A 144,179-nucleotide genomic window follows, 5' to 3' on the forward strand; every position below is an offset into this window, starting at 1 on the left:
GTTAGACTGTGTGTGTCTAAATGTATATGTATATTGAGATGCCACTGATTTTAGTTATATTTCTGGTGCAGAAGATAGCTGGTTGAAGAGGTTGCTATTGTTTTCATCTGAAAGATTGAAGTAGAACTCTCTATTAGTGGGAATTCTCTTGAGTCTGAGCTTGTGAAGTGCTATTACCTCTATCTTACCTTGGTACTGAGATTCCCCAGAGGGTCGGTCTATCTGTTTTATGTTGCTGATGAAATCAGTCACAATAAAAAAAAAAAACACACTTTTCTGAAACCTTGTAAAGAATCCAAATCCTTTAAATCTCAAAATTCAGCTATAAGGGGCTAGAAGTCTCTATCTGATAATGCATATACCCACTGGTTTTTCCATTTTTCTCCCAGAAAATCATTGGCAGTAAACATATGAAGAAAGTCACAATGCTTAAATTTTCATTCAAACTCACATCCATGAAATCTCTGGGCCAACCAACTTACATTAAGTCCACTTGCCTGAGAAGTTCAGGTATTGAGCAGAATAATGTTACCATTAATAATAACTTAGTATATAACCTGAAACTCTCTCTCTTTCCCTCTCTCTTTCTCTCTCTTCCCTTCCCTTTTTTCCTTTCTTCTCTTCCCTCCCTCCCTTCCTTCCTTCCTTCCTTCCTTCCTTCCTTCCTTCCTTCCTTCCTTCCTTTCTTTTTTTCTTTCTCTCTCTCTCTCTCTCTCTCTTTCCTATTAAAGATGTGACTGCTTCACATTCTTGTTTCTATGGGAACAAGATGTGCATGGTATAACTATTGTACATGATGAGGAGATAGCAGTCACAATGCTGTGACTGCATCCCTGGGGATGACCTCACTGTTGAAGTTTCTTGATTGCTGCACTTTTGGTTCTTCTGTAGTTCCACTGTTCTTTCTGTAAGTTGTGACTTTGCAAAAGCTTTGAAGTTGCATCTGAAGATGTCTCAACTTATTAATATTTGATATTTGACACCATATTTGTCTGTGTGTGATGCTTGCTTTATTTTTGCCTTTGTAGTCCTTGACTAATCTATTTCATGCATTCTCTTTAAAGCCCTGTTTAACACATGGTTAATTTGCTCCTTTGATTGTAAAATTTCAGTTTCCTTTGATCTTTAGCAAATGCAATGTTAGTCACTCCAACTAAATTTTTAAAAATTTATTTACTTATTTGAAGGATAGGGGGCAGGGACAGGGAGAGAAAGATCCTGTCTACTGGTTCACTTCTCAAATGCCTGCAACAGCCAGGGCTGGGCCAAGTCAAAGGCAGGTACTACGAACTCAGTCTGGAACTTCCATACAGGTAGTAGAGACCCAACTACTTGAGCTATCACCTGCTGCCTCTCAGGGTACATGTAAGCAGGAGGCTAGAGCCAGGAGCAGAGCTGGAACTCAAACCAAGGCACTTGCATATAGGATGTGCACACGGCATCTTAAACACTATGCCAAATGCAACTAGATTTTTAGGAACCATAGGGAGAAAAATAATTATTTTAAGCCACCTGTAAGATTAGGATAATGCTTAGCACATAAACTCACAATATGTGTAGACTGATGGACAAATGGCCTACTGTAATTTCTCTGTAATATGTAGATGTCCTCATTTTTAGTCAGCAAAGATTTAGTGAGAAATACTTTGCTTCTCTGGAATGGATTACTACTGATAATCTTGCCTTGTTCTATTCATGCCTCAGAGGTGATGCTGAATATATTTTCCCCAAATATTTTATTTTTAAAGATTATGTATTTGAAAGTCAGAGTTACAGAGAGAGAGGGAGAAACAAAGAGGGAGAGAGAGACAGGGGAAAGAGAGAGAGAGAGGGAGAGAGAGAATCCATCCACTAATTCACTCCCAACATGATTGCAACAGCCAGGGGGGCCAGGCTAAAGCCAGGAGCCAGGAGCTTCTTCCACATCTCCCACATGTGTCTCAAGTACTTCGACCATCTTCCACTGCCTCTCCCAGGCCATTAATAAGGAGCTGGATTGGAAGTGGAGAACTAGGACACAAACCAGCGCCCATATGGGATGCTGGCAGTGCAGGTGGCATCCTCACCCACCATGCCACAGTGCCAATCCCTCCCCCTCCCCCCCCAACATGTTGATTCCAACCAATTATAGGCTCAAATCTCACAGCGAAACTGTAGGTTGGCTGTTACCACTATCACACTAAAGCAGTTAACATTGTATGGAGGCTTAAGCTACTCACACATAGCCACAAGGTAGCCTGCTGACTTTCTCAAGAATTCAACTGCTTGATTCCTTTTTGCATCTTTGTTTTTGCATCATACAAAAGGGCATTGTCACAGCTCTGGATTAAGTAATGCCTCAAATTGCTATAAAAACTTACTGTAATCTCTTAGACAAGGAGAAGGAGAAGGGAGGGGAGGGGAGGGGAAGGGAGGGGAGGGGAGGGAGATGTCTTTCATCCACTGCTTAACTCCCCAAATGGCCACAAGGACCAGGGCTGAGCCTCCTCCAGATCTCCCACATGGGAGTAGGGGCCCAAGAACTTGGGCCATCTTCTCTGGGATGCTGGCACTGCAGGCGACATCTTTACCTGCTCTACCACAGCACTGACCCCACGGAAGTCATTTTCTATAAAGAGGCACAGACTTCTACTATCCTGTATAGTCAAGTAAATTCCTAACACCATTACTGAAATGCAATTACATCATTGATCCCTAAGTACCTAGTTTGTTTTTCAGGAGTGATTTTAGGCTTTTGAGAAATACAGACAAATTTAAGGTCAAGAAGGGATTACAACTATACATTTGCATGGAAAGGGTTATGAGAAGAGAGGTGGGAGAAGACAGAGTCAGGTTACCCTGTTTAAACTGGTATCCACTTGGTTCACCCGAACCTGGAAAAATGGCTCTTATTGTACATTTGTATACTGTCTGTTTGGGTTTTTGCCTTTTTAAAAATATATTTATTTATTTATTTGAAATCCAAAGTTACACAGAGTGAGAAGCAGAGGCAGAGAGAGAGGGGTCTTCCATCCGCTGGTTCACTCCCCAGATGGCTACAGTGGCCGGAGCTCTGCCGATCTGAAGCCAGGAGCTAGGAGCTACTTCTGAGTCTCCCATGTGGGTGCAGGGGCCCAAGGACTTAGGCCATCTTCTACTGCTTTCTCAGGCCATAGCAGAGAGCTGGATCGGAAAAGAAGGGCCAGGACTTGAATTAGTGCCCACATGGGATGCCAGCACCGCAGGTGGTGGCTTTACCCTCTATGCCACAGCGCCAGCCTCAGGTTTTTGTTAAGACATATTTCCTTTTGTTTTCCAACACCTATATTCTTAAGAAATGACAATATAAAAATTAATGAAAATTTTTCCTAGCTAAAGTGTAGCTCTGACTTTTTAAGACCTAATTTTGAAATGACTCTCTCAGTTCTTTTGTAGGAAACAGCTAAGAATTAAAAATTCCTCTCATCTTGAGGTGTTAGATAACACCACAGAGAGTATTTGCACCTCAGTTTTAGGGCCTGTCTACTAGCTAGACCTATTTAAATTGTGTAACCTGTTTAATGAGCTCCAAAAATAAATGTATATTATAGAGAAAACTAAAGCACACCCACTATTTACAGAGAAGTGACAGAAAGAGGGCATTTCTTCAGTCTGTGACCCAAATAACCCACATCAGATTTAATTCAATGTGGGAACCTGGGATTACAGTGACACTGTTTTCTGGGTCTCCCAGTAATTGCAATAACATCTTTAAAATGTAGAACATTCTTGGATTGGCTGTGTCCTAACAAAGGCTGAGTCGTTCATGAGAACAGATATTAATCCATTCTCGTTCTCATTTTCATCACAAGGGGTTACAATATTTTTTTTTGAAAGCAAATGTAGTTTCCATGAAATTTCACAGCTGATTCTGAATTCAGAAATAAACTAGTAAGTAATCGTGTGTTTCTGACAGTACTCAAAAGAAAAATAGAAGAAAAAAGAAAGTCCCTGGTAAGCTGACTGCCTGTGCAAACCAAGCACCCAGGCTTACAGGTACCTGTGAAGACATCCCACAGAAGCTCCAGATTTTACCATTCCAGATTCACTCTTTAAAAATTCAAAGAATGTTGCTGAAGAAAATCACAGTCCTGCCAAGACTCCAGGGTAACTAGGTGACTTCTGGAAGGTGAGGCAAGGCAGCAAGTGCAAAAACAACATGGAAAGTGTGCTGAAAGGAAGAGGTGGGTGGGAAACAGAGCCAGAAAGAAGATGCCATGGTGAATTTCACAACAAATGTGCTTGCCTGGGGCCAGCCACGGCTGTTTTACTCAATCATTGCTCCTCCCTGGTATCCTGGAATGGCCCTGATCCCAAGGAGTAGGGGTGGAGCAAAAAGAAAAATTGATAACTGTTCTTTAATGATTGGGACCATAGTTAATACAAATAATACTAAGAGGAAGTTGATACCTTATGATCAACTATGATGGTTATCAAGTATATGAGAGTAGAATGCTATAGCTCTATTTATAATAAATTTTATTTCTGAGAAACAAAGGCCAGTGTGTACAGTAGCAACCTCTTACAATGGACATTGAGTCCTGAGGTGCTCTCAGATCACCAAATTTAGATGGATGAGTTCAAGTATTTCTGAAAAGAAGCAAATTCGACATCTCTCTACATCTCCCCCCACTCCAAGAAGACTTTCCATGGTGAGGGTGTAGTTCATGCTGAAGAATGTGTTTCTTGCAAATTTACGTTTGCAGTATGAGGAGTAAGGATATTAATGACAGCTATTTTCAAAGGGATGAGTTTTTGTATGATACGCCTAGGAATAAGTTCTCTAAGAGAAGTCATAGAGTGTAGGTAGAATGGAGTTTTGTTTGGGGTTAAGACCTAGAAGAGCGTAATCATTCCATTGGTGGATTTTGTTATAGTTGTTCAGAAGTAAAGAAGTGGGGGGTGAACTTAGAAGAACATGTAAGTGTCTTTTTCTTCTTTAATAAATTCTCTTTTCTTCTTTTGTGTATTTCTTTCTTCTTGCAGGAACTACTCCTCAAATCTCTGATTATCCTCTGGTACAACTAATGCAGTGAGGAAGGCATTAAAACAGATTCTGAACACTAAGGAGCCATTGAGTAGACTAGAAATGCCTCTGGCACATTCTCACTTGAAAATCTGTCTCTGAAAATTTTGGCATGGAAGAAAACTGTGTAGTTAATATTTCACATGAAAATTTATTTCACTGGTCTCATGTTATAGGCCCACAACTACATAAAGCATCATGATCTTTACAAATACAACAATGACTCAACAGAGAACTGTTGCAAAGTTGTAATCCAAAGCACTGATATTAACTTCAGAGGCCATTAATGCTGTTTAAAAGGCTGCTAGCCACAATGGGTACCTATAATTATTTTCAATTCTGTTACAGTTCCTGACACCCTGAATAATCTATTTTCTTGACATAGTGACTTTAGAATTTACCAGTAAGAACTTTTAACACCAACTTCCAAGTATAACAAAACAAGTCAAAATCCATAAAAACTATAATTGAGTGTTAAAGATTCAAGAATTTACTTAAACACAAAGGAATGAAAACATCTCAAAATATGTCCATGGTTTTTTTTTTTTTTTTTAAATCTAGTGAAACCATTTGAATTAATCCTTTTACTTATTTGTTTCATCAATATAGAAAATGATAAAAATGAAAGATAAGTTGCAAATTGCAAACTAAATTCCCCTATTATCATTTTATGGGGGATGTATTTTTTTAAGATTTATTTATTCATTTGAAAGTCAAAGTTACAGAGAAGAGGGGAGAGACAGAGAGAGAAAAAGTGAGAGCGAGTGAGATCATCCATTCATTGGTTCATTCCCCAGATGACTGCAATGGCCAGGGCTGGGCCAGGTGAAAACCAAGAGCCAGGAGCTTCTTCCAGGTATCTCACATGAGTGGCAGTGGCCCAAGCTCTTGGGCCATGTTCTGTTACTTTCCCCAAGCCATTAGCAGGAAGCTGGATTGGAAGTAGAGCAACTGGGTACAAACTGGCACCCACATGGGATGCTGGTATTGCGTATAGTGGCTTTACAGCTATGCCACAACTCAAGCCCTGGGATGTAATTTTGTAAAATAAGTATTTCCATCTTTTCAATTTGGATGAAAACATTAACAGGGAATTGGTTGCCTGTGTGGACCTTATTTGGAGCCTGAGTTTTTGAAAAATTCTAAAAATACCTATGACTTTTATGAATCAATTTGTTATTTGAGCCCTGACCAAATGTTTGATGATATTGAGATTCTGAGAATCATTTTTTAGGGTTAAGAAAAGTATCATAACTTATCTAAAAAGTGTGGATTTTTATAACTTCTCATCATTGTTGTAACTTAACCATAAAACATTTGTTGACCTGCTACATGTAGAGATCTGTGCTCCAGATGCAGTATTAAATATTGGACTACTACCAGGTAGTAATTACTCCACAACTGTTTGAAGATCTTGCCCAGCCCATTTAACTGTTTTAAATTTAAGCTCATGCTTGAGAACTTGCCACTGAATCCTAAGCATTTTCAAATAATAAATCATTCTTTAAAAAGTCTATGGAGTAGGTGATAGCTGTTCTGAAGTAATCCACTGCATGTGATATGTTGTGTCAACTTTAAGATCATTGCCAAAGGATCTGGAGGGAATGCCTCTTTTAACTTTAGCTCTTTTTTTTTTAACAAGTAATTTAGTTCCTATCAAACATGTAATATACACATTTTTACAAAAGACTCATACAGCATCACAACTTTGAAGGAGAGCAAAAGACCCTGGAACCTTGCACTCCTCTCATGTCAGATATCAAAACATTTCTTAATATCCTCTGGGCAGAGGCTGCCAGAACACCCCTAACTGGACAAGTTGGACTCTTTCATTACCCATTCCAGTAAGAGAGCACTCATATCATAGGAAACCATGGGGTGTTACTCTTAAAGTGTTTGAAAATGTTTATTATTAGATTTGAGCTTTGGTTGGGTGATTGTGGGAGAAATTTTCTGCTCTGAAAGTGAAGCCATCTAAAGGTTAAACAATGCTGAAATTATTTATTGCAATAATTTTTTTCTATTAGGAGAGTAGACTACAGCAAAATTAAAGGTGTGACTGGTAAGAAACAGTCCTCATGCATATTGGCCAGAAGAGGGGATTGCTAGATATTCTGTGACTTGACAAATCTCATGTCTCTGTGTAGACAGTTATGGAGTGGTCTTCATTCTGTCTGCGTACATCATGATAGTGATGTTCTTTGAGAAGGTTTACATTCAACAGGAGAATGCCAGCATTTAGCTATGAGTGCTGGGCCAGCCTGTGACAGCACCTAGCCTAGTTGATGGTACCCAGCTGGTTCCTATAAGTCAGATGTTGATTTTTTTCTTTTTTGCATCTTTCTCCAGAAGCAATTACATTCAAGTTTTAGCAATTTATTCTGGTCCTTGCCTACAAATTCTTTCTTTTTTAAAAAAGACTTATTTATTTATTTATTTACTCGAAAGGTAGAGAGAGAGATTTTTTATCATCTGGTTCACTCCCCATATGGCCATTTAAAGCCAGGAGCAAGGGATTCCATCTTGGTCTCATGTGGGTAGCAGGGGACCAAGTACTTGGGCAATCTTCTGCTATCCCAGGTGCATTATCAGGAAGCTAGATTGGAAGCAGAGCAGCCAGGACTCGAATTAGCACTCTGATATGTGATGCAGGCATTACAAGCAGTGGTGTTAACCATCTGCTTGAAAATGCTGATCTCCAGATTCTTAAATATTAGTTTCTCTTGACATTTTTAATCATTGACTTTCTATTGTAGAAATAATCCTTTTGTTTCTTATATTCAATCTACTATATAGATATATTCTTACATATTAGTATATTATAAACATTTATGGAGAAATCAAGTTAAAGTAATGTCTATTTTGGTGCAAAAGATTTTTGAAATTTGTGCATAGTTTTTTGTTATGATGTGCATGTTATGAAAAACAAAGGGTTTGCACCAAAATAATCACTTTTTTTTAAGATTTATTTACTTATTTGAACATCTGAGTTACAGAAAAAGAGGGAGAGACAGAAAGAAATATCTTCCATTCTCTCTGCAACTACTGGAGCTGGGCTGATTTGAAGCCAGGAGCCAGGAGCTTCTTCCCACATAGTTCTCCCACATGGGTTCAGGGGCCCAAGCACTTGGGCCATCTTCTACTGCTTGCCCAGACCATCAGCAGGGAACTGGACTGGAAGCAGAGCAGTCTGGACAAGAACGGCCACCCATACGGGATGCCAGCACTGTGGTGGCTACTTTACCCTCTATGCCACAACATCAGCCCCAACCACATGTTTTTAATTGTGTTTTCCATAAACTTTTTGAAATATTCCTTAATCCATCCTGATAATGCACTTATGTCACAATTTTTAAAGTAATTATGGATATTTTTATTATTATGGCCATATATCTATTATTCACAGTAGAGCTATACTGTATACTATATATATATACATATATATATATCCTTTCCTTTAGAATCTAGTTTTATCCTGGTTTTGATAATTGTCTTCTATTTCATTTGCTCAGTTATCAATAGTGCTTCCCTATAATTCTCTAATTTCTTTATAGGTATCTGACTTAAGTCTCTCCTTTGCTGGATTTTCAATTTCCTGACACCAGTGTTTTATTTTTCTTGTGTTATTCTGTTGCTATTGGTAGAGTATGTCCCTTAGTGGCTTCCCAAAAAAGAGCTGACAGAGGGTAAGCACTTTGATTTTTACATACCTGAAAATACCCGCCCCCTCTTTTGTCCTGCGTACTGGAATGACTTTGGCAGAAACAGAATTTCAAATTGGAAAGAACTTTCCTCAAAACACTGAAATTAGAGCTCTATTATTACCTAGGTCTCAGTGTTGCTATTGAAAAGTCTAGTACCTTCTGGTTTCCATGTGATGTTTCTTCTCTCTTTGGAATCTGTTAGGTTATTTATTCCTGAAGTTTCACTTGTTCATGATGATATGACCAATTATGGATTTTTTGCTTGCTTGAATTATTTAGAGACCTTTCAGTCTGTGCTATGGCTTGGATGTGATTTGAGTGTATTCCCCAGATTCAAGTGCTGGAAGCTTGGTTCCTGATGTGGTGATGTTGAATTGATGGAACTGTTAGGAGGTGGATGTCCTGAAAGGAAATTAAGTAATTGGTCTTCCTACCCCAAAGAGGGTTTAATGCAGTTCTGTTGGGATCCCACTGCCTAGTTCCTGTGAGAACAAGTTTTTTAATAAAAAGAGCAAGGTTAGCCCCAGAGTCTGTCTGGCTTCTAATCTCCCCATGTGAATCTCTTCTGCCTACATTCCCACCACTGTTGATGCCATCTGCTGCAATGCACTTACCAGAGGCTGATCTTGGACTTCCAGCCTCCAAAACTACAAAGTAAATCAAATCTAATCCTTTGTAAAATACTCAGCTTCAGGTACCTTGTTATAGCAATAGAAAATGGACTAATCCAGTCAGGAATGTCACATCCTTCAAGTTTGGGAATCATTCTTCAGTTATTTTTTTTGGTAATAGATTTCCTTCTGTTGTTCTAAAACTGACTTAGTTGGACCACCTGAATTTAATCTTTAATCTTTGTAATTTTATTCTTCTCTCTATTGTTTCTTTTTATTTCTGTTTCATCTTTTGGGAGATTTTCTTCCTTTTTTTTTTTAAACATTTATTTATGTGAAAGGCCTCTAGAGTCACAGAGAGACTGAGGCAGAGAGAGAGAGAGAAAGAGAGAGCGCGAGCAAGCGAGCTAGGCTAATCTGAAGCCAGGCGCCAGGAGCTTCTTCCAGGTCTCCTACTTGACTGCAGGGGCCCAAGGAGCTGGGCCATCTTCTATTGCTTTCCCAGGCCATAGCAGAGAGCTGAATTAGAAGTGGAGTAGCCAGGGCTTGAACCAGCGCCATGTGAGATGCTGGCCCTGCTGGCAGCATCTTTACCTGCTATGACACAGTGCTGGCCCCTAGGAGATTTTCTCAACTGCTTGTCTCTACTCATGTATCAGTTTAAATTTTTCTTGTTATTATTATATTTAAATTCTGTAGTTCCTTCCCATTATCTGAATGATCCTTTTTTTTTCTTAGAGATAATCTTTTCTTGTTCTGTGGGTGTATTATCTTCCTTTATCCCAGACTCAGAATGTTAATTATAGATTTGTCATCTTTTCTGGTTTGGCTCAACTTTTTTTTTCAAGTGTTTTATTTTGTGTTTCTTTGCTTTGAGCTCTAGTTTTATATTAAGAACTTCTTCAAATGCCTGACCTCATTGACTGTCATTGTATTCTTAAAACTGAGGCAGGCATTAGACCCATTGTTGGGAAGCTTTATATGCATATTTAGGACTTCTGAGTAGGATTTTCACTGTTAGAAAATCTGGTAGGAACAGGGCAGGCTTGGGAGTGGGTTTGAGTAGAGGGAGAGGCATTAAATGATTCACTATCAATGATTTTTCCTCCTAGAGTGTTCAGTTATTCAAGAAAGGATATAATCAATCTTCTACCTATGAAGTTATATTTGTCAGCCTGAGTTCTTAGAACTGAGCAGTAGAATTTCATTATTTAAAATTGTACATTTGAACTCAGCCCATGTAAATGGTCAACATGACTCTCCCCTCTCTTTCTTGGTTCAACTCAAGCCATTTGCCTTTCTGTTGCAGTTTCTTTCTAGAGAAAAAAAATCTCAAACTTCTAATGGGTGGGAGAGAGACAGTAGCCTAACTATTTGGAGCTGAAGAGAGGGATCCAAAAATGTACCTGTTCCCAAATCAGAGTTTCAACAATAACTTCTGTTTGCAGCTACAGGTTCACTCTCGCTGTCAGCGGTACCAGGACTCTAATTCCTGGGACCTGCTCTGTTCTTTTGACAATAACTGACCCATTTTCCTCTTTTTATGGACTAAGATTTCAACTCTCTTTGCTTGCTTGAGTCATTTACCAAATGTCCATCTGCTTCCAACCTTTTAAGAGTGTGCTGATGTCTTGTGTCTGTCATATTATCATCCATTCTCTTTGTGCTCTAGGGATTTTACAGTGTTCCATTCCATTTCAGTGTTATCTCAGAGGAAGCAGAGGTAGAACACATGGGGATATCTAGACTACCTTGTTTAACCAGGAGAGTTAGCTTTAATTTTTACTAGTTACCCCTTAGAAATAATTTTAAATTGATAACATTTTGACAATCTTATGTTTAATTTTTATTTTTTCCAGTAAAATCATCTCTAGGAAGAACAAAAACAAAATAAGCAATTCCTCGTCTCCTTTCACTCACAATCCAGTTGTGTGAGGTTGTCTTAAACAGAAAGATGAACAGACATTCAGTAAAAGTTTCCAAATGGAGCAAAATTATTCTGGGCTGTCTGCACACAAATCTTTGATGTAGGCAATTACAGAAACTCAAAGAAAATAACAAAATCAGATAATAGAAGTAATGACATTGACTCATAGTATCTCAAGCAGACATAACTCTCTCACTTACATCTGACTACTAACCTCCTTAAATTCCATGGGTAATAGCACATTTTATTATATATCAACACTTTATTGTTTTCACCTCCTGTTTAGTATGAGTAGGTTGTCAAGTCTATTGCAGAGTTTTATTTTTTTAAATAGTAAGGAAGTGACTATCCTAATGACATGACTTTTCTTTCTAATGCATTTCAACTCTTAAGAATCCTTATCTTTTCAGCCAGTCCTCCAGCCCCCTGCTGAGAGTGGGTGGGTATGTAGCAGAGTCCACTGCTCCCCCACAGGGAAGAGGAGAGGGGAGGAGGGCTTGGGAGACGGAGGAACCCTAGATGCAATGAGAACTGACTGGGGGTGGGGAGGGCCTGAGGCTTTGCGTCATTGCCCAATCTCATCCACTGCAAAGACCTGTGCGTACATGTGCCTGTGAGTGGGGACGGGGAGGGGTGGGGAACAAGCAGGGCTGGACAAGGGGACCGGTGCTGCCGCCCTCACCTGACCTTCTTGCTGTCTGTCATCTGCCAGAGTCCCAGGTTGAGTACCTTGAGGCAGAGTTGCTGCATGACTTGCTCCAGGCCATGCTTGGTGATTCTGGTGCAGCCATACAGGTCTATGCCAGTGAGTTGGCCCAGGTGCTCAGCGGTTAGCTCCAGGACTTTGTCTGTAATGCACACATACTGTGCAAAGTTGAGCGTGCACAGCCCATACATCATGCTGTTGATGCCATTATCACTGATGTGGCAGGAGCAGAGGGAGAAGGACTTGAGACCATCCAGCCCCTGGGCTATGTAAGCCAGACTCTAGTCCCCCACCTTGTCACCCCGAGAGGTGCAGGCTGCCCATGGCCAGGCATGATGCCCGTGTCAGTGATGTCGCAAGTGCAGGTTGCACAGGTTGCAGGTTGTGCAGGAGCAATGGGCCTGCATCAGGGATGCTCCCACAGAAGCTGAGATTGAGGAGCCTCAGGCTCATCAACCCGCAGGAGATGTGCTTTAAAGAGAGATCCTTGAGCTTCTGGCAGTCCTGCAGTGTGAGCTGCTCCAGGCCAGGCAGCCCTCAGTCATGCTGCACATCGTGCCAGCCAAGTGCCCAATGCCCGCGTCCAAGAGGTGGCGGCAGCTGTACAGGTTAAGGCTCTTGAGGTGCTGCAGCCCCCAGATGAGCAGAAGGCCCGTGGTGGTGATGTTGCTGCATCCCCCCAGCTCTAGCGCCTCCAGGCCCTTGAGGGTACTGGGTTACGGCGGCCCAGGCTGCTCTCACTGATCCGCTTGCAAAGACTCAGGTTGAGGGCTTGAATGAGTGGCTCAGTCCATTGTCGGTGAGGTTGTAGCAGCCGCTGAGGTTGAGTTTCTCGATGTTGGCCATGCCCTAGATCATGTAGATGAGGCTGCCACATAGTATTTTGTATGAATTGAAGACTGCATAGCCATTCCTTTAATGTCAGTGGAAATATACAACATTAATAGTAAGAAAGTAAAGAGAGTCCTAATATCTAGGAGCTACCACAAAGATGCTAAGCAGTAAAAGGCGAAAGATTTATACGATCTGAAGAGAAACCAGAGTATAAAAGATGCTAATCAATTGTTAGAACCATCTAGATGAATTTTTGCAATAAACTTTGGGTGTCTTGACAGTACTTGTCAGTTTTTTCCATGGTTAGTGACATCAGTTAATTGAAAACATGTTACAGGAAATGCAGATGCTTGTTTTAACAAGTAAATGCAGTGTGGCCTGTGGTAGGTCTGTTTGCAAACACTGCATGTTCTTAAGAAGTCAGAGAGAGAACAAGTTTAAACATGGGTGTATATCAAGTACCAGTGAGGCTCAGAAGAGATTTTTTTTGTTTGTTTTTTCCTCTCCAAGAAAGGATTTTCCCACATATCTAGTAGATTTGTCCATTAATATAGCATTTCATTAACAGTTTTATTCAACATTTAAGTGTGCATGATAGAAATTTTCCTTTGATCTCTACCACCTCCATGAATTCAATCACCACTTATTTACTGGTGATGTTCAAATATGCCAATATAATTCTGACTCCTTTTCTAAATTTCTAACACATTCTAAAGAATTGTCCTGAGCTATGTCATACTCAACAAATGCATTAAAATCCAGCAAGTCTAAAATTTTCCTAACTTCTTTAACTTAATAGGCCTCTCTTCTATGCAGTCACCTAAATTTAAAATTTTCTCATATTCCACTACCAAACATACTTCTTGCAACAATGGCCACTAAATATTTCTCAAGTGCATGCGTGGATCTATTCTCAGTGGTTTCTTTTTCTTCTTCTCTTTGATGGTTAAGTAAGGTCTAGCCACTCTTACTCAAATCCTCTCCCAAGGCAAATCCCCTTCTCTTGCCTGGACTTTGTTTAATATAGATCCTCAAGCCTCCCAACACTTCTGTCTCTGCCATCAAAACCATCTGCATTCCTGCAGTACAGGTTTGTTCATATTGTAACTTGGCTCCAAGACATTTACGTTCTCCCTTTCATCTATAAAACAACATACTAACTTCTCCTCTTGACTCTGCATGATTACTGGCTCCTTTTTCTCTGGCCATTTTCTCCTGACTGTGAGTCATACAGTTCCATTTTTGATCCCACTGTATGATTTAATGGCTCCATTCTGTTGATTTGATTATTTCTGGTGCTGGAATGTTTCTTCCTCCTATTCTCTAGTCTGCTCAAAGTGTGCACATCCTTTAGCTCCAAATTCAAACATCTTCCAGGCCTCTAATGAAAAGTCATCTATCCCTTCTCAAAGTTTTCATGTTACCTTTTGCTCACACTTCTGCTGTAATACATAGTCCAGTAATTTAACAGTCTGTTCATGACATCTGTCTCTCTCTGAAGTCCTAGAAGACCCTACTCTCACATTTAGATAGTGTCTTGCCTGCAGTAAATGCTATAGAAAGTGTTTGTGATTGGCATGAAATTAAAGCCATATGCATGATTATTATTGAGAATTACACATATATTTCAGGAGATACAGAAAAAAAATAACATGGAAACCAGAAAGACTTTAGTATTGAGAAGAGCCTGATAATATTTTTAAAAATTGCAATCCATGATGTGATATGAACTCATCTTTCAAAAAAAAAGTCCCATTTTGATGAACAGATGTTCACTAAAAAATAAGACTTTCATTAGAGAAGCAGACCCCACCTTACTCTGGAGCCAGCAGTGCTGGTTCTGCCTCTTTGTTTCCCAGCAGAGCCTTTGGGCCAGAAGCCGCCTGGGCAGTCTTCAGGCCAGTGGCATTCATTCTTTCATCTTTATTCACTGGGCCTGTTTTTCCCATCTCCCCTTCCAGGTGTCACGAGGAGAGGAGCTGTAATAACACCAGTGCTTCAGATGAGATAATGTGCTGCTGTAGGAGAGGAGCATTCCAGCTTCCCCCTGGAACCCTTTCATTTTCTTCCAGTACCTCTGCGGTAACATGATCCTCTCTGGAATGTTCTGCCCTCTCCCTCTGGTGTGTGTTCCTCTTTCTGGGAGTGGGGATCAGAGAGGAGGAAGAAGCAGACTCTTTTTGGTTTCTCCTTCACACCTCCGGTTTCCCCATTATGAGAGTCTGTCCTGCCATGGCCCCACGTGTAGTGTGCCAACTGAGTGGCATTGACTGTGATAGCTTGCTGTAACTGAATTTTAATTGTACATGGCAAAGACCCCTTGCTAGTTTAGAGAAACCCACTATACAGGTTTGCTTTCTTTTAGTGAAGGCATATTTTCTCCAATTATCAGAGAATAAAGAGAGGCCAAATCCCAACCTCAATCTCACTGCAGACTTACCATATAAGATGGTACTAATTACACTTACCTAGCCAATGGTAATAGGCTCCAATCCAGCAGAGGAATCTCTTTTTTATTTTATTTTATTTTTAAAGATTTACTTCTTTATTTGAAAGACAGAGAGGCAGAGGCAGAGGCAGAGAGAGAGAGAGAGAGAGGTCTTCTATCTGCTGGTTCACTCCCCAAATGGCTACAAGGGCCAATCCAAAGCCAGGAGCTTCCTCTGGGTCTCCCACGTGAGTGCAGGGGCCCAAGCACTTGGGCCATCTTCTACTGCTTTCCCAGGCCAAAGCAGAGAGCTGGATGGGAAGAGGAGCAGCCAGGACTTGAACCAGTGCCCATATGGGATGCCAGCACTTCAGGCCAGGGCTTTAACCCACTGTGCCACAGTGCTGGCCCCCAGGAATCTCTTTTTTAAGAACTCTTTATTTTATGTATATTAAAAATTATTTATTTATAAATAAACAAATTGAGAGGCAGAGTTATAGACAGAGAGAAGGAGAGAGAGAGAAAAAGAGGTCTTCTACCTGCTGGTTCCTTCCCCAAAATGGCAGCAACAGAGCTGGGCTGATTCAAATCTAGGATCCAAGAGCCTCCTTCAGATCTCCCATATGGGTGCAAGGGTCCAAGCACATGGGCCAACTTCCAGTGCTTTCTCAGGCCGTAAGTAGAGAGTTGGATTGGAAGGGGAGCAGCCAGGACATGAACCGGTGCCCACATCAGATGCTGGCACCATGGGCTGAGGTTTAACCTACTACACCACTGTAATGGCTCCAAAGAAATCTTTATTAAAAGAAAAATTATAAATATATACCAACCAGAGTCAAATGTAAATATTCATATGTAACCATTTCCAACCTCAACCATGATTATTTTTATAGCCAATCTGTATTCCACTCTTACACCCTGAGATTATTTTGAAGCAAGCCAGACATGGTTATGTCACTCATAAATATTTTAAGCATGTATGTAGGAATCTTATTAGCAATATTGTTAAAACAGTTTACCTTTGATTAATAAGCTTTCTACGTCACCTGGAATACATGTTTTATTATCTCAAAAATTGAGAAGTATATGAGCCTTCTGTAGTACTTTACATTTGTAAAACTTCCATGGAGAATTGGATTGTGTGAACTAGTGTTATCCCGTGATTAATCTATTCTGTACACAATAGCACTCAGGGTGCAGGAACGCCCCTACTTTGGTCACCTAGTAACTTTTCACTGTCAACAACAAGCTGAATAAACAATTATATCGCAGGAAAGTGCTTGGCTAGCTAACTTGGATCATCTCCTAGAGTTTAGGAGAAAGAACCACCACTGAGTTTGAATTTCTAGAATTCTTTTAGGCTTTGCAGGCAGAAAAGAAACATACAACTTTCAGAGCGTGAAATGGATATGGAAGACATGGGTTCAGGTAAATTAGGCCAAATCTTGAAGCAGATTTGGAGACAAAACTGGATGCTAAAGCAGGCGCTCCTGGGTGATGGCCTCTGTGAGAGGGCTGGTGGGGCCACTTGGATTGCCACAGTGGTCTTTCTGGGTCAGGAGCTCAGTGTGGCGCTTCAACAGCTGTTGGAGCACACTGCAGGGACTATGCACGCCACCTGTGAGCAGCTGTCTTTGATGCTCGACAAGAAGGATCAGTGTGGCTGGAGACAAGGCAAGTGTGTTTTATTTTATTATTTTCTAATAGATATTGAGTAGGATGATATCCAAAAGGGTCTATAAGCATACAAAATGCTAGGGTATACTTTCTGGTCATGAGAAACTCACAGTGTAACGGGGAAGTAAGTCAAATGAACGGTAGTACAAGGGGCGTGGAGGCTATTTCCATTAGAGACTAATGATGAAGTGCTTTTGGACATCAGATGCAGGGAGATGCCATTTTTAGGGTGGGGAATTGAGAATTTTGCTAAACAAATATGGTATTTAAGCTGAAGCTCAAAGAATGGATTGGCTTTATGCAACTAGAAATTGGAAGTCATAAGGTATTATTAGTACAGTCTAAGATTTAGAGGTAGGAAAATATAGGCCTAGTTTGAGGCAGAGCAAGGAGATCTATATTGAATATAATATTCTATCTCTCGAGTTATTTGAAGTTGGACCTATTAAATGTAAAAATGCTGAGAAACTGAAGTGCTCTAGGATAGAGGCCAAATAATAGGCACCTGGGAAATCCTCCAAAGCAGCAAGTTCCAGATATCATCTGGGCTCTGGAGAGGTTTGAACATGGTCCCAGGCGACATGGCAAAAGTATCACTCAGGGAAAATAAGGACTCAGGTAGTAAAACAGGCATCTAAAATAAAGATAGGGTCTCAGGCAGCAGAGGGTAAAAAGAAGTTATTGGAACTGGAAGCTACAGACAAGCCTAGTCTAGTAAAAGTATGATTTGGTGATGATTCTCAACACACCAAGCTATGGACCTTAAAAAAAATCTCATATTTCCTACTTCAGACTTGAAGTTTAAACATGGGAGAGGTGTTGAAGACTGCAATTAGTTATCAGGTGACATAGATGTAAGGTAGAGAGAGATCAACAAATAGGAGATTGTTAAAAAAATGGAGATGGAGTGAGAAGTTCTGTCAGAACAGATCCTAGTGAAGGCTTATATTAGAGTGAAGAGGCTTGGCTTGATTCACAGTTTTTAAAGAGCCACTGCAGATTCCAGTCAGGAAATTGGCATCCTCAGAAACATTCTTTGAAAGACTGGTTTGAAATTGTCTAATGATCATAAATTCAGTAGGAGGAATAGTATGAATGCAATCCAACTCACAGCAGCAAACTATTTCCTAGAAACAAAGCATCTATATTGGCAGAAATAGCTATCTGTTGTTTCTGCTACCCAGGTCTCATTTGGAGATTTGCAGGTAGTTTTAGGTCCAGCATTTTAAATGGATAATAGATAATCGATTAACTTTAACCAGAAGTAAAGGAACAATTCTCAAAGTCATACCAATGAGGAACCATTGAAGGTGATGTTGGTTTCAGTTCTTACAAGGGGGAGGAGTCATGATATCTGTCTTCAGATATTCATGTCAGTTTTATGAGTCATAGGGATTAGATTTACTCATCACTAGTATTTAAAAAGTACATATTAAAAATACATAGTTCCCTATTCCTAGAAGCGTTAAAAGAACAGCAGTTGTATAAATGACATCTCTTTCAGTAGGTTGGCTTAAATGCCAATAAGGGTATTTGCTGGTTTCTAAGATCAGCTTGCCATACGTCTTTTTGTGTCAGTACAAAAACATAATTTTGTTTAGTTTTGTGTTTATTCTTTGTGTGCATGTGTGCATGTGCAGAAATTGTTACTTTCATAGACTGCCTGATGAAAGTAAAGGAACATTTGGGGAGCACTGCTTTATTTCTAAAGAAAGAAGAGAAGGAGATGTGTAATTTATGCAGCATGCATGATGAATGTACTCCACAGCAAACAATGTCCACCATTCAAGATACCAAAGCAACAGACATTGCTGCAAGAGGGGAACTAAATGCCATAGAAACAGCCACTGTTTCCCCTACAATTGGAGAGGAAAGCCATTACACAAACCAGGTCCAGTTTAGCACAAATAAAGCACATATAAATTCAGAATTACTGGAAGAAGAAAACAATGCATCACTGAATGGAAATGTAACAGAGAAAGAAGAGTCTGAGAACAAAATGTTATCAGATAATGCAGAAAATGAAGATGATAAACAAATAGAACACATGACTATTGAGAACCTAAATGGCAGCAGGGAAAACATTCATGATGTAATGCAGGCAACAGAAAGAGAAATTCATGAGACTTCAGAGAGCCAAAGAGAAGAGATTACCACATCCTCAACAACATGTGATATCTCCAGCAATGATGTGAATAGACTTCCAAAGGATTCAGAGAGTCTAAAGCAAAAGAATAACACAATGGAAAAGGAGTAAGTAAATGCAACATGAGAAGTGCTTACATATGCCTACTTATATGTGTGTTTCTATAGTTAGTACTCATCTTAGCCTGTTCAGGCTGATATAACAAAATGTCATACACTGGGCAGCTTTTTTTTTTTTTTTTTTTGACAGGCAGAGTGGACAGTGTGAGAGAGAGACAGAGAGAAAGGTCTTCCTTTGCCATTGGTTCACCCTCCAATGGCCGCCGCGGCCGGCGCGCTGCCGCCAGCGCACCGCGCTGATCCGATGGCAGGAGCCAGGAGCCAGGTGCTTCTCCTGGTCTCCCATGGGGTGCAGGGCCCAAGCACCTGGGCCATCCTCCACTGCACTGCCTGGCCACAGCAGAGGGCTGGCCTGGAAGAGGGGCAACCGGGACAGAATCCGGCGCCCCGACCGGGACTAGAACCCAGTGTGCCGGCGCCGCTAGGCGGAGGATTAGCCTAGTGAGCCGCGGCGCCGGCCTGGGCAGCTTTTAAACAGCATAAATTTATTTTTCACAATTCTGGAGCCTGGGAAGACCAAGAGCAAGGCGTTGGAAGATTTAGTGTATGATGAGGTACTTCTGGCTCATGTTTTTGCAATGTTCTTACCTGATGGAATGGGTAATGAAGTCCCGTGGACCTATTTTATAAGTGCATAAATCTTATTCTGCCTTCATGACATAATTAGTTTCGAAGAGTCCACCTTCTAATTTTATCACCTCAAAGGTTAGGATTCCAACATATGGATTTTGAGTGGATATACCATTCATACCATAGCAGTATACACAGTATTTGTTTATGAATAAAATTTTATATTTCCATGACATATTATCAAAAGATATTCTAGGCCGGCGCGTGGCTCGCTAGGCTAATCCTCCGCATAGCGGTGCCAGCACACCAGGTTCTAGTCCCGGTCGGGACGCCGGATTCTGTCCCGGTTGCCCCTCTTCCAGGCCAGCTCTCTGCTGTGGCCAGGGAGTGCAGTGGAGGATGGCCCAAGCCCTTGGGCCCTGCACCCCATGGGAGACCAGGAGGAGCACCTGGCTCCTGCCATCGGATCAGCGCGGTGCACTGGCCGCAGCGCACCAGCCACGGTGGCCATTGGAGGGTGAACCAACAGCAAAAGGAAGACCTTTCTCTCTGTCTCTCTCTCTCACTGTCCACTCTGCCTGACAAAAAAAATAAAAAAAAATTTTAAAAAAAGATATTCTAAGTCAAAATTCAGTTTAAATTATCCCTGGAAAGACTTACATGGCTGTTAGTACTAATATTGTTTATTTCTTATTGCTTTAGGAGACAAATATAATAAATGTCTTTTTAAAGAGGAAGGAATTGACTAAATAAGAAAGTAATTCAATTGAATAATTCTTTAGAACAAAGAGATTATCATAGGTTTTTATGTTTTGAATTAAATATGAAAAAAATATGGGACTACAGAGTGTTAAAAAGTTGAGTTCTAATCAGATTTATTTCATTTATATTCTCAAGAAAATCATCATTAGTTTTTAACTTGTATCTATAGAACTCTAGGGGCTCATGGGTAAGCTCTGGGAAGTTCTTAATATCAGGTGTGGGTGCTCAGATTTATTTTATCTCTTTGGAGAAGCCAGAGTTTCAGTGAAAATCTCTTAAGAGCTCATGACTTCAAATATGTGAGAAAGCCTGGTCCATTTTATTTATTTAGTTAGTTAGTTTAGTTAGTTACTTTTAAATTTATTTATTTATTTGAAAGGCAGAGTTACAGAGAGGCAGAGGCACAGAGAGAGCAAGAGGTCTTCCATCTGCTGGTTCACTCCCCCGATGGCCACAATGGCTAGAGCTGTACCTATATGATTCCCGGAACTTCTTCCTGGTCTCCCACGTGTGTGCAGGGTCCCAAGCACTTGGGCCATCTTCTACTGCTTCCTCAGGCCATAACAGAGAGCTGGATGAGAAGTGGAGCAGCCAGGACTTGAATTTGTGCTCATATGGGATGCTGGCACTGCAGGTGGCAGCTTTACCTGATATGCCACAGCACCTTCCCCAGTCTGATCTATTTTATAAATTAGCTCCTCTATACAAAGAGGCACTAGTTCCCTATTTTCCCAGGTAAAATAATATATTCACAAATCATATTTTCCCAGTTAAACATAACATATTTATGTGGCAATGGACTATAGTTACAAATAAATCATTTGTTGGGGGAATCATACAGATTTAAATTTTTGTCATTTTAGTATATGATAGTTCTGTGACCCTAGGCAACTTGATTCCTTTCTTAACCTCATCTTCTTTGTTGTAGAAATGACATATGTTTACTGGGTTTATCTGATAAAAGTAACAAAAAAAAAAAGTCCTGTAAAGGGCCCCAGCTTCCTGCCTCTGCAGCTGTTCACACTCAGCTGAAGAATCCTGTGTTAGTTTACATCACCAGCACAACCCTCACTTTCCCTCCCTCCCACCTCTATCATACTTTACTCACCTCTTTCTCTGCCACATGTTGCTCCTCCTTCAGATGTCAAATACCATTTCCAGGAAAACACCACTAACAGAGTTCACCATGTTCAGCAAGTCATTTTTCTCACCTTGACTTTAGTTATCATATCTATAAAATTAGAAGGTTAGGCTAGTTTAGCTATGATGTCCCCACAGGTCAGACAAACTCATGAATCCTACAGATTATGTTCAGTGTATGATAGACCTCTAGTTTGTAAGAATTGCTGCCTCTGCAAAACAAGCAAAAACCAAAAAGCTACTTAAGTAGTCAATATGTGGTTATCCATTTCAGTTGAGCAAAAACATCAACACTTCATGTCCTTGCATTCAGAAATGACTCAAAGTATCAGCTAATGAGTCATTGCTTGAACCACTCCCTCTAACACCTCCTTTGGGTGTTCCCTGGTTGGTGATTTCCTCTTTGTGGCATCCAAACCAATTGTGCTTGGCTTGCATATTTAAAATGACTGTCCATTGCATTCCCTCAAGGTGGAATCCAACATGCTACATAAAAGATATATGCATCAACAAAACCTTGCTCAGAGCCTGTTGTGGGTCCCACATGGAGAGGTTTCAGAAAGAGGCCTAACGCTTCCAGCTTAGCTCTCCTAGTGTGCACATGAAGGCAAAACAAGACCGGCATAAGTCACTGTGGTTATTTCATCATCTAGACTACATCTGTTTGATTAGGGCTAGAGAGAATGGAACTACTTAAAGGTCTCCTTGCTCTACTTCACTATCTTTTGAGAACCATACCTCCTGCAAAAAGAGCATATTTAGATGGTTTCCGGAGAACAGAGGGGAGCCATTCCTGGAGTTAAGCAATGCTAGGTCACTCTATCTGCTGTTATACAGTGTTTCTCCTTTGTTGAGTTATTGTTAATCATCATCAACAGAGAATACTCAAGAACAATGGACTGGGCCGGCGCCGCGGCTCACTAGGCTAATCCTCCGCCTGCGGTGCCAGCACCCCAGGCTCTAGTTCCAGTTGGGGTGCCAGATTCTGCCCTGGTTGCTCCTCTTCCAGTCCAGCTCTCTGCTGTAGCCCGGGAGTGCAGTGGAGGATGGCCCAAGTCCTTGGGCCCTGCACCTGCATGGGAGACTAGGAGGAAGCACCTGGCTCCTGGCCTGGGATCAGCGCAGCACGTCAGCCATAGCGACCATTTTGGGGGGGTGAACCAATGGTAAAGGAAGACCTTTCTTTCTGTCTCTCTCTCTTTCACTGTCTAACTCTGCCTATCAAAAACAAAACAAAACAAAACAAAACAAAACAAAACAAAAAGAACAATGGACTGGGTAATTTTCTATTCCTTCTAACTTTATGAGTTCAGAATTACAAATAAATGGCCTTTTATGAATTTTAACATATTTTTAGGATTTTATATTACAGTGACTCCAAAAATCTATCTTCCAGTGATTGAAGAGCAGATGTAACAGTTATTCTAGAACTGGCAATTTCCTATATACATATTTTAATCATTTCAGTGTTATGAAAAGAGAATTAGTAAGATGCTGAGAAACCTATTGATAATTTTAATTAGAGATTTAATATTTATTGAGCTCTCATTACAACCCACTTTTTGTAAAATTTCAGCATTTTATCTCAACCAAATTTCATAATAGTTTGAATTATAAAGTAGCTTCAATTTTTAGTGGACAGTCACCAGTACTTTAGAATGACTTGACAAAATATAAACAGTTTTTGAAGTTTTTTTATTTATTTGAAAGGCAGAGTGACAGGGTGGAGGAGGGAAGGAGAGAGAGAGGAGAGGGAGAGAGAGAAAGAGACTGTGTTTGGCATTTCATATTAAAGTAGATGGACTTAATTATTGATTCTAAAATGTTCTATCGATAGGACTTTTAGCAAGTCAAATTTATGAAGCCTCAGTTTTTTTATTTGTATTATGGCGAGGATAGTTGTACCTGCCCAATACAATACTGTGATTATTTAAAAAAAAAATATGTGTAGCCTAACACTTGGTCAATAGAAAGCACTAAAGCATTAGCTACTTTAAAAGTAGTTACTAATATCTAAGGTCAAGTAAATAGTGACTAATTTCAAGTTTGAATTCAAATCTATATAATTCTAAAATGTTTGGCAAAGATCATTGTATAAAAAACAAGATTAACATGAATGGTGAAAAAAGCTTCTGGTTGATTCTTTGACAATTGTAAATAATCTGTTCTTAATTACAAAGTTTAATCATAAATTAGCAGTTAATCATAAATTAACTTTGTGCCTTTTCTTACTGTTCTAAAAATGTAATGAACATCATTGTCTGATATATCATACAATTACAATGAGTTGAGTAGATTACTCCTTTCACAGCTAGGAAACTGTTAAGGTATGAATGCTTGTTTATAAAGAGGATTCAGCAACATTTAGATTCTTACTGTGGAGTGAACAAAACTGAAGTTAAATCAATCACTTAAATAATAACAGCAGTAACAACAGTGAGTATAGCTAACATACACTGTGTCACCTATTATGTACTAAGCATAATTCTTTGTGAATATGTAATATACCATAGAACTTTAATTTTCCTCATTTTCCTGGGAGATAGCTATTATTTCGTCTATTTCACAGGTGAAGAAACTGAGGCACAGAGAGGTTGAATGTCTTATCCAAGACCACAGGTCAAACAGGGAGAGATCTTAGGTTCAAATGAAGACAGTGCATCTCAAGAGTCTGTGCCCTTCTGCAAATAGCTATAGAGAACATAAATCAAATGACTGGAAAATGATGTTCTGTTTTTTCCTTCAGGTATCTTGAAGTGCTAAATGATGAGACTGACGCCCAAGTGTCTTGTTATATTACGGCACCATCAAATGTTCTACAACAACTAGTATGCCGAATAATTAATAGCATGAGTTCTTTAATAGTGAGTGATAATGAAGAGTTGGTTAGCAACATCATTTCTGTTGAGTGCTCAGACAAGGAAATGAAAATTCCATTTCCAATATGCATCACAATTCCATTTGCTGCGCGTTACAGGGGAAATTACAGAGACATAATGGTGAAAGTGTCTGATATAAACCTTCAATCAAGTTACCTAACCCCAAATTCACTGGAAGGAATAAGAGGTCGTTACAAGGTAGGTAAATCTTTGGCTACATCTACATTAACTGTTTGACTCCTCTTTTAAATATTACTCATACCAACAAATTATAATACAGATATTGCTTCATTGTCAATAAGTGGGAGAGATGATGGATTTGTGCCAGTACACTCGCGTTTTCCCATTTTTTTTTTTTTTGGCATTCATAAATATCAAAGAGGAGAAATTAGTGACCAAAGTTAAGCATAGAAAACATGGGTCTAGAATACAAATCAATATCACAGCTTAATTTGCTGCAAACTTCAGACTTCCTTTAGACTGATATTTCTGATGTTGGATTCCTGCCTACATTTAAGAATGTTAGAACTTTCAGATGACAGTAGCTTTATTTTTATCACTCATGAGTTAGGAAACATGTAAAAAGTGGAAAATTGTGTGGTGTGTGTGCTTTGATATGGTAATTATGTCTGTAAATCCAATTTAATCTGCACACGGATGATAGTATGTATGGAAGTTAGGATGTGGGCAGTGGTGGAAGATCAGTTGCATTTGAAATCTGCTTCCTCTTCTTTCTTGCACACTAAGAAACCTTACTGTGTCTCAATTGTTTGTCTGAAAAATTTACACCATAATAGTGAATATCTGATGGGAATATAAGAATTAACGCAACTAGAGGCCATTATGCTTACTGAAATTAGCTGGTTCCCAATACACAAATATGTTTTCCCTGAATTGTGGCAACTAATATATAGAATACAAGAAATGAAATGTGTATGAGCAAAATTGACATTTTCAGATTTAATTGTCTACAACCCTTGTTTATACTGTTGAGGAAAAGTTATTTTTCTACTTACTACTTGTTGAATTCTGTATTTAGTGGAGGGTTAAGCTTGTGATTTTAAAGAAAATTGAAAATATGTCATTATAAAAATTAAAAGAAAAATAAGAAGAGAAGGAGGAATGGTGGGAATGAGGGAGGGGAGGGTAGGAGGTATTATTATGCTTTTAAAACTGTATAAATGAACTACATGAAGGTTGTTTCCTTTTTATAAATAAAAAAATTAAAAATGATTTCTCATCATTTCTCTCTCTTTCCCTCCCTCCCTCTTTCTCTCTTCTTCCTTTTCTCCTCTTTTCCTCCCTTTCAAGTAAAATAAAAATAAATAAATAAATTTTAAAAAGAGCACACATTTAAGAAGATGAAATAATGCCTAAAAACACATAATTGTTAGTAAATTATCTTTTCTCATCATAGAAAATTTTCATTTTCTATGGTCACAAATTCATATGTTGTGAAGAGAAAATATGCACAATCATTAAATTTATTACTATAGAGTTGATGGAGATTAACATTTAACATTCTTTTGTGGACCACTAAACGTATTTTCAAACAATTAAAGTAGTTGTCTTTTTCATATTTATGTAAATTGTCCTTATTTGATGAATAGGCAGGGAGTACATGGAAAAACATTCCATGGATTAAAAAAATTCTTATAATACATGTGTTCTTTTGCTGAGTAGCTAGCAAAGTTATATAGTTGAATTCCATGCAGATTCTAATTACTTACTCCATTTATTAAACTAATACATTTCATGTTCAGTCCAGGAAGCATATAATAGTCCCATCAGCATGGACCAGATGGCTCAGGGTACATCTGCTTTTCACAAAATAAGACTTTTAGAAAGTAGATCATCAAAGCAAGAGATAAAAAAGAGAATCATTGTCTACTATAAAAATAAAGGCATGTATTTTTACTTTTCATAGTATCTCAATGGTGGTTATCCCTAGTTTTAGCTCAGGAAGATTTAAACTCTGAATCTTGTGAATTTTTGTGTGAGTCTTATGACATTTAAACAATCTAATTCTTAAATACCCTTTTGATTCCCCACTCTTTGCCAAATATGATCTAAATATGTAGCAACCTCCATGGGTTCTCAGAAGACCTTTCTTACCTTTCATGATTTCCTTTCTGACCAATAAAGAAAATTCATGCCTGAATTTTCCCACTGATGAATTCATGCAGTGACATTGCAAAATCCCTTCATTAGTCAGCTTTCAAATGATAGTTTGTTTTCCATTGTGATTGTCTCTGAAACTGTGTGTGTGTCTGCATGATCATCCACTCACGCTAGGGTGGAGGCCGACTGGTGTCTGGGAAAGCATGAATAGACCAAAGTACTTCTAAGTCTGCCTCCTCATTTTAAGCTTTGGTGATTATACATGTCGATGATTTTGTTTTCATTTATGTACTGAGTTCTCTTTTGTGTGATTAAAAAAGCTTGAATATGGGCCTGCATGTATGATTACAAATTTAAATGTCATTATATAAAGAAGAAACACAAATGTGTTTCTTTGTAGTCATTTGTTTTCACTGCACAGTGGAGAAAAAAATAGCTTTATTTTGGTTCTTCAAAGATTATGAGTCATCAGGAGGAAGAATTTGCCAGCAGTACAGGTGCTATAGTATTTGATTAAACTATTCTAGTCCTTGGGGTTCTCCAGAACAACGTTGAATGTGCTGCATCATAGTCAAGATTTAAAATCCAGGGGCTGGCATTGAGGCTGGAGGGGGAAGCTGCTGCTTGGGATGCTGGCATCCCATATGGACCCTGGTTCAAGTCCCAGCTGCTCCGCTTCTCATCCAGCTCCTTGCCAATGTACCTGGGAGAGCAGTGGAGGGTGGCCCAAGTGCTTGGGCCCCTGCCATCCATGTGGTAGACTTGGAAGAAGCCCCTGGCTCCTGGCTTTGGCTTGGCTCAGCTCTAGCCACTGTAGCCGTTTGGGGAGTGAGTCAATGCATGGAAGATCCACTGGATCTCAGAAACAATATTTGTGAAAACACTGATGTGGTTGTCTATTATACATTTTGGGGGGGAGGAGATATAATTTAAGTTTAAAAATTCATGCTTCTTTTTTTTCTCTCATGGGGTCTCAATCTGAAAAATTCTGACTCATTTATTCCTATCTCATTAAAAGATTGTCCACTTTAGGAGCCAGCTCCGTGGCTCACTTGGTTAATCCTCCGCCTGCCGCGCTGGTATCCCATATGGGCACCCGGTTCTACTCCTGGCTGCTCCTTTTCCAGTCCAGCTCTCTGCTGTGGCCCAGGAAGGCAGTGGAAGATGGCCCAAGTGCTTGGGCCCCTGCACCAGCATGGCAGACCAGGAAGAAGCACCTGGCTCCTGGCTTTGGATCCGCGCAACGCCGGCCATAGCAGCCATTTGGAGAGTGAACCAACGGAAGGAAGACCTTTCTCTCTGTCTCTCTCCCTCACTGTCTATAACTCTACCTGTCAAATAAAAAAAAAGAAGAAGAAGAATTAAACTATTTTAAAAAAAAAGATTGTCCATTTTAGATTAAGCAAATCATCATTCCAGGTTGTCGGTGATTATATTGACAATATATCGATTTTTCCCACAGGCCACAGAGTATGCACAAGTTATAATACTTCACAGCATAGTACAATTGCTTTTTAAATATCCTTTAATCCATACAGGGCACCTGCGCTGCAGTGAAAGTTTACAAATTAGGAATCTTTTCTGTGGTGTCTTGTTTAAAGAAAGAATCCTTCACAATCACAAAGAAAGGCTTCACTCTGAAGTCAAGCCTGGATCCCCGAATATCCTTAAATTATCCTCCCAGTGTTTTCAGCTCAACAGTACTTGTACAATTAAAGGTAAAATATTAAAAATTTTTGAGTTCCTTCTCATTGATTTGTGGGTTATTAATCATGATCCTCAAAGGCAGAGAGGATGAAAATATTTAATATAACAATAAACTGATTCTTCTTTTATACTTGTAGTGAACTAAAATACGATGATATCAGTGATAAAGTAATTATTTTGAGTGTGTTGAATCTTATTCCAAAATAAATTTGTGCTCTATTTGAAAGACTTTCCTCAGGGTGGGCATTGTGGCAGTGTGGGTAAAGGTGCTTCCTGCAATGCCAGCATTCCATATTGGTACTAGTTAGAGTCCTGGCCACTCCATTTCCAATCTAGTTCCCTACTAACAGCCCGAGAGAAGGAGTAGAAAATGATCCAAGTACTTAAGTGCCTGCCACTCACCTGGGAGGCCCAGATGAAGCTCCTGGTTCCTGGCTTTGACCTGGCCCAGCCCTGGCCACTGTGACCTTCTTTGGAGTAAGCCAGTAAGTGGAGGATCTCTCTCTTTCTCCCTCTCTCTCTGTAATTATGACTTTCAAATAAATAAATAAATCTTAAAAAGAGTAGAGAAATGCCTTCCTAGATAGTGTTTTGTTTTGTTTGATTTTTGGCATTTATTGCTAAAAACATATACCAAGTATCTATGAAAGAAATGATCACAGATTGCAGAAATTCACACAATGCAAGGTTTCTATTTGAAAGGTTGAAAAAAAAAAACAGTCTAATCCAGCAAAAGAGTGGTTATTGTTTGTATCTGGCTACTTTTAATAGTGAAACTACATGGGCTGGTGCTATGGCATAGAAGACCAAGTGCTTGGGCCCCTGCACCAGTGTGGGTTACCCAAAAGAAGCTCCTGGCTCCTGGCTTCGGATCGGCTTAGCTCTGGCCATTGTGGCCATTTAGAGAGTGAACCAGTGGATGGAAGACCTTTCTCCCTGTCTCTCCCTCTCTCTCTCTGTAACTCTACCTCTCAAATAAATAAATAAAAATTTAAAAAAATAATGAAACAACATTTTTGGAATCCAGATTTAATATATACAAATACTATATACCAATGTACATTTTAGATTAGACGATTCATTTCCTCAAATAAGACTGCCTGTCCTTCTAGCTTCAACTGTTCCCCTCTACTCTCTCTGTTTCTCCTAGATGATACCATAAGTAATAAGTGAGAAGAAAGATGAAGAGGAAACATATTATGAATACTTGTTATTTATAAAAATTTCATAAACAGTACTTTGGACTTATGTTAGTTGTTTTATTATTAATCATTGTTATATAAAAGGAAACATAAATACAGTCTTATTTTCCTATTTGTAAAGAACACTTGATTTAAAGATAGTTCTAATTAGAAATTATATAACATTTCTGTTTTGTTTTATAGGTCATTTTGTTGTCTACAATTTAGTGATTTTTTTTCCTGTTATTTGTAACACAGGATAAGGAACTCAAATTTCAGAGAGACTTTGGAAAAATGAGCCCAAATCCTTGATAAATTATTGTAGTGCTGATTCCAGGCAAAAATGTATGGGCATGTATGAACTGATATTCAGAAAATTTCTAGAAAATTGGCTTAGAAATGTTCTGATACTTTACATATTTTGCTATTAGAATATAAGAATGTACATATTTTTTCTTTGTTTAGGTCCAGCCGGTTGACCCATCTCTGGTGACGTATTTAAGAACACAGCATGATACTACCTACTCAGTACTAGCCACTAGTCCTCTGATTCATGTTCAGCACCCAGCCACTCATCGTTTTCAGAAGCCAGTCACTGTATTCTTACCCTGTTCTCCACATCCTGATAAAAAGAACCTTTCATCTGAGATAGATCATAAAAGAATACCTAGTGCCACAACAAACAGGATCATACCTTTATATTTCAACAGGTAAGTAAGATCTTAATGTTGCTAACTAATATAATAGTAAACAGAAACTTAAATAGTTAAAAATTATAACCAAATGTCTTAGATATAAATATCAGCATTTAAGTATTATGAAATATATTTAATTTGTAAATAAAATATTGTGGATCTACAATATGTAATAATTTTAGACATACCAGGCCCCAAAATTGTGTTATGCAATATGGTAGATTTGAAAGAAGTACAAGTAATCCCTCCTTTCAAAGAACTTAATGATATTATTAATTACAAAGATACAGTGTGTGCTTCTAATTTCTATACTTGAAAATAGTCTGTTAATGTAGGGAAAAGGTTAATCTGATCTTGTACAAAACAGAAAATATTTTGAAAGACCAAAATACAAACAGCTTCAGATATTTGATTAAAATCATAACTACAATTAATTGAGAACTACCATGTGCCAAATTCATTATGTATATTATCTCATTCCATTTCATTTTATCAGTGAAAAGTCTTAAAATTCCATGATATTAAGATTTTGCAGAAATAATAGCAAAAAGTGGTATGATCTGGGTGTAGGTTCATATATTTCTATTCATAACAATGACTCTGTATGACTATTGATCGTTTGGTTTATGGCTACAAGATTAGAAATTGAGAAGTGGACTTTTTGCTCTCCCCTACTATATTTTCAGTTTACAAAGCTGGTGACAGTAGAATGTTGTGTTGTGGGTGGAAGAAGAAATCAAGTTTTCCATTGCATTAGATAAGTGAAATAATGTAGAAATATCAACATGATCCACTTACATATGTTTGTGTTAGCAAATTCACTGCAGCGAAATTATATATATGTGTGTGTGTATGTGTGTGCATATATATGTGTATATATATATATATATATATATATATCCCAAGTGACAATTTAGCAGATCCATGCTCCTGTATGTCATGGTAAAGTGAGACCTACAACCAAAAATATTCTAGAATTTCCAACTTTAAATGCAGCATTCTAATAGATTAACATTTACACTCTCTCAAAATATCCCTTAAAATAACCATGCATATATTTTAAAAAGGGATGAGAAATTAAACAACTCTAAAAATGCATTCAAACTTGTTACTTATGCCCAAATCTATTAAGTATTTCTACCATCTATAAGATGGATGGCAAAGGATTCATAAAAATAACATGTGAATAGCATGTATATTATATGGTAAAATGAAACAGTTCCATTATCTTAGTAGATAACATTTGTTTGACATCTATTTTCTGATTCATATATAAATATGAAAATTTAAATTTATCCATGTAATATACAAATATAATTTGTGAGGTAATTTGATCATCATTCCTTTGCTCTTCTGGTATATTTTGACAATGCACAGAAACAAAAGGGCAAAATGTAGAGGGAAATTGAAGGCAGCCTATTAAATTATCAGGAATGAAATTCTCACAAGTATAGAGATAGAGATAGAGGCAATAAGAACCCTATTAGAAATGCATGCTGAGACTGTACATCATTTTCATAATCAAGTATATTCAAAGCACAGAAAATCTAGTTAGCACAGGCAGGAGAATGTCACATCTTGGTTAATAGGAATTAAAAAATATAGACATTGAGTGAGGGAACCAAAATAGCAGTGGAGTAAGAGGTTCTGACGACTAACTCCCCAGAGAGAAACTGATGTGAACAGCTGCACACACCTAGTCACCTCGTCACCTTCACAGAGCTCCAGAAGCCAGATGAGACCACAGTGTCCTGTTAGAAGAAAAGTCACCTTGAAGAAACAAAAAGGAAAGAGTTGCTTGTGTCGTTCCTCCCAGCTCCAAGGAGAATGTTGTACAAAGATACTTCCCACCTGGGAGAGGCAGAGAAAACTGAATCCCAGTGCCAGACACACTGAAAAAAAGTCAGTTGAACTTAGCCTGCCAGGTCCTGCTTTAAGAGTGAATATTTGGGGTCTCCACAATGAGGTTGCCTCTGCCCCACTCGCCCAACCACCAGTAGAAAAACTACAGTCGCATGGAGAGGTCATGACAGGGTGCGGTAGGGCTTTGGGACTGCCCCTCAGAGGTCAGATCTGGGCCTACCAAGACGAAACCCAATACATGATAAAGCCCAAAGGCCTCTCCAGCACTGGGACAGTAGTCACAGACTCAGAATCTAGACTGGCCTGGCCTCAGCTGTAGACCTGGGCTCCAGATGTCAGAATTATTCTGACATGTGTCACTTTTGGCCTCTAGTGGGCTTGGTAGACACTCCTGGAACTTTGTAGGGACTTAAAAGCTTGGGATCCTAGCATGACCAATATGGGGCAAGTCTGGGTGGCTTGAGGGCATCCTTGATCACTGTTCTCCAACCTTGGGCAGAGAGCAAGAGATCACAGAAGTGTGTCTCTGGACTCCGTGATAGGCTGGTAAACACAATGCTGGGCAGATCTTAAGTTTCCATTCCCACACAAGTACGTTGAGACAGAGTCTCTGATCTTTACACACGTACCAGATAGAGACTAGTGCCTTGGTTAGCCAAACTTGTTTTGGTGTATATCACATCAGTCTCTTGCATGCCTGGTGTGGACCCTTAAGATTGCAGACTCAGGTGTGACCCACGCAGGGCCTCAGCAACTGCGAGATTCTCTCTATCACTCCTCCTACAACCTTCGGCAGCCATCAGGAAATCATAGAACTATTTTGGTATTCAGTGCCAGGCTGAAAAACCTGGCATTGAGAAGACCCTAACAGTTTCCATCTCCAAGACAATACCCACAGATAGAGCCTCTAAACCTGATTTAGTGCACAGTGGAGAGCCACAATCCAGGTTGATCAGTCTCATACCCAGCCAATACCACTAGTGGCATGGAGCCCACCGCAGCAGCAGATAGGCCATGGCAGGGTAAGACTTGACCCTACCCTGGGGCTACACTGGTCTTTTTTTTTTTTTTTTAAAGATTTATTAACTTATTTGAAAGGCAGAGTTACAGAGGGACGGAGGCAGAGAGAGAGAGAGAGAGAGAGGTCTTCCATCCACTGTTCACTCCGCAAATGGCTGCAGCGGCTCAGCTGGGCTGATCCAAAGCCAGGAGCCAGGAGCATCCTCCAGGTCTCCCACATTAGTGCAGGGGCCGAAGACTTGGGCCATCTTCTACTGCTTTCCCAGGCTATAACAGAGAGCTGGATCAGAAGGAGCTGGGACTCGAACTGGCACCCATATGGGATGCTGGCACTACAGGCACCAGCTTCAACCACTATGCCACAGCGCTGGCCCCTGCGCTAGTCTTATTGGACAGAAGGCTCGGGATGTGACCCAGTACTGAGGCATTCCCAGGAAGATGACAAGGAGTCTGAGCCAACTACAGGCCCAGAAAGAGGCTTGTAGGGGGGGATTACCCCTTGTAGGGTCTTTCCCTGTGCATATTCAATATCACATTAACTGCAGATTCAGAACTTATTTGAAATTGGAGAGTATTGTAAGAGTGAATCAATAAAACCACCAACAGCAGATCTGGGACAAATCACAGCTTAGGGGGCTATCAGGCATTGAAATGGCAGAAGGTTCCATAGGTTCAGAGAAAGTAAACAGATTGTTTGGCATTTCTAGAAGGACAGCTGCAAGTGAGACCAGATTATTTAAATAATCTTTTAATTCATAGATGACATCATACACCAATAAGTGTTAAAAGCACTAGAAAAATATGATCTAATATAAAGAGAAAATAGGGTGCCAGAAACTAACCATCTGAGAATTTGAATTTCTAAACATTCAAATATAGATTTCAAATTAGCTACTTAAAGAAAACTCAACAAAATTCAAGAAACATGATTTAGTATTTAAATATCATATTTAATATTTATAGATTATAATTTTTTTTTGAAAGGCAGAGTGGACAGAGAGAGAGAGAGACAGAGAGAAAGGTATTCCTTTGCCACTTGTTCACCCTCCAATGGCCACCGCGACCGGCACGATGTGGCCAGCGTACCGCGCTGATCCGATGGCAGGAGCCAGGTACTTATCCTGGTCTCCCATGGGGTGCAGGGCCCAAGCACCTGGGCCATCCTCCACTGCACTCCCTGGCCACAGCAGAGAGCTGGCCTGGAAGAGGGGCAACCAGGACAGAATCCGGCACCCCGACCGGGACTAGAACCCGGTGTGCCGGCGCTGCAAGGCGGAGGATTAGCCTAGTGAGCCACGGCACCAGCCAGATTATAGATTTAATTTTAATAAATCAAAGAGAAGAATCTGATTTTCAAGGCAGGCTATTTGAAACTATACAGTTGAAGGGGAAAAATCAGGAGAATCAAGAAAGCTTATGGGAAATCTGGAATAGCATGAAAAGTGCAAATATTCAATTTTGGGGATAAAATTTATGAGGGACTTGGGAAGGACAAAGGTGTAGAATGAAAATAAAAATGATAATAACAGAAAAATGTTCAAACCTAAGGAAAGATATAACACTCCAGGTATAGGAAAGTCAAAAGTCATCTGTCACATTCAACCCAACCAAGTCTTTCTGAAGACATATTAGAATCAAGCTCTACAAGGCTCAAGGTAAAGATTACTAAAGCAGCAAGAGAAAATAAGCAAATAACACATAAGGGATTCCCAGTTCTCTTGACGGTGGATTTCTCAGCAGAAAACTTACAAACCAGGGAAAAGGGAGACTAAATTTTACATGGTGATAGAAAAAAAAAAAAAACTTACCAAACAAAAATACTGTATCTATAAGAACTGTCCTTCAGATAAAAAGAGATAAAGACATTCCCAGAAAAACAAAAGCTGAGAGTATTCGTCACCACCAGATTTGTCTTACAAGAAGCATTATAGGGATTTTTCAAACTGAAATAAGAAACAAAAACAAGTAAGAAGAAAATATCAGAAGGTAGGAAACTCACAGTTAAGAGTAACTATACCTGGCCGGTGCCACAGCTCACTAGGCTAATCCTCCGCCTGCGGCGCTGGCACACCGGGTTCTAGTCCCGGTCGGGGCGCCCGATTCTGTCCTGGTTGCCCCTCTTCCAGGCCAGCTCTCTGCTGTGGCCAGGGAGTGCAGTGGAGGATGGCCCAAGTCCTTGGGCCCTGCACCCCATGGGAGACCAGGAGAAGCACCTGGCTCCTGCCCTCGGATCAGCGCAGTGCGCTGGCCGCAGCACACCAGCTGCGGTGGCCATTGGAGGGTGAACCAGCGGCAAAGGAAGACCTTTCTGTCTGTCTCTCTCTCTCTCACTGTCCACTCTGCCTGTCAAAAAAAAAAAAAAAGGAAAGTTCACCTAAACAAAAAAATCAACAAAGAAAAATAGAGTTATATTGCACCCTCTGTCAACTGGCTCCAACAGCATCTACAGAACTTTCCATCCAACAGCTGCAGAATACATATTCTTCTACACGTCGCATGGAACATTTTCTAGGATGGATCTTATGGTAGGTCACAAAACAAGTCTCAACAAATTTATAAGAATGGAAATCATATCAAGTATATTTACTGACCACAATGCAATACAACTTTAAAGTAATGACAAGAAAGACTTTGGAAATTATAAAAATAAATGGTAATTAAAGAGCTTACTCCTGATCAATCAATGGATCAAGGAAGAAATCCGGGAGTAAACTTAAAAAAATTATTGGAGTGAATGAATGGAAACACAGCATACCCAAACCTTTGGGATACAGCAGAAGTACAAAGAAGGAAGCTTCTTACTGTCAATGTCTGCATTAAAACAACAATGACAATGACAACAACAGCAACAGATCACACATGAACAACTTAATATCACACCTCAAGGAAAATATTTGTGGAAGTCCTAGCTAGAGGAATTCAGCAAGAGAAGAAAATAAAGTGTACCTAAATTTGAAAGGGGGAGTTCAAATCATCACTGTGTGCGAGAAGATGTGATCATTTATATAAAAAATCCCAATACTCAAACAAAAAATTGTTAGAATTAATAAAGAAATTCAGCAAAAGTTACAAGATAAAAAAATCAATGTACACATATCTTTAATGTTGTTATATACTAATAGTGAATCACCTGAAAAAGAAATCAAGAAAGCGAGCACAAATAGCTACACAGAAATATTAACAAATTTAATCGAAGAGATGAAAGAATTTTATAATTAAGAGAATAAATCACTAGTGAAAGGATGTTAAGAGGACATACAAAAAATGGCAAGGCATCTCATGTTCATGGATTAGAAGAATTAATATCATAAGCATGTGCATGTTACCTGGAGAATGAAGGTGGCAACATACAGGCTGCATGCTGTATAAGGCCCATAAAATCATTTGGTCTGGCTCTGCCAAGGCAACCACAGACAGTACTCAAATATCAATACATTTGTAGCAGGCTAATTTTTAAGTTAATAATTTTAATGGCCTATGAATGATATTATAAATATCCAGATGGCCCTTGGCTGAAAAAAAGTTCGCTACCCCTGACCCAACGTGATTTACAGATTCAATGAAGTCCCTATCAAAATCCCAATTACAATGTCTACAGAACTAGAAAAATCACTACTAAAACTTGTATGGAACCTACAAAAGACTCAGAAAATCCAAAGTGACTGAGCAAAAAGTACAAAATAGAAAGTCTTATATTATTTGACTTTAAAATATCTTACAGAGCTACGGTAATTAAAATAGCATGGTATTGGCATACAAACAGAACCACAAACCAGTGTAACAGAATATAGACTCTAGGATAAACCCACAAATCTGAAGTCAACTTATCTTTGACAAATTTGCTAAGAACATGCATTGCAGTAAGAAAAGTCTTTTCAATAAATGACAATAGGGAAATTGGATATCCACATGCAGAAGAATGAAACCAGATCTCTGTCTCTCCCCATGTGTAAAAATCATCTCAAAATTCTTTGAGGACCTAAATGTGAGACCTGAAAATTTGAAACTATTAGGAGAAAACATAGGAATAGTATTTCAGAACATTGGGATAGGAAAGAATTTTCTTGATCAGACCCCAAAAGTGCAGAAAATAAAAGGAAAAAGAAGACAAAAGAGATTTCACCAAACTAAACAGTTTTTGCACAGCAAAGGAACCAACAGAGTGTAAAGTCAGCTACATAATGGGAGAAAATATTTGCAAGCTATACATCTAGCCAGGGGTTAATATTCAGAATGTATGAAGAATTCAAACAACTGAAATATTAACAAACAATCCATTAAAAATGGGCATATCTAATGGGAGAGGGAAGAGATGTATAATTTGGGACATGCTCAGGCTGACTTGCCCCAAGTGGTGGAGTTGGAAGCATACCAGGGGATTCCAATTCAATCCCATCGAGGTGGCATGTACCAATGCCATCTCACTGTTCCAGGTGATCAGTTTCAGTTCACGGTTGGTCATGGTGAAGGGACTGGGAGTCAAAGGGAGCACATAGACAAGTCTAGTACCTGCTAACGCTAACTGATGGAGTAAATAAAGGGGAGAGTGATCCAACATGGGAAGTGAGATACCCAGCAGACTCATAGAATGGCAGATGTCCTAAATAGCACTCTGGCCTCAGAATCAGCCCTAAAGGCATTCGGAGCTGGCTGAAAAGCTCATGAGAGTATTTCAGGCATGGAAAGCCAAGACACTCTGGCAAAAGATCTCTGCGAGTGAGATCTCAGTGGAAAGAACAGGCCATCAAAGAAGGAGGTACCTTTCTCTGAAGGGAGGAGAGAACCTCCACTTTGACTATGACCTTGTCTAAACAAGATAAGAGTTGGAGAACTCAGAGGGCTTCCATAGCCTTGGAAACTCATGACTGGAGCATAGGGAGATTACTGATGCCATAGACAGGAGTGTCAATTGGTAAAGTCAACAACAGGAGTCACTGTGCACTTACTCCTCATGTAGGATCTCTGTCCTTAATGTGCTGTACATTGAGATTAAATGCTATAACGAGTACTCAAACAATATATTTCACTTTGTGTTTCTATGGGGGTGCAAACTGTTGAAATCCTTACTTAATGCATACTAAACTGATCCACTGATCCTCTGTAAAAAAAAAAAAAAAAAAAAAAAAAAAAAAAAAAAAAAAAGAAATTATCAATTCCCAACTTGACTCTCACTGGGATTAAACATGACAATAGGTCTGCTCTGATTTCATCATCATTTAAAAAAATCATCTATTATTTTTCACTTTATGTTTCTGTGTGGGAGCAAACTGTTGAAATCCATACTTAATGTATACTAAGCTGATCTTCTGTATATTAAGATAATCGAAAATGAATCTTGATGTGAATGGAAGGGGAGAGGGAGTGGGAAAGGGGAGGGTTGTGGGTGGGAGGGACGGTATGGGGGGAAAGCCATTGTAATCCATAAGTCGTACTTTGGAAATTTATATGCATTAAATAAAAGTTTAAAAAAAAAATGGGCATATCTAAACAGATATTTCTAAGATGAAGACAAAAATGGTCAACAGATGCAGGAAAAAATTCTCAACATCAGTAATCATCAGGGAATTACAAATCAAAACCTCAACGAGATATCACTTCACTCTAGTGATACTGGTTATTATCAATGAGACAAATGATAGCAAGTGCTGGAGATGATATGGAGAAAATGCAACACTTGCACATAGCTGGGTGGAATATAAAGTATCACAGCCATTGTAGAAAACATGGAGATTCTTAAAAAAACAAATAGCATGTTTTCCCTGATTTGTCATAAATATTATACAGAGTATAAAAATCTAATGCATATGAGCAAAATTGACACTTTGAGATCTGATTATTATTCATAGTCCTTAACTATATTCCTGAAGAACAGTGTTTTTTCTACTTGCTACCAGTTCAATTCTTTATTAAGTGGGGGTTAAGCTTGTCATTATAAAGTAAATTGAAAGAGGATGGGAATTACTGAGGGAGGGAAGGTAGCATAGGAAACATCATTATGCTCAAAATTGTATATATGAAATATGTAAAATTTGTTCCCTTTATATAAATCTTAAAAAGTTTAAACTTTTTAAAAAAATTATAAAAAAAATTAAAAGTAGAACTACTATATGATCCAGGAATCCCACCTCTAGGTATATATCCAAGGGTAGTGAAATTCACCTGTTGAAGATGCGTCTGCATTCTCATAATCATTACAGCATTATCCACAATATCCAGGAAATAGAAACAACATAAGTTTCCATTAACTGACAAATGAAAGAAGAATATATGGTACATGTACACCATTGAATATTAATCAAAGAAGGATGAAATCTGGTGGCTTGCAACAATATGGGTGGGATATGAGGTCATTATGTTAAGTGAAATAAGCCAAGTACAGTAACACCAATATCACAGATTCTCACTCTTAATGTGGATTCTAAAATATAGACAATCCCATATAATTTAAAAGTATTAATATGGTTAACAGACACTGGTGAGGGTAGTTTAGAGGGAAGGATTGGGGAAAGTTGATTGATGCATTCTAAGTTACAGTTCATTAGGAGTATGAATTTCTGGGTTCTATTACACAGTAGAGTGCCTATGGATAAGATATCATATATTTCTCATCACAAAATATAGAACAGGGTCTGGCATTGTGGCATGGCAGGTTAAATTGCTACCTGCAATGCCAGCTTCCCATATGGACATTGGTTCAAGTACCACCTGTTTCACTTCTATCCAGCTCCCTGCTAATGCACCTAGGAAAGCAGTGGAAGATGGCCATTTGAGGAGAGAACCAGTAGATACAAGGTCCCTCTCCCTCTCCCTCTCCCTCTCCCTCTCCCTCTCCCTCTCCCTCTCCCTCTCCCTCTCCCTCTCCCTCTCCCTCTCCCTCTCCCTCTCCCTCCTTTGTTAAAAAAAAAAAACAAACAGAATCTAGATCAGAAGATTTTGAATGCTGTAACTATGAAGGGATGTTAATTAAAGGATTAAAACAATAAAAAGCAAATCTTGTAGAAATATGGGAGGATAGTGTCATCCTGATGTTTCACAGTAATTGAATAATGAGAATTATAGTTATCTAGAGAGTATCATAAAATCTACTTTTTAAGTTTAGTAGTTTCCCATGGCATAATTTCCAGGAAATAGGAGCAAATGTCATTAAGATAGACCAGGAAAAGATGAAAGCAGGAGGGAGTGATCCACAAAGTTAACAGGCAGAGATTAAAGGGGCCCAAAGTATGCAGGCAATCATTTCCAAGTGATGTGACCTAATAATTATAGACACTATTAAAGAGGAAGACAAGCATAAGAGAAGCAAGAATTAAAGGCATCGTTGAATTGAATTTTCTGACACTGATTCAAGCCTTGAGTTAGAAAATGCTGATTGATAACTTGACAAAATTTGTGGAAAGAGACCCAGACTTAGATGTAACATGGAAAACTGGAATGTAGGTTTAAATGAAACATAATTTCACCAAGCAATCATTCAATAGAAACAGACTAACTAAAAAAAGACAATAATAATCTGGCCTCAGTCTTTTTCTTCATAATACCAATAGCAAGGGAGAAAAATTGTGCAGAGGCCGACTCTGTAACCCACATGGGTGCTGATCCCAGTTGCTCCTCTTCAAGTCCAGCTCTCTGCTGTGGCCCGGGAGTGCAGTGGAGGATGGCCCAAGTACTTGGGCCCCTGCACCCATATGGGAGACCAGGAAGAAGCACCTGGCTCCTGGCTCCTGGATTCAGATCGGTGCAGTGCCAGCGGTGGCAGCCGTTTGAGGAGTGAACCAATGGAAGGAAGACCTTTCTCTCTTTCTCTCTCTCTGTCTAACTCTACCTGTCAAATAAAATATATATATATATATATATATATTTAAAAATATAAAAAGAAAAGTTGTGCAAATCTTCAGTGGTCTGAAAGGTCAAGGTTGTGGAATTAGGGTTTTAAATAACAACAAAGTTTTGTGGATTTTTTCTTTTTTTTTGTACAAGGGCTTACAAAAGTTACTACTGATACTTTCTTAACAGAATAAATAGATGGACTATAAGATAAGAAGACAAAATTCATATATTGACTTAATGATTGACTTAATAAAATTTAAAGTATTAAGAAAAGGAAATTTTTATTTTAAGAAATCTGGTATTGAACATAAATGATATAAAACAAAAAAAAGAAAAATACAGAAGTGAAGGATTGTATGGCAAAGAAATGACAAGAAAAAAAAATCTGGCATTGTGACAAGTTTAAGTTTTAAGAGAAAGCTTAAGCAAGATGATATAAATGAAATATTCTGTTATGATAATAAACATAAATGAGTTCAACGTATTTCATTCTGTGATCCATATCTTTTAATCTTCTTATATTTTTAATACCTTAGATGCTACAGTTGGGGTGATATCCCTAGCTTTATTATATATATTACTAATTTTCTCATTAGTTATTTAAACTGTTTCAATCACTATAATTCTCATTTCTAAAAGGTCACTGTCACATATAATCTTTATTTCTTCCAAGACACTCTACTTTTCTTTATGATTTATGTTTCTTCTTTTATTCCTTTGTTTATTTTAACATATTATGATCTCATTCAGCTTGTTACATCGAAGAGCATGTTGCAATCTTGTATACTTTCATAGTAATTCTGTTCTAGCCCTCTCACATTCATTTCTAAGTAATTGGCTGTGATTTAAAAATACTTTATGTATTCATTTTTATTTTTGAGAGAGAGAGAGAAATTTTTATTCCATCCTCTCGTTCACTGCCAGAATGCCCTCTACTGTCAGGGATGAGTTCACCTGAAGCCAGGAGCCTGGAACTGAATCCAACTTGGGTGGCAGAGATACAAGTACTTGAACCATCATATGCTATCTTCCAGGGTGTATGTTAGCAGGAAGCTGAATCAGATGTGGAGAAGCCAGAATGTGAACACTCATATGAGATGTGGACATAGGAAACAGCATCTTAGCATCTGCACCAAATGCCTGTCCCTGGTTATAACTTCTGATTGAATCTGTACATCAGCTTTTCTTTCCCTCTCCCTGTGGCCAAAATCAGTTTCTTTGTGGATTTTTGCAGCTTTCTTGAGCCAAAGAGTTTTGGTTATTGTGCTGTGTCCCCCATGGATGGCTAATGCTAGCCTTCATCATTTGATTCATATAACTTGTATGTGTGTGTGTGTGTGTGTGTGTGTGTTTGTGTGTGTGTGTATCCAGAGTGCATAAGTAGTGGGAAGATGGGTATTTGTCACAGGCTCAATTTTCCAAGATGCTAGATAGCTCCATAGCATTGCTTTTGTATAATAGGCAATGAATAAAGGGTCTGCTGGGAGACCCCCTTTTTTTTTCTTTAATTACAGTTAGCCAAAGACCACCTGCTCATTCTATAAGTTGCAGTCAAAGTGTTTACTGCTTATCAAAGCACATTAAGCTTTCCAGGAGGGATTGAGTGCTGTTCCCTTTGTGCCAGCCCTATCTATTACTACATAGTAGTAATAATACACATTTCCCTTTTCCGTTTGTTATCATTTAGCACAAATGCAACATAATAAGTTCTCAGAAAACATGAGATAAATTAATGAGTAAATTTGTGGATATGTAAATCATATAACTAATTCATCTATATTTACTGACAATGCTAATTTAATATAATATTCTCTACTGTTATTTGTGTTAGACATGGCGGATATATTTTCTCCAAATAATGGAGCATAAAATAAGCAAATGGGAACCCATGTCAACTTATATTTAATATTATTCCATTAAAGAATGAAAGGCAGTTGAATTTTTTAATGGAAAAATGAAGCACAATGAAGTAGTCATGCTTCATAAAATAAGAAAGAAAAAAATTGCATAAGGCCAAAGCATAGTCTGAATATTAAGAACAAAAAGTCTATATTGTAATACATTCCTTCATGTCTGAATGATTTCTGGGGAAATGAAGGGAATTATTTAACTATGAGTCAGAAAAGATTTCTCAACAATGAAAGAGGAAAAATAATTTATTAACTACAAACTTCATACTATGCAAGAAATATTGTTAAAAGTGTGAAAAGAAATTTTTGTCCATGAAAATGATATTTTCTACATAATGCTATTGTTTAAAGATTTTATTGTTCAGGGGCCGGCGCTGTGGCTCACTTGGTTAATCCTCGACCTGTGGTGCCAGCATCCCATATGGCTTCCAGGTTCTAGTCCCGGCTGCTCCTCTTCAGGTCCAGCTCTCTGCTGTGGCCCAGGAGGGCAGTGGAGGATGGCCCAAGTGCTTGGGCTCCTGCACCCGCATGGGAGACCAGGAAGAAGCACCTGGCTTCTGGCTTTGGATCAGCTCAGTGCTGGCTGTAGCGGCCATTTGAGGAGTGAACCAACAGAAGGAAGACCTTTCTCTCTGTCTCTCCCTCTCACTGTCTATATCTTTGTCAAATGCATTTAAAAAAAAAAGATTTTATTATTCAAAAAACAGGACTTAATTATTTTTATTGGTTAGTCTTGCATTTTTTTCAAGATTTGTTCTATTTATCAGAAAGGTGAAATGAGAGAGAGAGAGAGAGAATGAATCTTCCATTTACTGGTTCACTCCTCCAAATAGCTGCAACAGCCAGGGTTGGCCCAAACTGAAATTAGGAGCCAGGATCTTCTTCCTGGTCTCCCACATGACTGCAGGGACCCAAGGACTGGAGCCATCTTTCTTTTTTCCCAGGCATATTAGCAGGGAGCTGGATTAGAAATACATCATCTGCAACTTAAAATGGTGTCCAAATGGGATGCTGGAGTCTCAGGCAGTGGCTTTACCCACTACAACACAACACTGGCCCCTGACTCCTTGTCTTTTGCAACAAAATGGAAGCATCTGGCAACCATTATGCTCAGAGAAATAAGCCAACCCAAAAGACAAATATATGTTTTCTATGATATGTGGCAGTTAATATAGAAAAGAAATGTATAGGAATGAAACAGACATCTCTGATATGATTGATGCTTTGAAAGCTTGTTTATACTCCTATGGAAGTTTATGGTTAGGGGTGATTTAAGCCTATGGTTATAGAGGTGATTGAAGCTATGTCTTTGCAAAAATTAAAGAAGTGAAGGAAGAAAGTGGATTTTTTTAGAAAGCTTTTATTTAATGAATACAGATTTTGTAGGTACAGTTTTAGGAATATAGCAGGTTTTTCCCCAATATCCATCCTCCTACTTCCATTCCCATTCTACCTCCTACTCCCTCTGCCATCCCATTCTTCATTAAGATTCATTTTTTATTATATACAGAAGATTAACTCTATACCAAATAAAGATTTCAACAGTTTGCACCCACACAGACACACAAAGTATAAAGTACTGTTTGAAGACAACTTTTACCATTAATTCTGATAGTATAACTTATAAAGGACAGAAGTCCTACATGGGGAGTAAGTGCACAGTGACTCCTGTTGTTGATTTAACAATTGACACTCTTATTTATGACGTCAGTGATCACCCAAGGCTCTTGTCATGAGCTGCCAAGGCTATGGAAGCCTTTTAAGTCCAGAAACTGTCAGTATTTAGACAGGGCCATAAACAAAGTGGAAGTTTTCTCCTTCCTTCAGAGAAAAGTATCTCCTTCTTTGATGGCCCAGAAGGAGGACTGATGGAGGGAGAGAGAGATGGACAGAAGTATGTTTATCATCTTAGAACTGTACTTATTAAATAAATTAAATCTGTTCTCTTTATATTAACGTAAATTAAAAATAAAAACAATAAATTATATTCTTCAAATTTGATATGTGAGTCATATGCAAGGATATTTGTAAAATGGAAGTCATGTGGCACAGCAAAATAGACAGCAGCTAATAGCTACTACACAACTTGATGTGCTGAACATCTTTAACAATCCCACATCTCTTTACTTTCCCCTCTTATGTCTCATTCCCATCTTCTCCTCTGTAGTTTCTCATCCCCACTAACAATGACCACTATTCTAAAATTTTTAATCCTTCCTTTACTTTTTTTTTGACAGGCAGAGTTAGACAGTGAGAGAGAGAGAGAGAGGAAGGTCTTCCTTCTGTTGATTGACTCCCCAAATGGCCGCTAAAGCCAGCGCGCTGTGAACGGCGTGCTGCACGGATCCGAGCCAGGAGCCAGGTGCTTCTCCTGGTCTCCCATGCAGGTGCAGGTCCCAAGGACCTGGGCCATCCTCCACTGCACTCCTGGGCCACAACAGAGAGCTGGACTGGAAGAGAAGCAACCAGGACAGAATCCGGCGCCCCAACCGGAACTAGAACCCAGTGTGCCGGCACCACAGGCAGAGGATTAGCCAAGTGAGCCGCGGCGCTGGCCCTTCCTTTGCTTTTAATTACTTTTTTGTTTGAGCACACTCTCATATGCATGTGTGGATCTTCGTCCCTATACAACATCTTGTTCTTCTGCAGGTTCTGTTGGCTAAACCTGAGCCACAGAACTGGCTCTGGTTCACTGTGGGAGGGAGCTAGACAAGGGCATGAACACCAAGAGAGAGTGCAGATTACTGAAGGGCAACTGTGGAGACCATCTGCGACTTTTGGCGTAAGATTCAGGGTTGGCAGTGATTTTTTAAAAAATCTTTTTTGGGATATTACACCAATCTTCATGTGTTTAATTAATGATGTGTGAAACTGTAGGGAATAAAGTTTTCATGACTTTGTGGGTGAGCTGCTGTGTATTACTAGCTGCCTTTAAGACCTTTTCATTGTGTTTGGTGTCGGCAGTCATTTATGATGTATCTAGATGTGAATTTTAGATGCTTTTCCTAAATACAATACATTGTGTGTACTAAGAAAGTACATTTCTGTGTCTTCATGTTTCTCAAAAATTCTTATGTGTTTTCTAATCAAATCCCGGCTCTTTATTTTATCCACTTCATCTTTCTGAGTGTCCTCATAGATGCATATTAAACCGCCTCTTATTAAATTGTGCATTTGTTTACTTGTCTTATATTTTTCCATAGCCTTGACTTGGTATGTTATTTTCGAAGCAGTTTCTTCACATTCCAGTTTAAAATGCCAAAAATATTGTTTTTTAAAACATATATATTTTAGTTTACTATTTAAGTTATTGTTTTTGACATTTTTATTATACAGTTCCATGTAGTTCTGATTTCAGAATCCTTAAAAATTTTGTTTGACAGGCAGAGTTAGACAGTGAGAGAGAGAGAGAGACCGAGAGAAAGGTCTTCCTTCCGTTGGTTCACCCCTCAAGTGGCCGCTATGGCCAGTGCTGCGCCAAACCCAAACCAGGAGCCAGGTGCTTCTCCTGGTCTCCCATGAGGCCATCCTCCACTGCACTCCCGGGCCATAGCAGAGAGCTGGACTGGAAGAGGAGCAACTGAGACACCATCCGGTGCCCCAACCGGGACTAGAACCTGGGGTGCCAGCGCCGCAGGTGGAGGATTAGCCAAGTGAGCCACAGCGCCAGCCTCCTTAATAATTTTTTATAAAGAATTATTTATTTGAAAGTCAGAGAGAGAAAAAGAGAGAGAGAGAGAGAGAGAGAGAGAGAGAGAGAATCTTCCATCCACTGGATCATTCCCCAGATGGCTTAAATGGCCAGCACTGGGCCAAGCCAAATCCAGGACACAGGCACTTCTTCCAGGTCTTCCACGAGGGTACAAGGGCCCAAGGACTTGGGCCATCTTCTGCTGCTTTCCCAGGCCATTACAGGGAGCTGGATTGGAAGTGGAGCATCCGGGACTTGAACTAGCACCCATATGGGCTGCTGGCATTGCAGGTGGCAGCTGTACCCACTACAAACAATACCAGCCCATGATTAATCATTCTTGATAGCCTTTTGCTGCCAGATTATTTTTGTAATACTGTCCTTTATTTTATTAATCATATAGTTATTTTCATTTTGTATTAGCTGATAATATTTTTGGAGTATTTATATTTGTTGCCTGCTGCTTCTATTAACTGCCTCTTGTGGTAGTTACCTTATTTGGTAAGCTTTATTTATGAATATGTACATGTAAGATTTCTGCAGTTCCAAGATGATCCAGATTTCCTCCAAAAGGCATTTGTTTCTGCTTCTGTAAGAACCAGCTGCTACTCACCTGAGCCTGCTTTAATCATTTTGAGAGTCTTGGTGAAGGGCTCAAGCTCACCTTTCCCATATGACTGTGATACCAAGGACTGATAGCTTCAGGTTCTGCTCACTTGATGATTACTTAGTTGCGTACTCCTGAATCTAAGTTACTGGAAAGGCATTTGTCCTCACAGCAATCCCATCATCACTGCTGTGTTGCCCCTCAGCTGCAACCCTGACTGCATGTTTCTTGGGAGGGAGTTTGGGGAATTCCTTTAGAATTTCCCTTACTTAGGCAAGAGCCTCTGTTCTACCCCTCAAAGTATCAGACAGCACATTTATCAATATTTACTTGTTTTGCATTAGGGAAGAAAGGTTCTCAGAATATTTACTCTTAATTTCTTTATGTTTTGTATATATGTGTATGGTATTTTACAGAACCAACTTACGAAAGAAATAGTAATTTTATAGGTAGTGAAATTACATACACATATTCTCTTTGGTATTTATCCTGCTTCTATATGGTCAGTATTGTCTAATCTTTTAAAAGAGCTGAATGTGTTCAGCAAAATAGGACAGCTAACTTTAACAGAGAGATTAAATCTTTTCTCAATGATTAAACTTGAAAGATACTGTACTGGAAGTATGTTAAATTTATTGTATATGATTATAATTAAGACTATGAAGTCCTCTGTGGGTTGGGATGCCAAATGAGGAACAATTTAAATTTTTATTTGAAATAAAATATTGAAAAATTTCCCTATAATGAGTATGTCCACTTTTGGAGACAAAATACTGAGGTACTTTGGAGTAGGTTTTTTTTTTTTTTTCATTTGGAAAAAAATCTTTTGAATATCCTCCTTTGTTGTTTTTAAGGCCATCAGTGTGGGAAACTTTAACAGGGTGCTGTTAGCCTTCACAAAATGTAGCCTGGATTGTATGAGACCGCTTCAAAAAGTTCACAAAAAGTAAAATTAAGCATTAAGTTTATTTTTGTATGAAAACTTCGAAATTCAAGAAGTTTTTGATAATATATATTTTCTATGAACTTTTGAAGATCCCTTGTGTATCTATTGGTTTGCTTACCCGGCATCTTATTGTTGGGAAATTGTACTCCAATTTTTAGGAATTGCCCTTTCTAACTATGGAATTTGTCAACATCCATACTCAGACTTAAACACTTAACCTAGCATGTGTTGATTATAATTCCCTAGTGCCTTGAACTTTGGACATAGACGGTCTTGGACTCAAGAAACAGTTCAGTCTATTAACTGTAGTTCATGATTTAGGATGCAAAAGTCAGGGCTTTTCTGCCTCTCAGAGAAAAATAGTCACTAGTGAATTGAAGAAAATGAAGTAATCAGAGAAGGGGAAAATTCAGATTAAGATGACAATTGAATTCCAGATAGTCTTTTTATCATGATTTTTACATTTATTAATATGAAAGAACATATTTTATGCATTCCATAGATACAGTTTCAAGAAGACAACCACACTTTCCCCACTCCCCTGATCTCTTCTTTTTATCAGTTTCTGCAAAGCCATAGTTTTAATCCACACCATAGTCACAGTCTTTATTTGTTGTTAATCATAATATTCAACAAGTGAAAAATAGACCACAGTTCCACAGGCATATAAACAATGTCTAAAAATGGCAATTGTATCACAAAATGATCATTTCATTCCTACATATTTTTGCTATTATATATAAATATATATTATATTCTATATGTGACATTTTGTCACATATCAGAGAAAATATATGATACTTGTCTTTTTGAGACTGAATTATTCACTTGGTATTATGGCTTCCAGTTGCATCCACTTTGTTGCAAAATACACAACTTAATTATTTTTTATAGCTGAGTAGTATTTTATAGTGTATAAATATCACATTTTCCTTATGTAGTCATCAGTTGATGGACATCTGGGTTGATTCCATGTCTTACCTATCATGAATTGAGTTGCAATAAACATGGAATATGAATAACTCTTTCATATGCTGATTTAATTTCCTTTGGGTAAATTCCCAGGAATGGGATGGCTGTGTCATATGGTAGATCATGTGGTAGAGGGATTTCCATTCTGTCTTCTATAATGGTTGTACTACTTTACATTCCCACCAAGCATGGATTAGGGCACATTTTTCCCAAAAATGTATTGTTTTGTGATTTTTGGATGATAGCCATCCCAACTAGGGTGAGATGAAACCTCATTGTGGTTTTTATTTGCATTTTTCTGATGGCTAGTGATCCTGAAATTTTTTTCATGTGTCTGTGGGCTGCTTGTATTTCATCCTTTGAAAATTATATGTTCATGTCCTTTGCACATTTATTAATTGGATTGTTTGTTTTGTTGTTGTTGATTTTCTTGAGCTCTTATAGATCCTTGTTATTAATTCTTTAATTGCATAGTGTGTAAATATTTTCTCCCATATTGGTCACCTCTTCAATTTATTGAGTTTTTCCTTTGCAGGGCAGAAGCTTCTTAGCTTGATATAATCCATTTGTAAATTTTTGTCTTTATTGCTTGTGTTTCTGGGGTTTTCTCCAAGAAGTCTTTATCAATGCCCATGTCTTGCAGAGTTTCCCCAATGTTTTCCTCTAGTACTTCGATGGTATTAGGTCATAAATTTAGATCCTTGATTCATTTTGAGTTGATTTTGAATAAGGTATAATGTAAGGGTCTTGTTTCATACTTTTACGTGTGGAGATCCAATATTCCCAGCACCATTTGTTGAAGAGACTGTCTTTTTTTCCAGGAATTGATTTCAGTTCTTTTGTCAAAGATGAGTTGGTTGTGGATGTACTGATTAATTTCTGAGGTTTCTATTCTATTCCATTTGTCTACATGTCTCTCTCTTTTTTTTTTTTTTTTTTTTTTTTTTTTTTTTGTTTGCCAGCACCAGGCTATGTTGATTATACAGGCCATGTATATATCTTAAAGTCTGGTATTGTGATCCTACTGGCTTTCGGTTTGTTGCATAAGATTGCTTTAGCTATGTGGAGTCTTTAGTGTGTTCCATTTGAATTTCAGCATCATTTTTTCTATATCTGAGAAGAATACCATTGGTATTTTGATATTAATTCTTCCAATGCAGGAACACAGAAGATTTTTCCATCTTTTGTTTCTCTTTCTATTTCTTTCTTTAGTGTTTTGTAATTTTCATTGTAGGGGTCTTTTACCTCTTTGGTTAAATTTATTCCAAGATATTTAAATTTTTACAGCTATTATGAACAGGACTGATCTTACAAGTTCTTTCTCAGCCATGGTATTATTTGTGTTATCAAAGACTATTGATTTTTTTAAAGATTTATTTATTTGAGAGGTAGAGTTACAGATGGTGAGAAGGAGAGACAGAGAGAGAGGTCTCCCATCTGCTGGTTCACTCCTCAGATGACCACAAGAGCTGGAACTGCACCAATCTGAAGCCAGGAACCAGGAGCTTTCTCTGGATCTCCCATGCTTTGCAGGGGCCCAAGGACTTGGGCCATCTTCTACTGCTTTCCAAGACAGTAACAGAGAGCTGGATCAGAAGTGAAGCAGCTGAGACCAAACCAGCACCCATATGAGAGGGCAGCAGTGCAGGCAGCAGCTTTACCCACTATGCCTCAGTGCCACCCCAGGCTATTGATTTTTGTGTGTTGATTTTATATTCTGGAACTTTACCAAATTCTCTTATGAGTTCCAATAATCTCTTAGATGTGTCTTCTTTTGGTTCCCACACACACACACACACACACGCACGCACACACACATATATATATATATATATATAATAATGCCATCTACAAGCAAGGATGATTTGACTTCCTCCTTTTCATTTGTTTCCCTTTGATTTCTTTTTCTTTCTAATAGCTCTGGTTAAAACTTCTAGAACTATAGTGAATAGTAATGGTGAAAGTGGGATCCTTGTCCGGTTCCAGATCTTAGTGGAAATGCTTCCAAATTTTCCCATTCAATAAGATGCTGGCTATTGTTTTGTCATAAATTGCCTTGATTGTGTTAGGAATTTCCCTCTATATTCAGTTTGCTTAAGGTTTTTCTTATGAAAGGATGTTGTATTTTATTGAATGCTTTCTCTGTGTCTATTATAATGATTTTGTTTTTATTCTTTAATTTGTTAATGTGATGAAATTTTTATCTGAGACCTACCACACTTGTCTCCTTTCTCCACTAACAAATATTTTTATAATTGATTCATTTTATAATTAAGTAAAATCTATTTGGGTTTCTGTTACTTGTGCTTTATGAGTCTTAACTAATATATCTGCATATGGAAGTCATTGTACCTGAGAATTGATGAGTACATGTGAAGAGTGGAAATCAAACCTCCTGAAAGAGATGACATTGAAATTGTCATTCTATCTGTCCTGTGTTATAGCATTATTGAGACACTTGTGCTGTGTTTAGGTAGAAAGAAAATACAGCATAAAGGAGAAGGAATTTGCATGGTGATCTTTGCTTGTTATCAAGGTGGGCTGTGAATACAATACTGGACAGTTCTTGCACTATGGACATTTCTCTAGGAATGCCCTGAGTGTGAATGTCAGATCTGGCTGAGTGGGTTTAGGAAGGTACGATATCATTGGAATCTCAAGCTCAGGACATAATTACTGAATTACACATAGGGAAAGAATGGGGAAATTGACTCTACCACTCAAATAAATAAATCTTTAAAAAATCAAGTCTTTTATAATACAAATAATACCATGGCTGAGAAAGAACTTGTAAAATCAGTCCTGTTCATGATAGCTGTAAAAAATTTAAACATGTTGGAATAAATTTAACCAAAGAGGTAAAAGACCCCTACAATGAAAATTATACAGTGGGGAAAGAGTTTTATTATTTTTCCTCCTTATACCTTGCAAACTATTCCTGGTATAAAGGCATAGACTGGTAAACTCAGAATCATGAGAGATCTTGCTTTCACCAGCATTGTGAAAGCAATGCTGGCAAATCAAAGAGAATGGGAAACATAAATGAAGACTGGGGACTGCTTAGATTATATAGTTTTTTTTTCTCCATGAGATGATTTTAACTGGAACTAATAGACTCTGTGGAGTGGACAAAGCTCCAAGTGTTAATGGGCCTACAGTTGAATAAGATAATTGAATCAGGACAGAACGTTACTCTCAGTGGTCTAATGAATTGACTCATTGGATTTGCTACCCAAAAATGATTACATTGGCTACAAATGTTAAAACAAGGATACACAATTTGGTATAGAGTATGGTCACTACTTTATTCGTCAAAAAATTATGGAGAAGAAAAACTATCAGAAATTCATAGGTATACAGAATTATAGTATTTGACTTAAGGTAATGTGACTGTGTGTACTTTCTTTTTCTATGTTAAACATTTCTATAATCACCATGTTTAACTTAAAATGGAAACAAATCTTAATTTTTAAATATAGAATATCATTTAATATCAATACACTTTAATGACATAATTTTATAAGAAAAGGTTAATTTTAAAACATTATTAATATTTACATTAAAATTAGACATTATCTATATTACAAAGAATATTATAAAGATAAAATATGATACACTATGAAAACTTTGATGATACAATGGATTGTTAAGTTCTGCATCATATATTATCCATTCCATAAGTAAAAAATGAACACATACTATAATTAGTAACTTCGAAGACCTCAGTAATGTCTGTGGAAGTCCCAAGCAAAATTTCACCATTATTGAATTAATAAATTTCTTTTTTTTTTTTTTTTTTGACAGGCAGAGTGGACAGTGAGAGAGAGAGAGACAGAGAGAAAGGTCTTCCTTTTTGCCGTTGGTTCACCCTCCAATGGCCGCCACAGCCCGTGCGCTGCAGCTGGCGCATTGCGCTGATCTGAAGCCAGGAGCCAGGTGCTTTTCCTGGTCTCCCATGCGGGTGCAGGGCCCAACGACTTGGGCCATTCTCCACTGCACTCCCTGGCCACAGCAGAGAGCTGGCCTGGAAGAGGGGCAACCGGGACAGAATCCGGCGCCCAGACCGGGACTAGAACCCAGGGTGCCAGCGCCACAAGGTGGAGGATTAGCCTATTGAGCCACGGTGCTGGCCAATAAATTTCTTAAATAAAGATCTACCATATTTTTATGGAACTGTCATTATTTTTATCATTATAACTATAAAAAGTCCTACCCACTGCCAAACAATAATAGCTGTCAAATTGTGCTTATTGTATATATAAACAGAATAGTGTAGTTTCAGAGCTCTTAATATCTGGGAGACACAAATATACCATAAGGTTTTTTAACCTGAATATGGATTATTTCTATTATATTAAATTATATGTTAAATTTACACCATAAGGACTCTTTTGATTGAAATTGTACAAAAGTAAATCTAATGTATTTAAACAAAACAGAACTTTTTTGGTCAGTATAAATTAAAAATCCAGAAATTATCTTCTTTTATATTTTTTTCTTGAACCAGAAAGAAGCCAGCATTTTCCTCTATTTTCTGTCTGCCTTCCTCTGTGCCCTTTCCATTTATTTTCCATTCTTTATGCCAGCATAATGGCTACATCTTCATAGCCCCAAGTTCCATGGCAAAGAGGACGCTTCTTGTCTCCATGAATATGCATAAAATACCAGGGCTTTATTCTCACTCCAAACAGGCTACAAGCCCATCATTGAGTAGACCACTGGAACCAGAAGGAAGATACTGTGAAGGTTAGCCTATAAAAGCAAAACTATCAAATCCAGGGGGCTTATTCCATCAGTCTTTATTACCTCACATGCACTGTGTGGCCATCAGTGGTGTTCTGCTTCTCGGCTGTCCTCATTCCAGAATTTCAGTTGACAAGAGCGGCCACCATCTGTTTGCTGTCACGGCAGCAGAAGAAAGAGCTTTAGATGGATACACATTGGCAATTAGGTGCCTGGCGTAAAAATGACACAGTTTTTTTTTTCATTTTTTAGTTTATAATTAATTAACAAGAACTAGTCAAATGGCCCTACTGCACTATAGAGGCCAGGAAATACAACTCTATTGTGCGCTCAGAGTAATGGGAAATTTAATGTTTTGATGAACAGCACTAAGAAATGCCAATTGCACTATTTGGCTGAGGATATATGCCCACATGGGGCTGGGGGTAGCGGCAGCCTCACCATACTTGGCAGCCTGTAGGTTGCCATAGAAAATTCAGACTATTGGCCACAAAAAGAGAATCTTTGTAACCAGTGAAAAAAAGCAACATTACATGTAAATGACCAATGTTTTGGATTCAGTGTGAGTGCATCTTCGTATGTGAATAAATTCTTAACTTCCAAATGTTATAAACTAATCATATCTGTGGTTAGAACTAAATGTGATTTTTCCCTACTCTTGCATTTACCTAATTGATTCCTCTGAAGTATTAATATAGACTAAGTATTTTCAGAATAGATACTTTAAATCTAGTTCAGTCCCTATTATCTAGGTCATACCTTTGAAACTAGAGTGGTTTTAGGCCTGTAACTTTCATTCTTTTACAAATAAAGATGTGGGATTCATACTTAAGTCTTCGTTCATTGGACATAGCAAACACTGTTCTGTTCCAATATGGGCTTTAGCAGATTAGATCAGAGATTATTTGCTCAAGGTGGTCAGTATCAATTTTTCTTATGTTGCTTGTGAGGAATAGATATCCACTTTAAAAAATCACTTAAATGAATTTAAGTTAAGAGTTTATAGTAAGGCTATAGTAGTTAATCTGATTTCTCCATCTTCAGTACTGTATAAATCCATTTGTCTTAATTTTTCTCATTTTTTTCTTTAGTATCTATTTTCCTTTTTTAATATTCTCTCTGTTCGGATTCAGCACTGTGGTGTAGTAAGTAAAGCTACCACCTGCAGTGCCAGTATCCCATATGGGCACCAGTTCAAGTCCTGGCTGCTCCACTTCCAATAAAGTCTCTGCTATGGCCTGGAAAAGTAGTAGAAGATGGCCCAAGTCCTTGGGCCCCTGCACCCAGATGGGAAGACCCAGAGGAAGCTCCAGGCTCCTGGCTCTAGATCGGCTCAACTCTGGCCATTGCAGCCAATTGGGGAGTGAACCAGTGTATGGAAGACCTTTTCTCTCTCTCTGCCTCTCCTTCTTTCTATGTGTTAACTCTGACTTTCAAATAAATAAATCTTTAAAAAAATTCTCTGTTCATTAATTCTCTCTGTTCACTATGGCCAAAGGACAGTGACAAATTATAGTCTCCAGTCCTCCTATTTAAGTTCTAATAAAAGAGAATCAAATTGACAGCCATTGGAAATTGGTCTACTGTTAGTGAAATCAGCTCGGGATGGGGAAACATGTCATGCCATGCATACAACTGGCTGTTTCAGGGCCTGTGGATGAGAAGTAGATTATATGTCAAAGAAAGTTGATTGATTGCTGTAAATGTAAGGATGAGAATATTAATATCACATAGCTTCTCTAGAACTGTAAGTGCTTTACAAACATTAAGTACACTTTGGACCTAAAGTTTCAAGAGTTTTTGAACCTGTAGTTGAAAAGAGTAGTTCAATAGGGAGAGAACTTTTCTCTCAGTGATATGAGGATTCAAGTAATTTCAACTGATATCCAAATTGATTGCATTGATTACAAATGTTAAAACCAGGTTACACAATTTGAATTAGAATATGATCACTACTTAATAAGACAAAAAATTACATAGAAAGAAAAATTGTCAGAAATCCATATATATAGTATTGTAATGTTTGTCTCAAGGTAACAAGACTGTGTACTATAAATGATTATTATTCTCATATTATAGATAAGAGAACTGAGAGTTCAATAAATCAAATAGCTTGCTCATGATCGTAGAGTTAATAAGATGCAGAGACACCCACGGTTGAAACAGGCAGTTTTATTCCAGAGTCTGTGGTCTTACCCTTTCTGCTGTGCCCTATGACCACTCTTGACTATCCCAAAGCATTGGTTTTATATCCGTGAGTTAATGTTATGAGGTGTTTCCTTACATAAGAAGAAAAATGCTTCTCATCCCTCCAAGTTTTCTCAAATAACAGTATTTTCACTTTTCAAGCTTCCATGAGCACATTGCTTCTGTTTCTCATCCATCTTGATTATTCCTTAATTATTACACAGATCACCTTACAATGTAACCAAATAATATTGTGAATCTGTGTGTTTTTGCAGGTCAAGGCCTATATTTTCTTATTTTTGCATTCCTGAAGTATATCATAATTAGTGGAACATGCTATGAGTCAAAAAGTTGTTATCATATTATTCACTAATGAAAGAATGACTATATTAAATGTAGTATACTATGTAAACTTTACCGATTTCTCTTTTGTTACTATTATATAGGACAAGAAGTGCTTCCACAAGAAAGCTTGGGATAAATGCCTATGAATCTTGGAAACTGCTAGGATTCAGAAGCCGAGACGGTGGTTGGTTTGCACTTGATGATGTTGTGGTGAGACCCATGCAGAGTGGTTTGATATCATTTGAACTGTATGAACACTTAGAAAGGTAATTCGCTAGTAAATAATGAAAATTAATGATATTCTCTCTTGATGTCCATAATTGATATTTCCACAAATAGAACTATAAGATTAAATTTTTATTCTTCAGATAGAAATATGAACCATCCTTCAATGTTCAATGTTAATATGCAAACCAGAAGTGATATGAATATAGAACTTGTGGTTTCATACATGTTAGTTGAACAGTGATTGTGGAAACCACTCATAACCTAAAATTCTAACAAGTTTCTTCTAACTCCTGGGTAGTTTTAAGATAATACCTTCATTTTTGAAAATCCATGAAGATAGTAATTAATTACTCATGCTATACTCATCTAATAACCATGTATTTATAAACATAATTTGTTATTTCAGTGCCCTCATTTTGCTTTCTTATTTCCATGTTTTCTAGACATCCCATATGAGAATTGCTTTAGACAATTTTAAGGTTCATGAGGATAGACAGTCATAAAAAGATGGCAATCATATATCTACAGGTTGCCTTTATTTAGTAATGGAAGCTCTTACATATACAATTGCCTTGCATCAAGTTCCCTAGAAACAGAGCCCGGGATAAGAAATCAATAGATTTATTGAGGGAAGGCTCTCTAATGAATCCTGTCACAGAAGAAAAGAAACAGGTAGAATAGGGGAGGAATGTAGTAAAAGCTACTGTTTTAATTGAGTCTTCTTCCCACCCTGATACCACAGAGGAGAGCTAGAGGTGAGTCCATCCTTATCTGTGGGTGAGGGGGCTCCTCTGGAAGATTTTCTGCAGGAAAATTCTCTAGAGAACAATTGGGGAGTGAGTGTCCCAGCCCAGGGGTACAGGCTGCTGTTGGCTTCCCAGGGATACTATAGTAAAGTATCACAAACTGATTAAACACAGCAATGCATTGTTCACAGCTATGGAGGCTGGAAGTCCTAAATCCAGGTGTTAGTAGAGCTTGTTCCTTCTAAGTACTATGAGCACAGATATCTGTTCCAGGTCACTCCTTGGCTTGTACATGGCCATCATCATGGTCACATGATGTTCTTTATTTGCATTTCTCTGGGTGGAAATTTCTCCTTTTTATTGGCACCAGTCTTCACTGGATTAGGGCCCATCCTGATTACCTCACCTTAGCTTGCTGTGCTCTGTAAAGATCTTGTCTACAAATAAGGTTGCATTCTGAGGTACTGAGGGTAAGTAAGGGGGAAGGGTGAGTACACAATTCAACCCGTAAAACGGTCCATCCCAACAGTTTTCACCACACGGACTCAATTATTGTATAAATTCTGCATTCTGTTGGGAGTCAGTGGATCATCTTTCTCTGCTAAACTTTGAAGTGTTTTTCTTCATTAAAATGCAACTTAAAATATAAGGGTACTTCAAAAAGTTTATGGAAAATGTAATTGAATTGTGTATTTTCTTGCAAAGTATTGAAACTCATGCATAGTGTTTTCATAATATGCGTTTTCATAAACCTTTTGAAGCTGTCACATATGTTTCCATGTGTAGAGCTGAGCTGACATTATAGGAGTTTTTGTTTGTTTAAGAATGTATTTTAGCATTTAGTTTGATTTTTTGATTTTTCACTGCCGATTTTTACTAAAATCATTCATGAATCGAACCAGTTGGTTATTAAAATTTTTGAAATTAAGAGAAGTTTGGATAAGAGTTGGTCTTTTTTATTTTGGGGAGGGGGCATTGATCAGCTATCAGTGACGTTTTTAAAGCTGTGGTTCTCCCTCTGTTCTTGCTTGTTTCCTTCTGGATAGGTTTATTGTGCTCTACTACTCTTCCATCGTGGACAATGGCCACTTGGTCTCATTTGTGAAATCTTTAGAGGAAGCCATGCTCAGCAGCACAGCCTGTGTAGTACTGTCTCACCAGAGGGATAATCCACATAAAGTAGTTATTTTAGTGGTGCCTTCTAAAGATTTAAACCATGCACTTAAAAACTTGCGCTTGGATGGTTTCCGGAGTCCTCCAGAGCCATCTCGTCAATTCCAAGTAAGAGAAGGAGAACAACTTCTTTTCAGGTTTACTGGAAACATTTTCGCCTCAAGTAAGTATAAAGAGATCTTTTTATGTCTTCTATGGGATATCATGCACTAACCTCAAGAAGGAGTTCACTAAACGTTTTACTAGGGAAGCCTTCAGGGTATTGAGAGGAGTTTTTAGGAAGTAGGGAGAAAAAAATACTAATTCCTTCCGTCTTTCCATTCCCTTTATTCTCCACTTAGGAGAGAGATGCAGGTTCTTTTAAGGACAGACTGTAAGTGACGCTTGTAGAAATCATCTTCATGGTTACTATCCCAGGTCATCTATTTCCTACAACAATGTAGCCATCTCTTCAGTACTCCCCTGCTTCCACTGGTAGCCACATAAAATTTATTCCCACATGGTAACATAGTAGCTGTTAAAACTATAAATCATACTATATTATTCATCTGAATAATATAATATGATATCATTATATGATATAATATATTATATATTATATAATATCATTAACTCCTATCCAGAATAATATACAAACTATATTTGATGCACTACAAAGAAACTAACCTGAGGTCTATGGACCCCCAAAAGATCTGCAAATAGAACTATATTTCTTTTTTTAAAGATTTATTTTATTTGTTCAAAAGACAGAGTTACACAGAGAGAAGGAGAGACAGACAGAGAAATCTTACATCTGCTGGTTCACTCCCAAAATGGCTGCAATAGCCAGGGCTTGGCCAGGCTGATGCCAGGAGCCAGGAGCTTCTTCTGGGTCTCCCATGTGGGTGCAGGGGCCCAACTACTTGGGCCAACCTTCACTGCTTTCCCAGGTGAATTAGCAGGGAGCTGGATCAGAAGCAGAACAGCCGGGGCATGAACTAGTGCCCATATGGGATGCCAGCACTGCAGGCAGTGGCTTTACCCACTATCCTACAATACAGCCCTGAGAATAGTATTCCTGCAAAACTGTCTTGTTTCTGTGCAACTCTCAGAAAGACTGGACAGGTTTCACCAAATTCCAAAAGGATTCTTGGCACACCGGAGGTGAAGAACTCTTATATAGATGACACATCTGCTCACCTCTCTTCTGCATATTCATCTAGAACTATTTTTGTTTCCATTGTACATCTCACAATTTTAAACTATTTTATTGATTGTTGGCTTTTTTTTTTGTTCATATACTCATTTTATGCTCTTCTCTAGAATGAAGATGTTATGATGTCATGACCTGGGCTTCCTTGTTTACATTCTCTGAGCCTAGCATAGTATCTAATACCTCAAAGGCTTTCAGTAACTGGGTTGTGAATGAATGTGACAATGCTGAGGAAATCAAAATAAAACTATGAGAGCTGGCAGGTGTAGGAGAATGAGGGAGTAGATGAGACAAAGAGATGGATAGAGATGAGGAGAAGAGAGAAAGGAAGGAAACAGGAATGTGGAGAGAAAACATATGTGAGAAGAGAGCCAGAAGTGTGGAAGAGTTACCTTCACAGCAGTTTCTTTTTCATGAAGGCAACCCCTTGATTTTTCCCCCTGAGGTAGAGAAGAGTCTAATCGTGTGCCTACATGGGTGGGGTGTTGGGGAGAGGTAAGATTTTTTTCTTTGATATTTTTGGTCCAGGAGCCTTGTGATACACTTGACTTCATGTATAAATGATTATGTGTTCCATTTAATTAAATACTGCCTAATCCTGATTCAGGCAGTGGCTCCAAGATCCATTGGCTCTTTGTTGCTTCAAAAAAAGGGTTGAGCATTGAAGCTGATGTTGCCCTTTTTTTTCTAGTATCTCAGCAATAAGTGAGGCTCAAAGAACCTCAATTTGAAGTATCTCTTCCATTGTTACATGCAGCCTCTCAGGCATCTGAGCCAGCTGACAAGACTTAGTGAGAGACAAAGTTGTCAGAGAGGGGGAAGGGAAGGGAGAGGAAGGAAGGGTGGAAGAAATCCCTTCCAACTTGGCTTCCGGAGCAGAAACCACACTGTCCACCCTGGGGAAATCTATCTAATGAGGGATAGTCAAAAACCAGAAATGCTCCACCCAAACTAATGATAGAAATGATTTTTCCTGTCATACTTGGGAAAGCAGCTGTGTTTACCTACTGCTGTAAACATGAATGAGCTACTGTTGTTGTACAGAGCAGTACTAAGTGTACTGATGCCTGAATGGAGTCTGGGGAGCACAGACTAAATAGGAGAGCCTGAAGAAAGCCAGCATATGTGCAAGTCCTCCATGAAAGGGATGGAGAAGTGCTCATCTCCTCTCAGTGACAATGAGAAGGGCAGGTTGCTCAGATCCTTTCTGCTTTGCTTCTCCTAGAGACTTGGCTCAGATGTGGAGCCTTGGGGATTTTTCTCTGCCTAAGAGTGACAAGACCCCCAGTAGAGCACTGCTACCCCATTTTCCCACTGGGACCTGGACTAGTCTCTGTGAGTCTGAAAGACAGGAAGCAGATGATTCTTTTCTCCATCCCCAGTGCCTCGCTGCTGCCTCTACTTGTCTACCACTGTATCTGCAGATCTCATCTCAATGACTATGCTCAGGGATATCCCTTTCCCTCCTGACTGAAGCAGTCTCTATTTTATTTTGTTTCTCAGAGCTTTATTCTACGTTTGCAGGTTTTTACTTTTTCTTTTGTGGCCCTTGTCCTATATGTCATTTTTTTCTGTTTGCTCATTCAATGATTTGATCAATGCCAGTTTCTTTTTTTTTTTTTTTTTTTTTTTTGGACAAGCAGAGTGGACAGTGAGAGAGAGACAGAGAGAAAGGTCTTCCTTTTGCCATTGGTTCACCCTCCAATGGCCGCCGCGGCTAGTGTGCTGCGGCCGGCGCACCGTGCTGATCTGATGGCAGGAGCCAGGTACTTATCCTGGTCTCCCATGGGGTGCAAGGCCCAAGCACTTGGGCCATCCTCCACTGCACTCCCGGGCCACAGCAGAGAGCTGGCCTGGAAGAGGGGCAACCAGGACAGAATCCGGAACCCTGACCGGGACTAGAACCTGGTGTGCCAGTGCCGCAAGGCAGAGGATTAGCCTAGTGAGCCGCGGCGCCGGCCCAATGCCAGTTTCTCTGACAACAGTCCCATAAGAGGAGGGACTTTCTTGTTGGGATTGTTTCATATAATCTACAGCACCAAGGACAGTACCTGATAGCTAGAAGAGGCTCAGTGACCCTTGAAAGAAATGAAGACCACAGATTGGGAAAGAACCAGACGTTATAGTACTAAGTATGATTAAATGTATTTAAACGTTGGTTACTGAATTTAGAGAACTGCCATTTGAGAAATGCCAACAAATCACTACTCACTTATGTGAAATATAGATGACAATATTGAATGAATTTTATGGACCATAAACTCTACTTCCATTTATTTTTTAAGATTTATTTATTTATTTATTTAAGAGGTAGAGTTACAGAGAGAGAGAGGGAGAGACACAGAGAAAAGACTTCAATCTGCTGGTTCACTCCCCAGATGGGCACAACAGCCGGAGCTGCACCGTTCTGAAGCCAGGAGCCAGGAACTTCCTCCAGGTCTCCCACAGGGGTGCAGGGACCCAAACACTTAGGACATCTTCTGCTGCTTTCCCAGGCCATAGTAGAGAGCTGGATTGGAAGAGGAGTAGCCAGACTAGAACCAGCAACCTTATGGGATGCCAGGACCACAGGCAGAGTCTTATCCCAGTATGCCACAACTCCAGCGCCTCTACTTCCATTTGCAAGAGAAAAGAAGATGGATAGAGACTTCCTTTGGTGTTTGTATCTGTGTTTGGCATTCTGGACACAAGCTACAGCATGCTTACCATGCTTTCATTCTCTAACTGGAAGCTGGCAGTTAAGCACTTACACTTTCTGTTGCATGCCAGTGTAACAGAAATAAAAGTATTAGAAATGCTTCTACAAGAATCTATTTAGGGACATCACAGCAACAGAATCACAACTAGTAACACCATGTAAAAGAGGTTGTCATATCTTTTTTAAAAAAGATTTATGTATTTATTTGAAAGGCAGTGTTACAGAGAGAGTGAGGGAGATAGATAGACAGAGAAAGAGAGAGATCTTCCATCTGCTTGTTCATTCCCCAAATAGCTTCAATAGCCAGAGCTACACTGATCCGATGCCAGGAGCCACGAACTCCATCTGGGTCTTGTACGTGGTGCAGGATCCCAAGCACTTGGGCCATCTTCCACTGCCTCCCCAGGCCATTAGCTGGGAGCTGGAGCAACTGGGACTCAAACCAGCATCCATATGGGATGCTGGCACTTCTGGTGGCAGCTTTATCTTGTATGCCACAGCACCAACCCTGGTCTTCATATCTTAAAGACACCCTGAGTGTCCTTGGCCCATCGAAATTGTTGTCTTGGATGCATGTGTAAGATGCTAGAATAGCCACCCTTTTAATAATTCAACAATAGCAACAAAAATCCCTGCCTCTATGCATATTATAGTCCAGAGGCAGAGACAGAGCATAATCAAATAAGTAAAGAAAATGTACAGCTTAATATTAGCTGAAAATACATTATAGTAGAAGAAAACAGGGAAAGGATAGAAAGAGTCCCAGAAGAGTGACAGAGTTGCAGTATTTTTAGACTTTATTTATTTATTTAATTTTGACAGGAAGAATTATACAGTGAGAGAGAGAGACAGAGAGAAAGGTCGTTCTTCCATTGGTTCACCCCCCATATGGCCACTATGGCTGGCACACTGCGCTGATCCGAAGCCAGGAGCCAGGTGCTTCTTCCTGGTCTCCCCTGTGGGTGCAGGGCCCAATCACCTGGACCATCCTCCACTGCCTTCCCGGGGCACAGCAGAGAGCTGGACTGGAAGAGGAACAACCGGGACTAGAACCCGGTGTGCCGGCGCTGCAGGCGAAGGATTAGCCAAGTGAGCCGCAGCATCAGCCAATGACTTTATTTATTTATTTTAGATGTAGAGTTACAGACACACAGAGGGAGAGACAGAGGGAGATCTATCCTCTGGTTCATTCCCCAAATGGCTGCAATGGCCAGAGCTGGGCCGATCCGAAGTTAGGAGTCAGGAGCTTCTTTTGGGTTTCACATGTGAGTGCAGGGCCCCAAGCACTTTGGTCATCTTCCACTGCATTCCCAGGCCATTAGCAGAGAGCTGGATCAGAAAAGGAGTAGCATAGATATGAACCGGCACCCTATGAAACGCCAGTGCCTTAGTCAGAGGCTTAGCCTACTCTGTCACAGAGCCACCCCCAAAGTTGCAAGTTTAAGTAGTCCTCAGGAAGGCTTTTTTGAGAAGGTGGCATTCAAACAAATGCTCCAAGAAAGTGAGAGAGCAAATCATAACCTTGTCTCCATGCTGTTTAACAAGGCAGAGGGATTATAAATGGCATGAGCTAAGGCAGAGTGTGCCTTTGTGTATTTGAAGAACAACAGGGGGCTAGGATGATGTCATCCTAGGGATTAAAAGGAGGGTGTGGGAGATGAGGACTGATCACACTTTGCTGGCCACTGCAAGGACTTTGCCTTTTATGTTAAGTGAATGGGAAATCATGAAAGGATTTCAACAGCGAGGTGATCTGAATTAGACTGAAACTGTATTGAGAATTGAGTATGTAAGGTAAGGGTTGAAGAAAATAAACCACTTAATAAGCCATTGCAGGAAACCAAGCAGTAGATGTTGGTGGCTTACAGACAGAGGTGGTAGTGAATGTGTTAGAATACGGAGATATCCTGGGCCAGTGGTTTTCATGGGACTCTTTTGTTACCCCATGTTGACAGCCCTCTCACCTTCTTATCCAACTTTTTTTTTTTTTTTTTTGACAGGCAGAGTGGACAGTGAGAGAGAGAGACAGAGAGAAAGGTCTTCCTTTGCCGTTGGTTCACCCTCCAATGGCCGCCGCGGCTGGTGCGCTGTGGCCGGCGCACCATGCTGATCGAAGGCAGGAGCCAGGTGCTTCTCCTGGTCTCCCATGGGGTGCAGGGCCCAAGCACCTGGGCCATCCTCCACTGCACTCCAGGGCCATAGTAGAGAGCTGGCCTGGAAGAGGGGCAACCGGGCTTATCCAACTTTTTTAAGCAAAAGCAAATATTCCCACATTTGTATTTTCTACATCATTAATGAAAAATGTGAAATGCTCATTATTGAGAAGAAAAACATTGAGTAATAAAAATGTAAGAAAATTCTGGAATTCTTTATATGACAGGTATTTGTTGAATAGCTACTATCTCAAGACCCTGCTAGGGATGTGTATATGATATGCAAGAAAGAGAAACGGATTCTCATAAGGTCCTCCAGTGGTTTATTTCATACTTTGGGTTTTCAAAAGACAACTTTTACTTTACTTCTCTTTTAAACATGCCGGTGTTGGAAAAAATAGTACAATTTGTTAGAGATACTCTTTCTTTCTTTGGATCTATTTTTCTCAGAAATCAAGGGTCTTCATAATATAAAATTATGTGTTATAAACAATGAAACTCCAATTTAAAAATTAATGCTTTATATTTATAAAATTATGTTATTTATTCTAAAAATCATTAATAATTCATCCCTACTTAGTATATAAACATGATCTTTAGATAGTTGCATTTTAAATCTTTATTTTTAAAAATTATTGGCATAAGAATTAGATAAGTTTTAGTTATGAATTGAACATATGTAGTTATATCTCACCCTGAATTCTGATATTCTGTATAGGAATAATTGTGCACATGCAGGAAGTATAATGATTTTCAAGGGGTAGATGAAAAAATTTATGAATAGTATTCTATTGGGATCAAAGTGGGAATATTTTTCTTGGTAGTACCCTAGTATATGGAAACAGAAGTTTTCCTGGTGTTACTACAGGAATCTGAACACTCTAATTTACACAATTTACTACTTAGATCATATTTAATGGCCCCAAAGAATTTGTTTTCCTTTCTTTTCATTTGTTTCCTTTCCTTTTTCCTTTCCTTTCCTTGCCTTTTCTTTTTAAACTGGAGTGAAACTCTTTCAAGAAGACAAACTTGGCTTCCTCTCCTAGGACTCCTTCTGTTTCGTTTAGGTTACCTTTCAAATATCCATGTACACAAAGAGATGATTCTTATGTCTTCCATGAACTGGAATTATTCTTCCTTTAGACTTAACCGTGCTTTGGAAATTCACCAAAATGACCTCCAGCAGTCAAAATTGAGAGAGGGGTAGTCATGCCTTCTACATCTCTCAGTGAACTCTTCTTTCACTGGGGAAAATGCAAGGTTTTACTGTGAAAGCTAACTGCTTAGTCAAGTTAACAACAGCTTATAGGAGCAGAAGTTTAAATCTGGAGACAGAACTTTCATCTTGACGTTTCTTTAAAGATTTTCACTGGTTGTTAGCATACAATTCAAAATAAAGGAAGAATTCTGCTTCTTCTCATTTGCTGTCATCATTATCATTTATTGAGCATTACTTTGTATCAGAAATTTTGTGCTTATTTTCTCATTTCATTCCCAGAGTGATCCTAGAAGGTAAGCTTTTTTTTTTTTTTCTCATGGTTTTAAAGATAAAGAAATCAAAACATCTCTAAGAGGCGTGAAAGAACAACTGAACAAATACTACAATATAGGCAAAGTGTGCAGGCTGCACTTGAATCTAAATCTTCCAAAACATGATGTATCAGCTGACTCATTTTATATCTCTATAGCTCTCTTAAAGTGCACGATAGAAATATATTGACTTAGGAAACTTGTTGATATCCATTCTACTTTGACAATAACAGTGTAAAATATCCTGATTGCCATTTTGAAAACTCCATTAGTGAAAAAGGGCTCCCCAGAAGCTCCAGTATTTTCAATGAAGACTTGAGAAGATGTTCAGATATCATTTTAGGAGAATCCATTGGGTTTTCTTAGAAATTTCAGTAGTGGTATTCCAGTAACTATTCTACTTGCAAGCTCTAGAACAACATTCTCCATTTCTGCAGCAGTGGAAATGGTTTATAACTATGCCACTCAATAAGGTAGCCAATGGGCATATGTCACTATTGAGCTATTTAAAAAAATAATTAATTAATTTATTAATCTAAGGTGGAGAACAGAGAGAGAGGGGAGAGAGCACTCTTCTTCACTGGTCCACTCCCCAGATGCCCTCAATGGCCTGGGCTGTGCCAGGCCAAAGTCAGGATCTGGAAATTCAATGCAGGTTTCTCATGTAGCTGGGAGAAACTTAATTATGTGAACCACCAGCACTACCTTCTGGAATCTGCATCAGTAGGAAGATGGAGTCAGGAACTTAAGCCAGGACTCTTAATTCAGGGACTCCAATATGGGATAAGGGTTGTTTGCTTCTTGATTTTGTTCTTCTTCCTTCTTCCTCTCTCCTCCTCCTTCTTGTCCTTCTTCAGATTTATTTATTCATTTGAAAGTGAATGTTACAGACACAGAGGGAAATAGAAGGACTGAGAGATCTTCCATGCACTGGTTCACTCCCCAGATGGCAATAGCCAAGGCTAAGCCAGACTAAAGCTGGGACCCAGGAGCTTTATCTGGGCTCCCATTTGGGTCGCTGAGGCCCAAACACTTGGGCTATCTTCCATTATTTTCCCAGGCCATTCGCAGGGAGCTGGATGGGAAGTGGAACAACAGGGACATGAACCACTGCCCCTTTGAGATGCTAGCATTGCAAGCAGTGGCTTTACCTCCTACACCACAACACCGGCCCCGGATATGGGCATCTTAACTGGTACTTTTTTTTTAGATTTAATTATTCATTGAAAAGCAGAGTTACAGAAAGAAAGGGAGAGGGAGATATTGAGAGAGACAGAGAAGGATGGATGGAGGGAGAATCTTTTATCTGCTTGTTCACTCCTCAGCAATGAAGCCAGGAGCTAGGAGTTTCATCCAAGTCTCCTGTATGGGTAGTGGGGGCACAAATACTTGGGCCATCTTATACTTTTTCCTCAAAACATTATCAGGGAGCTGGGTCATAAGTGGAGCAGAAGGGGGACTCAAAACTGGCACCCATATGGGATGCTGGCATTGCAGGCAGCGTTACCCACTGTACCACAATGCCAGCCCCTTAACTGGTGTCTTAACTACTAGATCAAATGATCACTTCTCTTGAGCATTTTAAACAGTTTGAGTGACGGAAGCCTTGGATTTCTAAATTTTAATTACTTTTTATGAATTTTCACTTAAATAGCTACATGTCATAGAAGAATGCAATTCTAGAATGTCTATTATAAGGTCATGAGTGTATACAACATGGTATCAGTAATCAAGAGAAAGGAAAATGTAATCTTTGAAGAGTGAAATTCTCTAAATAATGAAAACTCCAAACATTTCCATTAGTTTCTAGTTATAGAAAATTGAATTGAAAAAGAAAATCAAAGATTACTAAGTCTAGAAACATCTAGAGATTACCTGGCCACCCCATTATAGGTGGGAAATCTTTTTGGTCTCAGATTATTGCTGTTTTGTCAGGCTATGTTTTGACAAGTGGTAATGATACAATAAAAGCTTTAATTATATTTTTAAAATGAAATTATCATTTGTATTTAAAAAATAAGTAAGGTAAAGTGATCTATCTTAATGATAACAAATGGATTTTATTTTTTATTTAGACAATGGGAAGGATTATGGAAAAGACTACAAGCTTACTTTTCACTTTCAAAGAAAACTCATGCTGGAACTCCAAATCAAAGAGGTGGATGAATTTGGAAACTATAGCTGTCCTCATTATAAGGGTACTATTGTAGTTTTTAAAGTACCAAAAGAAAATATAGCACCTGACTTGGATCCATCTCTTACTCTTAATGAAAACCATTGCCAGTTGCCAATTTGCAAATTACCATTGAGATTGCCAAAGGTGAGTTATTTTGCTTTCCTTATTATCTTATTTCACTAATTCTTTCTAATTCTCATAACCAGTCATCAGACATTTGGATACTTAAGGCTAAAAGAAAAAATAAAAATTAGATTGATACGGAAAGAGTAAGTCCAATTTTTGAGTGGGAGAATTTGTATTAAGACTTCTGAATCTTTTCATATTAATTTTTCTAACAAGAGCCATTTGAGTTGATCTGGTCCTCACAGTATGTTGTTAATGACTATGTAAATAATGTTGTTCATATTCTTTAACTGAATCTGAATAACTGGGAAATATATGGAAACATTGAATACATTTCAGAGTATTGTGAGAAGGAAAATGACATCAAAATATTCTCACTGAGACTTATCAAATTCTGTATGTTTGTCTAATAAGTTAATCTCTTATCTAAAATTATGACTCATCAGAAATTATAGTTATTTTTCTGAACAAAATAAATGTCAAGCAAAAACAAATATAAATACATTTGAATGCTGTATATATGATTTCTTTCAATGATCCATGACTCTGTATGTCTAAACTATATTCTTAATCAGGAATATAACTGAAAATTTTATTTTATCACTCCAAAGAACAACTTCTCAATCTTTAAAGAAAGCTAAATTTTATTTTCTTATGTTTTTATGTTTCGTTTTATGACTAGTAGAAATAGGTTTTCCATAGAGTCAGATTTTGTACTGATTTAAAATAAATCAGTGAGATAAGAAATTGATTTAACAAATATGATTGAATTTCTGAAATAAGGAATGTGCTTTGTGGAACATTTTGATAAATACAGAGTGGTAGAGGAAAATATATGATCAAAAGCTGAATTGTCCTGAATGGTAGCTGCTAATCACACGTGGCTATTGAGCAGGTGAAATATGGCTAATGTGAATTAAGATGTACTGTCAGTGTAAAATACACACTGGATTTCAAAGACTTGATACAAAAAAATTCCATTATTTTGGTAATTTTTATATTGATTATATGGTAAATTTATAGTATTTTATTTATATAGTGCTAGATATATCATTAAAATTAATTTACCTGTTTAACATTTTTATGTGGCTACTAGAACATTTTATATTATATATGTGTTCAAACTTACATTTCAATGGGATGAGACTTCTCTAAATGAATTTATAACCTAATAGAGCATGTAAGGCATGTTTACAAATCTACCTTATGAAGTACTGAGTGATTAGACTAGTGGTATAAGCAGTGTACTAATAGTTGTTCAGAGGAGGGAAACAGCTTTTCAGGAAAATGAAGCTAGTAGAAATTTCATAGTGATTTTAGCATTTCATGTGAGCTTTGTAAATTGGTTGAAAGCTGGTCACTGAAAATGAAAAAAAAAAAAGGAAGTTAGGATTGGGAAATGGAGTACATTTAAGTGAGGTGATAGTTTAGCAGGAGTTCACAATTCCTATAGTGGATGTTGTGATCATTTCTAGGATGCCAAAGGTGTTTCAAGAGCTTGCTGACATGCATTGTATCATTAAATCCTCACAAAAATTCCGTTATTTTTGGTATTATCATTATTCTCATTTGATAGAAAACTAAGGCACACAAAGTTTAGAACTTGCCCAGCATTTCATGTATAAGTGAAGTGGTGTATCTTGGATTCAGACCGAGGGTGTCTGCTTTTCTAATGTTTGACAACCACTATGCTGTTTTTTACTTAGCAGATAAAGTTAGGATTCTTATTCAAGGTTCAGTCTTGTAGTTAAATGATGTTTCATATATACAGGTTGACCATCCCTAATTCAAAAATCTAAAATCCAAAATGCTAAAAAGTTGGAAGCTTTTGAGTGCTACATGGACACTGCAAGTGGAAAATTTCACATCTGACCTCACGTGACAGGACACACTCAAAATACATATGCACTAAATTATATTGTATAAAATTGTCTTTAGGCCACATGTGAAACATCATTGAAGTTCATGTTTAGAATTGGGTCTCATCCTCAAAATATCTCACAATGTGTATGCAAATATTCCAAAATCAGAAAAAATTATGAAATCTGAAACATTTTTCATTCTAAGTATTTTGAATAAGGAATACTGAACTTGCACTATTGTTTGCTATAGAAATAATATTAGAAATGGTTAACAAGGCACATGACAGTGGACCCTGACCAGTTATACTGAAACCAACTCTTAGGACCGTTAGAGCAGCAGGGGCCTAGAGACCTTTAACTCTTTACTTGATGGTTTGGGGAAAATTCTATTGCTTCTGGGAAATATGTGTAGAGTGACAGGGTCTACTAAACTACCAATTCTGAAATTTATGACATTTTAATGACAGTATAGATACATAGGTATATGCTCATTAACAGTTCTGCTTCTTTGCATTTTCATTTTCAACTTATGGCCTTTGCAGCATAGGGACAGTCTGTATTCTCAGTGCACTCTCTTGTAGTCACATGGCTGTTTCTCCCTCCCTCTCTCCCTCCTTTCCTTCCTTCCTTCCTTCCTTCCTTCCTTCCTTCCTTCCTTCCTTCCTTCCTTCCTTCCTTCCTTCCTTTTTATGGGGTTTTATTGTTTATTTAATATATTGTTAATAATTAACTACATATCTTTATGGAACACAGGATGATGCTTTGATACATGCAACACAACTTATATGATCAAATTTGGGCAAAAATGCATATTCATCACCTGAAACATTGTTATTTCAAAGTAGTTAAAGGATTTTGAATGTGCTGACATAGGTAGATGTTTATCATTCATGTCTCAGCCCAAATATTATTTCGTCTCTTTGTGTAATGGAATTCTTTAATCTATCTCCCTTTATGGCTTTACTCATATTAATGTAAATGATTATATTTATTGTATTTGTGTGTTTTCTCTATGGCTTTGCTCCCTGAGGAAACAAACAGCATGAGTGCAGGGCCTTCTCTGTCCTGTTCAGGCACTGTCTTCAGGGAAGAGAACAGTGCCTGGTGCACAGGAGGCCCTCCACATATTTGTGACTGGAGGAATTAAGGGAGGTCTCGAGCTGTCAGCATGTTATAAAGTTTAAGAACTATAGCCTTAAAGAGACACTTGAATTCTTTCCGATCTGTAGTTTGGAGCCTGGCTGTGCAGGCTCATATCTGGCAGGCTATGCAGTTGATTCGGATCACCCTGGAGATTTGGAGGGGTGAAGCACACATTACACTGCTCTCTAGGCAGTTCAACCAGGCACCTCAGTTGCAGGGAGCTCTGTGCTTCGTTTGCTATGGGATGATTAAAGAAAGACGAGTCAGGGGCTGTCGGAATCCTCTGGCCAGAGATCGTGGGGCTGTTACTGGGATAATGGCCGGCAGTAGGCTCATATGGAAGAGAGGACACATGTGAAGTTAAAGAATGTGACACACATTCCGTTTTCAATTTTCCATGTTTTCTTTGTGACCTATGCAGCTTCATGCATTAATTAATCAAGTTTGATAATTTAAAGAATTATATAGATTTTCCCCAATAAAAGTCTATTCAATGGATTGTAGAGGACTTTCACGTAAGTTTCCTCTCTGTTTTGGTTCTAGCTCACCACTCCCCCATCTGCCTGCCTGGGTAATTCCTGTTGGTCATGCCTTATCTATCTACTTCAGCATACCCTCTCCTAGAAAGCCTTCCTTGATCTACCCATTCATACCACATTAGGTGTCCCTGGTATGTACAGATAAGATTCTGTGCTGTCCTTGTTATCACAGTTATTGCATTTAATTATAATCATTTGCTTATTTCCTTCCCAAAAGACAAGCACTTCTCAACCTTCTTGTTGCTGATAGTTGTTTTCCTAATCACCCTTTCTCATGAAAATTTATTGCCACAGATATACTGTGTTTCCATTTATACACTTAATTTATATCTATGTTTTATACATTAAAAAAGTGAACTTTTTTTTTGCCATACACCAAACCAAGCTTTTTATTGTTGAAAGTGAACTCACCCAGTGGAGAATGAATACATGGTGGAGGCACTGCACCACCCTGCTCAACTTTGAATGGCCAAGGCTGAGTCAGTACAATGTGCTTGATAAATACACATGAATGACAACATAAATAAGGTAACTTCTGTGTCCTTTAAAGGTGTTGAACCTTTACATTGACAGTATTGAAACTATATTAACGTGACTAAAAATAGTACATTTCAAATATCTGCTCTCTTACATAGATTAACCTCCTGCCAATTTGCCATCTGTATTTTGTTTTCTCCCTTTTCAGTTTGTACAGGGATTTCCAGACTCATTTTCTTGGCTCTCTCTCATGCTGAAAGTCTTCACAAGCAAATTTGTCAGGATTGAGAAAGAATCTGTGGCTATGGAAACTCTTTTCCTCTTTTAAAACTAGTATAGTGAAAAGGGAATTGAAACTGCGACCTTTATTTTTGTGAGAACAGACTTCTTCCAAAAAGTTCAGAACTGAAAATTTTCACCTCAGCTAGGCAGTGTTAGAATATGCTATTTTTCATGAAGAGGAAGTTGCCTTACTAGCATGCTGTTAATGAACACAAGATTATGCATACATTTATCCATGTGACAGTAAATGGGTAGAGGTATTTTTTCAAAATTTAAAATGCTTTATGTAGTCATTAACAGAGGCTGGGGAGTGTAGGAGAGCAGGTGGGAGTGGCAAAAGTTGATTACTAGGTGCTAAGTTATAGTTGGGAGAAATAGGTCTGGTGTTCTCTTGCATAGTAGGGTGAATATACATAATGACAATGTAGTATATATTTCCAAAAAAGTAGAATAAAGGATTTTGAATTTTTTACTACAAAGAAATGATTAATGTTTGATGACATAGATACATTAACATTAACTTGAACACATATTGAAGTACAATACAGTATATTGAAACATCACGTGTTATGCAATAAATATGTATACATTTTAAGTTAATTGAAAGCAAAACTTAATTTTTTTATTTATTTTTATTTATTTTTTTTAACTTTTATTTAATGAATATAAATTTCCAAAGTACGATTTATGGATTACAATGGCTTCCCCCCATACCGTCCCTTCTCCCACTACCCTCCCCTTTCCCACTCCCTCTCCCCTTCCATTCACATCAAGATTCATTTTCGATTATCTTAATATACAGAAGATCAGCTTAGTATACATTAAGTAAGGATTTCAACAGTTTGCTCCCACACAGAAACATAAAGTGAAAAATAATAGATGATTTTTTTTTAAATGATGATGAAATCAGATCAGACCTATTGTCATGTTTAATCCCAGTGAGAGTCAAGTTGGGAGTTGATAATTTCTTTTTCTTTTCTTTCTTTTTTTTTTTTTTTTTTTTTTTTTTTTTTTTTTTTTTTTTTTACAGAGGATCAGTTTAGTATACATTAAGTAAAGATTTCAACAGTTTGCACCCCCATAGAAACACAAGGTGAAATATATTGTTTGGGTACTCGTTATAGCATTAAATCTCAATACACAGCACATTAAGGACAGAGATCCTACATGAGGAGTAAGTGCACAGTGACTCCTGTTGTTGACTTTACCAATTGACACTCCTGTCTATGGCATCAGTAATCTCCCTATGCTCCAGTCATGAGTTTCCAAGACTATGGAAGCCCTCTGAGTTCTCCGATTCTTATCTTGTTTAGACAAGCTCATAGTCAAAGTGGAGGTTCTCTCCTCCCTTCAGAGAAAGGTACCTCCTTCTTTGATGGCCTGTTCTTTCCACTGGGATCTCACTCGCAGAGATCTTTTGCCAGAGTGTCTTGGCTTTCCATGCCTGAAATACTCTCATGGGCTTTTCAGCCAGATCCAAATGCCTTTAGGGCTGATTCTGAGGCCAGAGTGCTATTTAGGACATCTGCCATTCTATGAGTCTGCTGAGTATCCCACTTCCCATGTTGGATCACGCTCCCCTTTATTTATTCCATCGGTTAGTGTTAGCAAGTACTAGACTTGTTTATGTGCTCCCTTTGACTCTTAGTCCTTTCATTATGATCAATTGTGAACTGAAATTGATCACTTGGAATAGTGAGATGGCATTGGTACATGCCACCTTGATGGGATTGAATTGGAATCCCCTGGTATGTTTTTAACTCTACCATTTGGGGCAAGTCAGCTTGAGCATGTCCCAAATTATACATCTCTTCCCTCTCTTATTCCCACTCTTATGTTTAACAGGGATCACTTTTCAGTTAATTTTTAACACTTAAGAATAACTGTGTATTAATTACAGAATTAAACCAGTCATATTAAGTAGAACAGACAAAAAAACTAAGAGGGATAATGTATTAAGTTGTTCATTAACAGTCAGGGCTATGCTGATCAAGTCACTGTTTCCCATAGTGTCCATTTCACTTCAGGAGGTTTATTTATTTTTATTTTATTTTATTTTATTTTTTGACAGGCAGAGTGGACAGTGAGAGAGAGAGACAGAGAGAAAGGTCTTCCTTTGCCGTTGGTTCACCCTCCAATGGCCGCCGCGGCCGGCGCGCTGCGGCCGGCGCACCGCGCTGATCTGATGGCAGGAGCCAGGAGCCAGGTGCTTTTCCTGGTCTCCCATGGGGTGCAGGGCCCAAGCGCCTGGGCCATCCTCCACTGCACTCCCTGGCCACAGCAGAGAGCTGGCCTGGAAGAGGGGCAACCAGGACAGAATCCGGCGCCCCGACCGGGACTAGAACCCGGTGTGCCGGCGCCGCTAAGCAGAGGATTAGCCTAGTGAGCCGTGGCGCCGGCCAGCAAAACTTAATTTTTAAAAAGGGTTTTACACAAACAAGAGAACCAATAAATATTGATATGTACATACATAGTTTCTGAAACACACACACATCATTACACTATATCTGAGTCCCAAAGATGGGAAGATGTGTATCACTTTGTCCTTCATGTTTGTGAGGATCTCTGTATATCTTGTCCTTAAGCCTTCTTCTATCACTCACTTGCATGTTAATTCATGCAGCAGACACTAACTCTATCCCAAGTGTTCCACAAACAGTGGTGTTCCTAGGTGTATACTCTTATTCTTCCTTTGCCTCTCCTTAGTGTGTTTACAGCTCAGGTTGGGTTACCCTTCAAATCATCTCATTCCTCTGCTCTGACCCCTACATTAGCTCCCAGTTTCACTCAGATTGAATGCTCCATCGATGCCTGACCACAATGACTCTAGAATCTTCTCTCTTCCACTCTTCTCCTCTCTGACTCAGCTCCAACCACAGTGAACTTCTTGCTATTCCTAGAACTTGCTCCACCTGCTTCTGCCTTAGATTTTTGCATAAGTGATTCCCCCTACCTGGAATGTTCTCCCAGACACCTGCAGGCCAAACACGTTTACCTCTTCCAAGTCTTTGCTCAAACTTTACCTTCTCTCTGAGGCCTACTCTGATTCTACTTACTTCTATTAAATCAGCTCTTGCCCTGACATCATGGCACTCCTGATTCTCCTTAACCTGCCCTGATTTTTTCCCTTTCTTCCAAGGCACTGTTATCTTCTAAAATTATGTTATCACTGATGGTGCTATTCTTAGGAATACTTTGTTCTGTTTACTGCTAAATCACAACACTTTAAAATATTGCTTGGGGTATGGAAGAGGCTCAATGAACTTTCGTTGGGTGGATGAGTGAATTCATAAACAGAGCTTGCATTTTAAATACAAAAAGTGTGAAGAGGAAAATGAGAAGTGCCAAGGAAGGAAATACTTGTAAATTAGCACTGGAGGATAGACAAAATTGGTAGTGCATAACTGTGGGTAGGGTGGCCAAGGAAGACTTCACTTGGAAGTGACTCCTGTGCTAAGGAGCAACCAGCAACTAGACACCAATCTGCTTGGTTGGCCAGTAGAGCATCGGACCAAATGAGGGACACAGCAAGCACCAAGGCTCTGTAGTGTGCAGGTGCTTCCTGTGTGGACCTGAAGGAGAGCTATCAAGGCCAGCACATCTGGAGGAGTTCCACAGGGGTGATGAAGTTTAAGAGACAGCCAGGGTACTGGTGATGCATTATATCCAGTATGATCTTCTGACAGTGGCCACAGCAACAACACAGGTGAAATTCTATGGCTGAAAAGAACAGTGATTTGCCTCTAAATCTTTCCTAAGTTGTGCTTTAGACTTTCTCCTTCTACAAAATAGTCTAGTGAATTCGGTTTACATAGTGCATGTTTGTAACTTGGTAGACACAAAGCAAGTTTCAAAAGGTCTCTCAAAGATTTTGTCGTTGGAAGGAAGTGGGGAGAACTTTGTGTATGTGCATGTGCTTCTGAAGTGTAAGGCAAGTGACCACAGGCCATTTGGTTCTCTGCACCAGGTTGGGTTGTGGTTCTTCTCCCCTTCTTACTTGCTGAGGGTTTCACTTTGAAGGAAACAAGGGCTCCAGATCTGACAGCTGTAGTCTGCTCGAGACTGGAGTTTCCCTGTAATACCTAAACTACATATTTACGTAAGTCATCTGCTGACCTAAGTTTTGCTTGGCCTGAACTTCCCCTTTTTTTTTTTAAAAAAGCTGAACTCATGACATTTGATTTCTAGTAAGTAATGATATTGCTTTGGCACTTATTGTCATTACATTAAATAACTTGCTGTGTCAAAGCAAGGAAGTGTGCAGATGCCACTGTGACATTCAGTTGGTCAGATTCACCACTCTCTCGAACTTGGACTTTCATTACCATCTTCCTGTCCTGGGAGGGATCGTTTTTCTCCTAGAAATATAAAATACTAAAGCAATCTCGCCTAAATAAGTGAGAGGATTTGGAGCTGTTGAAATGATTACATCCTCAGGCACTTTGATTTTACTTACTCTTTTCGATCACATTAATTTTATAAAATTGTATTGGAGTTCACAAATAAAATGGGCTTCAGTAGTCTGTTGATAGTTATTAAGAAAATAAATTAGAAGGAGCAAAAGTTTTATTTTTTTTTAAATCTTATAAGAACAAAATTGAATTTTTTGTGGTTGTTGCTGTTATTTTGTGAAACTAATGAAATAATGAACGAAACTAACCATGGTTGTTTAGTTGGAAACCTGTGTTCCTTTTTGCAAAGTGTTTCAGCCACCAATTTAATCAGAAGTTATTATTTCCCCTATTCTCTACAACTCCCTTCCTCTTTACTGCGTCCTTCCCTTTTCTTTTTCCTCTCCCCTCTCCTCTTCTTCCTCATTGGCTCCCTGCTCCCCTCCCTCCTTTTCTCCTCCCTCTCATCCCTCCTCCCTCCTCCTCTTTCGTCCTTGTCTGCACTGGAAGAGCTTCCTGTGCTCAAAGGGCAGTGTCCTTGAACCCAGTATGGAGCACGATATTGTCTTCTGCCTTTCAACCATTCCTTTCTAAGCAAATCACAAATATACACTACCTGAGAAAGTTTAATAATCTAATAAACTAAAATGTGTTTCCAATTAGTCCCTTAGGACTATGACATTTTAAAAGTAGAAAAAGGCTCAGTAATTCAAGCAATGTTGTTGCTCATGAACTCCAGTTACTTGGTTTTTCTTTCTGTAGCTGTATCAGCCAACATGTCAACTAGCAAAATCTAATTATGTGCCTAACATATATGTGTATGAGATATTGTATAGGGCCTTAAATAATAATACTAATAGTTAGAAAAATAAAGGCCAAAGTCCCAGCTTTCACGGAAATTGCAATCCAGATTAGGAAATAAAGCATAAACACTTTAAAAGTCTTAGAACAATGTAAGAGATAAATAATTATTGAATAGAATAAACAGCAGTATCAACATCCAGGAACTAATGATTAATTGCAAGTAAAAGGCCGAAATGGTAAGTGCTGGCATGTTTCACAGAAGGGAGTGATTTCTCTGGGATGAGGTCACATGGGGACACTCCACAGGAAAAAAAAAATGGATACACAGAATTTTAAGGATATGGAGAGGAAGAGAGAAATAGATCATGGGTTGCCACAGGAGGGATGATATGAACAGAAATTCTGAAATGTGGCAAAAGCACAAGGTGTATGTATAGAAGGAAATGCATTCGCCAGCGTGGGTTTAATGAGGATGTCACGAAACCAGATTCAAAATTAGTTGTGGAAGATCATGGAGGGCTTTAAATGTGTCGCTTAGATCAAGAAGATGTTCGCAATTGTTGTAAGCTGTACCTTCTGTCAAAATTCATCAAAAGAATGTGGCTAGCTTTGTAACATAAGATAAATACCTGGTAGAGATTCAAACCAGAGAGACCCTTGCATATGAGCAAATAAATAAATCTCTCATATGCTGATATTTTTGAAGAGGGAATGACCATAACTGAGGTTGGAGAAGAAGGTGTCTTGTTTATTTATAATTAGGCTTATCACTTACCCTTATAAGTAACAAGAGGCCATTGGAAATATATAACCAGGAGAATGACATGACGGAATTTTATTAGCAAAACACTGTGATGGCCTATAAGGATAAATTAGAAAAAGATGAACTTAGTAACAGTAAAATAAAGGGTAATGAAATAGTCCACAGGGGAGAGGGCAATTGTCTGATGCAAGATCACAGCAGTCAGTATGGTGAGAAAGGAGGGTTGGAGAGAGGTTTAGGGGTTGAGATCAGCAGGACTTGTGACAGAGCGAACGTACGAGGGCTTGGGAGGGAGAACGTTGAGAGATGAAGAAGCTGGGGAGAAGGGACTTTCTGGAGTGACTCTCAACACACTGCTATACAACAGAGTGTTTTACAAACTTGACTTTGGAAGTGCTGCTTTCTCCTGCATTTCATCTATATCCTCCCTGATCTCACCCTCTCTAATCAGTGATTGCAACTTTTTTCCTTAGAGGCCTACAAGTATCGCTCTAGACCACCTACAATTGAAAATACTATTTTTTTCAAAACTCAGTGTGTTTTTATCACACTTGAACTAAAACTTGTCATTTGGCACTAGATGTCCCTTGCCAATGTGTAAGTTTAGGCATATGAGGCTTGTCACGTATCTTACAACTTACTCTCACAACCTCTTCGTGTTGCATTGCCCCAACTGTTATCTTTTGTTCCAGTTCACTGAGGCCTTGCTTACACATTATGGCCTTTGTTGCCTTAGGTTCTTCCCACCAGTGAGACAGCATCAAATCCATATTTAGCTCTGCTATCACCTTGAAGAAGCCCTTAAATTTCCTAAGCCAAATTAGGCACTGCTTTCTATAACAAGAAACAGCACTTTGAATATATACTTGTACTAACTTATGAGCTATTGTAATTTTTACTTATGCAATTAGGTACTGATGACTAACAGTTGCTTTTATTCCACGCTAATAATTTCAAAAATTGTTTATTTATTTGAAAAGAGAGAGAGAGAATACTCCCATCTGCTGGTTTGCCACCCACATGCCTGCAGTGGCCAGGGATAAGCCTGGCTGCTGAAGCTGGGAACTCAGTTCAGGTCCTTTGTGTGAATGACGGGAACCTAGTTACTTGGGTCATGAAAACCATGTCCCAGGAATCAGGAATCAGGACTGGGAAGCAAACCCAAGTATTCTAATGTGGGATGTGGGTGTCTTAACTGCTAGGCTAAATGCTCACCCCTTTGCTAGTAATTTGATAAAACATTTGTACATATTAACTGATTTATTGGAAATGTGAGTGTTTGAAGAAACAGGCATAGAGTTTCCACAGGAGGAAATAGCTAGAGAATGCCAAAGCTGCTGCTTGAATTCGTTTGTCTGACCTCGATGGCAGCACGCCTAGCCATGGTACACTCTGCTTTCTCCCTTTGTGACTGAGTTCCTCAAGGCTGGATGCACAGCCCATTCAATTTCGTAATCCTTTCTTCCAGAATACATTCAATGGTTTGTTTAACTATTTAATAAATTAATGAATGGATGGTGTGGAAATAGGATGAGCAATTGGAGGTGGAGTCTCAAGCCCTACTGAGGAAAGTTTTATCTGTTTTCTCCCCAGCTTATGTTCCGCAGAAGCTTTTAATGCCTTGTAAACAATCATTAACACAGGGATTTCTCCAACTGTGGCAGGGCTGGGAGGGAGGTGTCTGAGACTGTCCAGGCCTTTCCTGGCAACATTTATATCACTTTCTGTCAGAAGTGCTATCCCTAGCTATAAACCAAAGAAAGGAAACAAACCACGAAAGAAAAAATGTTGTTGAAATATTCTAGAAATCATTATGCTTAGATATTAATGTGTACCTTGACAGGTTTTCTGTATTGTCAAAATATGTTGGGATTATAATCTGAAAGTGGAACAGTAAACAGGAGAAGTGGAAGTTAGTGGAAATTCTAACAATGCTCTATATCTTTCTTTGGTTTGTTTACATATTTAAAAGTAATGCTCTCTCCCACATTGTTACTTTTAAGAACCAAAGACACCTGCTTTTACCAGAATTACTTGCAATATTGAGCATAATTTAAGCATATTAACAAAAGTTAACATTGATAAAGTGTCAGCGTGTTTGATGTGACACTACGTCATTCAATTCTCAGTATATCCACATGTGCTGTATCCACTGCTTTGTCCATTGCTATACTGGAGACATCAGCTTAGAAATCTGATTCCTCTATTATAGACTGCTTTTGATAGCCTTTCTGTCCTTTCATAAATGTTTCATATATGTTTTTTCATATATATCGCTTTCATATGTTTCATTTGTATTTTCTGAATTGTCCAGATCCTGTTCACTTTGCATTCATAACCATCACTAGATGCTACTTCCATCTTTCCTGACTTTTACATAAAGTTTTATTTAGTTATTTGAAAGACAGACATAGACATCTTTCATCTGCTGGTTCACTCCCCAAATGCCCACAACAACCAGGGCTGGATCAGGCCCAGGCCAGGAGTAAGGAACTCCATCTGGGTTTCTCATATGGGAGACAGGAACACATACACTTTGGTCAACGTTTGCTTCCTCCCCGGTGCATTAGCAGGAAGCTGGATCAGAAGCAGGGATGGGACTTGATCCTAGGCCCTCCAATATGAGATGCACGCATCCCAGGTACAGCTGAACCTGCGGTACCAAAAGGCCCCACCTCTTTCCTTGCCTTGCCTTCTCTCTCTCTCTCTCTCTCTCTCTCTCTCTCTCTCTCTCAGAATGATTGATTAATTGACTGGTTTGAATGGCAGAGTAGCAAAGAGATCTTCCATCTGCTGATTCATGGTTCAGGTGCCCACAACAACCAGGGCTAGGCCAGGCTGAAGCCAGAAGCCTGGAACTCGATGCTTGTCTTCCACATGTGTGGCAGGGATCTAAGTACTTGGGGCTATGACCCACTGTTGCCCTAGGTGCGTTAGCAGGAAGCTGCATCAGAAGCAGAGAAGCCAAGAATGAGATATGGGATTCTGGTATCACAGATGGCAGCTTAATCCACTGCACCAGCCCCACTTGGCAGATTCTTGAGTTGATCTGTCTGATCACCAGGGACATAAAGCTGTTGCCTTTTGTGATTGGGATTATTAAAGACTGAGGCATATCATTAATCCTTTCCTCTAAAAATAATAATAAGATTGAAGCCTTAAAAAGAGTGATTTTCTAAGAAGCAAGAAATACAAAAAATGAAGAACAAAAACATAAAGTTGACTGTATAAAAATGTGCATGAGTTGAAAACAAAGATAGAGCTGAGTTGAACAGAGCCATCAACCTCGTGTGCACATTGCTTCCAGGATTTGGGGAGGGTTGTGGGTGGGAGGGACGTTATGGGGGGGAAGCCATTGTAATCCATAAACTGTACTTTGGAAATTTATATTCATTAAATAAAAGTTAAAAAAACTAAATAATCTTGAAATATTTTAAGTAAGAAAAAATAATACTTCGAGTACTTGTTACATACAATGCTCTTCTGCAAGTTATGTGATCAAATTCAATATATCCTTCGATGGCAGTGTAAAACAAATACTATTATACTCATTTTTTTATATGAGGAAACTGAAGCACAAAGGGAATGATTTTCGTAAGGTCCTAAATTCAATGATCAATATTAGGAGTTGAGTTCTTTGCTTCCATCCAGTACTGCCTCCCAGTCAAGATAAGTAAAGTTGATTGTAGAAATCGTTAACATAGCACAGGAGGTACAGAATGGCTTAGTGGAAAGCTCTGCATTTCAACCTCCACTTTATGTACAACTTTTTGCATGCAGTTGTAAATATGGACTATTACAGATGTTTTAATGTTATATCTATTATATATATATATATGTTAGTTTAAATGTTATATCAGTGTGTGTATGTGTGTATGTGTGTGTGTTTTGGTTAATTTTAAATATGTGTAATGATAACTATATAACAACTGAACTGTCCCATGCTATATATACTGCCAAGATTGTATAATAGGCATTAAGCTTCTAGAGTGATCCCTCGTACATGTTAATTAATAAAAACTAGTGCTCAATATTATTATCTGGAGGAAGTATTATTTAAGTTAAGGCTTTAGACATACCTGTTTCTATGACTAGCATTAAAATATCATACCCAAGTTACCTTGAAGAAGTTACATCTGTGAAATAAAGATGATAATATCTTAAACAATAGTTCTAAATTTGGAATGAAATAATATAGTCACATGTTTATATCTTCATTTGACACTGATATAAGATCTTATTTGATTTATGGTTACCTTGAACCTATAACTATAGTACAAATTTTTTTGCTAGCACCAATTTTCATACCAGATTACCTCTTTGATCCACATTCCATTTAGTTTGTTTATAATGTGAACCCATTAAGAATTCCATATGAGTGATGTGTTTTAAAATTGAGAATATAGGGCCAGTGCTGCGGCTCACTAGGCTAATCTTCTGCCTGTGGTGCTGGCACACCGGGTTCTAGTCCCGGTCGGGGCACCAGATTCTTTCCTGGTTGCTCCTCTTCCTGTCCAGCTCTCTGCTGTGGCCTGGGAGTGCAGTGGAGGATGACCCAAGTGCTTGGGCCCTGTACCCGCATGGGAGACCAGGAGAACCATCTGGCTCCTGGCTTTGGATCAGCGCGGTGCGCCAGCCACAGCACGCCAGCCACAGCAGCCATTGGAGGGTGAACCAATGGAAAAAGGAAGACCTTTCTCTCTGTCTCTCTCTCTCACTGTCCACTCTGCCTGCCAAAAAAAAAAGAGAGAATATAGTTTACTATTATTGTGCAATAAATAAATTCAAGCAAATGGCTACTGTTATTGAGTTGAAGAAGCTGCTATATAAAATAAATGCAGAGTAGAGTAAGCAGTGAAATCAAGACATATATGATGCCCTAAATGCATCTGATAAAAATGCTAAAGATAAAGAGAAAAATGTCTATTGTACATACTTTCTAAATCTCTTGTTAATCATATCGCTTTTACTTGTGTATCTTCTAATTATAAAATACATGGCCTATTTACCAGAAAAATTCTGCAGTAATGTGTGGGAGTGGAAAGAGTGTGAGGTTAGGTTTGGATAGAAGGGTTATTGCTCAATATATTGTAATAACTATCTGTGAAATCTCCTCATGTACACGTTCCCTTGGATAAATCATAAAAATAGTAACAATGGCATGGGATTTTTGTTTATTTGTTTTTATGAAACTGATGTTAACTATGATGCTATGTGGCATCTGTACTCAGCTAAAACTGTCACAGCCTTGAGACAAAAACATCTTCTGCTATGGAGACCCAGAACTGGTAGACTGTAGAAATTAGAGATGACAAATTCTACCACATATTACTTCGACAATTGCCAAATGATAATAGTGTTTTTGTGAGTGCACTTGAACTTTGGGACCACCCAAGGTCTTGGTTAAAGTATAGGATGTTGATTTAGGATTCAAAGATTCTTTTTTTTTTCAACTTTTATTTATTTAATAAATATAAATTTCCAAAGTACAACTTTTTAATCATAGCAGCTTTTCTCCCAATAACCTCCCTCCCACCACAACCATCCTATCTCCCATACCCTCTCCCATCCCATTTTTCATCAAGATTCATTTTCAGGCCGGCGCCATGGCTCAATAGGCTAATCCTCTGCCTGCGGCACTGGCACACCGGGTTCTAGTCCCAGGCGGTGCGCCACATTCTGTCCCAGTTGCCCCTCTTCCAGTCCAGCTCTCTGCTGTGGCCCGGAAGTGCAGTGGAGGATGGCCCAAGTGCTTGGGCCCTGCACTGCAAGGGAGACCAGGAGAAGCACCTGGCTCCTGGCTTCGGATCAGCGTGGTGGGCCGGCCACAGCGCGCTAGCTGCAGCGGCCATTGGGGGGTGAACCAACGGAAAAAGGAAGACCTTTCTCTCTCTCTCTCTCACTGTCCACTCTGCCTGTCAAAAATAAATAAAAAATTAAAAAATAAAAAATAAGATTCATTTTCAATTATCTTTACATACAGAAGGTCAACTTAGTATATACTAAGTACAGAATTCAACAGACTGCACCCACACAGACACACAAAGTATAGAGTACTATTTGAGTAGCAGTTTTACCGTTAATTCTCATAGGACAACATTAAGGACAGAGATCCTACATGAGGAGTAGGTGCACAGTGACTCCCGTTGTTGATTTAACAGTTGACACTCTTATTTATGACGTCAGTAATCACCTGAGGCTCTCATTGTTTCCACTCATCACTTCAAAATGTCTGTGACATAGTGGGAAGGGCTTACTGATTGTTCCTGACTGTCTTATTTTCTAATGGTGATATTAGAGTTTACTGGTTATTATGGTGAGCCCTAGAGGAATTTTATCCATCATCTTTGCTGCCCTCCCTAATATGAATATAAAAGCCTTAAATCCAACCCACAGCAGCACTTGCTACCACTAAATTGCTTTTCACTCTTGTTTTCATGCATGTGTCTACAGTGGTGTTAGCTTACTTAATGCTCATCCTCTCTACACTCCCTGAAAACACATGCAATGAGGGTAAATCCTGGCCAAAATGGAAGCACTGAGCTTGTTTGTAGAGCAAAACACTCTCAGGGACAAGATGGCCAGCAGTGGTTGAGTCCAGGTCTGCAGTGAAACCATGGAGAGGGGTGCAGTCTCCAAGGTCATAATGTTGTGGTCCCAGTCTGACCATGCCTGTCTCTACATAAGCCTGTATTCACAGGATTAGCTTTAGTTACAGATGAATCTTTCAGCAATCATCTACCTATTGGAAATTAGGGGGTGCAGAAAACCTGTCTAAACACACAATAAAATTCCAGTTCTGTCAAAACTTCCATGATAAAATAATTAAGTAATTTATTTCATACCCTGTGTGTGCCAAGAACAGAACTAAGCCATTTTATTTAAAATACATTACAATGCGTCTTTATCCACTGTCCCCTCACCCCTTCCTGTAACAAGAATCCAAATAGGTATATAGGGTGAATCAGTACCAGTGTTCTCTAAACAGTGGAGTAACTACAGCAACAGCAACTTTTTTTTTATTTCAAAATAACTAGATGGTTCCCAACACATAGAAATGATAAATTTTAGCAGCAGGCTGAGATGCCGCTTGGGACACTTGCATCTCTTAGCAGCATGCTGTGTTTGAGTGCATGTTCTGTTTCCTATTCAGCTTCCTGGTAATGAGCACTCTGCGTGGGGTGGGGTTGGGGCAGGTAATGGTTCAGTTACTTGGGTCCTTGCCATCCATGTGGGAGATCCAGATTGAGTTCTCAGCTTCTGGATTTAGCATGACCCAGCCCTGACTGTTGCCAGTATTGGGGAAGTGAATTATCCAATGGAAAATCTCTCCCAACCCTGTATATCTATCTGTTTCTCGGTGTGTCTCTGCCTTTCAAATAAAAATATAATGATAAATATTAGAGATTGAAATGCTAATTAACCTTATTTGAGCATTACACTTTTATACAAATATTGAGTCACACTGAACCCCATAAATAGATATAAATACTGTCAATTAAAATTATAGTGTAAATATAACAATAGATAAACTAATGACATCGTCATTTGTTATCATTATTGAGTATTATGTCCTTTACATAACTGTATTGCTATGCTTTTATACAACTGGAAACACAGTAGATTTGTTTACACCATCATCACCATAAACATGAGAATAATGTATTGTGCTATGATAAGTGCATTATCAATTTTATCAATTTTATTTACCAATTTTATCAATGTGGGTCTCAAAGGACACCTGCTGATCTTGAGCCTTGATCTTCTCAACTGTCATGGAGGAAAAGAGTAAGACTTTCCCCATCCTCCACACTTGCTTCTTTTTGGTTGGTTGTTGTTCATTGGTCTGTTTTTATGGAATGCAGATGAGAAAACCAAGAAGAAAGTGATTTTTAAGTTATATGAAGCAGGCTAATTTATGAGAGTTTCAGACATATCAGATAAGAAGGGAGAGAAATAAGCAGCTTAGGTTAGTTGCTGGGCAGCAGAAGTAATTTCTGGGGCAAGAAATTAACCTGAGTCTCAAAACTAAGAATATGGGAGGCTGGCACTGAGGTGTACCTGTGGTGCCTGCATCCCACGTGGAGACCCGGAAGAAGCTCCTGGATCCTGGCTTCCGATCCACCTGGCTTCTGCTGTTGCAGTGCTGTCACAACACAGCACTTGGCTGATGTGTGTCAAATGAAACACTAGGCCTGAATTTTCATGTGTGTGACAAAATGCATATATCTAAACACCAGAAACACTCTCAAGAGGATCATGATGCTATGAGACATCTGGGAACAAAAAGTGAATAAGAGGGAAAAACTGTTCATGTAAAGAAAAGAAAAAAAAATTCATGCATAACACTTGCCCCAGGCTCAATACAGACATGGACCCTTTGACTTGAATGGCAGAATCTGTTGCATTATTTAAACTGTTGCTTCTCAATTTTTTTAAAGGATTCTAACACATAGTTAATGCATCAAAAATTGTATGCATGTCTTTTATAGTGCTACCATATAATGTACTTGAACTTATGCTGGGTTTCACAATTTTTCCATTAAAATTTATTTTTTAAAAAAAGTCATTTATTTGCTTAGTTATTTGAAAGTTAGAATTACTGAAAGGGACACACACACACACAGTTATCTTCCGTTCTCTGGTTTACTTCCCAAATGGCCACAATGGCCAGAGGTAGGCTAGGGTGAGGCCAGGAGCTTCATTTGGGTCTCCCACTTGGATGCAAGGGTCCAAGCACTCTGTCCATCCTTTGCTACTTTCCCAGGCACAATAGCAGGGAGTGGATCAGAAGTGGAGTAGCCAAGACTTGATCTGGCACTCATATGGGATGCTGGCACTGCAGATGATGGCTTAAACCCTGTACCACAGTACCAAGCATATCTAGATCTAGATCTAGATCTAGATATATGTGTGTATATCATATCTATCTATATATATATGTATTTCATATATACAGACTTAGGAACATAGTGATACTTCCCACCCTACCTTCCTTCCCATCCATGCTCCAACTCTTCTTCCTCCTCCCTGTCCTATTCCCACTCTCAAGTTTTACAAAGATCTTTCTCAGTTTACTTTATACTCATAAGGTTAAACTTATACTAATTAAAGAGTTCAACAATTAATACGAAGGAAAAAAACATTGCACCTCAACAGTGGAGACAAAGGCTGAAAACAATCATTGAACATTAAAGCTTATTATTGGAAGTTTTGTATGCTTCCATGTGTATGCAAGGTTTATGATAAGAATGCCCACAAAATATAGTATTCAGATTCAACTAAGTTGTATGGAGTACTCAGTGAGAACCTGTGGGCCATACAGGAACATATAGCATTTATATCATCATTGTGTCACTCATGTGAAGTATGCTTTTTTTAAAGGATCTAAAGAATTACAGATTCACAGGAAGTTGCAAAAATAGTACAGAGAGGTTTCATGCTTTCGTTACCCAGTTTTCCTCAATGATTATCTCTTATATAACTATAGAACAATGTCAAAACCACAAAGTCAATATGATACAATGGATGTGTATAGTTCTGTGCTAGTTTATCACGTGTGCAGATTTGTGTAACCAAGATGCAGAAGTATTTTATCACCACAAAATTCTATTTTTAGTCATTCTCCACCAACCCTAAAACTAGCAATTGCTGCTAGGCTGTTCTACATTTTTATAATTTTTCAATTTCAAAAATTCTATATAAAAGGAAACAGATTATGTAACATTTGAGACTAAATTTTTTTACTTGCAGTAACACCCCCAAACCCTTGCAAGTTGCTGCATGCACTCACTATTACTGAGTCATGTGCTGTGACTGGCATGTACTATACTTTGTTTAATCATTCACTTATTGAAAAACATTTCAGTTATTTCCAGTGTTGGGCTAGTACAACTAAAGGTGCAGTGAACACTTGTATACAAGTTTTTGTGATGTAGGTTTCAATAAACACATTTCAGAGTTGACACTAAATGCATTTTCGAAAGTGACACTGGTACGCAACTACTGACTCAGTATCCAAACCTACATGTTTTTATTTATCTGTTTAGTGCTCTTGCCACCACCATCCCACATTAGCTGCGAACAAACTACTCTACAACCCACATAGAAAATGATGATTAGGTTAATGATTAATTTTTGATAAAGTGATGGTTTTATTTATTTATTTTGACAGGCAGAGTGGACAGTGAGAGAGAGAGACAGAGAGAAAGGTCTTCCTTTGCCGTTGGTTCACCCTCCAATGACCGCCACAGCTGGCGCGCTGCAGCCAGCGCACCGCGCCTATCCAAAGGCAGGAGCCAGGTGCTTCTCCTGGTCTCCCATGGGGTGCAGGGCCCAAGCACTTGGGCCATCCTCTGCTGCCTTCCCGGGCCACAGCAGAGAGCTGGCTTGGAAGAGGGGCAACCGGGACAGAATCCGGCGCCCCGACCGGGACTAGAACCCGGTGTGCTGGCGCCACTAGGTGGAGGATTAGCATATGAGCTGCGGCGCTGGCCACTTCCAACGTTTTAAATTTTACTTGGAACCTGTGTGTTTTGCATTCAGGTTATTGTAATAATCATGTTCAAATTTGCATTCTTAAATTTAAATTTGATGAAAGAGTTGGGTTAATGTACTCTCCAGTCTTTTAGGAAAACAATTGCTGAACATGCACACACAAATAAAAGTCTAATTTTGCAAAGTGTTCAACCGAGTACTTCTTCCAAGTAGGAGAGAGGCTCAGATGAATTTTGAGTGCAACATGTTGACCAGTGAATACTTTCTTCTGTTTACTCTCTTTTCCCCATAGCATGAAAAATTCATCAACCGTCCACGGAGCACTAGAAGAATTTCTGCAGATCCTTTAGGTAAGGAATGTTTTCACTGTCATCATAATAATTTTGCCTCTTGTATTTTATGTATGCATAAATCCTTTCATAAAAACAATGAAAGTGATTTTTCAATTAATCATTTTTATCAGCCTAATAGATTTTTCCTTTGTAAGCCATATACATATAAGCCAAATAGCATTCTCAAATATGCAAGTAATTAAGTTATATTGAAATTTGTAAGAAATATGAAACTTACTGTTCATTGTTTTACTTGGATAACAAGAAAGTGCTTGGTTTGGTGAGTAAACAACTGCAGTTTGTTATGGAATGCTGACTATTAAATTGTAAGTCTTTGTGTGTGGTCCCTTCAATCCAGCAGTTGAGGTCGCTATATTTGAAGTATGAAACCACAAAGGAAACATGTAATATTTAGTTGTAGTCACACAACATTTAGTTTCATAAAAATAATGCAGATCTCATGATAGAATTTTGACACTTTTGTGGGCCTGATACGGAAATCAAAGCACACTCAATGAAGAGCAGTAAGTCACTGTGTTAGTAGCTACTAACATCTCAAAATGAATTTCCTTAAAAGCAAAAGCAGAACAATGGATGGCATAGAATTCCAATCAAAGGTTACCTCTATGGAAAATGCCCAAGTCCTACTGAACTACATAAGGATTAGCATGGCAATAAATCCTAGTGTAATACACCCTCTCAGGTCCAATACAAATTTTTGAAAAGGAAGAGTAGGTGATATAGGAAAAATAACAACAATAGCAATGCATGGAAGTTCAGCAAGTTCAATAGTGTTAATGTTTGAAGAATTCGATGTTCAAACAAAGGCACAACCATGGTCCTTGTCAGTAATCACCAAGGAGCGCAAACACACAGGTTGAACATCCTTAACCTGAAAATTCAAAATTTAAAGTATTCCAAAATCTGAAACTTTTTGAAGACTAACATGATTCCACAAGTGGAAAATTCCATTCCTGATCTCATAGCTGATCAATGTCAAACACAGACTTCCTATAAATACTGTATAAAACTACCTTTAGGTTATGTGTATAAAGTATATGTGGAATGTGAATAAATTTCATTTTTAGACTTGGTCCCATCCTCAAGACATCTCATTGCATATGTGTGAGTGTTCCAAAATCTGAAGTTTCAAAATTCAGAACTAGTCCCAAACATTTTGAGTGCAGGATATTGAACCTGCTTAATGGCCCTCCATATGTGTAAGAAGCCCCAGGTTGTCACACAGCTGGGAGATATTGTTCCCCAAAGGAATCCTCTTACAGACTAGTGTCATCATAATTGCTATAGGAAGGATGATGACAGATGAAGTTAGACACTCTGAAGAGGATAGAAATATTAAAAGTTTTAAATGCTGAATTCAAAAGTTTAGACAATAAGAGAACCCTCTAAGAGATTTATTGACAGGAGCTTATAACATCAGAATGAACTTGCAAAACTCTGTATAAGATGTGTGGAAGGCTAAACTTACTCAAAACCTATGGCAGGAATACAAGTTGGAATTCTGGCTCCTTTAATGTTATAGGAAAGAGATAAGTGAGGCAGGATTAAGATTGCGTCTATAAGGCTGTAAAGCAGAAGACATGTTTGAGGGTTTGCAGTTAGCCACTAGGACTTGGAGCAAGGGATAAGAAGTGATTGTCCATAAGAAATTCAAATAATATCTCACGTTTTAGATTACTCAGTTGAATGAATACACTAATTGGGGATAAAGTCAAAGAAGACATAGTAGATTTGGGATATTTTGAACAAAAGAAGTGGTACATCAGTAAAACCTAGTAAATTCATTGAGAGAAGTGGAAACAAATAGAGGATGTGCAAGTCGGGAGGCGGTAATTGATCAGTATCAGGAGAAAGGGATTCAGCAAGTGGGCAAGAGAAGGATTAGAAGAAGCAAGGGAGGCCGTATTATCCAAATATAGGAGTGGAATGCTCCATTGAAGTCAGAGATGCTAAGTCTCAATTCCTGTAAGTAGTAATTAGGAGGGCTACAGAAAGATTTGAACTAAGGGCTTCAATACTGTTCTGAAAGTGGATATAGAGCCGCAAAAGGGTTCAAGTGGTGAGTCGATGGTAAAGAACTGAGGCCTCTGATTCACATTACCTGTTAAAGGATTTTACTGTGAAAGAAGGAGATGAGAATGCACAGCAGAACCCAGGAAAGAGGGGTATGCAAGAAGAACAGAGAGGGAACTGTGGGGAGGAGGGAGTCAAGAGATAGGTGGAAGGGAAAGTATCTGATGAAATACACTGTAGAGGATAGAATTCTGACAAACAGAGTAGTCAGATTGTGTAAGAAAATGATTTTGAAATTAAAATGAAGTTACAAAAACTTGGGTTAAATGCTTCTGGGTAAAGTAGGAGAAATAGACATCAGCTGCGTGAAATAAAATAAGCGTGAGATTGGGGCTGAAGAATGGGAGAAAAGTTTTATTATTATGGGAAAATTTGAATTGAGTTTAGGAAAAGACATTTTAAATGGATTTGTAAGCTACTAGGTGTACAAACTGTCTAAAACAGCATAGCGTTTGTTGATCACATTCAACACATTTTCATATACTCGGGCAGTTGAGTAGGGGTTTTCTAAAGCAAGGTGCAGGTTGACAAATTAAGAATGAAATCAAAGAGGACAACATATATAAAGGTGAATGGAAGACCATCATTGATGTATATAGCTGATCATTTGGAGCATTCCTGGTCCTGAAGTGTATGAAACCATGTAGGGGATGATTCAATGACTGGGGGCACCAAACAAATTGCTGTATTGTTGATGGAGGCAAACAGCATATTAAGCAGGATCAAAGGAATAGAGGCCATGGAAGAGTAGGGAATGCAATTCAGTAATAATACATTAGCATCCATGGGGCGCTTATTAAAAATGCCAAGTGTTGTCCCCCATTCTAGTCTTACTCAGTTAAGCTCTGTGGGCTGAGGCCTGAAAACCATTTTAACAATCCCTTTCGGGTCTGAAGTATGTTCAAGTTTAGGAAGCATTTCTAACCCTTTGCAAGAGCTGTTACCCTTGGTGGAGATGAGTTCAGCAATGGCAAGGATCCAGAGGCCTCAATTTTCCACTTGGGTCATCATGTATCTTTCTACTATTCAGAGGCCAAAAACAGAGAACAGGGGGATTTCCTATAAACTGGTGCAGAGGGTTGAAGTAGGACATTCCCCAAGGAAGGGACCTAACACCAGGTGTTCTGCATGTGCCCCACAGAAGCCCTTTGGGATAACTTGCTGCACTGGCTGGCGGAGGAGCTCTTAGAAGAAAATGCTGAGTCTCTTTCCTCCTCCCTCCCTCTGCGCCACACCACTGTTCAGCTCATCAAACTCAAACATCCTGATGATCTCACAGAACAAATCCATGAACTTCTTTGCTTCTGGAAAAAATCGCTCCCAACGTCTACCGACAAACTTCGCCTGCTGGCTCGTCATCTTCGCAAGATCGGCAGGAATGACCTTGCAGAAGAGCTCAAGTTCAAGTGGGAAAATAAAGTATTCACTGAACCACAGCAGTGGTTGGATATGGTGGCCGAGTAAAAGCTGGTCTTTTTATTCCTTTTGTGCTAGAAAAGGACTCATGGCGGGGGGGGGCGTGATTAAGATTGTTTTTGTCAACATTTTCTGAGCAGTTTCCAAATAACATTCTTTAAAGTAAATCCATCTGATAGCTATAATATTGAGAAATCAGTTGAGACAATGGAGAATTGAAACTAATCAGACAATAAAAGGCATTCCTGGGTGTGAGTGCTCCTTCCTGCTTGAGTGAATGTGTGTTGTGCAATTATGGCTGTCTTGAGTTCAGCCAAATTTAATAATGCTTGCAAGAGTGTTTCCTATTTACATTTTATTTTATTTTTTAAAGCATAACTTTTTAAAAGACTTTATTTATTTGAAAGGCAGAGTTACAGAGAGGCAGAGAGAAAGAAGGCTTCCATCTGCTGGTTCACTCCCTAGATAGCCACAGCCGCCAGGGCTGAGCTGTTCCAAAGTCAGGAGCCAGGAGCTTCTTCCAGGCCTTCCATGTGGGTTCAGGGACCCAACCTCGTGGGCCATCTTCCATTGCTTTCTCAGGTGCATTATCAGGGAGCTGGATTGGATGTGCAGCAGCAGGGACACAAACTGGTGCCCATTTGGGATGCTGGCACTTTGGGTTGCAGCTTTACTGGCTATGCCACAGCACTATCCCATCTATTTACATTTTAATATTTGAGATTGTTTCCTAAGAAAGGTAATATACAAAATCTATTTTTATTATTATCTACATAAAATCAAACTACATATCCATGACTCTAAACAAGTAATTCAAGTTATGCAGATATCATAGAGCCCACAGATAACCATACAAAATAAATTGGCCTGAGAAAATTAATGCTGGTAGTAATACATCACTTCAAGGAAACAGAGACACTCCCTCCACCTCTTCCCCCCAACAAATCGTAATTATATATAATTTGACCATGTCTCCTGACCTTCCTCTCTCTCTCTAACCACGCAAGCCTGTGTGGCCACCATTTTACTCTGTCCAGTTTTTGTAGATTTCACGTTTGAATGAGATCACATGATAATGCCTGGTTTATTTCACTTCAAATACTATAATATAGGTTTGTTTGTGTAGTCCAAAATGACAGGATTTCAGTCCTTTTTTAAAAAATGGTTGAATAGTGTTCCATTGTGTATATAGCACATGTTCTTTATTGATTCATTCCTTGATGGACACCATGGCAGACCCCATATCTTAGCCATTGTGAATTGTGGCATAATAATAATAATAGTGGGTGTCCAGAATTCACAAACTAGGACACAAACTAGGTAAGGGCTGGTGGGAGTAAGGTGGGGTTGGGAGAAATTGGGAATGGCTTATGATGGCCATGGAGTGCCTTACTTGAGTGATGAACGTGTCCTAAAATTGATTGTGATGATGGTTGTACAACTTTATGAATATACCAGAAACAATTAGATTGTATTCTTTAAAAGGGAAAATTGTATGGTATGTGAATTATAACTCAATAAATATCTTTTTTTTAAGAAGAAACAATGCTATAACGAGTACTCAAACAGTATATTTCACTTTGTGTTTCTATGGGGGTGCAAACTGTTGAAATCTTTACTTAATGTACACTAAACTGATCTTCTGTTAAAAAAAAAAAAAAAAAGAAACTATCAATTCCCAACTTGACTCTCACTGGGATTAAACATGACAATAGGTCTGATCTGATTTCATCATCATTTAAAAAAAAAATCATCTATTATTTTTCACTTTATGTTTCTGTGTGGGAACAAACTGTTGAAATCCTTACTTAAGGTATACTAAGCTGATCTTCTGTATACTAAGATAATCGAAAATGAATCTTGATGTGAATGGAAGGGGAGAGGGAGTGGGAAAGGGGAGGGTGGTGGGTGGGAGGGACGGTATGGGGGGGAAAGCCATTGTAACCTATGAGACGTACTTTGGAAATTTATATTCATTAAATAAAAGATAAAAAAAAAAAAAAAAAAAAAAAAAGAAGAAACAATGCAGGGGCTGGTGCTGTGGCACAGTGGGTTAATGCCCTGGCCTGAAGCGCCAGCATCCTATATGGGCACCAGTTTGAGACCCAGCTGCTCCACTTCCGATCCAGCTCTCTGCTATGGCCCAGGAAAGCAGAAGATGCAGAAGATGGCCCATGTGGGCCATGTGGGAGACCCAGAAGAAGCTCCTGGCTCCTGGCTTCGTATCGGCACAGCTACAGCCATTGCGGCCATCTGGGGAGTGAACCATTGGATGAAAGACCTCTCTGTCTCTGTCTCTGTCTCTGTCTCTCTCTGTGTAACTCTGACTTTCAAATAAATAAATAAATCTTTTAAAAAAAAGAATGCAGAAAACCTTCAGATAAATTAAAATAGAGTAACACTTCAGCCATTTATGACCACAAACTTTTCCTTTATATAAATGTACCTTGGAATATAGAGAATTTCATATAATGAAAGACAGCAGTACAGAGAACATGAAAGAATTCAGAGCCAATTTCCCATACAGGAAACCAATCTGTTTGAAAATCCATTAACAGAAAGCATTTTTATTAGTGTAACACTCCACAATAGGCACATGGTAAAATTTACATATCTATTACATCACAGATGGGCATTTGGATTGATTTCATTTAGGGGATCATAAAGAGTGTGATTTCTATTATGAACACTGTCCATTTTAGTGAACATAAATATTCATATCTTCCATGTGTAAACCTAAGAGTTGTAATATAGGTTACCATAATTTATCCCTGTTAGATATTCAAGACAGTTTGCAATTAAGCATTTGACATCTTCATTACTGAAGTGTCCATTTTATACATAGGGGCAAGAACATGCTACCATTTATAGCCAATGTAGAAATATGAAATGACACCAATTTTACTAGTGAGAGCCCATTACAATCATCATTGTGCTGATTATCAATCACATAATTTTATAAATTATATAATAAACTTCAAACTTCTGTTATTTGAATAACTTATGTTCTTAAATCAATCACCTGGATTAAGTACTGTATCTGAACTGTAAATTCTTGATTACAGCAATTGTCTGTTGCTAAAATGCAAATTAAATGAACACATACATAATATCACACTGTATATTCTATAGTGTTTTAGAGTAAAATAGAAACATCTTAACAAGTGCGGTGCGGTAGCTAGGTTTTGAGGACAGCAAAATCGAGTTTTTGAAATAGTTAAATGCTGCGATAAGCATTTCTTTTTTAAAAAAAAATTAGAGTGGGGGTTTGGCACAGTGATTAGGAAGCAGAGTTCATAACCTGGTACCGCTTCCAACTCCAGCTCCAGCTGATGTGAAACTTGGGAGGCACCAGGCACAGCACTAGTACCTGGGCCCCTGCCCCTCATGCAGGAGACTGAGAATAAGTTCTGGGTTCCTGGCTTGTCTGGCTCCAGTTATTGCAGGCATTGAGGGAGAGAACCAGCAGATGGATGATCTCTGCCTCTATGTGTGTCTGTCTCTCTGATTTCTAAATAAATATAAGTATATAAAAATTTAAAATTCATTAGATTGAGGAAGGAGTGAGAGAGAGAAAGCGTGTGCATATGATCTCCCATTCACTAGTTCACTCCCCAAATGGTCACAGTGGGTCTTGGCCAGGGTAAAAGCTGGGAGCTGGGAACTTAATCCAGGTCTCCACATAGATGACAGGTACCCAACTACTCAAGCCATCACCACCCAGGGGTCTGCATCAGCAGGAAGTTGAATTCAGGAGCCAGAGCCAGAAATTAAAACCCAGGTATTCCAATATGGGCCACTGTCACAATCACTAAGCCAAACGCCTACCTCTCCATCTTTCTGATTCAGTATTTCTCAAGAGAAAGTTATTGGCAGTTTGAACAGAACAATTACTTTTGTTATTAACTTATATTGGTCCATGCATTGCACACCACTCAGAATTCTTGAACTCTGACCATCAAAAGCACAAAACATTCCTTCTCCCTTAGCAAGCATGACAAGCAAAAATTTTTCCACATTACTGTGTTTTTGAAGGTTAAGGGCAAAAGGGCAGGTATTGTGAACCATTGTTTTAATCAAGTTTCACTTGAAGTTGGGCTGGAAAGATAGTGGACAGACGACACATGGGGAAATGTAGAACAGTATAAGCCAAAGAAAGTTCTGCCTTACCCTCTCCCACACACTGATGCCTGCTGACTTTCCCAGAAATCTTCTCAAGTGAGGGGTTAAGAGCTGTGGTATCAAATGTAAAGCTTGTCTAAGGTTCCTGGAAGTTAGCAGAAGGGGGAAATATTGCATGAGGTCAAACTCCTGGCTGACGAGGCTGGGGGATTTCCACATAGCAAGTACCACTTCTGTGATGTTCCTCAGACAGTGTCTTGTGCTGTCCACGGGTTCTGATGGGAATCACATCATTGAATCTCCCTTACCTCTTCTCCCAAGTCTCCTTCCCTGGAAATCCCCACTCCCCACCACCAGTCTGCATTTCTTACCAAACATGCTCAATTATTTACTTACTTATTTTGGTTATTTATTTTCTGCAAATAAGTACTCAACATCATGCATGTTATACAGGTGCCCTGGGTCCTTGTCTCTTGTTCATTGATATATTCTTATCATATGGAATGCTGTCTGGCACCCAATATGTGTTTCTGTTTTGTTATCCTTACTTTACAAATGAGAAAACTGCAAGTTGGTGTTTCAGTGACACCCAGTCAATGGTAGAGCCTGGATTAGAACACAGAGGATTCTATTGTCAAACTCCCTTGGCTATCCCCATCCTCCCACCAATTCTCTTTAGTATATAACCTCAGATGATATTTTTCTGAGGTTCCTGAATATCCAGAACTACACTAATTGTCCATGGTGCCTTATTTTTAAGTTTAGTTACAGCACTTCTGTAAACATCTGTAATTGCCATTTATCTGTTTTCTTGGAAGAAACCAAGTAGTTAATATTAACTAGTATTTAAGTATCTTTTTTTCCCCCCAAAGAAACCTTTTATTTAAGGAGTACAAATTTTGTAAGTACAACTTTAGGAATACAGTGACTCTTCCCACCATACCCCACCTCGTCCTCCCTCTCCCATTCCCAGTCCCATTCTCCATTAAGATTTATTTTCAATTAACTTTATACACAGAAGAACAACTCTCTACTGAGTAAAGATTTCAACCAGTTTATGCGTGTGCACACACACAAACGGTTTGAGAACAAGTCTTACAGTTCATTCTCAATAATACAACTCATTGAGCACAGTGATCCTGCATGAGGAGTAAGTATACAGTGACTCCTGTTAGTTTAATAATTAACATGCTTATGTATTATGTCAGTGATCACCTGAGGCTCTTGACATGAGCTGCCAAGGCAGTGGAAGCCTTTTGAATCCACAATCTCCATCAGTATTTAGACAAGGCCATAAGCAAAGTGGAAGTTCTCTCCTACCTTTAGAGAAAAATACATCCTTCTTTGATAGCCACTTCTTTCCACTAGGGTCTCACTTACAGAGACCCTTCATGTAGGACATTTTTTGCCACCGTGTCTTGGCTTTCCATGCCTGAAATGCTCTCATGGGCTTTTCAAGACAGAAGCTTCAGTTATGCTCATCAATGAATTTCTAGTAACCTTCCCAGGGCCCAGGACATAGTACACATTCAATTAGGTTTTGTTGAATTAGTGCATGGATAACATCTACCCACTGACATGTTGTGAACACTCCCGTTTCCCTGCTCCATCTTTTTTCTGGAAGCACCCAGGTGAGGGCAGATGCCATGTCTTAGATAAAAAATTGGCTCAGACTAAGAATTCCATTCATCAAGGTGGACTAACAGGCACAGATAAAACCTGCTGCAAAGTTAAAAAGAATCAATATATACCCATGAACACAGTGAAGCTATGAAATTTTCCCTTCTTTGAGTATTGTTCTCTTTCATGCTGACAAACTTTATTCCCCAAAATCATGGGCTATCAAAAACTGTGCTGTTTGAAATTATATCATAATAAAGAAATATTCCTTTTTTGCTTGGAGGATCCATGTCACCTTGACACAGAAAATTATTCTTGATTTAAGATCTATGTGTGATGCTTCAAATAAAGGTTATCCAGATACAACATTTCACATCTGTCTCAACATTAGTGATTCTAAGGAAATAAGACTCTGGGTGCACTGTGCAATGCAGACCTGATGCTGATTACTTCGTATGCAGCTCTGCTTCGAGTCTACCACAACACTATAGACACCACCCTACTCAGGTGTACTGGAATAACATTGGCCATTATTCATTGAGACACCCACAGCTCCTCTGCTATGCACTCTCCCTCAGAGCACTGAGTCAATATTCTCAAATTTGTTGAATTTCAGATATGTCTCTGGTGGTCATAGTATAATGGGGACATCCCTGTGATCCTCTTGTGTTCAGAACAGTGGTTCTCAAAACTGGCTGCATGGCACAGTCAGCAGGAGATGCCTGGACATATTCTGAGAAAATTCAATTGAACTTTTCATCTGGAATGGGTCCTGGGTATCAGAATTGTAAAGCTCCCAGTTAATGCTAATTTGCATCAAGGATTAAGAATATATTTCATATCCATAGGGTCCTAGAAATACCTGAAATGAGTTTCAGATTCCCAAGAGCCAAACTCAACCCTCTTAATCAGAATCTTTGGGTATAGATCTAAGGAAGCTGTATGATAGTATGTACCTCAAATCCTGCTTACAACTGTGGAAGTTCAAGAACACTGCCTATTGTATGCTAGTTCCTGTTTAAAGCACTCTTTTATTTTCAATTGTTTTTCCTGGTTAACATTGAACCAAGAGTAACAGAGGAGAGAAGAAAATGAAACAGAGCCAGCTCTATGCTGTGCTGATACACAATTTTTATCTTAATTCAGAGGCATGTTTTGAAGAGTTTGTTAGTTCATAAGACTAATCAGAGTGGGGTGGGATATGAAGAAGGAACTTGGAATGGCTTGGAAGATGAAACAGCTGTCCCAGTCCTCCCAGTAGCAGAGGAGCTTAGTGACTGAGAAGAGCTTGTCACAATCACAAAGAACTGGCTTCCCCAGAAGCTTCTTATTGTATACCTTTAAGTTCGGTGCTATAAGTAGATGGCACACCCATCTTTAACATCATGAATTACTATTTTTTAATCTCTCTCATTCTAAAAATTAGAACTATATTCCATGGTGTTTGTGCATGTTAAAATTTTTCAATGAATATTAATATATTTAACTATTTTCAGACTTATTTTTGGTCATTTTTACATAAGCTGAGAGCCCCAAAATATGAAGTGACCCAATGGAAGGTCTTGCCTATGCCAGACAACCTTGAAGTCTTCTTTAGGAAGAGCAACTGCAAATGCCTAGATTCCACCACAAGGGGGCATTAATGTCTCAGATAACATTAAGGAAGCATTGAAGATTGCTCAAAGAAATCCCTTTATGTAGTGAAAGACCTGTTTTGTGTACTTTAAAAAAATTATTTTAGAGATGAGGTAATAATCTGACCTATGGTCAATACACAATGAATGTAACAGTATAATAGCTTATGGTTCACTTCTGTTCTAATATTCTGAAATGTTTAATACCCTTTTGATATCAAGAAACAAAGGAAGCATACAGAAATGATTGCATTTATAGAGACCATTAAGTACCTTGCATCTTTTCTTTCCTTAACCAATGCAATATAACTGATGACACAGTATTTATCTATCCTTGGAACTTGTATGTGTAATTTGTATGAAATTGCCTGGAAGTAAAAATCAAATGTATAAACTATTAATAATATTATGAAGTAAATGTGCTTTTTTACTCTCTTCATGCCACAATAGATGCTATTGACTAACATGGTTTCTAGAGAATTACCTTGTAATTTTTGAAGTGCTGAACAGAAGATAATAAATAAAATAAATAAAACAGTTGACCTACATTAAAATGGATTTGTGAATTAGGATTATTATTTTGAAAATGATCAAGTGATATTTTTCAGAGTATTATTTTTCATTGCAATCTTACAATAATGCATTTTATGAGATAAATTTTGAAAACAGAGCAATATTGTCACTATTTGACAACACATCTCAAAGCACATAACCAGCGACACTATGATGACAATAAAACAGACCTTGAACACAAAGCAAAAATGAGCAGCACAACTGAAATAGTGGAAAGTATAAGGACAGCTACTGCTGTGGTTTGCATACAATTTGAGTGTGCTGAAATCTGTTTCCCATTGGTGTAGCTAAGAGGGTTAAAACCTTATCCAGTTGAAGTATTTAGAGGTGGGGGCCTTTGGGAAGTGATTCGGATTGGATGGGGTCATCGGGTCATTTGCGTGGGATCCCCCATGACTGGATACTGGTGGCTGTATAAGGAGAGGGAGAGAAACTGGAGAGGCACATGCACACGTGGGCCTGCTCTCTGCCATGTGATGCTCTGTGCTGCCTCAGGACTCTGCAAATATGAACACCACCACCAGATGAGGTCCCTGAACCTTGTACCTACAGAGTTATGAGATAGATAAACTTCTTTTCTTTGTAAAGGTGCTTGCTTCAAGGATTTTACTATAGGAATAAAAAAGTGTTCTCTGCTAGGGGCCAGCATTCCATGTGGGCACTGGTTTGATTCCTGGCTGATTCACTTCTGATCCAGCTCCCTGCAGGCAGTGGAAGATGGCCTAAGTGCTTGGGCTCCTGTTACCCACATGGGAGACCCAGAAGAAGTTCCTGGCTCCTGGCTTCATCCTGCCCCAGCACCTGCTGTTGCAGTCACCTGTGAAGTGGACCAATCGTGTCTCTCCCTTTGTCTCTATAACTGACTTTCAAATAAAAACAAATAAATAGTTTTAAAAAAGCGTTCTACTATAACTACTAAAATGTGATGGATAATTTAAAAATATTTGCTATTCCTCTTTCTGAGGATTATGCATTCCTGTCCATTAGCTTCTCAATGAAATACAAGTGCCACTTTGAACAAAAGCTTTAAGCACATTGAGTGATTGTACCATGTTCTTTTCTCTCTACCCTGAGACTAGCAGCGTTTCAGTGAGGGGCATTTCATCAACCTGGGTGCTGGAGCATGGAAGAGATTTATAGCCAAGATGTGATACATAGCATGGCGATACATGTAGAAGTATGTTTGTTGTTGGAAACCCCTATGATCCTGATTGACACAATTAATTTACCAAACATAAGGAAGAAAATACTATACTGCCAATCAAATCTATCAGATTTTAATGTTGAAAAATGAGTAGAACCATAGGCTCTGTAAGCAAGGCAGAAAGAAGAAAAAATGGAATCCACATTGATGTCAGCATAGACTGCTATAGCAAAGTGGGGATAATAGAAGCCATTACTGGAGGAGTATGCTCATGTACATGCTGCTCCCAAAAGATTACTAACAGGTGGAATTTATGGGATATCAGCTATGTTCAAAGACATTTTAATTTTCATTCTTGGAAGCATCCATGAATTTGATGCTCCTACTTTTCTTCCTCAATGAGGCAAGAGGTTTTGGAATGTTGTTTATTCAATTAAACATTCTCTTATTCATTAGTACATTTATCTGCACATTTTTAGTTCAATCAACAAATATTTACTAAGTATCTACTACAAACAAGATTAGGTTTTTAAACTTCTTCCCTTCTGGTTTTAAAGCCAATGTTCTCTTTATTCCATAAAACCTTGTGGTCAGTAGAATTGTAATATGATTCCCATATAGTCACCGGGTTCTAGACCCAGTTGCTCCTCTTCCAGTCTAGCTCTCTGCTGTGGCCCAGGAAGGCAGTGGAGGATGGCCCAGGTGCCTGGGCCCCTGCACCCGCATGGGAGACCAGGAGGAAGCACCTGGCTCCTGGCTTCAGATTGGCGCAGCGCGCTGGCCGTAGCAGCCATTTGGGGGGGTGAGCCAACGGAAGGAAGACCTTTCTCTCTGTCTCTCTCTCTCTGTCTAACTCTGCCTGTCAAATAAAAAAAAAAAAAGTACGTTAGAATTGTAAGATGATTCCCAACACTTCCTTCTTTCTTATCATACCCGCTCTATAATTATTGCAGCTATAAATATAATCACAAGTTGATTTTTAATTTTTCATATTTATAAGGTCCTATGTGATATTTCATTAAAAGCATACTTTGTGTAATATCTAATCAGGGTGAATACATCCATTCAAACATTTAACATTTCTTTATGGGAAAACACCCAGAAATTCTACCTTCTGTTTCTTTGTAGATAAAAATACAGTACATTATCTATAATCACCTTACTATACAATAAAATTCCAGAATGCCTTACACCCATCTACTATAACTCTACATCAATGACTCTTTCCTATCCTTCCCACTCCACTTCCATCTCCAACTTCTGGTAACCACCATTACATTTTTAAATCCTATGAGATCACCTATGTTTTAGACTCCACGTACATGGTGAGTGTTTGGTATAGTGGTTATAGTCACCCAACTTGGGACACCTGCCTCCCATAATGGAGTCCTTGGGTTCCAGTCCTGGCTGCTCTGCTTCTGACACAGCATCCTGCTAATGAGCACCTGGGGAGGCAGCAGTCAATAACTCAAGGGTTTGGTTGGCTGCCATCCCGATTGTAGATTTGGATTGGGTTCCAAGCACCTGATTTTGGCCTGGCCCAGCCCTGACTACGGCAGGCATTTGAGGGATGAATCAGCAGATGGAACATCTCTGTCTATCTCCCTATATTTCAAATAAAATGAAAGTAAATACATAAAAATTTTAAATAGGGCGATTATACCAGTGGGCCTCACAGAACACCTGAGCCTTTTCATTGTCTGGTCTTGGCAGAAGAAGTTGGGAGATTTGGAGCTGGATTCCAGTCGAGGAATGTTCTCTACTCCTGAGACAGAAGAAGCCACATGGAAAGGTTCCAACTGTAGCCCTTGAGGAGAAGAATTGACAGTTAACAAAGCAATGAGTATAGAAGTCATACAAGTGCAAAAAAAGAAAGAGAGATTTGGTAATAGACTGATGGAGCTTGGACATACATCTTTCCTTTGCCACATATGCATGTGAGGACACAAACAGTAGATAGTTTGAATTGAGTTTTCTGAGACTCACCTTGAGCTAAAATATGCCAGCCTTCTGATTCTCCAAAGCTGAGAGCATAAAAATTGGTGTTTAAAGTCATTAAGTTTGTGATGATTTGTTACAAAGCAATAGAAAACTAAGTTGCTCTTTCAAAAAAAATCTTATCTCTATTATTATTTTATTTGAAAAGCATAGAGATGGAGAGGCAGACACAGAGAGATCTTTCTATTGGCTCACTCCTCAAATTACAGCAAAAGCCAAGGTTAGGCCCAGCTGAAACCAGCTGAAACCCAAACTTCATCTGGGTTTCTCACATGGGCAGCAATGACCCAAATACTTAAACAATTATCTGTTGGCTCCCATAATGTGAATCAGCAGGAAGTTGGATGAGAATTGGAGCCAGGACTCAAGCACTAGCACACTGATATGGGCTGTCAGGTGTTCCAAGGGGCATCTTAACCTGTGTGCCAAACACCAATCCCCAATGTACTGTTTAGATTTAAAAATTTGGGTAAGTAATAATATATACTGAATTTTATGTGCAGAATTATTTGTTTTGAAGGTAATAAGATATAATATCAAAGTTTAGAAGTCAAAAGATGGCTGAATAGGGTGAAGCCACAGTAACTTTAGCTGCTCTAGGGTATGAAAACAAAAGGAGGTCCACATTTTCAGAGGTCTAAAGAAGTGGAACAACAACAAAGACACAGTAGAACAAAAGGAGAGAAGACAGAGATACCACTCCACCTAGCTATTCAATGCAACCAGCTGCTGGCTGTGAGCCACCGATCTACCATGGCAGGATGGGAAGAAACTGCAGTATGCCCTACTGCTTGCAGTTTTAGCTGAGAAGGAATTCCAGAGTCACCCACAGACTTTTCCTTCAGCCAGTGGTGCTGACGGGGATCTGAGAAATGGCTGGGCTTGGAGCAGGGGAGCCATGTTGCTTCCTTGCCCTTCCCCATTCCTGCAGAGTGCCACATTCAGCAGTGAAAAATTGCACAACACACCTCTGTTCTGCTCCTACCAGCATCAGAGTCAGTTAGGGCAGCATGTGGGGCAAAGGACAGATCCTTGCATCCTACAATGGTGAAAGTTGTTGGACATTAGCCCCAGAGCTACACTCAATGCATTCTACATGGGCGAGGCGCATTCACCTTAGCTTCTGGTGGCTAACACCAGAAGCAACCCATTAAAAAGTCTGTGCTCCGCCTGGAAGATCTGGGAGATCTGGGAAATGACCCCACTGTACCCTGCAACACCAGGACTGTAACAATCAGTTCTAAATTTCTCAGTGTCACTGGAATCTATCTGGTTGGTCTCTCTGGACTTAGACCCCCTCTGGACTTAGACCCTCCACCTCTCTGGACTTAGACTCCTCAGAACAAAATCTCCAGAACACCTTGTAGCCACCCTGTAGGCCTGGAGCAGGGTTCAGTTCACATTCCCTAGTCCTAAGACTAGGGCTTTTGGTATTATAAGTGACAGCACTAGTTGGACTCTCCTAACAGGACCTGAGGAAGGGTCTTTCCACACCACAGCCTTAAACTCACAGTGATTGATGCCATGATCCCTGGCATCGCTCAGGCATGCCAGTAGGACAAGAGAACAGCTAAACTTGTCTCTCTCAGAACTTAGAACAAGGCCCTGCCTATCACAATCACCAGGGAAACTGACACCAAACTCTCTACGGACCAAAGATATACACCCCAGGAAATCCATATTCATCTCAAAGCCACACTTCTATCCCTATGAACCTCAGCAGACTAGACCATGTTGTCACTTATGGACACAATTGACACTGATTAAGACAAAAGAAATTGCTCAGAGACTACACTCCTGGGCACACCTAGAAGGAAAGCCTAAGCAACAAGCCAAGGGATACCCTGCATTGCAGCTGAAGCATAAACTCTTTTCCAATAAACCTACTCCATAAAGTGTCGCTCCCCCTCTTCGTGGAAGAACGACACTAAACCCTGCCTAGGCTTCATATCCGAGTCACGGCACCATTACGTCGCTCCCCGTCTTCGTGGAGGAACGACACAGGACCCTGCGTTGTTCTTTTGTCTGCTCGGCCCTCCCCGGGTTTGCTGCTGGTTCTTCCCGGGTTGGCTACCGACCCTTCCACCTCCATGGAAGGGCGGTTCCCCCTAGCCACTTTCCCCACTTCCACGGGGGAGTGGCACACCGCCGGCCGGCTCTCTCGGGGGCTGCATAGGTGTTCCTTCAGATAGATGCTCCTCTTAGATGTTCCTCCTGCATGTTGTCTCTCTCCTCCTTTATAGTACTCTTCCACCAATCCCAACTCTGCTACCCACACGCCGAGTACGCTGCTCTCCTCCAATCAGGAGCAGGTCCTACAGTTTATTGGTTGAACTGGAGGCAGCTGTGTAGAAGCTGTTTCTCCCTTCTCAGTGCCATATTGTGGGAGAGCAGATGCATAGAATAAGTCTTAATTCCAGTAACTTAGTCCAGTCCGAGTTGCTCCCCACAATAAAGAAAAAGAGATGATTACACCAGATGTGCAAAAAAAACATCAACATGGGGACACAGGTGACATGAAGATACAAGGTAGCCTGACTACTCCAAAAGAATACAATAACCCTCCAGAATGAGACCCTGAACTGAAGGAAATCTATGAAATGACAGACAGAATTCAAAATAATGATTATAAGGAAATTCAATGAGATGCAAGAGAATACAGATAGATTAAAGAAATGAGAAAAACAATGAGTGACATGAATAAAAATATCACTAATGAGATAGAACTCATTAAGAAGAACCAATTAGAAATTTTGGAGATGAAATCCTCAATCCTTGAAATAAAAATATGACTGCAAGCTTTAACAACAGAATAGACAAAGTAGAGGAAAGAATTTCTGACTCAGAGGACAAGACTTTGAGAATAACCCAATCAAACAAAAATAAGAGAAAAATTAAAAGGAATGAAGAAAGTTAATGTGAAATGTGGGACACCATTAAATCACCAAATATTTGTAACATCGGTATTCCTCTAGGGAAGAAAAGGAAGAAGGTATTTAGAACCTGCTGAGAAATAATAGTTGAAAATTAGTGTATTGCACTCAACAGTCAAAAGTTAAAGACAGTGAAAGACTCGTAAAGACAGTAAGAGACAAGTACTAAATTACGTGTAAAGGAAAATCAATCAGATTAACATCAGACTTTTCAGTGGAAACCCTACAGGCCAGAAGAGAGTCGGAAGATATATTCAAGGTTTTAAAAGAAAAAAAAAAAAAAAAACTTCCAACCAAGAATTTTATATCCAGGGAAGATATCCTTTAAAATTGAAGGAGAAGGACCTGCACTGTGTCTTACCTGGTAAAGCCACCACCTGCAGTGCCAGTTTCCCGTATGGGCACCATTTCTAATCCTCTTTAGAGGATTGCTCCTCTTCCAATCCAGCTTTCTACTATGGCCTGGGAAAGCAGTGGAAGATGGCCCAAGTGCTTGGGCCCCTGGACCCACGTGGGAGACCTGGAAGAAGCTCCTGGTTCCTGATCCACCCAGCTCCAGCAATTGCAGCACATTTAAGGAGTAAACCAATGGATGGAAGACCTCACTTTCTCTCTACCTCTGCCTCTGGCTTTCTATAATTTGGTCTTTCAAATAAACAAATCCTTTTTTAAAAAAAGAAAAAAGAAATATCTATTTAAAAAAGGGAAGGAGAAGTTAGATATTTCTCAGATAAGCAAAAACTGAGAGAATTTATCACCACCAGATAAGCCTTACAAGAAATTCTGAAGAGTACCCTGCATTAAAAGTAAACAGCATGATGGGGCTGGTGCCCTGGCTCAATAGGCTAATCCTCTGCCTGCGGCGCCAGCACCCCATATGGGCGCCAGGTTCTAGTCCCAGTTGCTCCTCTTCCAGTCCAGCTCTCTGCTGTGGCCCTGGAGTGCAGTAGAGGATGGCCCAGGTGCTTGCGCCCTGCACCCGCATGGAGACTGGGAGGAAGCACCTGGTTCCTAGTTTCGGATTGGCATAGTTCTGGCCGTGGCAGCCATTTGGGGGGTGAATCAACGGAAGGGAGACCTTTCTCTCTCTCTCTCTCTCTCTCTCTCTCTCACTAACTCTATGTGTCAAATAAATAAAAAAAAAAGTAAACAGCATGAAAACACATGACACCACCAAATTCACTAACACAGCAAGTAGAATCAGTATCCAGTCAACAAAATGACAGATTTTAGTTCTTAGCTATCAATGCTAATCTTGAATGTAAATGGATCAAATTCTCCAACCAAAAGACTTCAGTTGGCTGAATGCATAATAAATCAAGACTCCACTAAATGCTACCTACAAGAAACTCACCTCATAAACAAAGATACACAGACAATGAAAATAAAGGGATGGAAAAATACATTCTAGGCAAATGGACACCAAAAACAAGCAGGAGCAGCTGTCCTGAAATCAAACAGAGTTTAAATCAAAAACAGTCAAAAGAGACAATGAAGGGCATTGCATTTTGATAAAAGGTTCAATTCAGCAAGAAGACTTAACAATCATAAATATAAATTCACCCAGCACAAGACCACCCAGATACATATAGCAAATACTATTAGAGCTAATGGGAGAGATAGACTCCAACATAATAATAGTGGATGACTTCAACCCCTCCCCCCCAACAATGGACAGATCATCCAGACAGAAAATCAATAATGGCATATCAGAGTTGAAACATATTGAGCAAATAGATCCAACAGATATTTATAGGACATTTCACCCAACAGCTACACAATATCCATTCTTCTCATCAGCACATGGAATATTTTCTAGGGTAGACAGCATATTAGACCACAAATCAAGTTTTAGCACATTAAAAAAATGAAATTGTACCATGTGTCTTCTCAGACCATAAAGGAATAAAACAAGAAATCAACAACAGGAACAACATACATAAATACTTGGAAATTAAACAACATAATTCTGAATGATCAATGCATCATTGAAGAAATTGAAAAGGAAATCAAAAACTTTCTGGAAACAAATGAAAATTAAAAACAGAACATATCAATATCTGTGGGATAGAGTGGAAGTCATATTAAGAGGAAACTTTATAACATTAGGTGTTTATGTTAAAAAAGAGAAATGTCTCAAATTAAAGATGATACATCTTGAAGACTTAGAAAAACAAAAATAAACCAACACAAAATTAGCAGAAGGAGAGAAATAGCAGAAATCAGAGCAGAAATAAATGAAAGTGAAACTAAAAAATATAAAAGATCAGACTAACAAAGAAGGAAAGAAAAAAACTCAAATAAATAAGATTGGAGATAAAAATGAGACATTACAACTGACAACGCTGAAATACAAAGTTTCATAAGAAACTACTATGGAGAACTATATACTAATAAATTGGAAAATCTTGAAGAAATGGATAAATTCCTGGATATATACAACCTATCAAGATTAAATCAAAGGGATGTAAACAACCTAAACAGATTCATAACAAGCAATGACATTGAAGCAGTAATCAAAGTCTTCCATCAAGGAAAATTAAGTACCTGATGATTTTACTTTAGGTTTTTATAAAACATTGAAGGAGGAAATAACCCCAATATTCTTGAAACTATTCCAAAATATTGAACAGTAAGGAACTTTGCCAGACTCTTTGTATGAGGTGAGCATTACTGTGATAGCTACATCTAAGATATGACACAAAAAGAAAACTGTAGACCTATAATCTTAGTGAACATAGATGCAAAAATTCTCAACAAAATATAGGCAAATCAAATCCAAAACTAAATCAAAAAGATCATACATCAGGATCAAGTGGGATTTATACCATATTGAATGGTTTGACAGTCTCAAATCAATAAACATCATAAATCACATCAATAGAGTAAAGAACAAAAACCATATGGTTATCTCACTAGATGCAAAGAAACCACTTGATAATATTCAACAGCCCTTCATGATAAAAACTCTCCGTAAATTAGGTATATAAGGAACATTCCTCAAAACAATAAAGGCTATATATGACAAATCAACAGTGAATATTATACTGAATTGTTAGGAAAATGGCACAGTTTTATCTATGGCACAACTACACCCTGATTTACATCCTAAGCTCTAGCCCCTGCCGCCATTGCTGAAAGCCAGGTGACCACATGGCCCAACCACTGTTGTCAAGCTCCACCCTCATCCTAATGGGATTCACTGTTCCTGCCTCCCTGCCTGCCCTCGGGCAAAAAGTTTTAAAAGGACCTGTTCCTGAACACGTGGCTCTCTTGGCTCTTCTCTCCTGTTCTCTTGGCTCCTCTCATCTGCTCTCCTCCCCCCTCTCGTCTCTTTTCTCTCTCTTCTCTCCTCGCTAGCTCCTCTCCTCTGTGTTTCTCTCTTATACTCTCTTTCTCTCTCTTATCCTTTGTCCCTCCCCTCCAGTCTGCTGGGTTTTCCCCAATAAACCCTTTCCCTTACTCTGGTGTTTGGTGTGCTTTGTGACAGCTAACATGAATGGAGTAAAGCTAAAAGCATTTCCCTAAGATCTGTAACAAGACAAGATGTCTACTTTTGCCACTCTTATTCAAACAGTCCTGGAAGCTTTAGTGGGAGCAATTATAGAGGATAAAGAAATAAAGGGCATTAAAATTGGAAAAGAGGAAGTCGAGTTATCCATGATTGCAGATGACATGATATACATGGAAAAACCCAAACACTCCACAAAAAAAGCTGTTAGAATTGATAAACCAATTGAGAAAATTTGCAGATTACAAAATAAATACAAAACACTGTAGGTTTTTGTATGCAAATGATAAACTCATAGAGAAATTAAGAATCCCATACACAATAGCCACAAAAAATCAAATACTTAGGAACATATTTAACCAAAAATTGAAAGATCTCTACAATGAAAATAAATTATCAAACATTGATGAAAGGGCACAAAAATGGAAAGATACACCTTACTAATGGATTGCAAGAATCAGTATCATTAAAATGTCTATCTTACCCAAAGCAATCTACAGATTCAATGTAATCCCTATCAAAATACTAATGATAATTTTTATTGAATTGGAAAAAAATCCTAAAATTCATATGGAATCACAAAAGACCCCAAACAGCCAAAGAAATCCTGAGCAAGAAAAATCAAGCTGGAGGTATGATAATATCTAACTTCAAAGCACATTACAAAACTACAGAAATTAAAATAGCACGGTACTGGCATAAAAGCTGATACATAGATAAGTAGAGCAGAATAGGGATCCCAGAACTAATCCACATACATATACTCAATTGATTTTTGACAAAAGTGCTCAGAGCATGCAGTGGAATAAGGACAACCTCTTCAACAAATGGTGCTGGCAGAACCGGATATATATTAAAATGAATGAAATTAGATCCCTACCTCTAACCATAGACAAAAATCAACTCAAGATAATCAAAGAACTAAATTTAAGACCAGAGATTATGTATGAAGTTATTGGAAGAAAACATAGGGAAACCAATCCAAGACAGTAGTGTAGGGGATGACTTCTTGGACAAGACACTCAAAGCACAGGCAAGAAAAGCAATGCTAAACAAATGGAGCTATATCAAACTCAGAAACTTTTGCACAGAGAAGGAAATCATCAATAGAGTGAACAGCTTCAGAAGAATGGGAAAAAAAATATTTTCAACGTACTTATCCAACAAAGGATTAATATCCTGAGTATATCAGCAACTTTGCCAACAATAAAAAAAAAATAGTCAATCCAGTTAAGAAATGGGCAAAGGACTTCAATAGATAATTCTCAAAAGAAGAAATACAAATGGCCAACAAATATATGAAAAGATGCTTAACATCATTAGACTTTAGAGAAATGCAAATCAAAACCACAATGAGATTCCACCTCTCCCCTGTCAGAGTGGCTAAAACACAAAACAGAGAGAGTAACAACTGTCAATGAAGATGTGGACAAAGGGGAACAATTATACACTGTTGGTGATAATGTAAATTAGTGAAGCCACTGTTGAAAACAGTTTGGCGATTTCTTAAAACATCTAGAAGTAGACTTGCCATGTGATCCATCAGCCCCAGTACTTGGTATAAACCCAAAAGACATGAACACATTGTATCAAAGAGATACCCACACCATTATGTTCATAGCAACACTGTTCACAATAGCCAAAATTAGGAATCAACCAAGGTGTCCATCATCAGATGAATGGATAAATTAAATTTGGTATATATACACAATGGAATGTTATTCAATTAAAAAAGAGCTAAATTCTACCATTTGCAGTGAAATTGGTGCAACTGGAGGACATCAGGTTAAGGGAAATAATCCAGCCACAGAAAGACAAATACTGCATGTTCTTCCTTATATAGGGGAACTAAATTTAAAAATAAATAAATAAATAAGTGAATAAATGCCAATGTGTACTAGTGCTGCAAATATAGTTTTGTAAAAATGTGTTTTATGCCTTTGTCAAACCAATTGTTAAGAATGTGATAGACCTATAGTTTTAGTGATCTGTGATTACTTCAAAGTTTACTATATATGGGTTAGATAGTCATTTTTCTATTCACTTATTGTTCTCTTTACATTTATTTTATTTATTTGAAAGACAGAGTGACAGAGAGAGGTAGAGACAGAGAGAGACAGAGGTCTTCTATCTGCTGGTTCACTCCCCAGATGGCCGCAACAGCCAGAGCTGCACAGATTCAAAGCCAGGAGCCAGGAGCTAGGAGCGTATTCCGGGTCTCCCACATGGGTGCAAGGGCCCAAGGACTTGGGCCATCTTGTACTGCTTTCCCAGGCCACAGCAGAGAGCTGGATGGGAAGAACAGCAGCTGGGACTAGAACCAGCGCCCATATGGGATGCTGGCGCTTCAGGCCAGGGCTTTAACCTGCTGCGCCACAGCATCGGCCCCTCACTTATTGTTTATAGCTGGAGTCTTTTTGCTTTTTACTGGATAAACTTCTTATTTGTTTAGATATTAAACCTTTTTACTGTAATGTACACTTAAAATACATTATCTCAAAAACAAGACAGAAGGGAAGGAGAAAGGAGAATGGGAGTAAGAAAGGGAAGAGGGAGAGGGCGGGGGGAGGGAATATCACTGTTTTTAGAATTATCTCTACAAAGCATTTTGAATCTGTTAAAAACTAATTAAAATTTTTAAAAATTATCCAATTACGAGATAGGCAAAACTAAAGTGATGAGACACAATTGTGCTAAAGGATTTTAAGTTTCCTTTTAAAGCCCAGCATTTATGATTGCTTCTTCTATTATTTTATGACCTCTCAGGTCCCTTCTTATCAAAGTAACTCTGTATGTTTCATGAATTTTGTTATACAGACTAATAGAATTACTAGTTGACTCTCAGTGAGGCCTTGGGGAAGCTGTAGTCCACCATACCATGTGATCGTGGACATGAGATATTTTCCAGGGCCCTGAGTCATTGCATTTACATTTTTGCATCTTTGAAATGTTGTTAATTTTAAAATAGTCTATTTTAATTTATAACATGGTAACTATATCAGATATAACAACACAAACCAAAGCACCTTTTAAGAGCTTCAATTTTGAGGGTGTGTGGGAGTTTGAAACATTTTCCTTGAAGTATTAATAGACTCAGGAACATAAATACTAAAATATCAAAAAGAGTACATTAGTGTACTCTTGTTCTGTCTTGAACCAAGCACATAAAAACTGCCTCTCCCCTGGGATTTTATGAAGACCAATTACATTGACAGGAACAATATCAAAACCAAAGAGAACACATAGAACAGGAATATGAATGATTACAAAAGCTTAAAAAATAATTTTTAGGTGATGAGGGTTAAATATAAGTAGTTTTTTTTTTAATGGGAACAGACCCCCAATTCTTGTCTCAGCATGACAGAATTCAAAGCAGAGACATATATAAAGTGTAAGAAGGAGAGCAGGATTTATGTAAAAGAATAGTACACATTCAGGAACTAATGGTATAGCCTCTCTCAATCAGGAAAGAGTGGCTATTATTGTCCCTACCAAGGTTCAAATCATTGCTTTATCAGGTAAGGGGTGGTGCCCTCAGTGAATACATAAACAGGGCGGAGTGTGCTTGTGGCTCCAGCACAGTGGTGATCTCTGGGAAGGCATCCTGTGTCTCCACGTGGAGCTCAGCATGTACCTGGTCATCACGGTGTCTCACACATGATGGGGAAGTGGGTGTGCAGAGCCTGTTGCATGTTGGATTGTCATGGAAAAGTGTAGGACTGCAAGCGGTGAAGAGCTCCAGCGAGGACCCTGCTTGCCCTCTGTCAGCTCCTTCTCCCTCATCCAGCCCCCTGCCTAGGCAGTATCAGGTTGGGTTGGATACTTGCTTTCCTTCCAAGTCTCATTACCTACTTGCCATTTTTACCCCAAGGGGGTAGGGTCAGAGGCAAAGTACAAATATTCCATTCAGGAAACAGGTTGAGAACAACAACAGAGGCCTGTACTCTGGTGTAGCACGGTAATCCACTGCCTGTGATGCCAGCTTCCATGTGAGGACTGCGTCAGCTCCCATCTACTCCACTCTGATCCAGCTCTGTTCTAATGCTCCTGGGAAGGTAGCAGAAAACCACCAAGTCCTTGGGCCTTTGCCATTCACATGGGAGACCTGGGTGAAGCTCCTGGCTCTTGGCTTTGGTCTGGTGCAAGCCCAGCTATTGTGGCCATCTGGGGAATGAAACAGTGAATTTAACATTTCTTTCTCTCCCTCTCCCTTTCCCTCTCCCTCTCCCCTCCCTGCACTCTGTAATTCTGTTTCAAGTAAATCTTTAAAAAAAAGAAAAACAAGGGGCCAGCGCTGTGGTATGGCGGGTTAACGCCCTGGCCTGAAGTGCCGGCATCCCATATGGGCACCCGTTCAAGACCAGGCTGCTCCACTTCCGATCCAGCTTTCAGCTATGGCCTGGGAAAGCAGGAGAAGATGGCCCAAGTCCTTGGGCCACTGCACCCACGTAGGAGACCCAGAAGAAGCTCCTGGCTCCTGGCTCCTGGCTTCAGATCAGCACAGCTCTGGCCGTTGCAGCCAATTGGGGAGTATACCATCAGTTGGAAGACCTCTCTCTTTCTGGGCCTCTCCTTTCTCTGTGTAACTCGGACTTCAAATAAATAAATAAATCTTAAAAAAAAAAGAAAAAGAAAAACAATTATTGGGCAATACAGGGAATGTAAAAGTGAAAACTCCCCGTGGTGTTAGGCAATGTTGAATTGTGAACTTGGCTGGAATTCTTGCAAATGTTGACAAAACAAAGGGACCCTGGCTGGAGTCTTCTCTTCAGGTAACAAATATTTATGACCCCAGATAGAAATTAGAGTGAAAGAGGAGAGGCTTCTGAAGGAAATGCCAGACAATGGGAAAAGAGCAGAGTCTAATACAATCTTCATTCACTTAAAATAGTGTCTTGGGCAAAATTTTCTAAGTTTTAACTGTGATCAAGGGGAAAAATAAGATCTGATCTTCTACACACATAACAGGCAATTTTCTTTTGGAAGTTGAAACAAGTAAAACTGTACTTCTAAATTTTTTCCTAGAATTACAGGCATTTGAACTGTGTTGTAATAGTCTGTTTTCTGATAGAAGTATGTTACCTAAAAAGTACATTAAAATGGCTTACTGAGTATGACTAGCTCATAGATCTCACAAACCACTATTGAATGAATTATTAGATCAATCATGTGACCAGAACTGTTGGCCAGGTGCAAACACTATAGCAGCCCTACCCACAAGGAAGCAACTATGCGCAGTGATGAATAACTTGTGGTAATGCTGTCAGCAACTGGGCAGGGAGGTTCTTTATTCACTCATGCATTGGTACTGCAAAAAGTTTGTGCAAAAATGGACATGAAAATTGTTTATTTTGGTGCAAAAATATTTTTAAATTCATGCAGTGTTTTTTGTAAGATTCACTTTTCATGAACTTTCTGAAGACACCTCATATGCATGAATTTCAAAGATATTTGCCCAAATAACCTTAATTTCATTCCCAGGAACATTTCAAATACACTTGTATATCGAAGCCCTGAAATGGTGTATGGCACATTGCTGGAGTTTAATAAATAATTAACAGTTTTTAAATTGGTGCCTCCCATGGTACATATTACCAAAGAATTTGAAATGGAAGCAGAGCCAGGCCTCAAACCTAGTGTGTATCTCATGTGGCACTTTAACTGCAGTAACAAATGCTTGTATCAATAGGTGGTTTTTATTTATGCTTTAAACCAAGACATAAATTGAAACCCTGAGAAGATAAACATTAACATGTAACTAAATATATTTGTCAGGATACTGTTTATTATAAAAATGAATAATTAAGGAAGTTAATATATGCACATATTTTATGAACTATGTAGATCCTATGTAACTTGATCTTTAATGGGAAATAAAAACTTCCTCTTGGATTTCTGTGCTATGATTCTGTGTATTTTATTTAATTTAGAGATTTTTTTTTTAATTTCTGGAGTCATAGTTGACATCTGGAAATATATTTAGTGTGAATAATTCAATCAATTGTTAAAATTAATTTACTCTTCAGCTAGTAGTCAGAGACACTTGCTATGGGATATTTAATATCTTTACTTCTTAAAATATCACTAACCTTTGAGGACAAATTATCATGTACCTAACTTGCTTCCAGGAAGTAGTTTACTTACAGGAAAAAAATTGTCTCTCTGAGTTGTAATTTCAGCTCTCTATTTAGTGAAATAGGTTCACACAATTAAAAGTATGTGAAAATACATGTTTTCTTATCCAAAATATGAAATATAATATAAGTTAGAGCTGGAAAGGATTTTAGAGGTCAATGTGATAGGATATCTTCATGTTGTATGTGCAAATATTCAAGTTCAGAGTGCTTACATAAATTTTGGATGTCAAGACACCTAATTAGTGATAAAGCGGGGGCACTATCCAAGTTTCCCAATACTCAGTCAATTTTCCCCAAGCACAGTAAAATTTCCCATAATCTGATATTTATAATATTGGTTGTAAACAGGATGATTCCAGATGGAAAGTATGCCTATTAAAATGTTATTACATATTCATTTAAAAATATACTGGGCATTTCTGGCTTCTGCTTAGGAAACGAAAACTGTAAAAAGATTGCTTACATGATACCAGTCAGAAAAACAAGATAATTTCCAAAACCATAAATTTTCTGTAATCTATCATACAAGCGAGGTCACAGATTCACCAACCAAGTGAAGTTGAAGAAAGACAGGTACTTTGAAGGAGAGAGCTATTAACCACACTCCAGGACTAACCTGAGGGCTGACAGATGGAAAATGGGGCTTTCGTTCAAGATTGTAAAAATAATTCAGCCAAAAATTTTGAAGAAAAACTGTTTAAAATTGGAATGTGGGCAAATGTAAGAATGTGGAACCTCCAGGAGCTGGAGACACAAGGGGAACTTGGACCACTTGTAGGCTTTTTTTTTTAGTATACGTGCTGCCGAATCGAGCATGGTAGGCTGTTCTTTACAGCTCGCCACAAGGACCTAGCTGGGAGATTAGGGGCAGGTGGAAAAGAGCTTTCCTCATGGTTCGGGTCTGGAGAAGGGTAGGGGTCGTTACTGGGAGAAAGACAGCAAGTCCATCTGGCCGCTTCTCTCTGTGAAAAAATGGCTGATGTCACAGGGGCAGCAAATCCTACCACACCCAGGTCACAGGTCAAGGCCCACTGGGGCTGGGCAGAAGAAAAAATCTCCTTTCTATCTATTTTGAAAGAAGCAAGAAATCTCCTGAGCCAGACCACAAGAGATCTACCAGTGCTGGAGAAGGACCACTGAGAAAGCTCTGAGATACAGTGATACAGGGCTGGACTGGTGCAATGGCAACCCTACTAACCACCGCCATTTGGCTGGTGAGAATCAAATAACCAAACAGCCATGGTCTTCTGCTGGGGAGGAGCAAATGCTTACAGAGAAAACCTCCCTAAGTGCAGGAGCACAGGCAACATCTAAAGCTGAGAGTAGAGCAGGAACATGACAAATAACCCTGCAGCAAATCAGTTCCCACCCTAACCACAATTAACACAGTAGGAAATTGAAACTGAAGCACTTAAGGTAGCATAGCAACAACTCTACTCCAATGCAACTTAACCTCTTGACTACAATGATCAACTCTCTCCCCTATCCTGGACAGACTAAAAGCCTGGCTGAAGAGCAGACATGCCCATTTCCAGGCAGACATACTTCTTACTTCAGTCTCCACTGTTCTACACACAATGTTAAACTTTCAACAGAATCATGAGATACACAAAGAAGTAAGCAAAACACAACACTTTGTTGATAGGCAAAGTATGAAAAAAGCAATACTCAGATATGATCCAGATATGGGAACTACCACACAGCATTTATGTGTGGTCATAATTAACATGCTAAAGGTTCTAGTGGAAGTTGAAGAATATGGATATAATTAGTGGAATGTAAGCACTCTGGACATGAATCTTAGCAGATGCAACATGACTGTATCATAGCATGTTGACCTCTGAGATCTTCTCCAGCTCAAGTTTCCATTCTATTTCATATTTGGGGTATGAATATGAAATGTATCCACCATTCCAGTAGAGATACGGAAACTATAGAACCAACACAAATGGAAATGCTCAAAATAAAAGTACAGTGACAGATATGAAGAGTATCTTCCATGGGCTCATCAGTGGACTTGACACATTGGAGAGAAAATCAGTGAACTTGAAGACAGAAGCACAAAGATAAAAAAAAAATGAGTGAAATGTATTAAAAATACAAGTAGCCCCTCAAAACTATGATCTGAACTCTTTTACTTAGATGAGCCTGTATAAATTGTAAAGTTAACATTGATACAGATAAGAACACTTCGTGATGTGTAATACTAATCCCTATGATGAGAACATACTCTGCTCTTATTTGCAAAACCTATAACCCCAGCATAATCATAAGAAAGCCATCAATCAAATCTCAGTTAAGAGATACTTTACAAAATTACTGACCTCTGCTCCTCCAAACAGTCTAGGTCTTCACAACTAAGGTCTGAGAAATGGGGAACCTAGGGAGACATGATGAATAGATGTAATGTGTGTTCTGAATGGGGCTGTGGAACATGGAAAGAACAGTAAGAGGAAAATAAGGAATTGTAAATAAACTAGAAGCATTAGTTTATAATAACATACCTTTTCTTGGATCATTAATAGCAACAAATGCACCCAACAATGTGATATGCTGCTAATCAAGGAAATCTCATGTGTGGTATGTTGAAACTCTTGGTAGTATTTTCACAATTTTTCTTGTAAATCTAAAACTACTCCAAAATCAAAACTTCATTTAAACAGTTGATTTTAAATCTCATTTAAGTAATAAGTTAGTATGCAGAAATAGTAAATTAAAAAATCCTGTGAAAGCTGTTTGAGAATAATTGAAACTTCAAGAAAATCGTTCAAATTGTTATTATGCAGTGACATGATGTTTTCCAATTTATCTTTCTTAAACAAAGTCCCAATTCTCTGACCTTTTATGCAATCCCCTAACTCAGTAAAACTCTCTGTTTGGGAGCATCACAAGAGCACAGTCTATGCCTACTTATTTTTCTTGGCATCCTGTATAATAATGTTCAAAATGGAATGGATTCACAATTTACCAAATCAGTGAGTATGAAGATGAAGGCTTCCGAGTGCATTTCTTTGATTTTATGTCACCCATTGCTCACAGGTGTTGAGAAGCCCAGATGGTCATCTTTTCCTTTAGAGTCATTCTAACATTTTGATTGTTGATAGTCACAAAATTGTCACAGGGATTTTGTGTGTGTGTGTGTGTGTGTGTGGTTACTTGCATTTCCTTGTATCGAGGTAAAGATCGGTGAACCTCTTCTCAGTGAACCTCTTCCTGCTTAAAACCAGGCCAGTTCCAATCCCGCCGTGGTGGCCGCCTGGAAACCTGTCCCGAGGATTCTGCAGCTGTGAGTACTGTCATCAGTGTAAGAGTGAAGGGAAGGGGCCAGCACTGTGGGGTATGGGTAAAGCCACTACCTGTGGTGCCGGCATCCCATAGGGGCGCTGGTTCGAGTCCCGGCTGCTCTACTTCTGGCCCAGCTCTCTGCTATGGCCTGGGAAAGCAGTAGAAGATGGCCCAAGTCTTTGGGCCCCTGCACCCAGATGGGAGACCGGGAAGAAGCTCCTGGTTCCTGGCTTCGGATTGGCTCAGCTCTGGCTGTTGCAGCAATCTGGGGAGTGAACCAGCGGATGGAAGATCTCTCTGCCTTTGCCTCTCTGTAAATCTGCCTTGAAGATAAATAACTAAATATTAAAAAAAAAAAAAAAGAGTGAAGGAAAGGCTAAGATGATGCCGGAATGACTCATGAGTCACTTACAAGACAACCTCAACTTGAAGACTGCTTGACACTGATAAGTGTTGTCAGTCTCATGAGAGAACTCTGAAATCTTGAAACGTTGGATATTAAATGTATTTTTCATTTTTTCTTAAACATTATCTTAACGTGAGACCGAGACAAATAGAAAAATAAACCCTCCACTTGCTGATTTGCTCCCTAAATGCCCACAAGAGCCAAAGCCCCGAACAAGAGCTGAATCCAGGTCTCTCACAAAGGTGGCAGGAACTTGAACCTTCACCTGCTGCCTCCTGGGTGCATTTCAGCAGGAAGGAGGAGTCAAAAGCAGAGCTGGGGGGCCAGCATTGTGCTGGAGAAGGTTCAGCCTCTGCCTAAAGTGCCAGTATCCCAGTTCAGAGCGCTGCTCCTGGTCCCAGATGCTGCACTTCTGATCCAGCTCCCTGCTAATGTGCTTGGGAAAGCAATAGAAAATGCCCCAGCCAGGCTCAGACTGGCACGATATGAGGAGTGAACTAATGGATGGAAGATTCTCTCTCTCTCTCTCTCTCTCTCTCTCTCTCTCCTCCTCCTCCTCCTCCTCCTCCTCCTCCTCCTCCCCCTTATCTTTGTATCTCTGCCTTTCAAATAAATACATCTTTAAAAAAAAGCAAAGCTTGGACTTGAACCTAGGCATTCTGAAAGGGCATAAAGGCATCCAAAGTATTGTCTTATTTGCTGTGCCAAGTGCCCGCCCACAAATGTATAGATTTCTATGTGTAAAATGAGACATTTTGGCAGGTGGCTCATGAAGGGCTGGGTAAGGGACCTTCCTGGCCTCTCTCAGTTCTAGCCACAGTGGAGGTTACCAAGTTTGCCTATTTGTGAGGCTGCTTTGGGGGGGCAGTTATTTTTTAATATATTTCCACCAAAATCTTTATGAAACCATGTAAAAATCAGTTTTTAGATAAACATTGCAAGTAAAAGATTTATCGCAGCATCACTACTGACAGGCAAGGAAAATAAATTTAAGTAAACATAGAGGGTGAAACATTCCGTTTTGTAGCTTAAGATATTTTTTATTAGATGGAAAGAGGTCAATAGCAATCTTTCACATTTGAAAAGCGCTTGCCAGTTAGCCTGGCAATGATCCCAGGACTGATTTCTGGGAAAGCTCTAAATTACCTTTGACTTATCACAGATGCAGATTTAAATCATCCCAACTGAGTTCATCTCAGCTGAGACCGAGTGAGAGAATCAATGCCCTCCCCACTTGCCTCATCTGCCACCCACTCACAGCTGACTGAGAAAGGGGTTGCTGTGATCACCAGCCAGGTGAAGCTTCCCAAGGGGTCAGCAGCATTTCTATTTATAGAAACTTCTAGAATGCTGTTGAGTGGGAAAACTTCACACTGCATCATTTATCAGATAGATTGTAAACTCCTAAGGACAGGAGAGTTCTTTTACATATCTCTGCATTTTGGGGGCCTAGGGAAAGCAACTGAGATTGCATTTACTGTCAGTTTTCTTACTGATGGTTACTTGTCTGTGGTATATGCAGCTCGAAGCCAGTTGTCCATCTCTCCCTCCATCCTCCATCCATCATACCAGTCAACAAACATTTGGCTAGGCATCTACTATTATTAAGCATGAAGCAATGAATAAGTCAGTCTTGGGCCTTCAGAAGATCCTTGTTGGTGTGAGAGAATTAGAATTCTCCAAATGTTAAGTGCTAAGATAGAGATAGACATAAGGTATGATAGGGTAGAAATAAAAGGAGTGTTTGCACCAAGTAGATCACATATAGGGAACAAACATGAATCAAGAACAATGAGTTTGCCAAGAAGACAAGGTGTGCCAGAGCCTCCCTTCTGCACTGATGATCTGATACAAAGGCACGGAGGCATGGGCAGCATGACATTGCAGCAGGATGTCACAGTTCCCCAATCTTCAAAAGGTGACTAGGGGGAGCATAGCTCTTCTACCTTGGTTTTCTGAGGATGGATCAGAAGTACAATTGTTGTGGGCTAGGTTGGGCCTAAATTTCTACTCCAGCCTCTTGCCTCTTACTTACAGAAGCATTGTAAGTACAGACACAAACATGACGTGCATAGTGATAATGTTGATTAACAAAGTGAGGAAAACACACACACACACACACACACACACACACATGTAGGCTTTGTTTAGGGAGAGTAGGCCAGGAAAGGTAAAGAGTCTCACATACCCTGCTCACTCCAGTCCATGTGCACATGTGCAGAGGTAGAGCATGCATACCTTTGCTTTACTTGGATTTTTTTTTTTTTTTTTACAGGCTGAGTTAGACAGTGAGAGAGAGAGAGAGAGGTCTTCCTTCCGTTAGTTCACCCCCCCCCCCCTTCAAATGGCCATGTACCAGGTACTTCCTCCTGGTCTCCCATGGGGTGCAGGGCCCAAGCACTTGGGCCATCCTCCACTGCCCTCCCGGGCCACAGCAGAGAGCTGGACTGGAAGAGGAGCAGCCGGGACTAGAACCCGGGGTGCTGGCACCACAGGTGGAGGATTAGCCAGTTGAGCCCCTTGGCTCTTTATGAGCTTAGAAACAGAATTGTACTGGCCCCAGGTCAGAGGTAATGGGAAGTACTTCCTTGGGATGGATCATCTGATTGACAGGAGAGCAGATAAGATTACAGGGACTCTGTTTGGCGGGAGGGGAGGGTGGATTTCAGCTTGTGAACTTAATCTAGCTACCTGATTATCCCACATCACCGTTAGTGTCTGTGCATTTGTTCAGAGAAAAAAAATGAAGAATAAAAATAATGTATTTAAATACTTTAAAGGAAATATTATTTTTCCTACAAATTAGGAGTTAAACTACAGGAATTTATGACTGACTATAAAGGACATTGCAACTGAATGATGACTTCTTTTCAAAGGGACGCACCTGGATCAACGCTGAAACCAGTAAGTCAGAACAGGTGAGCAGCCTCTCCTGCAGCTCTGGCAGAAGTGTGACTGTTGAATTGTAGTTCTTGCATTGGAGAAGGACATCCACTCCATCATTTTTTTTCTTTGAGTTGAAATATCTGTTTTGTTCATTAATCTGACAGTTGAACACAGAGAAGTGTTTGAAAATACGTCCGGCTCTCCCTGAGCTCTGCAGGTACTCCCCTTGGCAGCTGAGAAGTCAGGAGCCTAGCTGCGAGGAGCAGCAGTAACAGGTGCAGATCCTAACCTGCAAGGCACTGTTGCAAGCACCAGTGGGAGTGCATGTTCTCATTCATTACTTTGAAGTAGTCTGCTCACTAGGCAAACTGCAAATGTGTTCATTGGGTCTATTAGAAATAAAGAGTTAGCAGATAGATTGGAATTTTGGATAGCTGTTCAATTAGAGTGAACATCAGAGGAACATATAAGATTGTATCTATCCTTTGGAAAATTGTATATTTTTTCAGTGGAGATAATTTCTTTCATTCATTCAATTTAAAATTGTTACGTCATTTAACTAATTATTGGATAACATCCAGTTTCTAGTCAGTTGTAATGCTCATATGACTTCAATGGCTTGAAAAGTTCCTTCTCCTTAAGAAGCATTCTTTGATTATTGATTTTTATTCATCATATATTATTTGAATGTGTATTATGTACCATACATTAGCTAGTTTCTGAGACTATACAAAGTAAACAAAACCAGACACAACCAGGTTGCTGCCTTTATTGTTTTGACATTCTCTTTTTAATTCTTTACTGAGAATCTATTGGATTTTCTGTGGTTGGTGGTTGGGAAAGCAAACTACATGTTCCCAGTAGGGTTCTTTTATAACCATAGAATCAGGGAGAGAAAGAAGCATGAGAAGATGTTCTTCTTCTCTTCAGGGAAGGAGTCACAGCCTTTGCCTAAATAATAGAAATTGTTAAATAAATTGACTACTCTGACACATGTGTATATACTATATACAATGCTGAAACAGGCATTATAGAGTCAATGTAAAATGAATTCCAGAAAGTATAGATACTAAAAAACTTGGAGAAATAATAAGAAATATCCAACCTTGGTTTTAAAATATTCAGTAGTTTTTTTTTTTTTTTTATTGCTTCAAGGACATTTTGCTTTTCACATTGATAAGACATAAACCAGTACAAGAGCCTAAAAGGAGATAGAACAATAGCACAGTTGGGGTTTTGATGTGGCCCCTCCCTCTACCAGAATGTTCTCTGACATTTGGCATCCCTAAAAATCTAGCCAGGATATTAGAATTTTGGTTTCCTTTATTATTTACCAATTTGTAAGGAATAGAGGCATTTTTTAAAAGTAAGAAAACAGGTAAGTTTTAAGTAGAGGCCACACCAAGGAAGTGATGTAAAGAAAAATGAAAAAATAATCTACACACGAATACATCTGGCTTTTGTGGCTTTCTCTGACTCTTTTCACAAGAAAAACTGGAAATTTCACATGAGATGGCTGAAGAAATTCTAAATAATGGGAGAGAAGGGACGGATTGCTGTGTTCACTGTACCACAGACAGCATCACAGACAGGAACAGCGCTAGCCTGTTGCACCTGCTAATTACCTCTTCCCAGAACATACTCTTCCCTTCAGTCCTTTAGCCAGTTAATAAACTCGCTGAATATTCTTCTTTAATGGGGGGTTTTTCAGCTCACAGTGATCTCTGACTTGTCTTTGTCTCCCTTTTCCTGTTTAGACATATGCTTCTTGGCGATTTGTTAGATTCCTTTGTTATTGCTTAGCTCTTACAGGCATACATATCTCATTCACTCCCACCTCACCTACTTCAGTCACAAACCTTTTTAGATCAGGGGTGAGTCCTTAGGTATTTCTATATCTTTTACATGGACAAGTCAGAAAATCAGTACCTGAAGCACGTCATGATTTTAGGTAACTCAGGAACTACTTTCTACATTTGGAACAAGTAGATTTAGGAGCCTGCTGGAGCAGCAAGCAAACTTTCAGATCACATCTGAGCCACATGCATCTTTCATCCAATGTGGGCTTCTTTTAGGAACTTCCAGATTTTCACAAATGAAACAATTAAATAAAGAATGAATGAGTTGTATCTCATCTGGCAGTCTTACAGTGGTCACAAAAATATGGAATATTTTGGATTCTTATAAGAAAAATCTTTGAGGAACCTTTATTTGATCAGAGGTTTATGAGGGACATAGGATAGGGGCCTGGTGTTGTGGCATAGTGGATAAAGCTGCTGCCTGCATGGCAAGCTCCCCATATGGGCATCGGTTCAAGTCTCAGCTGCTCCACTTCTGATCCAGCTCTCTTCTATGGCCTGCGAAAGCAGTGGAAGATGACCCAAGTCCTTGGGCCCCTGCACCCACGTGGAGACCTGGAAGAAGCTCCTGGCTCCTGGTTCCAGTCTTCGCAACAGCCCAGCTCCAGCTGTTGTGGCCATTTGGGGAATGAACCAGTGGATGGAAGACCTCTCTCTCTTTCTACCTCTCTACCTCTGTTTCTCTGTAACTCTGCCTTTCAAATAAATAAATAAAATCTTTTATAAAAGAAGAGGGACACAGGATAATCTCTCCAATGCCTTGTGTCAAATACACAAGATGTTGTAACTTACGCTCTATTCAGGAAAATGCCAGAATTCTGTACAGCCTAGAAGAGCATTTGCCCTGGCTCTTTTCACCCCTCCCTAGTGTTTAATCAATGTCTTATTAAGAAGAATGTATGCATTACCAACAAACCTTATTTCTTGCTTCTGAGGCTACTCTGAATGTTCTACTTCAGTTCTATTGCACTATTGACATCTGGCTTGCCTAGAGTCCCCTTTGCTGACAGAGTAATGAATTACAGTTCAGAGAGACAAAAATAGTGGTGGTAAAGTGAAACTTATAAAAGTGCAGTGCAAGAGAGGATTGGGTCAGTTGACAGAGAGCATGGCAAACTTTCTTTCTGGTTTGGGACATTTATTCCTTAGGATGAGGGTCACTGACTGGTGATTTGGTGATGATGCTAAGATTGGTGTTTATGATTGACATATGGGAGCTGCATACTATGGGGCTCTCTAGACATGCGACTATAAACTAGACTTTGCTGGTTTGACTGAATCCCATTTTTTTTTTCACTTTTGACAGGCAGAGTGGACAGTGAGAGAGAGAGAGACAGAGAGAAAGGTCTTCCTTTTGCCGTTGGTTCACCCCCCAATGGCTGCTGCGGCCGGTGTGCTGCAGCCGGCACACCGCGCTGATCTGAAGGCAGGAGCCAGGTGCTTCTCCTGGTCTCCCATGGGGTGCAGGGCCCAAGCACTTGGGCCATCCTCCACTGCACTCCCTGGCCACAGCAGAGAGCTGGCCTAGAAGAGGGGCAACCGGGACAGAATCCGGCGCCCCGGCCGGGACTAGAACCCGGTGTGCCGGCGCCGCTAGGTGGAGGATTAGCCTATTGAGCCACGGCGCCGGCCTGAACTCCATTTTTATCAGGATACCTGAACCACAAGTTAATCTGCCAAGTGGGTAGTCTTGAGTGGTTCCCTACAGAGAGCGGCAACCTTCGCTTCGCCTCCTAAGGAGGGTTTTGTGGTCCTTCCTCAGTTGCTCATGTCAATTACCATCCACTTTAAGGTTTTTTTTTTTATCATAACTACCTTAAAATGATGCTTACTGGCAAGTTTTAAAACCAGAATCTAAGAACTTAGCAAGTCAAAAGTAAAAGAAACACTAATAGGATCAAATTGACTGAATTTCCACCAGCTGCTGGATACATTCTAGAATAATAATTATGAACATCAGTTACACCTGCCCTAGGAAGAAAACAGATGTTTGTATCTTTCTAATTATTTGATCACCATATGAATGGGGATGCAGCATTTTAGTTGTATAAGGAATATTTGTTCTCCTAAGATCAAATGTAAAAATGTGTAAAAAGATGATACAAACTTAAAAAATAACAATTATATCAAGTAATTGCATTTTCTAGTTACGAGTATCACCTCTGTCCTCAATTCTTATAAACACTCATTGATGTAATACTACTTATATTGCCAATGGCACAAAGATTGAGATATGGGGAATTCAAGCTCTTACTCAAATTCACAGTACATTGCTGAGCAGTGATTCACACCTGTCATTCTTACTCTGGCACTCAGAATTCTGATAGTAGGAGCTGGTTCCTTCTGTTTCATAAAAGCTGATTGTTTAATTTTCAAGAATCTGTGAACCCAATAATGTCATATTAATAGCATACTGTTGTTTATTGGGGGTTTGTTAGCGAGAATAATGTTCCTCAAGAACAAAGTGATCTATTCCCAAATGCCTGGAACTTGTGGATGTGTTACTTTACATGCAAAATGGACTTAGTAGATGTGATTAAGGTTAAGGACTTTGAGATACGAGAAATGCCTAGTTTATCCAGGTGGATTCAGTCTAAACACATGAATCCTTAATGTAAGGAATGTTTGCCAACCGTGGTCAAATAAAGTGATGTGAAAACAGGATCAGAGAGAGTCAGCAGCAGAAGTAATAGAATGCCATGCATTTAATAGGATTATTTACACTACAGAATCCATCTAATGGCATAAATTGGCCCTTGCATTTCTTCCTACATAGTTGTCAAATATTTATTAACATATAAATACTATTTCTTCTTTAAAGTATTTATTTGTTTATTTGAAAGGCAGAGTTAAAGAGAGACAGAAGAAGAGACAGAGTGAGATCTTCCATCTGCTGGTTCTCTACCCAAATGGCTATAAAGGCCAGGTCTGGGCCAGGCCAAAGCCAGGAGCCAGGAGCTTCTTCTGGGTCTCCCACATGGGTGCAGGACCCAAGCACTCGAACCATTCCCTGCTGCTTTCTTAGGCTGTTTGCAGGGAGCTGGATTGGAAATGGAGCGGCCAGGACTCAAATCAGCACCTGTATGGGATGCGGGCATCGCGGGCATCGCAGGCATCCAACCTGCTGCGCCATAGTGTCCGGCTCTACATCACTACTTCTAACCATCGTATTATGCTTTATCCTATTAGTCAGTGACTATTGACCCCTTACTTTGTACATTCAAACAATGATCTAGTGACTTCTTAATTTTAACAAATCCTTATTAAGGAACTTAGTTGTAGGTACTTTGTCATCGGTGGACAAAAGAGGCAAATGTAATAACAGACAAACAAATACTACCATGCTTTTACAAAGCTTAGATTCCAATGAAGAAATACACAAAAATCATCAGGTATTCATTTGGGAGGTAGAGACTTTCACATAACTAAGTGTATCATTTGCAGAAAGTCCTTGAGCAAGTAAGACCGCATGAGGTTCACACTAGGAGCTTCCTGACCTCTCAGTGTTCTTCCTACTTAGACTACCCCTTCTCTTCCTTTGATTCTTCCCCTTTACATAAATTGGATCTCATCTAGAAAGATACCATGAAAGGTCCTGTAAAATTAAGAGGTGGTTCAAATAAAGAATTCATGATGTGAAAGAGGCATGGATAAAGCTATGAAAACAAACAATGGTGGGTCATTTAGAAACTGACAGTAGAAGAAAAGAAGGAAGCAAGGAGGGAGGGAGGAAGGAAGGAAGGAAATGATGAAGAAAGAAAAAAGAAACTAACAATAGCAAGGAAGAGCTCCTGGACAGGATCTGTGCTTGGGGAAAATGCAGCCCCTGTGAAGGCACACATGAGCACGCAGAGGAGTGAGGAAAACCACGAGGCTGTCTCACTCCTCCTGCACAGCATTTCCTGCTGCTGCCTCCCATGCCCCCATCAAGCAATCAGTCAGTAACGGACCTGGGGATTCCAGCTGCTGTGATCAACATCTGGGACACAGATGGATCTGGGTAGGAGGCAAATAAGGATTATCAGTACAAAATTAATTCTCCTTTGCTGCAAGTGGGTAATGCCATAATTTTAATGTTAATGATGTGATATATACATGCAACTAAAGATAAAATCTTCTAATAGTGAAATTTAATGTAATGTTAAGATATATTTTTGTCCAACTTCCCTCCATTCCTTTCCCCTAAACCTTCTCAGCCTCTAGTAATCAGTATTCTCCATTCACATGGACTTTATTTTTTACCTTCAATATATGAAAAACAATATTACGTATCGGTCTTTCTGAGCCTGACTTATTTTACTTAGATAATGTTTTCCAATTCCATTCCTTTAGATAAGAAGACCAGATATTCTTTTTTTCTGGCTGAATACTCTCATATATTATATACATATATCAAATTAACATGCTGTACTCCATAAATATATATGGTTAAAATAATAATTTAAACAGCTTTTAAGAAGAAAAAATTTTAGTTGATGAAGGCTTTTTCTTGACCCTCATGCCGCTACTGATGTATTACAAAGCAGCCCCCAACCCACCCCACAGACCTTTTGTCTCCCTAGAACTTGCTGCTGCTTCTGGATAGTTACGATTTCAAAGGCAGTTCCATTTGATGGTTAACTAAGTAAATGTATAAGGATAAGAAAACCTAATGTTCAAGAAAATTATCAGATATGGGAGATATGGCTGTTCATATATTCTAACCAAACTATCCTTTATTCTCTTATTTATTAATGTTTATATAAAATGAAATCTTGGAAGCTAAATAATGAGACACTGGGTGAAAGGAAGACTTCCAGCCCTGTGGGTGTTGCCCTCACACCTGTTAGGTAGTTTTGAGGGAAGTTATCGAGTGATACACTGGAGAAATAAAAAAAAAAATGAGCTTTTGCATCATTTTCACACTGAACCAGCAGATGTCATGCAAAGTCCTATGCATGTGTTTCTCTGTCTTTTGTCAGTAACAGAACACTGTATGAAAGGAAATTCTCACAGGATTCTATCACAAGTATTATCTCCTCTTTTTGTCTTAGAGAATAAATAGCAAGTTTAATGAAAAAATTAGTTTATATTTTAATACAATTGTGGGAAGAGGAACCACAGCCACAGCTGCGTATATGGCCACAGCTGCGTCCTAATCTTACACATAGATCACTCTCATTATTCTATGTGGATTCTAGTGTTGCATTGTTTTTTAACTGCGCTGGGCCCCAATGTATGGAGGACAGGGTAAATATAGAGTACCTTTCACTGACAATGATTGTGTGCCTTTGATAAATTATCTGGGGTATTTTAAAAACTATAGCACAAAGATTTATAATACAGTGTGCCAGAATGAAGAAGTGATATTATTCACTAACACATCTGCTTACTAAACACAAAAACAGCTACCTCCCCACTTACAGAGAAATAGGATATCACCCCCTGGTTTAATGCTGCTCGCATCTTACTGGATTTTTATTGATATGGGAAATCTTCCAAGCTGAATACTGTTTGTTCTTCTTGGATAAATAAAAATCCTTGCAAATATATGAGGATTTACTTTGCTGTCAGTTCTGTTATTGAAAATTGTTACATCACTCATACATATTATCAGTTCGCTTTTATACCTCTGTTTTAATTTGTTAGCCATCATTGGGCTTAGTGCTTTTTTATTTTAAGATTTATTTTATTTATTTGAAAGGCAGGGTTACAGAGAGAGAAGCGGGAGATAGAGAAAGAGAGAGAGAGATCTTCTATCCACTGGTTTGCTACCCAAAAGGCCACAACAACCAGGGCTACACTAGACCAAAGCCAGGAGCCAGGAGCTTCTTCTGGGTCTCCCACATAAGTACAGGGTCCCAAGCACTTGGGTCATCTTCTGCTGTTTTCCCAGGTGCATTACCAGGGAGCTGGATTGAAAGTGGAGCAGCCAGAACTCAAACCTGTACCCAAATATGATGCCCACTTCTCAGATGGCAGGTTTACCTGCTAAGGTAAGCTACAACATCAGCCCCTAATGGTGGGTTTTGTGGCGCTCTCTGAGTATTTCCTACTTATTTAGAAAAATGAGCCGGCGCCGTGGCTCAATAGGCTAATCCTCCACCTTGCGGCGCCGGCACACCGGGTTCTAGTCCCGGTTGGGGCGCCGGATTCTGTCCCGGTTGCCCCTCTTCCAGGCCAGCTCTCTGCTATGGCCAGGGAGTGCAGTGGAGGATGGCCCAGGTGCTTGGGCCCTGCACCCCATGGGAGACCAGGAAAAGCACCTGGCTCCTGGCTCCTGCCAGGATCAGCGCGGTGCGCCGGCTGCAGCGGCGGCCATTGGAGGGTGAACCAACGGCAAAGGAAGACCTTTCTCTCTCTGTCTCTCTCTCTCACTGTCCACTCTGCCTGTCAAAAAAAAATAAAAAATAAAAAAATAAAAAAAAAAAAAAAGAAAAATATACTCTGCATCATTAGAATCTAATATACTCATCTAATATACTTGTATGGGATTATATTTTCATTCAAGCTAATGCAACGCACATAGTTTCTACCTACTGGGTAAGTAAATTAATTATGTTAGAATAAATGATCCATGCAGTGATTGATCCGTGCATCGACAACAGCATACTTTACAGCTCTTTGCTCAGTGCAGATCGTCAGTTTCTAAATTCTGATGAACTTTATTATCATCTGGACACTTTAAAAACAAATTTGTGGTGTTCACTTTAATTTAGTGAGTCATATTTTCTCTCTATGAAAGAGCCAGGGATCACATGATTGTGAGATTGAGAGAGAGAAAGAGAAAGATCTTTCATCCTCTGGTTCACTCCTCAAATGCTGGCAAAAGGTGGAGCTGGGCCAGGCTAAAGTCAGGAGCCAGGAAATCCATCTAGATCTACCATGTGGGTTGCAGGGACTCAAGTACTAGGGTCATCAACTGCGGCTCCCCAGGCACATTAGTAGGGAGCCGGCTCAGAAGCAGAGTGGCTGGGACGCAAACTAGCACTTGGATGTGGGATGCTGTCTTTCCTAGCAGCAGTTTAATTTGTTTCACCACAATGCTTGCATAAAATTTTCACCTTTTGTTAGCATTTTCTAACCAGTTTATTAAAAAAATTCTTTATTTTCATTTTATTTAAATTAGTAGAGAGAGAGAGAGAGATGGAGAGAGATCTTCCATCTGCTGGCTTGCTACCCAAGGGCCTGGAATAACCAGGCCTGGGCCAGGCTGAAACCAGGTCCCTGGTTTAGGGGAGTCAAGCAATGCAGGTGTCACTCGCTGCTTCCTGTGGTGCACATTAGCAAGAATGTGGAACAGAAGCAGGGGAGCCAGCACTGGAACCAGACCTTTGATACGGGGTGCATATATCCCATATATGAATATCTTAGGCAGCATCTTAAACTGCTGCACTACACCCCACCCTGGATCAGTTGCATTCTGACTTCCCAATCAGAACTGTCTTCATCTCAGAGTCCCAAGTCTACCTCTCCAGGACCTTCATTTGATCCCATGAAGCTTCAGCATGGATGAGTTGTGGTCCGTGTTAGTTGCTGTAATTTCCATGACAAAATATCATATGCTGGGTGGCTAAATAGAATTTTTTTTCCTCACAGTTAAAGAGGCTGGAAGTCTAAGATTAAGGTTGCTCTGAGGCCTCTTTCCTTGGCTTTCAGGAAGCTTTTGTGTCCTTACATCGTTTTTTCCTCTGTTTGCACACACAGTGGTATCTCTTCTGTTTTTATAAGGACATTAGTCATGTTGTGTTACAGCCCTACCCATATGATATTATTTAAACTTAACTACCTTTGTTGAAAACCCTATATCCAAATACAGTCACATTGAGGATTAAGGTTTTAACGTAGACATTGGGGGAGGGGGCTGACACAATTCAGGGCTTATTATGAGAGTAAACTCCACGGGGCCCCTCGTGGAGTCCCTGTGTCCCAGCACCAGGTGTCTTGATAACAACTCCATGAACTTGAGCTGCAAGGTTCTGATAACCCGCAGTCTTTCCCTTTGCTCCTCTCAGTAGTGGAGCTGGTAGCTGCTTCCTGCTTTACTAGATCATGGTTGCCTTTAGTGAGTCCTGTGTTTCAAAACCAGCCTAACCAATTCCACACCAAGTCTTGGTTGTTGAAACACCTGCTGTGGTTTTTGCCACAGCAAAAAAAAGAGAGATGGGCACAGGTTGAGCTGCCACTTAGGATGACCACATGCCTGACTAGAGTCCTGGTTCCTCTGCCTTGGATCCAAAGCTAATGCTTCCTGCTAATGCATCCAAAGAGGCAGAAGATGATGACTCATGTGTCTAGGCCCCTATTGTCCACGTGGGAGAGCTGGATGGAGTTCTAGGCTCCTGGCTTTGGCCTGACACAGCCCTGGCTGTTGCAGGTATTTGGTGAGTGAACACAGAAGGAAATCCTTTTTCTTGTACTCTCTCTGTTGCTCTGCCTTTCAAGGAGAAGAAAACAAATGAACAAACAACAACCTCTCCCCCACCCAAAAAAACCTGTAGCAAACTAGTGAACTACCCATGTGAATGTTTAGGTGGAGAACAATCCACACAGTAAAAACAGCAAGCACAGAGTAGAAACATGTCTAGAACATTCTAGAAACAGCAAATAAGGGCCATGTGATTGAAGTGAATAAGAAGCAAGTATTTGGAGATGATGTGAAAAAGGCAGTAAGGCCAGAAAACTTACAGAAAAACATCTTTAGCTTTTAATTCACCTACAAAAGGAAGCCATTGAAAAGTTTAAGGAGAAGGGTTTTTGTCTTTTTTTTTTCTTTTGCCTTTTATTGTTGTTTTAATGTCATTGTGGCTGTTTGATTTGTAAGGTATCTGGAGGGAAGGCAAAAGCAAAAACAGAGATATCAATTAGGAGCCAAATGCACTCCATCCAAGTCAGAGGTTATGGTTGTTTTTCCAGAGTAATAGTAGTGTTGATAATAATAAGGATTCCAATTATGAATGTATTTTAATAGTAAAACCCACCAAGCTTTCCAATAAATTGGATGTAGGATAAATGAAGAGGACTAGAGGTAAAATGGCCTGAAGATTTTGGTGTGCAATGTAAATTATGAGCTGCCACTAACAGAAATGGATTTTTTTTTTTTTTGCAGAAGGTGTTTTTAGCAAATTAACTTTAGATGTCTGTTAGACATCCAAGATGTCATTATACAGCTGAATATGTGGATCTCAAATTCATGGTAGAGGTCCAAAATAGAGATATAAATTTGAGAGGTATTGTTAATATTGATATTTAAATATTTTTATTTATTTATTTTCATTTTATTTGAGATATTCAGTCATATCATCTGCTGGTTCACTTTATGAATACCCTCAAATAACCAAAGCTGGGTCAGGATGGAACCAAGAGCCTGGAACTCCATCCAGGTCTCCTATGTGTGTGTCAGGAACCCAGATACTTGGGTCACCACCTGCTGCCCCCCAGGTACATTAACAGCTGGATTCGAAGCAGAAGAGCTGGCACTTGAACCAGGCATTCTGAAACGGGATACAGGGATCTCCTGGAGCATCTTAGCTGCTGTACCCGATGTCTGTCTCTATAGATCAGGGGTGGGGAATGTCTAGCCCCCAGGCTATATAAGGCATTGAAATCATTTGATCTGGCCCTGCCAAGGCAACAGAAGGCATTTCAAAATTCAATAAATCTATAGCAGGCTAATTGTTAAGTTGATAACTCTGGGCCACAGATGATGTGGTCCATCTCCAAGGATCCAAATAGCTCTTGGAGAAAATAGTTTCCCAATGTTTGAAGTCATGGTACTAGATAAAATAATCCTGAGAGTACAGTTAGAATACAGGCAAGATCTAGTATGTACTACAACTATGAGATCGAGGCAATGGGGGAGAACCATTAAGAGAAAGAGGTGCACACAGAAACACAGGGGAGAGATTAGCAGAATGTAGAAACAGAAACCAACGATGAAAAAGTTCCCAGAAGGAAAAAGAATGATACATAGTGACAAAAGTTGCTGATAGGTCAACTGTGATAAAGACTGGTCACAGACCAAGTGACATAGTAAGTCAAAAGTCATTGTGATCATAATATTCATAGTGAAAGTCTATTCATAGTGAGATTAAGAGAAAATAGAAGCAGACAAATTGCAGCTGGAGAGTTTAAGACAACTTTTTAAAGTGATTCCTTTACATTCTTTGTTACTTATGGTATTTAAAAAATATTAAGGATAAGAGAGAAATGGGGGATAATTAACGTGGGAAAACAGGTTGTGAGAAGCTTTAAAAGATGGCAGAAAACAAGAAACACATTTGTGTGTTGTTGGGAAAACTCTCCTAGAGAGGGAAATTGGGAGAACTGCTTGAGTCAGGCCTTGAGTGAGCAAGGAAGGCGAGGTTGAGGGCATGGGCAGAGAAACTGCCTTCAGAAACATGGACAATCCATCTTCAGTGTTTTGCAGACATTTTTGAATTAGGAAATATATTATTTCACTTCCTCATTTAATAATTATGGGCACCTATTCTTTGTTTTAGAGAAAATATCTACAGTCCTTCTCTTTGCCTCATGCCAGGTTGAGCATGACCTGAAGTCTGCCCATCTTGCTTTATCAACTCTGTAAATCTCTCCACCTCAGTGAACTTACCATTGTGGGTCTCCTTCGTGTGACTTGAACACATTCAACTATTTTTTTCTTTTCTCAAGACCTTTGAATTTCCTATTCCTTCTTCCTGGTGAACTGTTCTTTTGATTTTTTTACCCACTTCCTCTTCCTTATATTTTAGTTTTCAACCTAAATATTTCAGAAAATCTTTTCTGACATCTTTGAATAAAGTCTATGTTCAGAAATTGTTCTCATTTTAATAGTACCTATCACATTTTTTATTATTGTGTACATGTACTTGTAATTATCTTTCTTCCAACTGCAATGTTAGTTATAGTCATATCCCCAATACCTGGCACTCAGAAATGGCTTAGATGTAAATACATTTTTATCAAAATACAATACTAACCTCCGTGTTCAAGGCTCTCTAGAATTCTAGGTTGTTGGTTACTTTTACCATACATGCAACTATCATCTGAGCTCCCACAACAGAGATAATTAACAAAAGAGTAGTTCTTTCTCCAAGCATTTGAGATTACTCTTTGTATTTCCTGGAGCTCCATCCTGTTTTCCGGGTCATCACTTTTTCTCCCTTACAGGTTATCTTCAGCTGTCTCATGATCACTTTCTGATTCTTCATTCTTATCCCAAACCATGGCCATCGGTCCCAATACTCAGATATTTCAATGCTCTCATGTTTAAGATTTTACTAATCTTTGGGGATACAAATATGATTGATAATAACCATGATGTGTAAATTACCTGCTGTGATTTAGACATTTTCTAACATTATTTGTAATGTATATCATTCCACCAATCTTATAATGTAGGTATTATTCTACCCATTTATAGTTAAGACTGAAATACTGAGAGAGTATTTAAATTTCCCAGGGACATGTAACTAATATGTAATTAACCCAGAATTTAAGCCTAGAGAAGTTTGACTGAGTCCGTTCTCTTAAAGAGAAGGGAATGATAATGTAGGAAATGAGAGATTGATATGGGAATATCTGGTAACTTCCTTTCTCTAATTGTTAGCCATTGTCTGTGATTTGAGTTTTCTGGATATTAGATGTGTCTATCTCACCAGCTGGCTCATTTCTGTATTATTTGGCCTTGATTCTCTTTCTTTGGGTAGATTTATCCTGTCTCAATTCTTCATTCACTAGCATAACATGCCCTATGCCAGAGGAAACCAATATATTATAATAACATAATAATCTCTGCAGATCTAACTCAGTATATGAAACCATTTACATGACTTAATAATTAGAATTCACAACATCTTGGTATGAAGCAAGTGCATTTTCATTTTTCCATGGCCTTGTTATATCTGCATGGCTAGAAGTGTCACCAAACAGTGCCTTATTGAAACAAAAGGGGGATGTCTACATTCACCCTAGAATTTAGAAATGACAGTAACCTTTTAAATGGCACTGTTTTGTCATTTTAAGTGCAAGATGCTGCAAAGGTTACATGAAACAACGGTGGCATTTGCTACTCCTAGGAGCTAAGAGGAAAAAAAATCGAGAGAGAGAGAGAGAGTGAATGGCACATGAGCTAAATTGTAGTAAAATCATTTTGGGAAATAACAGCATTTTGTTCAGTTAAGGTATGCCACAGTGCCTGAGGCCAAAAGAGAAAATCAGAAGTGATCACCACAAGCCTCTGAGAGCATCCATATGAAGAGTTTTATTTATTTTTTTTTGTACAATGTGCATATCAGAAAAGTTAAATTTAGAATGTCAAGACCTCTAGAACCAAAAAGCTTCAAAAAGTTCATAGAAAATGGAATTAAAGGATACATTTGAGGTGGGTGTTTGACCTAGTATTTAAGAAAGACAAAACCATGTCAGAGTACCTGGGTTCAGTTTTTGTCTCTGGCTCCCCATTCCAGCTTCCTGTTAATGCATGGTGCTGGCTCAGGTGGAAGACCTGGACTGAATTCCAAACTTGGCCCAGCCCTTGCTGTCGCAGGCATTCCAGGGGTTAAGCAGCGGAAGGGAGCTCTGCCTGTCTTTTATCAGTTAGGTGGCTTGCTTCTAAACATGATCTGTGCTGTTTCCTACTAGATTCACTTCTATTCTGTGAATTCCTTGGCCCTCTACCACTAACTGCAGCCTACCAGCCACTTCTTCCCTATCCACAGGTATCTCTGTTCTCTAGATTTGGTCTCTCTATTTAATATATATACTGATTCTACTCAAACATAAATATAATCATAGACGTGTTACTCTTATTTTCTTTCTTACAATTCCAATGTGAGCATTTGTCAAATAGCATCACTGTGAAGCCCCAATAACTGGGATCTTCACTAAAATATTGTTATTTGGGTATGTTCAACTATATAATAAAGGGTATACTCTAGTACTCAACTGGCCAACGCAATGTTCTAACAAAATGGTGCATATTTGTAAGTTAAGATTTCAAGTACAGACACATTTTATAGCTCTACCTGAGTTTTACAAGGACAAGGTACACATTTTACAAGAACTGAGGTTAAGTTGGTTACAGTGGGGCCTCTATTTCCCTGGCTGGTTCCAAATTAGTGAAAACTAAAAGAACTGTGTGGACTTGGACAACAGAAATAAAGCAGTGCCCATTTCTCTCTGAAGGCCTTTCACCATCACGTGTGGTGACAGACAGCCACAGAAGTGCTTCTCTGTGTTCAGATTTTCCTCCAACACCTGCACGGGCTCACCAGCTGAGGAGGTAACTACTCAGAAACACCGCTTCTCCATAAACTCCCCATTTGTCCCATTTATGAAGCTTGAAGGACATGGGTTTTCTGATAGATAGCCTAGCAACTAATCTCTGGTTTAGCTCCTCTTTGGGGCTGGTGTTTCTCACAATTGTGTAAAGTCTCCTCCCTATAATAAATCCCATATTTCAGAACTTTCAGTCCAACACTTCTCCACTGACTGAACCTGGGTTGATTCACCAGAATAAAAGGAATACTAACCTCTAGGGAAATAAGAAGCCAAATGGCAATTGATTGATTATTTCCAGATAAGATTTATAGAATTCACAGTAAAAATATTTCCAAGAAGCATCCTTTTGGGAAATGAAATACTCCACACATGCCTTGGAATGTTAATGTCTCAGAGCTTTACTAAAATGGTCTACCCTGTTTTCTGCTGACTTTAAAAAGCAGTGGCCTGAAAGAAGGAAAGAGAACAAGTCTACCCACATCCCCAGACAAATTTGATTGGGCATATGACATGGAAGATAAAAAAAAACTACTAATAAATCCTTGGCTCTGTTTCTTTATTTTTCTTTTAAGTCATTACTGTAGAGCATAAAAAATTGTTCTGCTGAAATTAAATGAATCACAAGTTGTTTATGTAACTCTCTAAGAATAATATGTCAAAGATTATTATGTTTTCTGCCAACTTGACAGGAGAAAACGATTTATTAGCTATATTTTTGTAAAGATAAAAAAGTTTTAGGGATCATGTTTGAGAAATACATCCTGTCTCACTGAACAGCATAATTTGTGTAAATAATTTATGATCATAGTTTTTCTTATTCAAAGTGCACATTAAATTTTATGAGCATGTGGGGATTACTACAAACTACATTTCATATAAAATGTACCTCTATTTCACAGTACTTTATCTTTGCATTTTAAATATATTATTAAACGTGAAGCTAATCCAATGTTTTCCATGTAAAGAAAATTTAAAATATTATGTTGAAACAGTTTTAGATTTACAGAAAACTTATGAAAATATTTTGGAAATTTCCTATATACTTCTTATACAGTTTCCCAATTATTAACATTTTATGCTAATATAATACATATGCTGTTAGCTAACCAATATGGATAAATTATGCTTAACTGAAGTCCATAATTGCTCTGCATTTCCTTACTTTCAACAGCATTGCTTTATTGCTTTTTTTTTTTTTTTTTTTTTGACAGGCAGAGTGGACAGTGAGAGAGAGAGAGACAAAGAGAAAGGTCTTCCTTTTTCCATTGGTTCACCCCTCAACTGCCGCTGCGAAGCCAGGAGCCAGGTGCCTCTCCTGGTCTCCCATGCAGGTGCAGGGCCCAAGGACTGCCTTCCCGGGCCATAGCAGAGAGCTAGACTGGAAGAGGAGCAACCGGGACAGAATCCGGCGCCCCGACCGGGACCAGAACCCGGGGTGCCAGTGCTGCAGGCAGAGGATTAGCCTATTGAGCCGCGCGCTGGCCAGCATTGCTTTTCTATTACTGAATTCTATCCAGAATCACATTACATTTAGTTATCATGTCTCCTAAGTTTCCTTCAGACTTTTCTTGATTTTGATGACATTGACTGTTTTGGGTGGTACTGGTCTCTTTACCAAACCTTTTTGTCTTACATACTACGACAATAAGGCTTAGAGTTACAATTAAATAAGGCCCCCACATTAGAAGGCATACTCAAGCAACAAATGATTAGCCATATTCATCTGTCCACATTCAGAGATTCCCTAAGAGGGCTGTCCAGAGTACATATAATACTGTAAAGGTCTAGTTCAGGTTAACATGTGTCACCTGACTTGTTCCCAGCTTACAACTGCTCTCAGAGTCATTTCTGATTCTTATGGAGACAGTGACATAACCGACTCTCATTAAACCAACAGAGGTAACATGACAGTAAACCTTAACTATATGTTTTAAATTTCTATACTTCATCCACCACTACCATCCCTCCACTTCCCACTAGTATTAAATGCTCAAAGTTTAATTATATGAGAGGTATGGAATACCACATACTATTTGGATAGAAAAATGAGTCTTAAATACTAACAAAAAATTCATAAAATGAAATTGGGTTTTCTGAATAGTTGCATTCATTACTTTCAGTTTCTTTATCCTTACCACTTCTGCTCATAATATCCTTCAACTAGGGGTTTTCTGCTACTTTTCTTATAACTAGATAGGGGTGGCGTGATTTTTTAAGGGAAGATTACAGAGATAACTTACCTTTATCATCACATCATATCAAGGGTATATACTATCAGTTTGACCTACATCACCCTGGTAACCTGGCTGAGATAATTGTTATCCAGTATCTCTACTGTACATTTTTTCTGTTTTCTACCTTTCTAGACCATTCTTTTTGGAATGAAGTCACTGTATTAGTTTGTTAGGACTGACATAACCAAATGTCATAAACTGAGTGGCAAATACAACAGGAATTTATGTCTTATAGTTCTGAAAACTGGAAATCTAAGAGCAGGATATTAACAAGATCCATTCCTTCCATGGGCGGTGAAGCAGTATGCCATTCTCCCACCTCGGTAGTGTCCTGGCACTCTGTGTAATTCTTTCATTGGTGGGTACAGCCTCTTGGATTTGCTTTCAGGCTCACAGAGTGTTCTCCCTGTGTTTGTGTCTATGTGCAAATTTCTCTGATTTGTAAAGATACCAATCCTATTGATCAGAGGCCCACCTGACTTCATTAGCACCACATCTTAATGACATGTCTCTATTTCCATTCTGAGATACCAGGAGCTAAGATTATAGGTGACAGAATTCTACCCATAACTGTTGCTTATGTGCCCTCCACACTTAAAGAGTGGAGAGTTATGAAATACCCCCATGAGTACAGCAGAGCACCATAATATTATTTGGAATTCTTCCATAGGGAGATTAGGCTATTCTCTCATACTCATTTATTTAGTCAATCACTTGATTATATCTCTATGGACTCACATGAAGTTACTTCAAAAAATGTGTGAAGAAACAAAATGAAAGATTAGTTTATTAGTGCAAAAATTTGAAACCCATGAATAGTTTCTTCACAATACACATTTTCCATGAAATTTGTGAGGTTACTTTTATTTTATATTTAGAGCTGCAATCTAGTACTGCTTCATTTGTTGGTTAAATTATCTCAGCTCTGGATATTTGGAATGCTTACAGTTGGCTTCCACATCCCTTCAACAAACTCCCATCAGCATAGTTGTGGGGATTTTTGCCCATTATTTTTTTTTTCTATAATAGAGCCTTACTTTCTGATACTAAGGATGCCCCAAACTCATCTTGTATATTTCTTGACGAAGTATGTATTAGAATTAATCATTTCTCCAAGAATCCAAGGAGCTCTGGTTCCTTCCATTGGAGAGTACCTTAGCAGCCAACATTTGCATAGTAGGTGTGCTCACTGCCCCTCTGCTGTTGTTGCTCCTAGGCCTTCTCAGAAGGTAGAAAGATATCTCAGAAGATAAAGCAAGGAGACAGATGTATACAGAGATACATATGTGTATGGTATCCCGGGTTCATACACAGATATGGTACGTATTTCTATATATAGATTCAAACAATTTGACTCCATATTAAACTAAATATGAGCTTATAGTGAAGTCTCCACCTGCAATCCATCGTGAGAATCATTCTAGCCTCCTCCCCTCCTATCCACAATTTCCCACAACAGTGAGAGACCTGTCTCCTACCACCTGCCATCCATTTACTTAATTGTTCATTCAATCCCAGAACACATTCATAGTTGCTTTAATTTACCTTTAATCTGTGAAATCATCAAAGCATAAATATTTATAAGTCAATAATAAATATTTAAATACGCAGAAATTCCACATAGTAATAATTTCTTAGGAATAATTGCAGACTAAATTGATGAAATCAACTCTAGATCATTATTAATGAAGATAATGCCACTATGAAAGTGAAACTGACATTTATTTAATATAATATGTTGAGATACATGCATAGCAATTAGAATAAATGATACAAACATCAGTTTCATGTTTTTGTCACAATAGCAAATTATAATTTATGTAATATTTTTCTTTCTCTTCTGCTCATATGTTAAGTGTATACATAAGTTATACATAAACTACATTTTCTTGTGCACATATAATGAAAATTTTATCTTGAGCACTTCAGAAATAATAAAATAATTAGTGATTTGTAATTACCTAAAATAGAAATGTGTTAAAGATGAAAGCTAAAATATATTTTAATATAGTAAAATATCTTTGATTATGAAAGTGGAAGGAATCTCTTGATGCAAGGAGTGTTGTATTGGTAGAATTCTTACTATATTAAAATTAGAAAATTATCTTCATTTTTCAAATGTCACATTGAACTTTGCCTTCTTTTTATATCCTCTATACAGTGTATAATTTTCAACAATGTTTTTCTTTTTTTATTATCAATTTAGATAGAACTGCAAGATCCTACTTTTTCAAGGCAAAGAAAAAAATGTACGTTCTGGTAATAGTTACCAAACAAAACAAAAAGAAATGGAGTGAAGGGGCCAGCACGGAGGTGTAGCGGGTAAAGCTGCTGCCTGTAGTGCAGGCAACACATGTGGGCTCCAGTTTGGATCCCAGGTGCTCCATTTCTGGTCCAGCTCTACTGTGGCCTGGGAAAGCAGTAAAGGATGGCCAGAGTTCTTGGGCCCCTGCACCAGGGTGCAGCATGGAGGAAGCTCCTGGCTCCTGGCTTTAGATTGGTCCAGCTCTGGCTGTTGTGGCCATCTGGGGAGTGAACCAGTGGATGGAAGACCTCTCTCTCTGTCTCCACCTCTGTAACTCTGCCTTTCTAATGAGTAAATAAATCTTTAAAAAAATGGAGTGAATACATGAATTACCTTGTGTAAATTCCCTGCACTGCTCAGTGGTTGTCTGCAAACTTGCATCTAAGTGTTCTGTAAGTCCCTGTGCTAAGGTGAACCACCTGATCTGCACCACTTTGACAGTCTCTGCCTCACTTTCTCTTGTCAAAGCTGCCACTGTGGGGAGCAGCTCTGCATGGGTTTGGACTGACTTCACAGAGGTGCAGCATGATAGGCCTGGGCTCTGGGGCTGAGCTGTATACCCTCACCTCTGATCCTGTAACTTCTCTGTGAGGTTGCCTTGTGACCTTACTCTGTAATCTTATCGCTATCATCACAAAGCAACATAATTTTTTCCTTTGAAAATGACTCTGTATAGCCATTTTCCTTCCTACTGCTCTTTTCTTTGCAAATCCTTATGCATCACATTGTTTATTTTGTTAGGAGGAAAGCATTGGTCTTCAATTGGCAGCCTGCACTTTGTGTGCCTCTAGATCTATCAGGGAGAGCATATGAAAATTGCATAATAACGTTAGTAGATTTGGTCATCCCATATTCCCGCCTTTTGTATTTGTTGTCTTAGTCTGTGTGGGCTGCTATGGCAACATATCTTGGACTGGACGGCTGATGGGCAATAGACATTTACTTCTTTCAGTCCTAGACACTGTGAAGTCCAAGATCAATTTGTCAGCAGAGTGGTGTTGGATGAGAGCCGGCTCTCTGGTTCATGGAAGGCCATCTTCTCACGGTAGCGTCTTCTGGTTGAAAAGGCAAAAGATTTTCCCGGAGTCTCTTTTGTAAAACCCTGAATCCCAATCATGAGAGCTCCACCCTTGCACCTTAATGGCCTCCCAAAGGCCTCACCTCCTAACATGAATTTGGGGGTGAGGGGCACAGACATTCAAGCCATATCATTTGTCTTTTAATTATTTTGGTTATTTCTATTTATTTGAAAGGAAGAGATAGAGAGAGAGAGAATATTATTTGTCTT

At 39.0% G+C, this 144,179-nt stretch overlaps 1 protein-coding gene and 1 pseudogene across 3 annotated transcripts; one reads left to right on the top strand and one right to left on the bottom strand.

Annotated features, from left to right (window-relative positions):
* Positions 1-11,080: 11,080 nt before the first annotated feature.
* On the bottom strand, positions 11,081-12,850 carry LOC100350065 (F-box/LRR-repeat protein 14-like; annotated as a pseudogene).
* Positions 12,851-16,526: 3,676 nt separating this feature from the next.
* DTHD1 (death domain containing 1) lies at positions 16,527-93,231 on the top strand. 3 transcript variants are annotated; one of them, XM_070069634.2, is made up of 10 exons: positions 16,527-16,928; positions 18,572-19,184; positions 24,415-24,745; positions 28,207-28,386; positions 30,022-30,266; positions 56,464-56,628; positions 58,383-58,672; positions 68,158-68,402; positions 89,435-89,492; positions 92,710-93,231. In XM_070069634.2, exons 1-10 carry the CDS (start codon positions 16,658-16,660, stop codon positions 93,030-93,032), a joined length of 2,721 nt encoding a protein of 906 aa, XP_069925735.2. In that variant the 5' UTR covers positions 16,527-16,657; the 3' UTR covers positions 93,033-93,231. The 3 variants fall into 3 exon arrangements, with proteins under 3 accessions (XP_069925735.2, XP_089183210.1, XP_089183211.1); XM_089327084.1 differs by lacking the exon at positions 28,207-28,386; XM_089327085.1 differs by lacking the exons at positions 89,435-89,492; positions 92,710-93,231 and adding an exon at positions 72,331-72,456.
* The last annotated feature ends 50,948 nt before the right edge of the window (positions 93,232-144,179 follow it).

The sequence above is a fragment of the Oryctolagus cuniculus genome, chromosome 2 (assembly GCF_051225735.1).
Source record: "Oryctolagus cuniculus isolate XC-2025 breed Fujian yellow rabbit chromosome 2, ASM5122573v1, whole genome shotgun sequence".
NCBI classification, from domain to species: domain Eukaryota; kingdom Metazoa; phylum Chordata; class Mammalia; order Lagomorpha; family Leporidae; genus Oryctolagus; species Oryctolagus cuniculus.

What these genes read in the sequence shown, in the direction of transcription:
- DTHD1 (XM_070069634.2), top strand. Translation starts at nt 16,658, where the DNA reads ATGGATATGGAAGACATGGGTTCAGGTAAATTAGGCCAAATCTTGAAG. An exon ending in ATACCTTTATATTTCAACAG is followed by an intron (nt 30,267 to 56,463) that starts GTAAGTAAGATC and finishes ACTATTATATAG; the next exon opens with GACAAGAAGTGCTTCCACAA. An exon ending in AATTTCTGCAGATCCTTTAG is followed by an intron (nt 89,493 to 92,709) that starts GTAAGGAATGTT and finishes TGTGCCCCACAG; the next exon opens with AAGCCCTTTGGGATAACTTG.